This window comes from Centroberyx affinis, unplaced genomic scaffold (assembly GCF_046629955.1).
Source record: "Centroberyx affinis isolate AG114_WGS23_722 - 3 ecotype Tasmania unplaced genomic scaffold, CSIRO-AGI_Caff_v1 ptg002370l_1, whole genome shotgun sequence".
In the NCBI taxonomy this organism is placed as follows: Eukaryota; Metazoa; Chordata; class Actinopteri; order Beryciformes; family Berycidae; genus Centroberyx; species Centroberyx affinis.
This window is the reverse complement of record NW_027280628.1, coordinates 179,131-290,037: the sequence shown is the minus strand read 5'-3', so window position 1 is coordinate 290,037 and position 110,907 is coordinate 179,131. Positions and strand designations below refer to the sequence as shown.

The 110,907-nt window shown below is 40.5% G+C and overlaps 6 protein-coding genes across 9 annotated transcripts in view; 4 read left to right on the top strand and 2 right to left on the bottom strand.

Moving 5' to 3' along the window:
- Positions 1–6,538: 6,538 nt before the first annotated feature.
- Positions 6,539–34,569, top strand: LOC139656013 (rho GTPase-activating protein 6-like). 3 transcript variants are annotated; one of them, XM_071533479.1, is made up of 13 exons: positions 6,539–6,791; positions 26,245–26,404; positions 27,147–27,218; positions 28,239–28,501; positions 28,740–28,935; positions 29,566–29,621; positions 29,729–29,877; positions 30,100–30,181; positions 30,973–31,152; positions 32,182–32,279; positions 32,455–32,717; positions 32,892–32,966; positions 33,052–34,569. In XM_071533479.1, the coding sequence occupies exons 1-13, from the start codon at positions 6,645–6,647 to the stop codon at positions 33,624–33,626; spliced, it is 2,316 nt and encodes a 771-aa protein (XP_071389580.1). In that variant the 5' UTR covers positions 6,539–6,644; the 3' UTR covers positions 33,627–34,569. The 3 variants fall into 3 exon arrangements, with proteins under 3 accessions (XP_071389580.1, XP_071389579.1, XP_071389581.1); XM_071533478.1 differs by having other exon boundaries at positions 29,729–29,879; positions 30,033–30,181; XM_071533480.1 differs by lacking the exon at positions 6,539–6,791 and adding an exon at positions 19,356–19,493 and having other exon boundaries at positions 29,729–29,879; positions 30,033–30,181.
- A 6,079-nt stretch (positions 34,570–40,648) lies between these two features.
- mid1 (midline 1) lies at positions 40,649–68,410 on the top strand. The gene is made up of 10 exons (XM_071533471.1): positions 40,649–40,736; positions 56,610–57,331; positions 62,575–62,670; positions 63,436–63,543; positions 64,711–64,859; positions 64,957–65,084; positions 65,735–65,878; positions 66,505–66,666; positions 66,778–66,985; positions 67,089–68,410. The coding sequence occupies exons 2-10, from the start codon at positions 56,666–56,668 to the stop codon at positions 67,435–67,437; spliced, it is 2,010 nt and encodes a 669-aa protein (XP_071389572.1). The 5' UTR covers positions 40,649–40,736; positions 56,610–56,665; the 3' UTR covers positions 67,438–68,410.
- A 3,046-nt stretch (positions 68,411–71,456) lies between these two features.
- cog3 (component of oligomeric golgi complex 3) lies at positions 71,457–82,878 on the top strand. 2 transcript variants are annotated; one of them, XM_071533482.1, is made up of 23 exons: positions 71,457–71,627; positions 71,931–72,077; positions 72,174–72,235; positions 72,394–72,559; positions 73,162–73,236; positions 73,835–73,927; positions 74,275–74,400; positions 74,516–74,596; positions 74,723–74,766; positions 74,880–75,006; positions 75,944–76,035; positions 76,400–76,539; positions 77,123–77,283; positions 78,336–78,435; positions 78,539–78,657; positions 78,806–78,895; positions 79,536–79,656; positions 79,946–80,034; positions 80,146–80,280; positions 80,859–80,934; positions 81,048–81,175; positions 81,498–81,596; positions 81,756–82,878. In XM_071533482.1, exons 1-23 carry the CDS (start codon positions 71,457–71,459, stop codon positions 81,783–81,785), a joined length of 2,472 nt encoding a protein of 823 aa, XP_071389583.1. In that variant the 3' UTR covers positions 81,786–82,878. The 2 variants fall into 2 exon arrangements, with proteins under 2 accessions (XP_071389583.1, XP_071389582.1); XM_071533481.1 differs by having other exon boundaries at positions 78,336–78,444.
- Positions 82,879–92,920: 10,042 nt separating this feature from the next.
- On the top strand, positions 92,921–96,053 carry LOC139656012 (endothelin receptor type B-like). The gene is made up of 7 exons (XM_071533477.1): positions 92,921–93,346; positions 93,523–93,635; positions 93,873–94,077; positions 94,419–94,559; positions 94,685–94,818; positions 94,909–95,017; positions 95,895–96,053. The coding sequence occupies exons 1-7, from the start codon at positions 92,921–92,923 to the stop codon at positions 96,051–96,053; spliced, it is 1,287 nt and encodes a 428-aa protein (XP_071389578.1).
- A 6,984-nt stretch (positions 96,054–103,037) lies between these two features.
- Positions 103,038–106,250, bottom strand: LOC139656011 (leukocyte cell-derived chemotaxin 1-like). The gene is made up of 7 exons (XM_071533476.1): positions 106,176–106,250; positions 105,867–106,010; positions 105,031–105,171; positions 104,805–104,918; positions 104,472–104,625; positions 103,802–103,989; positions 103,038–103,265 (listed from the first exon to the last, which is right to left on the bottom strand). The coding sequence occupies exons 1-7, from the start codon at positions 106,248–106,250 to the stop codon at positions 103,038–103,040; spliced, it is 1,044 nt and encodes a 347-aa protein (XP_071389577.1).
- Positions 106,251–107,923: 1,673 nt separating this feature from the next.
- Positions 107,924–110,907, bottom strand: part of LOC139656009 (protocadherin-8) — a 14,032-nt gene continuing 11,048 nt past the window's right edge. Inside the window, exons 3-5 of the mRNA XM_071533474.1 lie at positions 108,899–110,907; positions 108,607–108,789; positions 107,924–108,259 (exon numbers count right to left, since the gene is read on the bottom strand). The exon at positions 108,899–110,907 is cut by the window's right edge and continues 334 nt beyond it. Coding sequence (XP_071389575.1) covers positions 107,924–108,259; positions 108,607–108,789; positions 108,899–110,907 — 2,528 coding nt within the window. The remainder of the gene's footprint in view (positions 108,260–108,606; positions 108,790–108,898) is intronic.

The window sequence follows — 110,907 nt, the reverse complement described above, 5'->3', positions numbered from 1 at the left end:
GTATCTGAACGATTAATCTGATCCCTGTACAAGACATTTGGAAATGGCATGTGTTTTACCGTCCATGGGAGCTTAAAATTAAGCTTCAACCATAATCCAAACTCTATCACTATGTGCCTGCCAACTGTCACCGTAAACGGAACCAAACCTAAATCCTATCGACCATGGAATTAGATCTTAACCTAAATGTTATACAGTAGCACCAGATTTCATTTCATTGTCCATTTTTTACACACATCTATTGTCAAGTAATGCAGTTTGTGGTACTGTATTGTTTGCCACTGGAGTTCATTTAATGAATACGGCATGTTGCAACATCTCATGTCCAGATTATTGGATTTTTAGGACATTCTCCCATAAACCCATGGCATTACAGCATTGTGGTAGTTCACGCTGGATTATGCCATGTAGATTCTCTCATGCATGAATGGCATACGCAGTCTTCCATTAGTTATGAACTGAGGCACGTGTGTTTGCCACTGCAAGCAAATAGAACTGATTGCATAATGCACCCCATGCCATGCATACACAGCGGTCCATGGAAAGCAACTGGAAGTTCAGCTTCCTGAATAATGAAGACAGCTGTTGCAATCCCTCATGTAACAGAGAGTCTGATTGAACAATATGTTTTACATCACAACACATCCTGCTATGTATGTATCCTGCTATTGGTTCAGTAACTTGTCTACTGTGCATACATCCCTATAGTGTTTCTCTCTCTACTTTATTGTTGCATATAGCTGTGCATGACCATATGGCTTAAATAGAGTGCTGAATGAGGTTAAAACAGACAAAAGTAGATCCCTCTGTGACTTAAATACTGCACATGAATCCATCCAATCATGTGGTCCAACACTTGCCCCTGGGCCACAGTGCGCTGCATCCGTGGCCTGTTTTTCCATGACACACAGGCCACACCATTTAGAGTGGGGATAGGGGACGTTCAAAGTGCAATAACCCTGTGCGGTGTATACTGAGAATCTCCTTTAGCGTGTTGTTCCAGGGTCACAACAATGATGATTTAAGATGGTGATGATAGGCTGTGTGTGTTTTGAGACTTCGCTGAATTAATGTTCTGTGTAGTGTGCGTGGGACGACGGCTCATTTGTTTCCTTAGAACAATGTGAAGCTGCATGCTTCCTTGCAAAATGCTGACAGCTGGCATGATGGCAACGCGGAGTTCCGAATTTCTGGTTAATTAATAATCTATGCTTAATAGGCAAAATAAACAAAAACAGCCCACTGCTCTGAAATAGCTATGAGTTAAAACAAACAAACAAACAAACAAACAAACAAACACACAAACACACAAACAATAAATGTGTACTTTCTCTCCATATGCAAAAGACTTGAAAATGCAGGGCAAGAAGATAATCGTTGATTTACAGTTCATCAAGCTAGATTTGTGTGTCACATATTAACAGAGGAGGAAGTGACTTTTTCATCAGAAGATGACAGAGTTTATGGAGCAGAACAAACAGGGGATGCAGTCATTTGCATAAAATGATGAGAGTTGCTCCATGCAGAACAGGAAAACTCATATTAATATAATAAGAGCTGCTGGAGAGAAGCTCGGCCTAAAGGTTACAAATGTATTTGTAAAACCTGTCGACTGCATTCATTCCAATAATGTGATGTGTTTGGCTATGAATCTGAATCAGGATGATTATCAACTTTGCCATCACAGAAGAATGGCAAATAGGTAATTTATCATGATTAATTAAACAAGCTGAAAAACTATTAACGGAGTTGGACCAAGCCCTTGCTCTCATTAAAGTCTCAAAGAGGTTGTTGCTGTTTAAATCAAACATAAACATTTAAATGCACTGTTTAAAGAAACTGCTATTTCAGACTCTCATTTATCATTATAATTTCTTTGGAACAACACAACTGCCAGTAAAACAGAACACTAACAACCCCGAGAGGCATAAAGAAACTACCCCTAAGCTGTTATACTTTACTCAGACCATAAACAGGAAGTACACAGAAGTCAATCCTAGTCAATGAGATTCCAGGATATCATATTCCTCAAATCAGATAGCAGCTCTCGTGTCAACACACTACAGAAGCTCCTCCCTGCTGCCCTGGGAGGATAGGATTCACAGCATCCAGCAATTATCTGTAATGTGGGAGAAAAATCAATGTGCCCATGGAAAGCTGCTAAGGTCACCAAGCAGACGCTGTCACTTGAATCAGAAGCACTGCGTCGCTGCAGGCTGGGCTCCAAGCCTATCTCTAGTTAGCATCTATGAGAACACGCATCATTTGTGATGCCGTGGATTATGTTAGTTATTAGCTTTAAGATATGAAAGATAATTGGATTTTGCATGTGATCATGGCAAAGTGGAAAATTATTATAGCTCTCAGTATCTATTGATACTGATGAGAAGTGTAATTTTAACAGCAAAATTAATGCTATTGCAGTTATACAATATGTCCTGCAGGACATGATATGGGGGCTGGGGGGGTGGAGGACTTGTTTCAACCCTAAATAAATTGGCGGTCATACAGCATCTCTGTTGACAATCATATTGGAATTTTGCAGTAGTTAGAAATAAGATATAAATAAAAAACAGCCACAGACTCACCTCTGCTGCTCTTGCTGCCTGTCCAAACTGCCGTCATCACAGATTGCATTTTCGCCTGTATTGTCAATCTCCATGTCTTCTCTCCAAGGTAGGCGCTCAGTACTGGAGCTAATGGAGGGCAAACTCAGAGTGTGCCCTCTGTGCTGGTGAGAACATCCCGGCAATACTGTAAGGGGAGGGGAGGCCTCCTTGAAACATTGATAGTCTGGTGTAAATTCTATCAACGGCAAGGGGATATTGAGAAGAATGAAAAATCAATACCTAGTGGCCAGTAATGTTTGAAGGATCAGACTGAGTGGAAATGTGAGACGGCATGGCCTTGCCCTGACACAGGGACTGCTTCTGTAAGTGGTTAATCAAGTGCTTGTCTGACATCTAGATTGCATTTTGCTCTCACCATTACTCCCATTTTCCCCTTCATTATAGAGGAGATGTGCTATCAAATGTGAGGGTTGGTAATCGGAGTAATCAAAGCACTCAATAATCTGATAGCTGCCGCACTCTTGCACTCCACTAAAGGGGTTGAAAATGTGTTTTGTCTTAGCATCTCAAGTTTCCAGAAGACAAATGCATTGTATTTAATTTCAGCAAGTGCCTCCACACTGGAGTGGCATACACATATAGGCCCTGTAAATCTATTGACTGACTGTCTGAATCTCACACATTTTTAAACAGTCTTTAGAATAGAAACTGTACTTACGTCTTCTCAGAGTCTGCTGGAAATGATGGGGAGCCTCTTATGACTCACTGAGTTAAAATGCACAAATTTTGCATCTAGGCTGTAATAAAGCAAACCCCCTACCTCGTAGCTTATTCAGACATTTAACAACAAAGGAAAAGAGATACACAATGGTGCAATCACATTCTACCTCCTGTCTACATGGCCATTTTTAAAAACCCACCTACAGCTACAATTACAGTCAGAAACCAGCCATTTTAGCTAGTTAGGGTTTTTTTCTCAGCAGCTGCACAGTAGTGACAGAGAAAAAGCTGTCCTACAGAATGGCAAAAACTATTTCCAGAGGTATAATTTCACTCACTTTTTTGTGGGCCAAGCATGACAGACAGACTGTATATTTAATGGAGATTATTTAAGGTTTATACAGTTTGATGCCATGGGCTGCTTGCACCACATCTGTGCTTAAAAGTACACCAGCACAGACAAGTGACAAAAGGGAGACACTGCATGAGGGCTAGGCTAAGTTAGGCTAATAGTGCATTTTTTTCATTCATTAACATGTTTTCTTGTACTTATAGGATTATATACTACAGAGCTTGTGATACAAGAACTTAGGACTTACCTGCATGTGGCATTTGCCTCATGGCTAAACATGAGTTTTACCTCCAGAGTCTGCTGTGTATCTGTTAAGTCAGACTATATTTGTTTTGATGGATTTTCAGTATATTTCAAGTTTCATTCTGAAGTTAACTATGGGATACAAAACTGTGTGATTGAGTCCCTCACTCCCTGGACAGTCCCAGGCAAATTCCCAAAACTCCATCTTTAGCTCTACCTACTGTAGCATTACCAAGCTTCTTCACTTGAAGCTTGACAAGCAACATGGGTGCATTACCACCATCTAGTGGTCAGAATGATGAGTTGAAAAGTCACACTCAAGTGGGGTAATGTTACGCACTAATGATGGTCAGTCCTTCACAGAGAAGAAGATTCTGTCACTCAGCTGATGTCATGCTGACTCACCTAGCATTATCCACAGCCTCACAAGTATACAGTACATCAGAGTCAGCTCTTTCCATCTCTGAGTCTTAAATAACTCTCACTGTATGACTACTGATATGACTATTCATTCCTGAAGTAAACACTCAACATTAAACTAAAGATGTAGATAGTTTACAAATAAAAAAAACGTCACTTTAAAATAAGGTTTCTTGAGAAATATTGTAATTCTTGTTTTCACCTTGAAACACCTGTCACTGCTGTAGATAAAGATTGTTGCAATGGTCATCAAATTCTCATGCCAGGTCCAAGCCTTACATAAACATGTCTGTACGTTTTTTTTTTATAGAATTTGATACAGAATTTGGACGGTACAAACAGAGCCTCTCCTTCTGCTTTCATCTTGAAGCCCACTCACAATCTGAGGCCACTAGAAAGTCGACCTAATAAATCATTGAAAAAATTACCTCCCACATACTGTATGTCCCCAGAAGCCTGTGGGGTTCCAGTGAGACAGCAATCTTACAGCATCCCTGCCAACTGGCTGCTCACTATCTTGGTCATGCTACTCTTCTAGTATTGCTCTTTACAGTAGCTCTAAAAAGCTGTTCAAGCCATTTAATCTGCAGGACTGTAGGCTCAAATTAAGCAGTCATCATTCAGGTTTCATGAATATGAATTACATAGCAATGGATCACGTCATTCTTGTGTCAGTTAGACGGAATAATATTCATAAGAGGGTGTTTCAGCATTTAGAAACCACTAAATATCCCTGTTCGACGGGAAATGTTGCTTTCCATGAGTACTGTGCAGTATCACATTATCTAATACAAATATTAGAATCCAAAACTTTAATTACCTTTTGGATTCGCCAAACTGTTTGAGATACTCTAAAGTACAGCCCACTCATTTGCCCTGTGGGCCAAGCTATCCTCCTTGTGTTGTGACATGCTTTACAAGGTCAATGGATGTAAGCTTCCAAGGCCGCAGTTATCCTGCCGAGAAATGACATAAGGGGAAGTCTGATGAGAATCTGCAAGGAGTCTTACCCTAAACCTCAGGACCAAATAAGTGGATCAAACGCAGAGCGGCTCTTATCACCACTTCCCCTGTCTGTTTGGTGGACTCTGGTATCTGATGGAGCCTTATCGTGACCATACAGTGCTGGTTCACATGTCATGTTATCAGGCAGGTCTCTTCCCCGGGGCTCCCACAGGAAACGCCTGTTCCCATGGCACTACATGCCAGGCATCTCAGCAGCCTCACCATGAGGAAAACCTGCAGTGTAGTAAAGAAATGTCTGTGAAGTTTTGACAGCGCTGTCCCATATTTCACTTGTCAGTGTCTCGTAATACTCGAGGTCTAGTACTGCAAAACTAGTGGGAGCCAAATTACAACCTACAATAGGATAATTTCAGTCGTACTTTAAACTCTTTGTTTCACTTGATGTATTGTGATTTGGCAGTTTAGCTCTTGTGCATCTTTGAAAATCAACAGCTGCCCTAGATGCTGTTTAGATGCAATTTCAATGTCAATTTCATCAAACACCAGTCGTTACTTTGGCTCAACTTACCCTATGGAATTGGTAATCGAGTCACACAGATCATTATGTTCACGCTGCAGGGAGCAACAGTATATCACAAACATTTGTTTGTCCCACAAACAAAACAAAGTAGCCTGTCTACTTTTTTTTCTAGCAATAGCTCTTCATGGACATGATGTTTTGTGTAGCCTATTACTGAGAAGGCCATGACTTTTGTCACGCTACTGTGTCACATTTGGAAAAATATGTGTGTAAGTAAATATGAATTAATCTGTTTCATTTGAGAGCAGAAGCAAAGACAAAGTAACACGCACACGCGTGCGCGCACACACACACACACACACACACACACACCACCTCACCCCTATAAAAAAAAAAAGAAAACGAGAAAGATACACACACGGAAAATGCTTTGTTTTCTATATTTATATATATTATAATATTTTTCCGAATATATTCGTCAATGCATGCTTCGTTATTTGTTTTGGGAACATTTATTAAGAATATATAGGCATCTGTACATTTTACATTAACGTTATAAAACAAAAACTTGTGTAAGGAAGTTTGCTTTTTGAGTCACACACTACTTGGGGGGTGGAGGGGGAGACTCTGCGCATGGGACTCTGAGCGCGAAGCAGCTCGAGCAGGACAGGCGCATGTATTTCATATTACTCAGAGGGGCGAAGCATGGTGACGCGCGGGGGACCTGTTGTGAAACGGTTCCCGTTCCTTTCTGCTGTTTTCATTTCAAAGACGGATTTACTTGGGACCTCTCACAAACAGAGATATGAATCTCAATTAGTTCTTTATTCAGCACTGATGAACTAAAGGAGATATGTCCGCGCAAGGCTTGTTAAGTAGTGTTTTCTCTTGCTCGCCAAGCTCCAAAACTGTTTCCAAACGGAGACTGAGGCAGACCAGAAGCTTGGACCCAGCGCTCATGCGACATTATGGTACCGACGCTGAGGAGACATCGGATAAGGTCAGTGACCAGATGGCTCCAAAGGTGGCTGTCGTGCAGGTGATTATTCAGGATGTCACTGTCCTGAAATGTCAGTCAGCATCATCAAACTTAGTGATACCACCTTGTCAGTATTGAAGCTTTGTATCTTCCACCTGAGGTGCAACTGCATTTCATTCACACTGACACCGACTCGGGTCGCAGTGCTTTTCGGACTTTCGAGTCAGATTAACGTGTTATACATGTACATTGCGTCGGCAGTGATAATAATGGCGTTTGTTTGTTTGTTTGTTTGTTTGACGTTGTTGTTTTTGTTGATGATGATGATGATAATGATGATGCTTTGCCATAAGCTGTAGAGTGGCCTACAGCCTACTTAACAAATTCGGTAGTGCATATTTCCCTATAACTTAATTAGGGTTTCAGAGCTATTGGAAGTTTTGCAGCCTTGGATTGGGCAGGTCTATTTTTTTTCCCTCATTTGTCTTTAGCAGACCTACATGAAGTATCAATCCTTAAAACACGTTCTTCATATCAGTTGGTATCATGGGAACTGAACTTTCTGTTGAGTCTTTTTATTCACTAACTCATGAAATATCCGAATTCAGGAAGTGGCTGGAATTATACAGAATTGTTTTGTAGGTTTGCTTCTTTTCTAAACCCATTGCATGTAGAAACACGCTTATTGTGTATCTATGCTCGCAACATGTTATTTTACATGCATACTTTTGACTCAAATGGGAAGCAATTGATCTTGAGAAAACCCGTTTTTGTATACAATTGCAACACACCCATGTATGACAAATAGGCTAGGCCACACAAATGAACAATGATTATTTTGTGTGGACCTTTGATATTAGTTCTATTTCTCATTGCATCATGGGACATCAAAAGTGATTCAGCACATTCCTTTGATGAAATTATGTCAATGAAAATCTTTTCTTGTGCTGACTTGTCGATGTGTGTTGAAAGAGGTGTGACTGGAAAACCCTGTCACATCATTTGGGGATAATTTGATTAGACACCACTCCAGAAAAAAACCCCATTTCCTCACATTCGTAACACCATGTTGTATGGTGGAGTTCAGGAACAAGATGATTTGCTTGTACCAGGCTTCAAACCTGATACAGCCCTTGACAATAATACAGCCATGGCTAATGGCAGCACTGTGAAATCATGCTTTCAATTATGTGGGTTTGACCTATTCTTTCAATTACAAGAACAGCATGAATTATTTTGCTGTGGATTTGTACATGGCCATGTTTTTGCCTTCCTCTATAACAAGGCTTCTTACCCTGAGCACAGCCAAGGTTAAAATAACTTACTGCTGATGAGCCAGAAAACCCAAATCCCCATGACCATTCCACCTTGGCAAAATGTTTCATTAATTGTTTCTTTCTGATAGAGATTCTACCTCAAGTCAAGCTTTTAATTGATTTGTGGAAAGTCAAGCAGAAAGTAATTTCCCCAAAATTGTATGTCATTTAGAAGTCACAGAGACAAAATCTTCTCATAGAAGTATGAGCAGACCATGTAAGGCAGCAGTAACAGGACAGTAAATGCATAGTTACAAGCACAGCAGGACATCCAAACAAAAGAATGCATCCAATAATAACAGTAAACTCCATACTAACATTTATTTTATTTTGATATTTTGCAATGTATTTAAATAACAAATGGATTTGAGTCTTATTCACATGAAGGCCTGGGCTACAGCACACTGTGGCTCTGCTTGGCACAGTGCCATGTCACCCCACCTGACCCAAAGGCTTCAAAAATAATAGAGGTGTCAGAGTGCTTGAGGAAGGTGCCTTACTTCTGTATTTTTTGATTAGGGGAAAAGTGGAAAAATACCATTTTCACCATAATCACACATATAGCAATTTTAAATTTATTATGATGGCTATTGGTATCTTGCCTATTCTTTGTTAGAAATATAATTGTTATGCATTTCTAGTAGCTAGCAATTCCATATCCATATGCTGATACAATCTGTGCTGCTGTGCTCAAGCTGGTCTTCATGGTAACACTATTTGTTTAGTATAATGGAAATGTATTATAGAAGTGACATTATAATAGGCTTGTAATGAATACCAGGTATCTGGTCTCTCCTGCAGTCATCAACAAGAACTCAGATCCTAGAGCCAGAGCCCTTAGAAATGTAATCACTATAAATCTGATTGAAGCTGATTAATAGTGGAGAAAAGTGTGTGACAGAAAGGATATTTAATATGATTTATGTCATTGGAGAGAGCTTGCTAGCTTAGAGAATCAACTGCCTTAATAGGACAGTCTAGTTTATTGCAGATTATTATGCATTCTAAAGTTGGAAAATGTTAACTCCTCTGCAGATAATAACTTACAGTAAGACATCCATAGTCAAAATATACATTGCTGCTCAACTTTTTCTCACTAACCAATAGCGATTTTTCGATTACACAGACCAGACCTCTTGGGTGTTGGTAGACAGTACAGCTGTACTATTTGTGGTGCTCAAGAATGCTACTGAGTCGAACCCAGGCCAGTTCAGCCGAGGGCTAAGTGTGAGACCTGAAGACTCACATGACCACGCTGCCGACTTACACCGACAGAAGTGCCTTACTGTATGCACAACTCACCTCAATTCAGTAATTAAAGTCACATGTTCTGGGTGTGTAAATATCCAACCAGCGGTTTGTTCGGGGACGGCTGTATCCAAGAGACCGTCACAATAACAATGGTGAAGTCAGGTTGACATTGTTTCCCTCTCTGTACGAAACACTGCACCTCTGCCCCCACTAAGAGCCCCAGCGCTCTCCAACTCTCCTTTTATGAGATGAAGAACAAAAGTTACTGTATTGAGTTTCTATGGATGGCCTATTCTTAAGCACTTGGCATGCTTTCCTGTGTAAATTTATTGTGCTTAGCGAAGAGTAAATCTCATACAGTTTTATATAAGACATGCCAGGTGCCAAGGCTTGCTTAATGATGAGGCCTCTATTACCAATGCAAATTCATCAGTCCAAGGTGCATGGACATAGTCATTGCATCCTAATTAAGGTCAGTTGTGCCACACGCTATGTTATATGTCTTCGATGTGTCTTATATGATTAAACAAATGACTTATTTTTAACACAAACCATAAAACACTTCCTTTCCCCTTCCTGCTCAGAGAGAAAAGCAGAGTGTCCAAGTGTTATTTTCGCTCTACGTTATAAATGAGCTTGTATATTTTCATTCATGTCCGTATCATTGTGCTCTGTAAGGGGTCTGCTCGCTCAGGGTCTTAGTAGTCCGAGCTGAAACGTAAAGCAAAGAGACATCTGGTTTACATGAAGTAAGCCTCAACTCTTATTTCTCACAGCAGAGCAGCATGACCTGATCCTTGGCTACATTCCCTCAGGCACATATTTCTTCCCACAGGAGACTGTCCATTTGCATGGCATGGAACTAAACCTGCTTGCTTGCAACCACAGTGCTCAGCACCGTGGCATTCAGTTCCCCCCCCCCGTGTCTGATAAGAGGAAAACACATGGTAGGTTAGATAGAAAAAAAATAGGCCTCAAATAATTGCTTCACTTGGAATCATTCAAATCTCACTGTACCTTTGTATGGCTACAAAACTGATGCTAAACTCAGTTTAGTGTAAATCCAAAGGTAACCGCAAAAACTGGACCACTGACATTGATTGACCACATTCAGATAGCTGCATCTATGAGAGAATATGTGAATCCGAACCCATAATATTACTTTAACATGGAGTGAAAATTAGTTTACTCGGTTGCAAAGGTGTCACTTAACTTGATGGAGGAAATATGTATGAACAATATTGGTTTCACTAGTTATCATGTAGGCTAAGTGTCTGTCTACACTCCACTTCCAGTTCTCCTTTGTGTATTACTCTGCAATGCACGTTGCCAGTAAATCAGCTGAATGAGTGTTCACTGCAGAACATTGAGCCTCATGCAAGAGCCACTCGTACAAACAGATTCGTTCTTAAATCACTCGTACGAGCGATTTAAGAGAACTTGCTGCAATCACCATTTTTTCGTATTTAGAATTTTCTCTTAGGTACGAACAAAATCTACGAGTGGTCCAGACCTGTCGCACGAGTCACGTACAATCAACCTGCCATTCTCCAAAGCAAAAAACAAACTTTGTTGTTGACTAATAGATTGTATCTCTGTCACTTTGAAGAAAATTTGAGTTTGAAGATATAAATGACACTGTAAAGTAATGTATAATCATGTTGAGATTAACTACAGTGGTTGTAGTCACAGGAAAAATAGCAATCTCATAAATATCCATACATAGTAGCCTATAAGTGTGCTCAATACAAAGACAAAACAAAAAACACTAATAATTGCCAGGTTATTTGATAAACACTCAGGTCAGACAAAGACAAAGTTAGATTGTATTGGGGAAAATACATTATAGAGGGAGATGAATCTGATTTGGCTATTTCACTCCAGTTAATGTTAATGTGGGTAAGTGCAAGTGAATCAAAATTTTAAAAAGAGAAATGGCTTTAGGTCTTACCATTAGTCATGCATAAGTCTATATCATCACATGCTGCAGCAGCTTGCAAGTCGCTGTCCAGGGCGACATCCTCCTCCTGCCACATCGCCAGTTATGGCAGGTATAGGCCTATTTTTTAATCAGTCTGTGTAACAGAGAATTCCTCCTGGCCCTCCTGTTGCAGTCATGGATCGCCTTGCTTTTTGCATCTAATTTCATGTCAAGCCATTTCTTTTTTTATTTCTGTGACGGTGTCCTAACGACAAATCACTATAGTCTTGTAATATTCCTATAATACTCCGATAGGGACTTAAGAGTGTCTGTGATACTCACTAGTGAGTTTATAGTGACCATGTCATGGTATTTTCGTCTTCTGTAGTATCACTATAATATTCCTATAGGGAATTATAGCTTTGTTGGGATATTTATTTAGTATTCATCTAAAATGTAGTATAGGAATACTATAGTTGATTTTCATAAGGGAACGCACAACAGACCACACTGCATTAACAGTACAAGTTATTTTTTCCCATTCCTTGGCAGGGCCTTTGATTCCACTACCTGTTAAGCCAGACGGACCCGGTACTGGGTCCAGGCCATGGCATAGTTACGAAAAATCGCGATGGAAGATGGTCTATTTATAGAAGATAGGAATGTTATACTGTTTTGAAAACATGGGGTCTTCAGCTTTCAGAATCTGTAAACCAATTGTTACCAAGTTGTGATCGAAAGATCACAACTTGCTTGATAATTTTCTCGTCAGTCTACAATAACAGGCTTGGTATCGCTGGAAAATAGAAATTCCAAGCTTTCCAATGACCCTAAACGCACCAAGATTGGAACGATACAACGTCCGCTATTTCCGGGGAAACGTAGCAGTCAAACTTCACATTTTACAGTCACACTGACAAAAATCTATGTTCTTGTAAAATATGTTTATGCTTATGTTATTTTCGCCAAAAATGGCAGATTTTAGTTACTTAAGTTTCTACCGTAAGTTTGGACCGTCAGGGAGTCACAGGGATCGTCTCCAAGCAAGAAAGTTCTGTGAGCCAATCGGGGTTGAGCATATCTATGACGACATCCCTCCTGGGCCCGGAGGTCTGCAGCTGGACCCTTACTAATTATCGCCCCCCGCTGGTCGGAGGATGTATTGTATTTTCTTTCAGAAGTCAATTGCCAGGTTCACAAAATATAATTATATGAAAACTATATATTAGAAATCTAATTATAAATATATGAAGACTATATATACTGTAATATATATTACAAATATTAAAATACATCAATATTAGTTATTAAAATAATTATTTATGCGCAAATACCCATGTATTCATATCATTAATATATTAATATATGAGTAACTTTTCTATCATTCCAAACTACAGGGAATAAGTATGAGCTCTGAAGCTCCACAAACTTCCATTACACTGATAATTGTCAACTCCAGTTATGTAAAACCTATCAAATTAAAAAATTACAAATTCCAGAGTAGCTGCAGGCGGTGATTGTAGGGGTCAAAGCACACCTTGAAAAAGAGAAAACATTCACAACACAGTAGGTAGGCTAATGGTTCCAAACAATTTTATTCTACCATTACATAGGCTAATCTTTCTTCCATCTTCGTAACATTTCCAAAATCCGGCATATTAACAATGTCTCATGCTGAAACCTGTACACGCATTTGTATCGTCTAGACCTGACTATTGTAACATGCTATTCTCTGGTTTACCAAGTACCAGCGCAAACTTAGTGACACAGTTTGAAATATCTGTGTGCCATGACCTTGCTCAAAACGTAGACAAATCACATAAAATAAAGCTAACCAAAGATTAATGGAACTGAAGTATACATACTTAAATATAAAGAGAATTAGGTGTGCTTCGCTTCGGTGTCCACCACAAGCTTGAAGCACGGCCAAGAAAGCAGTGGCGAAAGTCGGAACAAACTTTTAAATTAGGCCTTGTAGGTCTAATATGAGTGAAGATTCAGCAACTGGATGGCTTATTTCTCGCCCCAAATTTGTTCAGAAACAGATTTTGGTGGACTGCTAAAGTGAAATAAGTGAAAGTTTACTTACTTCATACAACGGAACCCTACTACTCATGCTCAAACCCCATTGGCTCACAGAACTTCCCGGCCCAGGAGGGAGGTCGTCATAGATATGCTCAACCCCCATTGGCTCACAGAACTTCCTGGCCTCTGGAGAGAGGTCTGCAGCTGGACCCTTCTCATCATCACGGGGGTTTCACCAGCCATTTTAGTCCAGCCAGACTGAATCCCTATGGTGGGAGCTCTGGCTCTTCGTCGCCATCTGGTGGCTGTATCGAAGTACTGACACCAATGAGCCTTATACCATTCTCTTCCTCTGACTCAGACGAAACTGAGGATACCTCATACAGTACTGAGGACCCTTGCATTCTCCATTAATCTGCCTGTATAGCATGGAGCTCTTCAGTCATATATGAATACTGATCAATATTCAATGTGTTTATTACTATTTCAAAGTTTTTGGGAGATGAATGCTATTTGTAACATGGCTATATGGAAATAAATAGTATTTTGAAGTAAAACTCCCAGTAAACAGTCAACATGTAAACAGTAAACACGGCCAAAACATGGAGACCGCCTGAGTATATCTTTATAATTTGTATCATAAATGTTGTATTTTAGTGTATTTTCATCAAATTTACAGTTACAGTTGTAGTCAAAGAGTAGGAGAAGACATTCAGTTGCATCATTATCCATGGGATCTTGGTTATAATGGTGATATTGCCTTTGAAATTTAGATTATATACTAGGCGAGGATGGAAATCTTATTTTTTCCTTTATTACATCTCAATTTACTCTACTTACAATGGATTCATATTCCTTAGCTTCTTACTTAAGGAGACCAGAATTATGCATATAGGCCTTATGGTTGAGGAGCTATTCCTGATTCATTTTGGGTATGTTATTTTAGGCGTTTTTTCCTAGGGCTAGGGCTAGGGCTGGGGCTTAACAGGTTAAATATTATATGCTTTGGTTATTTCTGAAAGTAGGACTTCATTCTCAGGGCTGGTAGACTTCTCCTTAGTCTTCCGTGTCATTTTTATGAATGAAGCTTCCCGACATATGGGCCGGACCCCTAACCTTATATGGCATTATTGGGGCGTCAATTATGTAAATTCACAATTCTCATGAATGAATGTGGAATTCATCATGTTTACGCAGGTCATTTACTGTTACTGTTTACTGTTTTCTGAAGATACGAGCATTTGGTGAATCTGACGTGGCACACTCATACGAGTCCACCTCACGAAAAAAGTAAGAGAAATTTAAGATAAGAATACGAAAATGTTCTTGCATGAGGCCCAATGGCCAAAAGACTGAATGTGTACGCTATCACTGAGGTTGCATGGACAAATGGAAATGTAGCAGGAGAATGTAGGAGGAGAAATAACATTCAGCAGTCCCAGATTGTGAGACTGGATCATGACGATTTCTGTTGATTTCTGAAGTGACTGTTGGCCGAAACTCATCACTAGAGGATGGGGTCAGCTGCTGTCTCTTTTTATATAATAATCACTCTAGTCCAATATAGTACTACTACTACTACTACTACTGCTGCTGCTACTACTACTACTACTACTACTAATAATAATAATAATGTAATAATTCATAAGAATAATGAAAAACATCATGTGCATGCTGCAAGCTTCAAATGGGGTTTTAAGCATCAACAGCTATTTATAATATGAACATTGCATTTACTTTTAGGCATTTACCTAATGCCTGTTCTTATCCAGAGCAACTTACAAAGGACTTGATGTGTGCATCTCTTGTGATATCTGCCCATCTTATTGCAAAACCCTGTGAGTCATGTATTGGCTTTCATAGTCACAAGCAAAGGCACAAGAGAAATATTTCCTTTCACTTTAATGATAGAATTAAATCATTGACAATATTGGACAGCCTGAAGCAAGCAAGTAAGCATGGTCATCAAGTCTCATAGTAAATACATGAGACAAAGTGGCCATATCAACATGAATTTGATGATATTTCTAACTGTTGTGGGGAAGTGTTAAATTTGTCAATGAGTATTACATCATCAGTCGAAAAAATATTGCACCCCTTATAAGGTAATAATCTCCAGTTAATGTAATAACGTATCTCATTATCAGGAAAAAAAAATCCACCAATTTTGTACATTAACAGGTTTTATTACATTTTTGACCCACTGAGAGGAACATTTATATTACATTTTGACAAGTTATTACATTATCTAGCAGCTATTACATTATCGATTGCTACAAGGCTGCAATGAATCTCTAAATATTTAAAGCTGGATGATATTCAGAACTAGATGAAGTATTTCTGCTTATTTTTTTTTCCCCCTTCTTAACCTGGAGCTGATTTTGCAGTGTTTTGCACATCCTTGAATATGATGGCTGTAGGCGTCTCTGCCCTAAGTGAATTATTGTTTCATATGGCTGTGGCGGATTCCTTTCTCTGATTCACATGCCTCCCTAGCATTGGTTACAGTCATGTTTTAGATTCATTGAAGCTGATTTAGCATTTCATTTTGGATTGTTATTGGACTAGCCTCTGGGTATGAAACTTGGAACTTGGAACACTGTGAGACATTTTGGAAAATATTGCATTTTTTAATAAACATGTCTTTCAAAAATCCAAATTATTACTATTAGTCATTCAGTGTCTTTTGCATACTGTCCTTGTGAACCTTTATCAGTGGGAGCTGATGATTATAATGGGACTGTCAAGGTGTGGTGTGATTCTCATGCCTATTTATCAGTGTCACTTTAATGCAATTTATACTACACTATAATGCACAACCCTTTAGAAAATACCTTTGTAGGTAACTTTAAACAGCTTTGATGCATTTCTTTTAAATCAATAGCCACATATGCAACTTTATAATGAAACTCAACTCACCTATAGGTTTCTCTTAGAAAGTTATAGTTACTGCACATCATTATAAAGCCTTTAGAGGGAGCCATTCATCATCCTATTGCAGCAACATGTTATGATGCATGAGAAGCACAAAAACATTTGCAATTGCAGTGACATCAAGAGATCTTGAATCACTGGAACAAAGATCAAGAGTTAATAATAATATCCAAGGGTGTGGCCGATCATCTTGAGTCATCAAAATGATGATGATGTGAAGTATTTATAAAATGTACACAATTATCCAGTTACTAACACATTTTCTACTTCATTGTTAGGTCTGGTTGTCTCACTGGCTTTGGGCAAACCTTGCTGAATGTATTCCAAATGCCATATTAATCTTTTCCTTGTTACCTTTTAGTTAGGGTGGAGGAATGTGAATCTCTAGCCCTCTGGCAGATGGAATGAATAATGACACAGAGAGACTGTGGTGTCTTTTTTTACCTCAACTTTGACAGATTTTCTCTGGGGCACTGAGGCTCAGAATCATTCCCAAAATGGGTTTCTCTCATTCTTTATGTTGATTCCATATCATTCACCAAATGTAGACGTGCAGCCTCATTTTAGATGCTGAGAAAGACTGCAGTCTCCACACTCAGTTGGAAATAGTTTATCTTTGAAATATCAAACTGAGAAATCATTATGTGTCATACAGCACATCCCGCTGCTCTCATGGTACTGGAGGAATTTGATGATACAGAGAGAGAAATGTTGGAGAGTGCTGTTTTGTAGCTGGTGGAGCGTTAGGGTGGAATGTCATCTGCATTCCTCAGAGCTCCATAAGGAGGAGAGACGGCCTGGAGAAGGAGAAGCGTGCTGGAGACTGAAAACTGGTCTCTGTTACACAGCCACTCAGCTCCCACAAAAGAAAAGGATATTAGTTGATACAGTATAAGAGAAAAGAGTTTCAATCAAGATTCGGAACACTGCATCAGCGTTTTTGGGGCTCATCAACACCAGGATTTAAGATAGCTGTTCTGTGTAACAATGAAATATATCCTGGTTTTCCTCCCTCTTATAATATCCTCCTCTCAATAGTGATAGTGAAATTGGAATTGTTAAAAAGCACAAGACACAAGACACAAGAGTGTTGAAAGTATGGCTCAACCCATATGGGTTTTTGAAGGCCGAAACCAATACCAATATTTTTAGACTGAAGTCACTGATTGCTGATATCTGTTTAAATTTGACTACAAATTACAAGGATTCAGTGTTTCCTCACAGAATATTATTCTTGTCAGGGTGGAAAAGCAGTGAAAGCTCTGAAACCATGTTTACACCATCATGTAACACTAAAACTCTCCATTGAAAGCCATACTAATCAAATTCAATACTAATCAAAGGTGGGTAAGCAGTAAAATTAGGCAATGCCTGCCTTGGTGGTAGGGGGGACTCTGGCATACATTAGGCCTTTAAATGAACAATTAATTTACGAAAAAAAAAAAAAAAAAAAGATCACTGCAGGTTTTAGAGACTATTTTATGTCACTGTGGTCAGGGAGGAACCTCCATCATATTGGAGGTGGACGATATTTAATAAAAGCCCAATATCGGCCCGATATATCTGCAAATTAATATTCTAATCCTTGTTGAAAGAAAGGACATTTTATCTCATCTGCTCTTTGGATTGTGTTTATAATACTTAAATGACTTATAATATACTGTGCAGTGGGATCCAGGCAGCACCTGTCCTGGCTGCTTTCTCATGTGCTCTTAAAAATAGACTCATTATTTTATTTTACATGTTTTACATTGTTTAATTTGACAGGTCTCTATTCTAGTTGGAGGCCATGTTAATCAGAACTACTTTATGTGGCACAGTGCATAAATGTACAGGAATTAGTCTTGGTGGCATTGGTGCAAGGACATACAAACAACTAATGTAGTAACATACAGTAAGTACATAGAGGCACACGTGGAACAGCAGGACCTCAGATTCAATGCAAGGGGACAGTGCAAGGCATGCAACAGAGAACACATACATATCACACTACATACTGTATATACATCTCCCTAAAACTCTGACATATAGACACATTCATTGGATATACACCCTATTTCCCTTTGAATGTGAAAAACATGTACTGGAGAGTTGATATTAGATTAGAAGGTCTGATCACCTCTTGCATAAGCTGATTTGAAACTGTGCCGGTAAACAGAACATTATACAGTGGAAACTGTTACCGTTAAACTGTTTTTGATATTTATTTAGAGCAGAGTATTACCGTTTTCAAGTAAAACTAAAGACTGCATGCTGTGCAGTCTAAAGACATAGTGTAATGCTGTAATGGTCATAAATGAGACTTGTAGCATGCTTAAAAAGTGGGTGAAGATTCTCCCACCTGACATCGGCTTACACTTGTTTTGTTATTGTCTGACAGCCTGCTTCCTATTTAGATGCCGAAAGCTGCTGAATGTATCAGTACCCTGCATAGTATTAACAAATTCTCTCATTCCAGCACTGTAGGAGGTGACATCCACCCCATGCTCCTCCTGGTGGATTGATTTTTTGATTGAACCTTTCTTTGATTATAGCTACTGGTCTGTATCTTTATAGTGGAGCTATACTATTTAACGTTAGCACACAAGAGTCCTACATGTGATGTGTAGCTACTTGCAGCTTTCTCTGTGATTCCTTGCAGATGGATTTCTATAAACACAGTACATTCAAACATAGCATACTTTAACATGTTTCACATTATGAAGTACATTATCCATCCAAACATTTGTTCTGTAAACTATGAAATGAAATAGCCCTGCCACACATTTCCTCAATTCCTCAATTTCCTCATTTTTTGTTTATCTGCCTGACAGATAATTTATTAATTGATGTGAACATTCTGTTGTTGACTGCATCAAATGAATTAAAAGATCATATCAGATTAGTTTTATTTGGATACTTATAAACAGCAGCCTATAACCTTGGCTTGCTGCATATACAGTAAATAGTATATATAATGAGTTTTGTTACTTTTGTCAATGATCTGACTGAGTGCGTTCCCCTCCCATCGGCCCCGCCCACCTCATTTATCTTGTTTCGCCCTGATGCAAATCAGCGCGCGAGCAACTTGTTCCTCTTCTCGGTGCCCGTTGGATCCAGGCCACAGCTGCGAGCATGTGGGTTATGTTGTGGGGGCGAAAGTAAATGGCGGCAGTTTACTACACTGTGCGGAGCGCTGGACGACATTAAGTTTGAAGCGGCACTTTCTTCTCCGTGGCGACTCCATGCGTCCTGGTAATGGGGGACCCCCTTCTCCAGAGACGCATCACTTACCTTGTGAGTAGGCTAGCATTGACTTGTCTCTAGCAGTGTCACGAGTTTATTGTACGGTCTGACTTTAAACGAAACGGTTTTCCACATTAACTAACTCCAATTACCAGGTGTAACTATAGGCCCCATTTATTTTTCGGATATCCAGACTTCACTGTATTATGTAAATACTACTGTTATACCATTGTTTATATTATTTATTCACACACACTAGCAAATACTACACTAGCATTTATTTTGTAAGATGTACAGTATAACTAGGACATTTATTTTAGGACTGGAGGAAATCACCATTACACCAAAATTGGCTTCTGCTTTTCCTTAATGTAGATATGTATATTTTGACTCATCAGACAGGCTAGTTTACATTAGCCTGAGCTTTGTGGGCTCTGCACCTCTGCATTGTAATTCCCTCTCATTCACTTCCTCAGGTCCATGTCATCACCATAGCTCAACATCAATAGCTTATTATTAGTCCTCTCCTCCAAGGACCCTTAAATAATTGTGGTTTGCTACCTAGTGGTCTGAGATTACCTTGGAAGCAAACAAAACAATGGTAGGTATTATTCTGTATGAAGTCTAGCCTTGGGTTTAATGCCAGGAAGTGTGAAGTATACTGTTGAATACAAAAAAAAAAACATTTGTAAAGAAGAATAAGAATGTGAGTCATTGAATGATGGCTTTTTTCTGTGGTGGTATTTTTAGTTTCCCAAGTTTGATATTTCCATACACGGCAGCACAGTGTTATTTTTGTTTTGTTAAAATTTGAAAGTCAATTTGCTGAATTGTAGAGGCAGTCCAAATACTGTTGTGACATGTTTTAGTCAGCTCTATGATAATAATTAGTTATTAGCAGGTTATCAATGCTTCAGACAGAGTTTCAATATTTAGATAACTAACCTTTAATTCACATCTTAAATAAATGTTATGGTTATAATGTACTTTAATATTATAGCATGGACTCTTTATACACATTTGGGTGTGAAAAGTCCAATTCAAGACAAATGGTCAAATTACATTAAGTTACATTTACTGTAGAACTGTTAAGTTAATGTGGACAGTACACAGTGTAAAGTCTCCAGTGGGAAAACTCTTCCCGTAATGCTCCATTGAGCAGCTTCCTGAATACAGAGGAATATCCATCACCTCACTGGATCTACTGTAGTTCAAGTGTGGTTGATTACTGTAATCTGCACTTTCAATCTCTCTATATTGTATAAAGCACCTTGCACATTTCCGCTCATTGTATTCTACTGAATGATGGCTAAAGCTTTGTGTTTGACCACATCTTTAATCAAAGGAAGGGATTACTATAGGAAAGTGAACCTTGGTGTGTATTGGCTGGAACAGAACAGTGCTTGTTTGGACTATAGTTATTAATTGATACAGTGAATGTGCCTCCAGGTCTACTGTCAAAACAATATCCACAGTGGTTCTCAAGTGCTTTTGAGTCGGTATTGGGACCGAAATTTGACCTCATCTATGAAACAACCACCCAGTGTATAGAATCGCCAGTTAATCGAGCTGTTCAAAGTCCTGAAAACATGTTGCCCTCCCTTGGCCAAATCTTTCTTCAAAGTCCGATGATAATAATTAATAATGATGTAATACTTTCTTGATCCCTGTAGGGAAATTCTCTTATCGTTCGCCCCCTCAGGCAGGTCAGCACAGGGTCAGCTGGAGGACAACGACCCTGGAGCCGGTAGGGATTCAGTGTGTTGCTCAAGGACTCTTCAGTAGAGTGGATGCTTGCTGAACCGCTTGAGCCAACCAGGGCATCATCCAGAGTTTAAGGGGGGTCTCCCCCTTATGTGGCTCGATTTCTTGGAAGAAAGTGCAAATTATAATCTGTAAAATAATTTCCACAGATATCAAGACTCAAAACACTTCCTTTTTATGTGAAACATCAGGATGTTGGAAATATCTAATAGAATTTTTTTTATTTTTAGTGGTCATATGGTTAGGTTAGAATTGATGAAAATAAGCGAGGGAATGGGGAGATTGTCAGTTTGTAAAACTTCAGCAATGTCAGATTTCATCTGACTGAAATACATACTCACAGTGATTATCTCTTTGACGATGCCAACATTGGAGGTTCCAACTAGTCCCAAAATAGCAAAGTCATTTAAAGGATAAGGCCGGTGTTTTTTAATACATTGCTTACTGTCAACAAATCCTATTAAAATAACAAAATCAGCAATGATTTTGTTTTGCCAGCAAATCTCGTCCATGTAGCTGATGCCCAGTGAAGCCATGTCCCAGCAGCCATAGAACTCCATTGTATTAAAAAAACGATTAAAAACATGTCAGTCAAAGAGCCATGCCATTGCTCTGGGCAGCATATTTCATTATCGCGATGCACCGGGCCAGCCGACTTTTTCCTCAAACAACTTAATAAGCCGGCTGTAAACACTTTGCGATCTCAGGAATGTAGTTCCGTAGCACCGAAAATAGTCCCCGGCGTAATGAAGACTTTGTTCCCATTTGAATTTGATTTGGTAATAACTACAACAGTCTGACTTTTCGTGGTAACAGTTAATGCTTTTTAAAATTGACACTATGTCTTTGTGAGCTGTATTTCAAGGTTTTTAGCTTACAATTGGAGCCAATGACTTCCGGGTTGGCGGCTAAAAACGGTACGTGGGAAGTCAGAAAGTAACGGGAGTAGAGCAAACACATTGTTGATTTTGTTATTTTCATAGGATTTGTTGACGGTAAGCAATGCATTAAAAAACACCGGCCTTATCCTTTAAGGTGCTGATTCTTATTTCTAGTGTACATGCCAAACATTTATTTTTTGATAGACACTTTTACACACCCCATTCAAACAGCTCCATGACCCACTTTAAGTTCACAACTAACAAGCTGAAATAATTTGTGTACTTTAAATGACACATTTCACCTCATTAATCCTGGTTCCCCTTTGAAAGTGCTTTCTGTTGGCACATGTAGAAGGATGGCATCTGGAAATGGCATCTTTCAGAGTGAGGATTTGCAGTTTCTAACCCTAACACTAGAAACCTTCAGGTGGTTCTCTTTCTAGTCTGATACTCATAACAATATGAGAAATGAGCGAGTTGCAGTACCCAGGTGACTGTACACTCAAAACCATGATGCCATATCATGATACACTCAATTATGATGTAGGAATACCTGTCATGATGGGGTATTGCATCAATATACTCTTTGTGCAATACCTGTAATTAACACTTGTTTTCTCAGACATTCATTTGAAAATATGAGACAGTACTATAGCCATTAGTCTCAACCTGACTCCACTGACTGAGAGAGACTGTGGGAACAGCGTACTATGCAGAGATTGGGTAGTTGACTGAACATGAAACACGTGTCTGCAAATGACAGTTCTCCTTTTGAGTGTTGTGTGAATTTGGGCAAAGGAAGCAAATACTCTGTAATGTCCTTTTAAGGATATAGGTTTTGATCTAGATTTGAACTAGATTCTTGCTTGTGGTCAAAAGTTTTTTCTTTCATTTTTAAATTTGGTGTTTTTGTTTTATTGCAATGCAAACTGACTTCCTGGCTTGATTTAACTGAAAGAAAATCTCCTCAAGTTGTCAAGTTACAGACCAACGAAAAGCAACTACTAGAACCAAAAGGGATTATATTTCTAACCCATGTACAGCATTGGTCTGGCCTGTTAATCTGTATCATCTCATGCCAATGAATGCACACATCTATGGGGAGCATATTGAGGGTTTAATTGGAACTACAATGTAGGATCTGGCTGTATAATCCACACATCATCCTGAGCCTTTATCTAATGGCTGTACAACATTAAAAAAATGGAATCAAAAGGTGAAAACTCATTTAGCTTTTCTTTACTCCATTGTCTTGTAGTTGTGTATGAAAAATAATAAAATAAAATAAAATAAAATTGAATTATCTATTGAGCCCTCTTATCAGTGCACTTGGTTTTGACACATTGAATCTATTTTTCAATGAATTGTAATTTTTGTGATCTGATAATTTGATGTAATGAAACTTAAGTGCTGTGCTCCTACATCTGACCTTAAATATTCAATTTTGTATCTCCTGGAGCTATATTTGGTCACATTGCTTTTCCTGTTTCTACTCTCTATCTTTCTGCATTGCTTATGCACATTTAATCTCAGTGCTATCTTGATCACCTACTGGCCTAGATGATCTCATCTACACCTGTTGCTTACTGATTCTGTTGTTACCAGAGGACAAAAATCTCTAACCAAAATCTAAGACTGCCAGCAAAAAGGCTGTATGTTCCTTTGTACATACCAGATAATGTAATGTTTTATCTGTATTGTTTGCTTAGGATCATTGTCGCATTTATGTGATACTTTTTATGTTTTGTATGTGTTTTGATACAGCTCAGTGAGGTTCTATGCAGTGTTGACAGCTCAAATCTGTGGATAACTCTCGAGCTGGTCTATTTGGCATTTTTTGCTGGCACGCAAAGATATTGACTACATTCTTCAGCTGCAGAGCCCAAACGAAAAGACACAGAGTGAATTGGAAGATGACAAATAGCTGGATGTGAGATGTGGATATGATGTTGATGCACTTCAGCACATATTAGTCAGTGAAACAACTTTGGAATCTCATACGGTCACTAGGAGGAATGCAGAAACCTTCAGGTAGCCCTCCAAGCTGATTATGAGATGAGTTATCTTAATGGCATTTTAGTTGTTGACGGTGCACTGATTTCACCCAGTAATCTGTAAATAATATCTTTTATTTATCTCTATATTACAGTAGGGCTGGGCGATAATTCAATATTATCATTTATCGTGGAATCATATCGTGATGATATGAAGATATTTTGATATCGTGACACACATTTCTGCTGTCTAAATTGATGATGACAAGCACATTTTACTTAAAAACTTAAAATGAGGTATGGTAGGAATATTATTTGAAAATTTCAGTTTTGTTTGACACCACACCTAACCATTCGGTTCAATGAGATGAACATTAATTTGATTATTTAACGTGATTTTGCATACATGAAGCATATCGTGATATATATTGATATCGAGAAAAATCCTTATGATTATCATGATATTGATTTCAACCGTATCGCCCAGCCCTATATTATAGTCTGAGTAACAACACATTCTTTTAGCAATGGTTTATAGGAGAAATTGCAAGGTTTGAGTGTATACAGTACCTGCACACTCTCATATCTTGGAGCTTCCCAGTATTACCAAACTTTTGTGCAGTTTAGGCATTATTGTCTTGTTCTGGGCACTGATAGTCAAGGGAGGAGTTGAGGGCCTATTGCTGAATTCTTGGTTCCCAGATTCAAAACTGATGGGCCTCTGTTCACAAGCTAGTTACCACTGCTCCTGTCCAGTAAACATAAGAGACAAGAAAACATCCTTGTCATGTCATGTTCTCTGAAATATGTACCCATCTATACTTTGTCGTATCTGTACTAGGAAACAGTTTGTTACTGTACCAACCGGCCTAATTCTCATTTAATGGGGTGAGCCACCTTAGTGTAAGCCTTATCCTGATAATGAGTTGCTAAGCCTCTTTACAACATGGCTCATATGATTGGCTTGACTGTACCGGATCAAAGGCACTGTAATCTCCGGCATGGATTTTAAAGGGAGATGCTCAAAGGTTGAGGATTTCAGATCAGATTATTTGCCCCTACATTAGTTAGACTCATCCTTAGTAATGCTACTAATGCTTAGTAATGCGTAGTAATGAAGACTTGTTTATCAAAGTTTTTCAATTGACATTGGTGTTGGATCATTTGGAAATCAGTATGCACCCAATTTATACACAGCACCATGTGCTGTACTGAGTGGAGCAGGGATAGAATTAAGATGAGGCATTTCAAACTAAGAGCTTAACAACCGCAAGATTCCTCAGCATGGATAGTGCTTCAGCAAGAACATGCCCAGTGGGAGATCCAGCCCATCCAGCTGTGTTTTTCACCAAGTTCCCTCTCAGTCAGAGAGTAGCCAACAGCTGGGCTTTTATTGGTCGTCATCTGGAGTAATGCCGTGTGAATTGTTAACTAAAAGAGGGAAGGCTAGCTGCTTTCTGTGTTCCATATGAATATGTTAGTATTTATTTTTTGTCATGTGCTCCTGCTGTATGGATGCTTCTCATGTGGTTACATCAGCCTCACGAAAACAGACAATGAATTAATATTTCTGCTGTACTTGTTTTTGGTGTTTTGCTTTTGCTCTATTCAGTTATGATGGTGTATGCCTATTGTATAATTTACATGTATCTGCTAATTGGAAGATAGGAGAATCTACAGCTATCCCCGCTGCCTTCAGCTTTTGCTTCTGCTATTGCTTCCAAAAATCCCCTACTGGGGAAAAGCAGATCTGCCAGAGAGTATTACTCATATTGAAAATACATGCTTCTCACTTGCACTCTCACAATTAGAAAAAAATATTGTGTGATTACATAAACAAGACAGACTAACATCGAGAGGTGGATACCATTTTAGCCTCTCCTTCTCCCAGCATACCAACAGCCCAAAACAAACAGTTGTTACAGAGTCAGCTCTCAGTGTTTGTCATGGGAAATAGCAGATGATTGATTTGACTCATAGTTTTCAGCTGGCAAGTGAGGTAAAGGTATCTGCTGTCGGTTCATGAGTATGAGTACATGAGGGTCTTCAAAGAGCGTGACTAGTCTTGAACTTACAGTGTAACAGCAATGATAGATGTATCTGACGTGTGTGTGTGTGTGTGTGTCTGTGTGTGTGTGTGTGTGTGTGTGTGTGTGCCCTCAGGGTGACTTCACCTGGAACAGCGTGTCAGGGCGTAGTGTTGGCCTGAAGCCTGTCCCCCTGCAGAGCCTCTCGGAGCTGGAGCGGGTTCGTCTCCAGGATGTGGCCTTCAGTCGACTGCTCCAGGACGGCGACCTGGGCTGTCAGATCACCATCCCTACATGTAAAACACACAAACACACACACACACACACAGTACCTTTCCATATCCACCCAGTGTCTATTCAGTTATGGTTATTCTGAGGCAAAAGCTTGTCACAGCATGTCTTAATAAACACAGTACAGCAAAAAAGGAAACATTCCTGGTTCTATTGGTTTTTTTTTTCTTTTCCATACAAATCATTTGTTTTTGATATGTACAATTATATGGCTCACAATTGATTGTTGTAGACTTTTGCTGCTCAACTCTATGTTTCACGATGTGAGATTGTCTATCTTCTCCCCACAGTCTGTTTCATCTCAGCCTTGCCTCACTCGAGGATCACATTTCTTTGACTGGTTAGCTTTCTAGGCAGCTCTCTTATCCTGACATAGGAAAGATGCACAAGACTCATGCAATCCAGTCAAACAGTCTCTTGCAGTACTTTGAGAATGTCATTTCTGGGAGATGTGAATGCTGTCACTGTCTCATGAAATAGCAGCTGTAGGTATCATAATTTAACTGTTGATATATGGATGTGGTTGGGGATCCAGGGCAAGGTATGCGCAGACATGCCTTCATTCAGACAGTCCCGTATAAGGAGTATAAATTAAGATTCACATTCCTCTGCCTACTTTTGTCAGCTGTCTGAGGTTATGTAACAGTTTAGGAAATTAGAATTAGCATAAGAATATCATCTAGAGAAGTAGGAGTATATTTACTAGGATTTATGTTTTAAAACTGTAACACCTCTGCCTCTTTTCAGATGGTCAAAAGCGTAAGAAGTCACTTAGGAAGAAGTTGGATTCCTTATCCAAAGAGAAGAGTAAAGACAAAGGTATTGTGGATCTGGGAATATTCATATTAATATTAAATAATATTAATGGTTGCTCAATTTGCACTGCTGTATATCCCAATATGCCCTTGATAGGCATTGTTCAGTATTCTGTTACACCATGATGTAATGGCAGTATAGAGGGAAATTCAATGCTCTCCCTCACAAATAGTCTTCAGATAAGACTTTCATACACACACTCAGTGATAATATTATTGTTAGTCTTTCCAACCCAGTGAAGATAAACACAGCTCCTTTTAGTTTTGTGGGAGAGCCACTGAGTCCTGTCGGACCTTTGTTCCCCTCCAGCTGGACCGTGTTTTCTCACACACTAGCCTGCTCAGCCGTTGACAGTGGAAAAGGCGCTCTTTGATCCATTTGGCTGAAGCTCTGTGGAGTTCAGTGGAGCGGGCGTTTTCAGCTGTTTATACCCACTGAGCACTAAGTGAGAATCTACAGCACAGTACAGTGAAGAAGTCTCCTCAAAGGGGCTGCTCGCTTCGACTGCCGCACCGCCCCGCCCCCTGCAACAATGTTGGCAGGAATGTGAGGTTCTGTGTCGGCTGGGCAGTCAAGGGAAATAACAAAAACAATCTTGAGAGGTGGCTCAGTCATCACAGCCTATCCTCCGGCACTGGACCGGCCCCCTCTTTCCTCTTTTTCTCTCTCTGTTTACAAAGACGCATCAGAAAGTATGTGCTCCCTGACTCTGGATATTGAATGTGCATTGCAGAACATTGCTTTCGTTAAAGTTGCAGTTTCTATTGTGCTATTTAGTTTGAGCAGTGTTTATTTCAAAGTTTACACTTTGAAATATCATGAAGAATGAAAACAAACGTAACACTGTTATGATGTTAATATTGTGTGTACAGAACATACCAAAGTATACAGTAATATGCTGACATGACTGACACAGCAGACATTACAACTAGAAAAGAGTAATTTATCATATCACTGTTGACTTAGAGACAACAATATGAACTTTGTTTCCCCCTGTGTCTTGCCTCCCCCTCCCTTGCACAGAGACTATGCCTCAGGCGTTTGGCATACCGCTATCGCAGGTCATATCCAATGACCGCACACACAAGCAGCGGCATGATCCCCAGCGGGAGGAGCACAGAGACCCCACTGACCTGATGCTATCCTTCCTCCACCTCACCTCCACCTCTAGAAGGGCCAACAAAGAACTGTCCAGCAGCAACTCGTCCCTGAGCTCCACCTCGGAGACCCCCAATGAGTCGCCTCTGCCCAGCACACCGGAGGCAGCCCCGCGGACACGCAGGAGGGTAGGCTTTTCTGTCGATAAGCTGTTATAGAGCAACAGGGAACCCATCTGAATAGGCCGGCAGTTCTCTGCGGTAATTTTTGACCTTTGCACATATTGAGCTGGTGAGGATGATGTGGGGCTTATTCAGCCATGAAGTCACAGCACCATTTTTTTTATTGCTCACAAAGTGTGATCAGCTGCATGACTGTTTATCAGGATTGCAATGACTGTATGGTCCTCACCCATCTGTTTGGCAGGGTGGAGTGTCTGTGGATTGCATCACTGACCTGGATGATAACCAGTCTCGGCTCCTGGAGGCCCTCCAGCTGTCTCTGCCGGTCGAGACGGCTAGTAACCGGAAGAAACACCATGACAAAAAGCTGAGCCTGAACCCCATTTACAGACAAGTGCCCAGAGTGGTGGATAGCTGCTGCCAGCACCTGGAAAAATACGGTACACATTATCAGAGTTCAAGAGGCTATAAGAATAGAAGATGTCCCATGCAGAGCATACAGTAGCAATGTGAAGCCTGTCTTCCTTAGTGGAAACATACTGTATGATTCAGTAATTAATGTTTTGGGCATGGTCTTGTGTATCGTAAACTTTGAATGACTTTGAATGAGATTCTAAATAGTATTCACTGCTCTGTTGGCACTAGGGATCCCATCCCTAGTGCCAACAGAGCAGTGAATACATCGAAATTCAATATATTGCAAAACAAAAATGTGACAATATGTATCATGGGGCAGAATGAATTGGGATATTAGCTACATTGTATTCTGCTGTAGTAATCACAATTTCACAAGTTCTCCATCCAAATTATATTATTTGCACTGACATGACATTTTTAAATTGTTGTTTACATTCTGGCAAGCCAATGCCATTGCTAGAAAGGTTTGTGGCTCAGAAATAAACATAATTCTGCACAGTCAGACTTATTAAACTCACTGAACTTTTATTTACACATCGTATCGTGGGTGTATCGAGTTGTGAACTCCATATCGCGTATCAAATCGTATTGTTAGATAAACATATCGTCCCATCCCTAGTTGGCACTGAGAAAACATCTTCATCTTTACTCAGGCCTACAGACGGTTGGCATTTTCCGTGTTGGGAGTTCTAAAAAGAGAGTACGACAGGTAAGGTTTCAGCTGGCTTGTTTTAACACACATCATGCACACTGTGTGCTTAAATGAATTCAGTTCAACAGCAGTTGCTGCATCAGTTGTCACTGTGCTTCACACAGCTTCGTGAGGAGTTTGACCAGGCAGTGGAGGTCCATCTGGATGAGGAGCACAGTGTCCATGATGTGGCTGCATTGCTCAAAGAATTCCTCAGAGACATGCCAGACCCACTACTGACCAGAGAGCTTTACACAGCCTTCATCAACACAATGTGTGAGGAGCACACATGCATAGGCACACACATAGACACAGACACCACACACACACGCACACACACACACACAAATTGGTGGTTTGTTGTTATTGGGGATTTCATGTGTTTACATTTTTTAATTGACCTCAATTGATGGACTTCTTCCTCTGCAGTGCTGGATTATTCAGACCAAGAGAGCGCCATCCAGCTCCTGATATTTCTGCTTCCTCCCTGTAACAGCGACACGCTGCAGCGCCTCCTCCACTTCTTGTCCACTGTGGCTGCACATGCTGACGACAGCCTTGACAGGGAGGGACAGGAGGTAGGCAAAGAGAGAAGCTTTACAAGTCTAATATAGTCCCCTTGTGTTGTATTGAGCATGTTTTATTTATTTTTTAGATTTATGCTTAGTTTTTTTTATTACTAATCGACACAGTAGAGACTAATTGTTTCCCACGGGTATAAAACCAGTTTTGTCTTGGCCTCAGTCCTACAGCATAATGCTGCTATACTGTAGCAGTGAATGAGAGGTTTTCCTGGGTTCTGTGGATAAAAAGGGAGGGGGACACACCTAGCCTTATTGATGGTGGCAGGGCTGTGTTTGTTGCACATTCCCACCATTTTCTGGGTGTATGGGAGGTGCAGCAAAAGACTGTTTGCGATTCAGACTCTTAATACCATAATTACTGTGTATTTGTAAGAGTTTTGTTTGTTTGCGCTGTGTTTTCTGTTTGTTCAAATGAGCAGAAGAACTGTGACAATGGAATTTTAGTCCATTGTCACCTTTAGTAACCTTTCAAATTAATGTCCATCAGCATAATTTCCGTCTAGTCCCCAAAATATTTCCTCTAATTACAAGGGTCACATTGGGTTAATCCTGGATAATAATTCCAAACAATTGAACAACTGGCTGTGATCTGAGAGGCACGCTAGCAGAGCTGCTGAATCAGAGATCAGTTCTAGTTTAACCTGATAGTGATGATTATTGGTTGAAAATGGATAATAAATCACTCTAATTTCACAATGCAGAAAGGCTGCTGGAACGCTAGCATTAGCGGGAGACCTGCAGTCCACCACATGAAAACACTCAATTCTGCCTCCTGTTGTGTTTAGATCACCGGAAACAAGATGACATCAGTCAATTTAGCTACAATCTTTGGACCCAACCTTTTGCGCAAGCAGAAGAACTCAGACAAAGAGTTTGCGGTCCAGAGTTTCGCCCGTGCAGAGGAGAGCACCGCCATCATCAGTGTGGTCAAAAGGATGATCACTACATATGATACACTTTTTATGGTAAGCTGTCCTTACTACGAATGCTATGACATATCAACTAAAAGGCATTTAAATGAAAATCATTGAGATGGATGATAGATGGAGATAGTCAAAGACAATCTCACTTCTTACATCTCAGTTCAGCTTGCGAACAATCTCAGTTGTTGGTCCTCTTTCTACAAAAAGTCTCACAAAGTGTTTATGGGGAATTCTCAAGCTTAATAGAGTGGAGCTACCTAATGAAATGTAAACATTAGCTTTATACGTTTCGAGAAGGACTTAGCTTGTACAGAGTGCCTCATAAAACAAAGCTCCATTACAGTAAAACTCCTAAATCCATGCAATTTGTTTTTCACTCCTGAGCCTTGTAAGGTTAAGCTCAGTGAATGGGCCTTTTAGTATAAAGCAAATGAGTTTTGACTCACTGGAGAGGTTATTGATTAAAGTGTCATTCCAGTCTCTGTTTTGTTTTAGTCAATGGCTGTCTGTGGGAGTTTAGCAAGGGCGAGATATGCATCATTGATGTTTCTGCTTTTCACTAGAAACTCTAGAGCAGATGCAGCACAGACGGAAATTGGTGTAGCTGAAAATGATCTGTTATGACCATAACACAAAAAAGCCCACCAGGCATTTCCTTTGCACTCAGCACTGTCATTGAATACATTGCTTGGTGAAAAGATTAGCAGGGCTTTTCTACACTGCTGTATTTTGGCTTGTATCATTACAGTCATATGCTGTCTCCGTTGCATATTGTATGATAGATACTGTATAACAATGCTGCTAACAATATACAGTTGGACTATTGGTATAAACTGCAATTCATTGAATGTGGTTAGGACCTTTGGGGAGATGCTGCTCTGGAGATAATGCTATTGTATCAGAGGTACGGAGACGTTAGCTGAATATTGTGGATAAGTGCATACTTAATGTACTGTGGTTAAGTCAGTGTCTGTTTACTGAAATTAAGGTAACAAAGAATGAAACATTTCAACTGTTGGCACTTGTTCTGAGGCTCAGTGAAAGTATCTGTTTGTCTTCTGGCCCTCCCAGGTTCCCGCTGACCTGCAGAATGAGGTTCTGATGAGTTTGCTAGAGACCGATCCTGACGTTGTGGACTACTTACTGCGGAGGAAGGCCTCTCAGTACTCGTAAGTTTTGGCCTTTTGTCTGATTACATGTCCATGCCTTGCCCCTGCCAAAGAATCCAAACGATCAAAATGAGTCATGAGTGATGAGCCATTATGCCTCATGATTACCCCCCGGTGGTAAGTTTCTGTAAGACAGCGTGCAAACCCCCCTATGTGTCTCTTTTTGTTTCTTCAGAGGCCCGGGCCTTCTAAGATCAGAGGAGTCCTTCTCTCTGACTGACAGATGCTTATCCAGCGACTCCAACAAAGCATCTAGTGGAGAGGTGTCTCCCTATGACAACAACTCCCCCGTCCTGTCAGATGGACTGCTGTGTAAGTGCCAAGGGGACAGTAGTCCGCTCTCTGACAGGTTCTTCAGACTTCCTGGACAGTACAAACTCAGTGACCACTCCAAAGACAGACCCGGAGACACCTGTCCTACACCTTCCACTGGCAAAGGTGAACTGAATGCATGTCAGCGTACTCAGTTTGATCTCTAGTAATAATACTTAATACAGAAAAATACATTTGGAAAGTATATTCTGCTTGTTGTACAATATTCTGCAATGACAGATCTATTAAACTGAACCAAGACATCCTCTTGTTTCTTCTTGTTTCTCTTGTTTCTGTTAGACACCCCAGCCGAACATTTCTGGGAAGCCTGGCATACGATGCTGAGCAAAGACTTCACCGACCATCAGATCTCTGGTAATAGAATCCTCTTTGCATGTTGCTGCAGATGGTGTTGAGATATGTAATGAATGCTGGAATGTAAATGAATGGTCTTGCTCAGGTTCCCATGGGGACGTGTCGGAATGCGAGTCCTATGGATCGTCCGAGGGGCTGAACAGTCACCAAGGCAACAGCAAGCTGCCGGTCAGACGAACGCAAACCTCATTGGGTGTGGCAGAGCGCAGGCCACACCTCCCGGTGACTCGCAGCAGCAGCGGCCCTCACGACCAGAGAGGACAGACGCAGCCAGGATCATCATTACATCAGGGACTACGCGGCCAATCAGGAGCCATCAGCTCAGAGGACTTAGCGGGAAGGACAGGACACCCTGCCAGTCCTTCCATCAAGGGCAGGACGGATGTCTGGTCCCCCCTTCACTACTCGGGACCTCTTAGAGACACCCACATTTCTCACTCCACGCCCTCCCTCTCCACGTATCAGCCTGGAGGTCTGAACCCCCAAACCCCACAGAGCAGCAGCAGCCCGGGCCCCCAGACTGTGGATCCCATGGGTGTCTCTGGTCCCGGGACAGAGGGAAAGATCCCTGGTACCCCAGAGTGGCTGAGGGAGAGGTGGCATATATGGCAGATACTGTCAACGGACAATGCAGACGCCCTGCCAGAAACCTTGGTGTGATGCAGCCTTAGCTCAATATTAACTGCACCTAAGCTAGATAAAGGACAGGCAGTCTCCTGTCAAGCTGCCAGTTACTGTAATGCTACTGTCTGTGTTAGTGCTAGTAAATGTCTGTTTCTCATCAATGTACTGTATTCCACTGATGGGACTTTACTCCAATTGTCTCTTGGACATGCTCATGTTGTTATATTGTAGTTTGGTAATAATTGTACTATGTAATTTTATACCTTGACTTTTTTATACTGTACATGACCATACGCTTTTCTTCAATGTTTGAATGTATTTTCCATATGGAATTCCATATGGCCATGAATGTTCTGTAATGAAGTGTAAAAAGTGTAAATCTTTTGTTTGTTGTTTTGTGATATTGCATTTACACTGTAATATCTTGACATTTAGCTGCCTTAACAGTGACCTTTTGTAACAGGCTTTAATTATAATCCAGTCACTCCTTGAAATGCTACCACCATTCTCTGACTTTGTTTTTCCAGAAAAACAAAAACTGGAAGATATATTTTGAATGTAATAAATTACACTATATTCTGTGTAATGCAGTCAAATGCCAGATTTAATGAGTCAGAATAGTCTGAAGTGACTGTGACATTTTAGCACTCATTTTCTGCTTGAATGCCTCTAGTTGTGTTTGTCATGCAGGAATGATTATTGTACAGTATTTCAAAGACTGTGATTATTTACTGGCATATATTGTTTGTAAATGCACCTGTTAATTTAACCAGAAACAATTATCAGTGCTTTTCCTAGTTTTCGTAGAGTCAAACTGCCTGTCTATTTCATCTGCAGATGTCATTCAAATATCATATGTGATGATTTTGTTTCTTGTGGTGCAGTGACACCAGCGTATATATAAGTTACTCTCAACCTGGCGGATACTTTTAAAGCCACTGGATACCAAACAGCACTCTGATCTAATAAATTCCTTCAGTATGGGTATCAGTCATTGAGTTTTGTATTATTGCATTATTATATTTTTTGAGATATGTAATGAATGCTGATGCAGATTTTTGGCATTTTTGTGCCTTTATTTGATAACAGTGGAGAGACAGGAAAGATTGGGAGGGAGAGAGAGAGGGATGATGTGACACTCACTTGTTAGAACTTTGTGAAATCTGCCAACTGCATTATTTAAATCTTCTTCCAAAATCTTCCAAACTCTTGACACATCCAGTCTGTATAATATATTAGTTTACAAAGAGAACAGCAATATGAATAGATTCTGAAAGAGAATAACCTTATGGCAATGACAAGAAACATGAGTCACAGTGATGTTATCTAGTGATTCAGCAAAACTGAGTCTGCTGAAAAATGAACAAATATGTTCAATATATACAAAATCTATACTTACTTGAGTTATACTTATTTGTGATTGATTAAACCTACACTAATCACATAATCTTGTTGACTAATGCTCAGTGGATATGGACTCAAGGAAAGTGAACAGTCTGTTCTGCTCTGTTGAAAGGCTTTGGCTGCACCTCTGACTTAATGGTGACTCAAAACAGTAATAAAGTGTAAGACATGCAGCTGTCTGACCTCCCAGAGACCTCACTCTACCTCCAGGAAGTCAACCAACCACCGGGCCAAACAAAGGCTGTTAACACAAAACATGGGCGCCAATTGGTTATGGCAGGATGTGGCACTTGCCATACCTTAGTCTCAGTGAGCCAGTATTGGATCTTGAAGTTTAAAAAAACAAAAAGCAAAACAAAAATCTTATCTATGGAGCATTCAGGGCCAATCTTCCCTTTGTATGTGTTTGGTGACCTATTGTATGTCTAATAATTTATCACATTGACCAAATAATATTAAGTCAGTCTACGTTGCCACACTTTGTCCAGAGAAATTCAGTTAATTTAAGTGGGTTTTGAAGTTTTGGTGACAAATTATATTAGAAATGGGGACTTTACAAGGATTTAGTCACTGGTCGCCTATTGTGTGCTGCCAAAAAAAGTGGCAAACCCATGAGAGTTAATGGGATCTCTGCGGGTCACCATGGAACACCCATGGGTGGTTGAGACAGGTTCTGTCTGTTTTATTTAGATTTATCTTTCATCATCATTTCATTCATCATCTTTACACCTGCAGGGGACCGATCTTACATAAGATACTTTTAAATATATTGTGATACCCACTTCTACCAGATTTACAAAATGATTTTCATAGAAATGTGTATCTAAATGATTCCTGATGCCATGTTTAATATCTTTATTTCTCTTTCAGCATATGTCAAAGACAAATTCATGGGTTTGGATCCCTCCTCTTTAAAAATGACCATATACCATAAAAGATGTTGCCACCCAATTCAGAAAATGAATGAGAATGAATTGGAAAGCCAAAGAGAACCCGATGGAGAACCTATTGGGAATTTTCCACAAGGGAAATTCAGTCAGGAACATTCTCATCTTGAAGTTAAAACCATTTATTTCACAAATGGTTGTACAGTTGTATTTGCCGGTGCAGGTTCTGCTCTCTTCAGTGCTGTGCATGTTCATTTCTAATGTTAATTTGATAGGGATCTCACACTGAAACAATTAGATGGACGGGCCACAAGAGGGAAGCATAAGCTAAGGAAACACAGCTTTCTGTCCTTTTCAGTCTGTATTTTTGAAGATGCACTACACATTTAGTAATTGTAAGTAAAGTCCCATTCATATTTATAGTCATATTCCTGTGTTTTACTCATACTACCATTATGCCTTCAAATGTGTGCTCCATAAAGAGGCGTTTGTTCAATATTAATTTGGGTCTATGTGAATGAAATGTTCATTTTGGAAGAAAAAAAAAGCTCCCTGAAATTCATCATAAATGATTCTGTCCTCAAAGTATGAACTATTTTAAGCAAATGACTTAAGATGACTCCTAACTTCAACACTAACTCACAATATGCTTAATTTTCATGCCAGCAGTCAATATGGGAGAGTGGGTGGATATCTTATTTTGGAGTGAAACTCTTCAAATATGTGTTACAGAGATTTCAGACAGTTTGAAGAAATTTGGGATTGCCTCATGGATTGCATATTTGAAAAAAAATGTTGTTACTATTATTATTAGTAGTAGCAGTAGTAGTAGTAGTAGGAGTAGAGTAGTAGTAGTGGCAGCAGTAGCAGTTGTAGTAGTAGTAGTTCAAAAGATGGAGTGGATTCTCAGTCTGACTTGATCTTGTTTTGATTCTGAGATTACTGAATTGCTGTGATCGAATAGATTGTGTTATAAAATTGAATTTTAAAGCAGGTAAGCAGCAGTCTAGGATTGATCATATTTTGAAAGTAAATTTCTTCTCCCAGATAATAAACCCTTCCCTTGCTAGGAAAAGCCAGGGGATTTCCTCGACACTGAGAACTGTGGTTAAACTTTCTAGGCCGTATTTTGCTCCACAGCTGTGCGAGCCAAGCTGCAAGTCTTCGGCCACCCTACAGTCCCACTCTGACTCGACCAGGGAGACAGAACAGGATGTCTGGATGTGTTTTACAGAGAATCCAGCCACACTGCCGTTTGCCTCCCCTTTTCCATCTGCACCACAAAATGGAGCAGGCTGTCTTCACACTATCCCATTCAACTTTCTAACCACTAACAGGCCAAGCGTAGGAAAAAACAGCCTGGAGACACTCTTTCCTCAGCTCCGGCGATTTGCCTCCTGAAAGCAAATGATCAACGTCAAATATTTGATTTCACATCTTATCTTTGCAGCACTGACGGATGTAAGTTGATCCTTTGGCAGAGAGCTGCAACAGTTCCCCACAGGGGGTCCATCCTGTCTGGGTCCGCTCACTGGCATCAGGAGCAGCTGCAGGGAGGACAGAGGAAGGTCACAACCGAAAATGAGGCTGAATGTCCAGTAACAAGAGAGCCCCGGCCCTAGTGTTTCCTCTATGAGCTCAAGGTTGAGACTGATACACCAGTCTCTGTAGAGCCAAGACAGAGCTCAGTAGAGCTCATTATGGCTCTGGCACAACACACTTCCAAATTTGATGCTCCTAAGCCTCAGTTCATTTTCTGTCACTTTTAGAAGCCTTGTCTGGATACTTAACATGTTGCTGTATAGTGACTGCAGACTCAAGTGTTTTCTGAACTAAAGTCAGATGAAATTCCCCTTCAAGTGTCATCAATGTTGCATCAGTGTTTTGTATTCTGTTAGAGTTAAGATTGACATCATTTTCAAACGCTGAGACAAGTCGCCATTTTGTGCTGATTCCTCACTCCACCGGTCTCCACTGAATCTGAAAATAAACCTTAAAATGCATTTCAGAGAGCTTATGGCAGTTCACATTGAATTGCTACAGGCAGTTAATGAATCAACACAAAATGCCCATCATTTCACTAATGGAAAAAGATGGAGGACAATAGTCTGGGGACAATAATGAAGGCAAGAGTGACACAGGACCCAAATGTCAAAAACAGTGACTTTTAGGAGATAAACAGTCATGGTTATGATTGGGTTATGAGCTTCATTTTAAGGGAAAGTTTGTTAAAGATTAAAGGATTAGCAGTGATTGCATTAAGCCTCTCAGCTTAGTCCAGTTCAATATTTTGAGGACAAAAATGTAACACTTCAGATACCAAGTGTTTCACAGATAAGACATATTTAAGTAATTGGGTGCACTTTTTGACTGGCTTTTGATTCTGAGCAGCACCCTCCTCTTATTTGGAAAACCGAGAGTAATTTCTCCCGCAGGGAAAGTTGCTACTTTTTTTTTTCTTTTTAGTTAAATTCATATTTTTTTAATTAGAAGCAAACAAAGATCAAATGTTGAGGACTTTCGATCATTTTTTACTTAAACAGACTTTTTTCTTAATGCTTACAAAACAGTATCTCTGCTTTCCAAATCGACTTTTTAAGTCTGTTTAGAGATTATCAGAACACGACTTTCATGGCCAACACTGTCGGACATTTTCTCCTTGTGTTTGCCAGAATCCCAATGAAGCAACACCAGCACTGTGGGTAAACCAGCCCACAAAGTCTCATTTCGTTTACCCCATCTGCTCTGCCTCATGCTCCACTTGGATGAGAATTGATTAATATTAGCAGTCATTTTGAAACGAGGACCACATTGTTCCCCAGAAAAAGCAGAAGATAACATGTTCAATTTACAGTGTATTACAGTAGTATCCAATGTGTGTGTGGGCGTGCATGTAAGCTGTCCTCAATACATTGTGGATTTTAGAGTGCATATCGCCAGCGATGTTTTCTTCAGCTGTCCTTGAGTCCACATGATAAAGCACAGCAGTTCAATTGGGATGCAGGGGCTTTGGAGAGGGCGGGACAGGAGATCAATTCGGGTCAACCTCAATATGTCCATCTTTTGGCAGCCGGGGCTGGGCAGTGAATGATTAGTTGTTTGCGAAAATTGTGTTAGCAGGATACTTCAGGACAATCACCAAAAGGGAGTTTTGCTCAGCCTTCCAACTCCCGAAACAATCAGAGAATTGTGCAAAAGAAAAAACGACCGCCCTCCGCCCACCATCATCAGATATTACTCAGCATCCAGATGTTTTCCTCCAGCTGATTGTTAACAAACTTGCGTTAAGACACAGCAAGAACAGACGCTGTTTCTCAAACTAAACTAAACTAAACTATACTAAACTAACTTTTTTTACTAATTTTCTGTCTTTTTATTTGCTTATTCTTAACAGACAGCCTGGTTGAGGCTTTACATCAAGCAAACCATTCAGTTTCATATGTTCATTTAGAATAGCTTTTGAGCTGTCTTATGAAATATGCATTTTCTGTTGCATGGGAAAAGACGGTCAAGTTAAAGCATGTCCATTGTGCAACTGATACAATACAGTACTATAAAGTGCAATGACTCATAGATCACTACATTCAGGACATATTAGGTAAAAGGGTGTAGGCGACGATACTGTAAACAATACCGCCTGTGCAGCTGTATACTGTATTTCGATTATAATTTTTGTAGCAGAGTAAAAGTGATCATTACTACAGAATATTGAAGTTGTGCAATTAATATTCGCGGAGTGTAACTGGCAGACAGCATGCTGTAGGCTAAGTTAGTTGCCATTCCATGTGATTCCCCCATCTGAAGTGTACATTGATTGGAGGAGAAACTGGTGCCTCAGACACAGCAGAAGACACATGGCACTAAATCATGCTCCAACCATATAATCATGTGTTTTATGCATCAAAGAAAGTGCAAGCAGTTAATAATTAAGCAGAAAGATCTACCTAGATAATAAGTAGTCATTTTATTTTATTAGAGGAGTTAAAACAGAGGGAAATTCCTCAAGATTAGGTTAGGTCTGGCAGAAATCTGTGGTAACCTTGACTTCTTTCCACTTACGGGATGCACACCCAGTCCCTCGAATATGATCTCACCATTGCAAGGATGGAATTGTGTTTTCAGACTGACTCATCTATCTCGCAGGGTGAACTCTCATTAAGGTGGAGAAATCCAATTCTCCCTTGTTTAATAGCAATGCTTTTTGCTGCTTTCTCCCTGCTGGCTGCTGTGAGTCCTTAAGCTTGAGCCTTATTTTTCTCTCCCAAGCTTCTGCAACCCAAAAGCTGCCCAGGGCCAAGTGGAAAAAACTCACAGGAAGAGAAACCATTTATCCCCATTATCAGATGCTGACTTTCAATATATCACAACCAGATCCAGCCTGAGACACACACTTTTTCTCTACTTGTTATATTTGAGTTTAGCACTACTACAAATTGGAAAGCTACTCGGTAACAGTGCCAGTGCCAGTGCCAGTACCAGAACCACCGATACCGGTACGAGAAAAGTGACATTCCACCATTGTCGGTTGATTTTCATGGTAATTTGTGAGGATAATGTATGTCCTCTCTCAGCTTTCTATTCATCTCCAGCTCCCCCAGGGTTAAGTATTCTTCTCAGCTTTCCATGCTCCTGTGTGAACCTGTAGGGCAGATGAGAAGCAGAGTGTGTGTCAATAAGGTATGTGTGTGTACACACCCCGATGCAGGGGAGTGTACAGGCAGACAGAACACCTTCAACCTCCTGTCTCCTGTCTGTTTTTCCCCAGGGGAACGATCAACTGCCTGACAATCACATTCTGCATTAGCCTATTATTCACCCGGGAGAGACGCTCGCCACTGCAACCATGGGGAAGCAGGTAAGACACACAGATAAGAGCACAAACGATAAAGAAACAGTTTGTGGCACTGTGTTGACTGAGCTTAATCTGCACTAGATCTGAAAATGTAATCTCTAAAGTACAAAGTGGCCATGATAATTATCCCAGAGCAGCCTCTTTTTACAGTCTTGAGCGTAGCAGCACTTTTGTGCCGAGTCAGATATAGTGACTGCAGATGACATAAATCCTCTGTATAAAATCAGGCCTATACAGTCACAGTTTAAATCTTCTTGAAATAGATTTTTTTCACTGTTCATAACCATATATTGTAATACTTAGATTCTAATTGCTCCTACAAGGGCATCAATACTGTACATAGCTTACATACATACACACACCATGCACACTTGTTTGTGCACAAACATAGGAATAGACAAGAAAACACTGTGTAATGTGTAATGCAATTATATGAAGGGGGTTGTGTGTTTGTGTTTCTCAGTAAGAAATTTAATTTAGAGGAGGAGCAGGAAATGTCCTCTAAAAAACAAGTTCAGTCTTGTTTGCACAATGCATCATATCTGCTGAGAGGAGCAGTGAAATACAGCTCAGAGATATCAACTACCAAAATGGAACAACAGCTTGTTAGCTTGGCGAATTACTGAATTGGCAAAAAATCAATGTAACCTTTTCAGCGCATGACGGGCAATTTGTTTTAATACTTTAAATGACAGAGGGTTTCCATTTTATGAATTTTTACACAAAAGCTTATAGTTTTCAGTAAGCTCCATTGCTTTCCTCTTAACTTTTGTTTTGGTGGGAACTGAAGCAATGCCATGTTATTCTAAGAAAGGACAGAATGTGTAATTGTGCCAAATAACTGTGGATAGGGAACTCTGGTGAATTCATTTTGGTTTTCAGTACTTTCCCTCATGCTCAGCAAGCATCTGGTTGTGCTCTTGCTCTGAGACGCTTTCCTTGCTTCAGTTTTAAGAGACTGAACTAAAGTATTTTCTCTCAATATTAATCTTTTGTGCCCCTGGTATTGAATTCCATTCATTCAACATTCTTTTTTTCATATTATAAACTGGCCAGTGAGGACATTTCATTTGAATATGTTATTGCTCTCCTGAGTGCTGTGGATGTCTGGTGATGTCTGGTGACTTTTTTATCTACATTAAAGAGTGTGAATCATGGATTGGCTGCACTCTCTCGCCCCTTACATAGCTCTGTTTCTTCTATGCTCTCTTCTTAATGATAAACAAAGCAGTCTCCGTCCCAGGTCAGCAGTGCCAGCTCCATCAGCAGCTGTGACTTCTCTGGGCCTGGTTGTTGTGACAGTCTGAGCTGGTTGAATCTCAGTGTCGGAGCTAGGAACTGTCGAAAGAACTGGTGTGTGTGTGTGTGTGTGTGTGTGTGTATGTGTGTGAGAGAGAGAGAGAGAGAGTCACTCACCACATTGTGCGGTTGAATAGTATTGTTTTGTCAGAGATACCTCTGCTGTATCACTTCCTAGGAGACAACATCCTTTACAAAGCCAACTGTATAATCCATTTAAAACTCTAGAGAATCTCCTTCAGAGGCCAAGTTTGAGGAATGTGTCCCACACCGCCTTGAAGGAATGTTTGGTTGACATGGAGATGAAGTGAAAGTGAGGACACTGTGCAGAGCTAAGCTGCGCCAGAGCAACAAGGCAGAAAACTGATCATCCTGACTGTCCGTTAACCTGTTCAACTCCCTATTAATACGGCAGAGGCAGGACCTGCTCTAATCTATATGTTTTATACACTAGTGTTTGTACAGTTTGTACAATTGTACAGTTCAAACTGCTACCAACTGACAACAATGCCAAAAGTGGGGGACTTGTCCTGAACATATAGTGTTTTGAGAAGGTGCCTTAGCCTGGATGCACCCAACCGAGATCCGAACAGCTGGCCTCCTGCCTTGGGCTCCGACAGTCTCCTTGGACCCAAGAACATAGCGCACCACAACAGATGTTCAGACGCCCCCCCAGCAAGCCTCGGTTTACACAGTGTCTCGGTCTGTCTGGCGGTGGGAGGGCGGAACAGTATAGGTGTACAGTCACACCCATGATGGGATGGCAGATATGAAAATGAATCACTTATAGCTTCCTCTGTATTGGACGTTGCAGTGTCTTTAAATACTGCTGCTAGTTGTAAATAAGGCAATGTATTTGGGGGGGTTGGGTGTGAGGTGGAGTTAGCAGAGGGGCACGTGGGTGAGCAACACTTCACTATAGCGCCATCTGATTAACAAAATCCAGCTTTGTGGAGAGGTGATTCTTGATGAAGATGTAAAACTAGTATTCTACGAGACCTACTGGATCCCTCAGAAGCTGGAAGCAATTACAGGCTTCTCCAAGCAGCAAAGAATGTGGCAGGCTCTCACCACAGACTTTCAAAAGAAGGATACATTTTTTTCAAGAAAAAAATAAAAGCCAAGACTTTCAGGCTATGGGCTGTGGTGGGGGACTAAACATAACACATGACCTGACTTTCCCGAAACTCCTTCACTCTTTCGTTTAAGTAAAAAAAAAAAAAAAAAAAGTCAGACAATACAGTATTTCACTGTGTTGCTTCCAACCACAAACTGCAAGTGTTCTTCTTAGTAAATGATTTATGGATGTTTGCTTTTGCTTTATGTTTTGTTTTGTTTTGTGACCTTTTGTCATAGACAGTAGTTACTGTAGCTTGATTTACGTTCATCATTCTAACAACTGCCTGTGAAAGCAGATAATAAACCCTCCATGATTCAGATTAAAGTCCAGAGGAATCGCCCAGTTCACTCCACACTTCCATTCAATGAACAGTTGTTGTTTTATACATAAACTATAATAGTATATCAGTCAAGCATTGTCAAAGTGTCTTTTAGAAGAGTTAAACTTGGAATTCTGTCACACAGGGAATGCCCCTTTCCTGAACTGTGGAAATCTCCACCTAAACTTTTATAAAAATGTGAATGTGAGATAGTATCTCTATGAGTCTTTTCTGATAAATTCAAGCAAACCAGTTAGACATCATGGCTGTTGTTTGGTTGCTAAAGCTCGTGAGAGGGCAGAGCTGGGCTGGCACAGGATGCTGTTTTGCTGGCAAATCCATAACCACAGTACCAATAAAGCTGCAGTGTACTCAGAGGAAAAGAATCATTTCCAGGTCAATGCCTGCAACGGTCCTATATGTTATGCCAGCTAATCATAAAGCAAGCTGATGCATGTGGATATTGGCTCATGTGGTGTTGTTGTGTACGTATTCTCTACACATGTTTCTGTTCAGGAAGCCAGTGCTAAATAGGTAACAGCTAAGAGAGATTGTTCTGGAACACTATCTTAAATCATATCTATGCTTCTGTTGAAAGTTAAGGATGTACAATTAGCTATTGATTGACTTATGAGGTTGTTAATGTATTGATTTATTTGGTTTATGTTTGGATTGGTTGTATGTTGGTTATGTTTGCCTTGGGGAAGATTATCATACTGATAAGGCGGCAAAGTAATTAAAATCTTGAACCTTTGCCATGGCGCGGCTGTGCCATGGCAAAGGTTTTTATGCTAATGTGCATTGCCAAAATGAGGAGTGGCTTTCTGGGAACATGCTAGTTAGATAAATGGGAAAACGGTGTTTGCACTCTTTAGATCAGTGTTTGCACAAGATGTTCTTGTCACACTGCATCCTCTGTGGATAAATGTAATAAATAATAAATAAAATGCATTCAGTACAGCCAAAGAGCATCCTGACTGAAGGAGACATGCAAACTTAGACTTTTACTTTAATTAGTTTCTGAAAGCTTACTGGCAAACATAACACGATAAAGCTATCATACTTCCTCCTGCATCTATTCTATTTTTTCTTGTCTTGCACATTTATGTGATCCATGATCTGATGAGCAGTGTTTGCAGAGCAGTTGAGACTACAACATCTATTGTGAGGATGTATGGGGCGGTGTATTGCAGGCAATGATGCAGCAGAGCCCTGGAGACTGACCCCATCTGTTCCCAGCCTGGTTATGTAGTTGGAGACTCATCAAAATGTGGTCCCCAAGGTTTCTGCACCCCCCTTTGTCTCCCCATTTGCTACCCCTTTGTCTTATTGTAGAGAGGGGGGGAGCCAGGGGCAAGAGCACAACCCCATAGAGGGGGTTGCCTGGTCCAACAGCACAGCCCCAGCATTAATGGAGGCAACATCCATGAAATGACCCAGTGGAAGTGACGCTTCCTGGGCATGTTTTACGCTCGCATGAGCATACGGCTGGGGCTGGGGCTGTGGCAGGGCGGGGAGCCCTGGAAATGAGGGAGGGAGTGCAGAAAGAGACTAGCTAGGATGCTATGTTTTGTTTAGTCTCTCATCCATGTGCTACTGACAGTGAGTGCTGAGACGTCAGTGGGAGTTGCATCTTGCTCCTGTGTTTGAGAGGATCACCCTGGACCACAGCATGTAAGTAAAGGCCCGCTGCTTATTCTGTGGCTGCCGGATCTAGTGGAAAAATTATAATGATCTGTGTTACTGGGCATTTCTTGTTAGGTTGTTTTGACTTTATCCAGTCTGTCCTCATGCTGATCAAATGTGACTCATGTGGTAATGTCCAGTTTGAACTGAAAGTGTTTCCTAATATTTTTTGTGCTGCGCAATGCCAATTTTGATTCTCTAGTTTGTTTGTTTCTTTCATAAGAATAATGCAACTCAAAATTACATATGATATAACAAGACTTAGTGATGCAGCAATTCAATAGTGAAGCATCATGACAAACCAATTCACCCAAAAATTGCACAATTTAATGCAAAAAACAAATTTGCACTTGCTAATGGGTGAGTACCAAGAGCAAGCCAAACCCTGTAACATGATGACGTAGCCTGTGAATGTCTGTTAGCCTGGTCCCCCCCTGGTCCCTAGACAAATCCTGTTTCTGCCTTACCCATGTAGATGGAAGTTTATGTAACATCAGATTTCAGAGCCTTTTTGTGTTCTAACTTCTTATCTGCTCCTTCAGGAGGGCCTTTCTGGGCCTTTTCAGTTCCTTTTCCAATTAATGCAGCTTGATGTGCCAAGCAACACCAATAGGATTGCTTCTGGCAACAAATGGCCTTATTTAGTGGGGATGAATATTCATTTGTTTGGAATAATTATTTTCGACAGTATACTGTGTGCTGTTAAGGATTGATAAGGGAATATATGTACAGTATACAGCAAATTTTCTGGAAGTAATTTTAGGATTACATTTAGAACATCAACTTCTTGATTGCCACTTATAGAAATGACACAATACATACACAATGAAAAAATTAATTTTGTATTGTCAGCTTTCCAACGTTTGGATTGCATTTATTGTAGCTTTTAGCCCTACTTTATCAACTACGTTGGCTATATTGCTGAAGTCAATTCCTCCTTTGTTAAAGCTGATACAGAATGACATGGCAGAAGTCAGATATTTTGTTGTGATTTTAGAGGACACATCTGATTTATTTATGGAATTGCTACTGACAAACAGGTATGCACAAAAATACTTTGTGTGTGTGTGTGTTGGTTTTTTGTGTCAGTAAGCAGTACCAGCTTTGTGTGTTAGTCAGGATCATGGATCAGGTTGGGTTTCCAGTGGGCGAGGTGGAGACAGTTTCTAAAACCACAGCCCAGACATGTTCTTTTGGAGTGGTTCAGTTTCCTCTTAATGTTTATTACAGCTCAGAAGGGGTGTGACTTTGGATTTGACCTGAGTGTAGCAAACCATTTCCACCAGTTAAAAGCACGAGGCCTCAAATGACCTTGTGACTACGCAACGCAATATAAATTTTATCTGATATTTTATGGGATTTTATTGAATGGGAATGAATCTTGGTGTGAGAGCACACACCAGCAAATCATTATTTCAATAAGGATTCTGTTGAGAGACAAATAATGGAAATTTGCAATAATACAGTATATGGCCTGGTGCTGTAGCAGCATAGGAACACATCCAAAGCTACACTTCCTCTTAGAATTCCTTGCTGTTGTAAATTATAGTAATATACACAGTGAGACACTGGTGAGGGGGCATACTTCTGTTGAGAAGTGAAGTGAGAATAATCTGGTAATGCTGCTTGTGTGTGTGTGTGTTGGTGTGTCCTACAGTGTAGGACACACCAACAGGCAAGGGAAATGTATGCATGCTGTGCTGTGTATCAATGCACAGTGCTGTGAAGGTGTTCCACAGCAACGTGTGCAGAATGAGTCAGGAAGTGGAACCACACTGGATGTCACACTTAATTTGTCTATTGTCTCCCCCTGTGCTAACTTGTCAGAGTTTAGTCAGGGTCACTGGGAGCAGAATGACCCTTCTCAGACCCTTCTCAGGTATTGTTGTCTTATTCACAGTGTCTTTTGTTTACAAATTGCTTTGCCTTAAAAAAGAATGCACCAGAATTCAGATAGGCATAGGATGTTGGCAGGAGTTGGAGAGTGACAGACAGCAGTAGGCCAGACTGAGAAACAAGCAGGCTGTGAAGAGAGAGCTGAAGGATTGGCCATGAAAAGATTAGAGTGGCATTTGGCTCAAGTGCCAAGATGCACCATTGCTCCTGGACACCACCATGGCAACGGAGGCTTTAGACTTGCCTCCCGATCCCCCTCCTGAGTGTCCAAACTGTACCAGCCACACATGTAAAGATGTTGTAACCATCCAAGCTGACACTAAACATTTACCTATTTTGTCATGAACAATATAAACTACATTTTAATGAATTCAGCTGCCTTATATAGCTATTTACTATGTCAACTTTGATTACTCAAGCATTCTCATGGCTTCATTTTCTTTTGAATGCCATGCAAATGAGTGAGCTGCATAAAAGTCTATTATCAATGTGCAAGTAAATCTCAGCTGAGCATCTCTACAGGCCCGTCCGTCCCAATGCTCCCATTCGTCATGCAGGGCACCTCTGTTCCCTAATGACCAATCAGGGGTGTCTCCTTGGCAGCTAAAAGCACCCCCTCACCACCTCATCATCAGATTTGATTGACAGCCTCCCACGGGAAGAAGGGGGGTTATTTACCTCCCATGTTCTCATGGGACTAAGTTAATGATCCCAGCCAACGAAACAACACAAAGAGAAAAAGCCTGAGAAGTCGGTGCCTGCTTGAGCCATTTGGAGCAGACTCGGCTTCCTTTAGACAGGGATTAGAGAAGAAGTGGCTGTGTGAGGAGAATTTCAGAGATAGCGGTGAGACAGAGGCAGCAGCAGAGAGTGGGAGCTAAAGAGAGGCTTCTGAGACGAGCCGGTGTTTTCTGCAAACTCTCTTTCCAGGCGTTAGTTCTGTGCTCATCTGTCACCCAGACTATGGACTGACTGGCTGACTGACTAACTAACGGACTGCATGGTAAGGGATGATCCCATGGCTCTGTATTTCCAATAGGTGACATTCAGTGCTGTTCTCTGATTTGAAGTCTCTGTGTGTTAGTCTCAACTCCTCTTACAAAGGCCTTTGTTTGCAGAGAAAGGGACATATTGAGCAGTAATAGGCATTGGGATACCTCTGTGAATTTTGTTTTGCATTATTCTGCATGCTATATATCTAGATATTTGCAATTTATTCCTAGCTATACAGAAAGATGGAGATTACAACAGTGAACATAGTTTATTTAACAAAATATTTTTGGTGAAGTTGAAGTCAAATATTTTAGATCGCCATGGTCTGCTTTCTTGATCTGCATGAACTACATGATTTGTTTGTTTTATTGAAATATTCTGTCAGTAATCTTTTAATTTACTTAATGCATAACAACTGTTAATAAGAAGGAATCCTTTTTTGACCTGGAAGCATTTTGAGATTTTAAAATAGAGATGTATCCTTCTTAAACACTGAAATTGATCGTAAAACTCATCACCAATAACACTAATTTTCTCTGCAGTGGAATTGAATGATTTTTGATGCTTCTTTTGCATGTGTTTTCAGATTATGTGCCTAGTGCAATTACCATTGCAAATATTCTGATGCAATTATAAACTCAATGTGTTCTTGTTATTATAATATTTTTTATATATATAATATTTTTTCAACCCATTATCATCCTCAGCATACCTTGGAAACCAAGTTATTTTCATTGCTTTCACATTTCTTTTCATACTTTATTGAAGCCTGCAGGCTAAACTGAAACACAAGGAGTCCTGGCAAAGGCTCTGGGTTACTATAAATCCAAATCAATCCTTACTGGAGTCCTGCTGCCAGGATATTGTGCTGTTGTTTTACCACATAAGATAAACACTTGCTTTTACAGAGGGAGATACCGGTATTAAAACCATTGACATGATGTCACTGACAAAGGTCATCTCAGGTAATGGCCTAAGACAGACTTCTTACCTCATAATTTAGCAATGAGCGCGGGCTCAAATCCAAAGCTTGGGATTGATCAAACTTTATGTGATCAGTATCATTGTGCTGCTGCCAGACTTGTCAGGCAGCGCATGTTTGTGTAGGCAACATTTTTCCACATGGCCACAGAGTGGTGAACAGATGCCAACAATCTGAGACAACTTTCAACACTATCTAAGTCAACTGTTTCAACCACAATAAATTCCTGTGTGTTTCCATGTCAGTGAAAGCATTCACATGGAAAAACAAAAGGGTGTGATCGCATTGAGAAATAAGGTTGCTGTGGAGTTGGATGAGAGTTAAACATAAGCTCCCCATTATGGATTGCTTGATCAACACCGGTGCTAATGAACATGTGTTCTGGCAAGAGAAAATTGTTGTTTTTTGGAATAACATGGTTCTACATTCGCTAATGGATTTGTCAGTCTGTTGCTGCAGCTTGTTCATCCATGCTAGCATTAGCACTGGGCTGTTGACTCGGACAGGAGGTCACACTTGTCTCGTTCTGGAGAGCATAATGACATCATTGATTGCTGTGTTTGGTTCTGCACTATTTCATTTGGCAGTATTGAGTTTTGCCTTCGGCATGGGACAAACATGCAACTGCAATAATCTGCAGTAAATTGGGTGAGGATAAAATAGCAGTAAATATTTTGACTGAATGGGGTTATTATCTGTTGCAGCTGTAAATATAATTATACCTAAGGAAAGGAATATGTTGTTAATGCATTTAACGTTCCTTCATTCTTGTGGAGGTGTGCCATTGGAGGATGTTTATTTCATGATCACAAAAAGGCTTTGTAGAGAGTTATGGCAAAGCTCCATGCTCTGATAGTCCTTTCACTGACAGACCTGCCCAGCAGAAGTCCTGCCCCCTCCACATGATTGGCTAATGCAACAATTTGCAGCCCACTGTGGCTAGATGGTCTAGGTACAATTCTCAGTGAAAGGAGAGAAAGGGTGGACAGTTTCAACCCTCCTGCTGACTTTCAATAGGCTGAGAGTGCAGGTTTACCGGGTCAGGAACTCACATAAGAGAAACACACGAAGAGTCACTCTGCTCACAGTCCAGACCACTGCAGTGGATCAGCTTCGCAGAGTCCAATATCAACACTGACTAACTTTAAAGACTGCTCCTTCTTCTCCTGCCTGTTTATGGATGTAATCATGTGGCAGGTAAGACAGAAGATGATTCTTAACTTGGAGGGGTTAATGTGCATGCAGTAAGCATTTTGTATTACTGTGTCTCCATGTTTAGCAACCAAAACATTGAGTCATCCCACGTTTCTAAGCCTCCAGGCAGGACTAATGCTGCAGCCGTTTTGCCATGTTGTATTCACAGATTCCATCATGTTTTTAAGTGAATAATACTGAAGTGAGAAGTAAGATGACTAAGTAAGAGGGCCAAGAGGACTGCTATGATGAAAATGATAGTTGTTAAAGAAGGCAATCAGAGATAGTGAGAGTAGTAAAAGCAGCTTTTCAGTGTAAAAGCAGCTATTCAGTGTATGCATTGTAGTTGCTATATTGTATATAGAGGGATTATAATGTAAACTTGTATGATCAATCAGGAGTAAAATGGAGTGTCCCTCATCAGGCATTGCATTTGCAGAAAAGAGCGAAATGTCAACACTAATTGAAATGTCAGATTCTTGGTAAATAAATGGCTTTCTGTTTTGGCAATGTAGGATATCTGCACCATGATACAAATAGGCTATTCTTTTCCTATCCCCAGTGTTAGTGTCATCTTTTCTTAGTTGCCAATTATTTTTTACAAAAGTTTTTTATGAGTGTGACTCAAACTGAGAGATCAACAACTGCACTGAGGGAAATAAAAGCAGCCTTTCTCTCCATAATCTGATAACCTTGTGACCCACAAAATACCATTTACCCCTCTGAGAAGATAACACAATGCAGTAAAGACTTTTCTCTCCTGCTACATCTGCTGCTCTGACAATATATCTGCATGCAATTTGTGACAGGGCTCCTACATTAAAACAAACTAATCATGTTATATGTGGCTAATTAAGTGCAAAACGGAGACACTGCAGTTGGGTCTGGGGTTTCCCTTATTAATTAGTAACTTGCCTTTTCCCTGTGAGGAGGAATGTTAGACATCTTCCCACCAGACCAGGGTTCCTTTGATCACCAGTCTGGTAAATAGACATCCAGCCGTCACCATGGAAACAACATGTGGAAGTTTTAAAAAGAGTCATCACATTAGGTGAATGATCAATGGAGACTCATTCTGTGGAGGGTAGATGGTAAAATAGTTCAGCGCAGTCAATGCATAGGTAAGAAGATTATTTCTGGGGGCGTTTGGTACTTGTAGGCCTACTGAGGATCGGAAAATTAACAGAATAGGCTATACAGTAAAATGCAATGAGAGAGAGAGAGAGAGAGAGAGATTTTTTTTACTTTAGATTGTAAATCCTGTCAAGCCTTTCAATGAGGACCTGGCTGTCGGTAACATGTATTTGATATATCGCCACAAGATGTCGCTCTATGAATGTTTTGCACTGTGTGAAAAAGAAAAAAAAAATCCCACTTGGCATGTACAAATATCAGTTACGACGTTTGAATATGAACAAATTTACATATTACAGATTTAATGAATGCATGCACCACTCTTCTTAGATGTTGAGCGGGGCTTCTTCTGTAGAACTGTAATGATAAAGAATTTAAAGTGTTATATAAAATAGTACCGTTTTGAGATCACTGACTGAGACTGAGGCCGTTTCTTTCATCGTGACAGCCGCGTGCTAGGAAAGTCACAGGCTGTAAAAGCTCATGTGGTTATGGAAAGAATACAGTATTTTCCTGCTGATGCCACCTGCCAAGCCGCAGAGAGGAAATGAGAGTTTGGTGGTTCTGATTACTGACCAGGATGACCTGCACAGCAGACACCGGCCCTGCAGTAAGCACGGACACACACACACACGCACACACGCACGCACACACACACTAAGAAAAGAGAACTTGTTTGGCTTAATTCATATCGATGCAACTTGCTTCTGAGTAAGTCACTGGCCTCAAGTCTCCAGTTTCTAATCTTTACTCACTTCGAGGAAACTCATTGCACACATTGTAGATTATGAGAGCATTTCCTCAACTCATCCTGTTCACTCAGGAGGAAACTCATGTCTATTACCTTCATCCAAGCTTTGTGAAAACACACTGTTACATTAATTTTCCAATTGAATGCACAGCAAAAACGTATACAACTGGCTCACTTTTCCATGTAATACCATTTGACAGATGAGGTCTAAATTCAAAGTAAATGTTTAGGTTTGTAATGAACTTGTACTCAATAACAATTTACATTTTAGTAATAGTGAGTGTTGGTCAGGACCAGGCTCCAGCTGATAATGTGTGCAGTTGCAGATCAAGCAGATTAAAGGCTGTCTAATCATCTGGCTTGTGCTGCCACAGCTGTAAATCACATTAGGTCTGAGTGGGCCGCTGCATTGAGCTGGCTGCTTTAGGGAGCAGCGACAGGCCACACATTGGTCACAGCTACGCTGTGAAGACAGGATTACAGATAAACATGTTAGGTGTCTGCCCCAGGAAAGAAGAAAAAGAGCAACCACACTTCCTCAATTGATGAATACATGGATCACGGCCATCATTAAGGATGATAAAAGACTGCAACCAAAAGGATTAGAAAGTGTTTGAACAGGAAATTGTCTTCTTATCTGTGACATTGTAATTTTTTCATCTCTAAATGACCAATTACTTGCTTATCAAATAAAAATAAATTGGTAATCACATTTTTCGATTGACAAAGCCCCACACAGATCAGTGTGTATGGCTTAAGAAAAGTTCTCACACTTTTCTTTCCTGTCAATGCTCACCATTAAACACCTTTATTTGTTGTTCTGCAGTTCAGCAATCATGTGTGAGCCACACTGTGAATTAATTTACATGCAGTACATATTCCAAGAGCAAGGAAGTAGATGTTTGAAAGGAATCATAGTCCTGAAAATGTCTTTGACCATAGTAGATGACAATTACTAATAGTAGACAGTGTACATTCCCGGCCTTGGCTGACTATTGTTGGTGCAGATCTGGCTGTGAAAGTAATACAACCTGATACACACAATATGGCAAGGCCTTGCATGTGATTTTTTTTTTTTATTGTCCCATGAATATATGAACATGAGCCAAACAGCCTACTTTCACTTCAAACAGCAGCACAAAAAAACTAGCCTGACAAGTTCGAATTTTGCAATCAACTGGGCTTGCGAGTACTTTGTGTTCTAATGTGAAAAAAAAAAACACAGAAGAGAAGAAGAGCAGGCACGGATGTTAGATGTTTGAATAAAGCAAGGTCTATAGGTTTTTCCATTAGCTTCCCCTTTTCTGGCTCTCCTCAAAAGCGTACTCATGCTGATGAGCCCCTCGCCGCTCCCCTGACACTAAAGAGGGCATTCCTTCCCAGTTGGAGGCTTTAGAAGGAGCCTGGAGAATGCCATTCACATTCCCATGCTCATCTACCGAGCGATGTAGCTCACACCCGCCGCTTTGTCTGAACTCGGGCATGTCTTTAATATCTACAGTGTGTTTCTGTCTGTCAGGGAGGATATTCACTCTGAGCGCTCCTTTGAATGACAGGAGAAATCAAATGGAGCACAGCGGGGGTGTGGCTGGAAGTAGAGGCACATGCTAAGCAGATGGTACCTCTGTGATTCCCACATGAGGGAAAACTGGGAGAGACATGTCGAGTCTATCCAAATTTGTATTCTCTTCTGTCAGTGAGAGTGCTTTCGTTTTTTCAAGCTTTCAGGAGATTGATGGGAATGGTCTAAACCCCCAAAAAACAAAAAAAAGTTTATTATAGTGTATAAAGTGTATTATAGTTTATTTTACCATGTGCAGCTGCTCTGGTGTGTTTGAACTGAATATTTGCCCTCCTGAGGCAGACATGTTAGACACCACAAGTCTGTGGAGGGACAGACAACAGACTGTGATGTAATCTGGTCGTTCCACGTCAGCTTGTTGGTTGGGAGCTGAGGGAATCAGAGATCTCTGTCCCGTGTTACAGATGAGTCCTGCTGCCAGTCGGGTCACTCTCAGCTGTGTGTGCATTTTGTGTCTTCAGCCTTTTCTCTTCGTTTTTTTTTTATTTTTTTTTTATCCCTGGTGACATAGCCAAGAAAAAGTTACAGCGTACAGGGCAGCATTGTGCTGCTAGGGAGGCAGAAGGACGGTCACACAGGGAAACTGGAAACTGATCCTGACGCTTTGAAAATCTGAATGGGCAGGGCTGAGAGGACACTAACCTGCCTGTGAGGGCATGGGCGAAGTTATATCGCCTCTGCTTATGTGCGCACTCTTACTCACTGTCTCTCTCTCTCTCTCTCTCTCTCTCTGTTTTCTCCTCTCTCTCTCTCTCTACTTCCAGTACTGGCCAGCTCTCCAACTGTAGGTGGAGCTGGCTTTCCTGGAATTGTCGGGCAGCTTTTCCTGTTGTGCTTGCTACCTCTTGCTCAATCTCTTGGTTAATGACAGCTCTGCTGCAGGATTACTGGGTTATGAAGACTCGTGCCATCTGGATCCTCTGTCCGTACAGCATGCTGGTGTTTATGGCTGTTGCATTTGTTGTCATAAATATACTTTCATGATTCGGGTCAGAAGTTTCCCCTCAACCGAAATGTCTCGGCAGTGCAAAGTGGGGCGAAATCCATCGGTGGGTAAAGTAAACTGTGTATGAATGGGACGGCTTTCAGGATGTACTGTAAGGTGCAGCTTTACAGCTGCGACTGTAAAGCAGTTTGCAGTGGCTCTTTGCCACAGTGTTACTTTACAAGCTTTTTGTAACTTCGGGGCTTTTTCTAACAGTAGATGATGACATCAGAGCTCAGGATTAGTTTCTTTTGTACCTTTGCATTGTGATCTTCATACAAAGCTCTTTATTCTTTTTGTATTTTGTAGGAACTATTACTCAGCCTGCCTGAATCAGGTTTTAATGATTTACCTGGCCTGTTTTTCCACAAGATCTGTGCAAGTACAGGGACGGCTATATAGAAGCCCATTATTAAACATGATATATGTTTGTGTGATAAATGTTTGTGGTTCATAAGCTAAAAAAACTGTAAAAAAAAAAAAAAAAAAAGAAAAGAAAAAAAATGCATAAAAAAGTTTGACAAGTAATTTAATAGTTTCAGGATGAAGTGAGAATTTGGAAGCCTCTCCATTAAAATGCACCACCGTTTTCTTAGTCTGTAGAACTGAGGTTGATTTTAGGCTACTTGCATATGCATGAAGCAGTTAAGTTTTCTCCAGTACAGAGTACAGTATACAGAATTTAGAATAACAATACAGTTCAGATTTCTAAGTAGATGCTTAGACAGCTGCTCAGTAAACTGAACTGGATGAAACTGCAATACCTGAAATTGGGCAGGGAATACATTGATGAAAAATAAAATATTAGCTATAAAATGATAATATCAGTGGCAAAAGCCTTTATGTTATCCAACATAGATTTTGTTCATAACTCCAAACTGAAAGGCTTGTACAGCAGGGATTATGTTTTTGATGCCCATTAATAACTTCTGGACACCTGCATTTGGCGCTTTGTCTGCGAGGAACACAATAGTGTAGAAACAAAGGCCCACAGATGCATCACAGACACTGGAGACAAGTGCAACAATTGTCTCTTGTCTTGTACAGTACAGTGGGAAAGTCGAATGCCTCTGCGGATTTGAATAGAATAGAAAGAACAAACCCAGGTCTGTAGCCCAGAGGTAATTGCTGTATCCTCACAACTTCAAACGACTACTTGTGCCCGACTGGCCTGATAATGAGCTTTTGCCTTCTTCACACATAATGAGTGGAGGTAGAGAGTTCACATAGGGAGACGCTGTGGGCACAGCGCGTCCACTCGCAGCTGGGGTGTCTGACTGGCCTGGAACAAAGGCTTAGTGTCTGTGATAGTGTGGAGCCCCAGCCATGAGTAGGCAGGCCAATAGACTTCTGCTTGACTGAGCTGTCAGTCCTCACTGGCCTGCTGGCCTACGCACTACGCTACAGAGAGAAACACATGGAGACAGGCTAGACTATTCTTATGCCAAACAAAAATGAGTCACTGCTGCATTTTGTGAGTTGCATCGTCAAAATAGCCTATACAGGATTATGAGATATGATATGCAGGAGCATGTTCTCATGTTTGTTTGTGTATCTTCTTGCCTGCTTGCTTTATTTCTGCCATATACTGTATTTGCTTCATTTCCATAATAAGTGATCTCTTACAAATATTTACATAATATTTATAAATATGAATATTTTGAGTTTGCAATGAAAATGGAACTCAAGATGGAGATGAATATTTTTCTGTCTTCATTATCATAAAACATTTGATAATAAAGACAGAATATGCATGGTATGCGTTCTATTCCCTCTTCCTTCTCAAGTTAACCAAATCAGCTTCAGTTCCAACACTGGACATGTTGCAGGGCCACTCATTAATTTCCATTCAGGGAAAGTTGACAACCCCCCACAGTTTAACCCTTTTCATAACTGTCCCCCCTTTTCTAATTCATTTCTGTGTCATCTTTGCAGATAGCTGATCAGCTTCCCTGGATTTCGCTGACAACACCGCTTTGTTTTGCCTGAAGATGGAAACACTGGAGTCGGAGCTGACCTGCCCAATCTGTCTGGAGCTCTTTGAGGACCCGCTGCTCTTGCCCTGCGCTCACAGCCTGTGTTTCAACTGTGCCCACCGTATCCTAGTCTCCCACTGCACCCCCAGCGAGCCAATCCAGTCCATCAGCGCCTTCCAGTGCCCGACCTGTCGCTATGTCATCACCCTCAACCAGAGGGGCCTAGAGGGACTCAAACGCAACGTTACACTGCAGAACATCATCGACCGCTACCAGAAGGCTTCTTTAAGCGGACCTAACTCTCCCAACGAGACTCGCCGAGAGCGAGCCAATCCCGACGGCAAAGCCATGACGTCTCCCAGTGACAGGGTGCAGTGCCAGTTCTGTGAGCAGGACCCTCCGCAGGACGCCGTGAAGACCTGTGTCACCTGCGAGGTGTCCTACTGCGACGAGTGTCTCAAGGCCACCCACCCCAACAAGAAGCCCTTCACGGGCCACCGTCTCATCGAGCCCCTGCCGGACTCCCACCTGAGAGGGCTCATGTGCCTGGAGCACGAGGATGAGAAGGTCAACATGTACTGTGTGACAGATGAACAGTTGATCTGTGCCTTGTGCAAACTGGTTGGTCGTCACCGGGACCACCAAGTAGCAGCCCTCAGCGACCGATATGAGAAACTCAAGGTAAGAGCTGATCTGTTCATGGTTAGAGGAATGCTTGGGGAGCTTGAGGTTAATTATTCACTATGATACACTGGAAAACCTGTTCCTATATCAGTCTTAGCCCCACAAAGTACAATGCTGATTTCTGCATTCGTTCTAGATTTCTATTCACTTATATACCGTATCACAGCTGTGTAAGATGATAATGATTTGGTTTTGTGTCCACTGTATGACACTGTATGTAGTTCAAACCGGCTTGATACTCAGCTGCTTGAGTTTCACAATGCAGATGTTGTTACACATTAAGAGAAATAACAAATTATCACCAAATTATAACAAGGTATGATTAGATTTTAATGAATACAAAGTGAAATTAAATACAATTTTAACAACATAAATTATACATTGCAGCAATCGAATTTATTGCTGATGACATGCATTACAAATCAGCTTTGTTGTAATAACAGTGTAACATTAGACTAGAAGTCCCTGATTGCTTTTCACTATGCAATTTAGCTGAACCAGATGTTTTATAAGCAATTTGTGTAAAACCCACAATACTGTCAAAACTGTTGACTTGAATTTATTAAAGTCAAGTTTATTTATTATTTTACTTTACTTTATATATTTATGTATTTTATCCGGGCCCTTCATGGAAGATCAAATCCTTATTTATGCAGATGATCTGGATATTAATTAATAACATTTTATGTTGCTTGTAAGTACAAGTAAGTAAGTACTGAAGAATTTCATGTAAAGTTAGATGCATCTGTGTTAAAGTCTGTGTTATAGTCAGCAGTAACAGACTGAAAGGGTGAAGCAAGGTTCATCTATAGGCTAATAGCAGATCTACAATGGCATTCTACATAATAGACTTCCTAGTCATTGCACAGTTGTGTGTAATATAGACACCTTCAAAAGCAATCTTGTGGTATTAAATTATAGCAATCAAAGGGACTCTCTCATTCAGTTAGAATTTATAGTAAGGAATGCATCAGTATTAAATACATGTGAATAACATGCAATAGAAGTAAAAGCTTTTTGAAACAGTTGGAGACTCTTAGAGGGTCTTCAATGTAATTACAGCCAATGAAAAATATTGCTTTCAGGGATTTAGGTTAAGTGGAACTGCTCCCTCTCACCACATGGGCGCATATTAATAAGGCACGAGAAGATGCTGTTAGCTGGAACATACAAAAAGGTGGCTATGCATTCCTTCCATTTTAGACTTGAATGAACTCCTGTCATAAGAGTGAGATTTTGTCTTTGGAGGGTCAGTATTTTGCCAACACACGTCATGGGACTTTTATCATGGCTCCAGAAATCTCATGGGACCATTTAGTGGTCTATTACAAGGCAACCGTGCAGCTGACTTTTATTGTTAAAGCCTTTCTCATGGAAATCACTGCTTAGCTGTAACTCGTTTAACACAAGGCAAGCAAGGCAGAATTCTTTCAAATCAACAAAACAATTTACTATTTTTAGGAATATGTCTATAACTCAATATACTGGATTGAGCTGTTCAGGCACACTATTAAATGTGTCCAAGGTATATTCTGAGAATTGCATGGCATCCACTGCATGGAATTGAAATTAGGCCCATCCTTATTTTCACAAATACCCACAATGTTCACGCATGACTCACAAAAGGGGGTTTACTGTACCACAAATGACATTCAAAACCCTTTTGTTCCCTCCTGTTCCTTTCTTTCACAATGCCTGGTCACAGTGAAACTGGGATGCAGTAATCTTTTGCAACACTTTGGTAATTTAGGTCAGAGCATCAGTCTTAACCTGTCTCCTTTGTTTGATCATGCTGTCATTGTGCAGAAATCTCCTGGCCGCTATCTCAGTGAGTGGAGTGATCATTCAGACCAGGAGGCAGACCAGGTGATCTTACAGCATCATTTCTTCAATTCCACATCCAGGGGCAGATTTATTTAAAAGAGCACCCTAAAATCTGAATGTTATTTTTCAAGGGGCTTTTCTTGCTCATTTTGTTAGGAGCAAATACATTCCTCACTGATTGGAAATGGTTAGCCAAATAGAGGAGTAGGTAATGAGACACAGAGTAGGTAATGTAGTCTTTGTGGTAATTTATGTGTCCAGTTCTGCCTTCTACTCTGGGAGTCTATTGTGTTTTCATTCACTAGATGTAATTAATTAATGTACTTCCATTGTTCCTCAGGTTTTTCAAGTTAGGGTTAGAGTTGATTAAATAACATTGGGATATCAACTCTCTTCAGCAGATCCAGATGAATAGAATCAACTATGGCCTTTGTTTATTCCCATTGACTTGCAGTGTTTTTGCAAGAGGTGATAAATCAATACTTCCTCCTTTATCTGGTTGTAAATTGTCATTAGCTGTGATTTGTCTTCTCTGATGTCTGATATCAATTAACAGCTCACATTCCTCAAGCATCTTCGTGATTGATTTCATTTGACAGTAGGATGTACTCCCCAAATTCATCTTTATTTAAGCACGTTGTGACTGCGTATCTTGTTAGCGGCATAATTTAATAATGCTTACAAGCCTCAAGTGACAGAGCAAACAGCATTTCCCATCTTAGCGTATGATTGTTTTCATGGCACACAGGACAGGACCCAGGTGGCGTTCAGCTGAGCTCCTTCATAGTTGTTGGTATTGCCAAAAAATGTGTTTACAGCTACAGTCTCTCACATCTCTCATAAATTCCCACACAAAGGGATTTTGTGACATTTTATAAGGCAAGCTGTGTGGTGTCTGTGTAGTGGGTGTAGTAAGTGTGTGTGTGTGTGTGTGTGTGGAAGAGATGGTGCTATTTCTCCAAACTGCTTGTGCCACAAGAGTAAAATGATCCCTGGTCAAGTATGATATCTATTGATAGTGAGAGTGAAAAGATGGATGCACATTGCCTCGATAAATCAAAAAAGAAAAGCTCAATGAAAAATTTATTACATTTGGTACATTCCCTTTAGGTCTGACATACTTACAAGTTTTCATAAGACTTTACGTTAAAAAAAGACTTTACTGATGTATTGCCAAGCTGGTTACCATTGGTCTATTTAGTAACATCTCTGAGGGTACAAGCTTTCACAATAATCAAATGTATAATTTACGGCAGATTCACTGTATGTGCACTTCACTTTTTATTATAATTACCACATTATAAATAAAGCCAAACAGAGAGAAAGAGAGAGAGCAAATGTGAAAGAGAAAGACAGAGAGAGTGAGATACAAAGCAAGTTTATTTCTGCTAACATCTTTGGTGCACTGGATTTCACCTGAAAAATGGTTTCTCCTACAATATTAATGCTCCTCTTGTGTTTGGACAGTTCTCTCTGATGGAGTTCCCTTTTCCTAAAGTCATTTAAAACTGATGAGAGGAAAGAATAGCGGCTTCCTTTTGAATGGGAATGCTTTTGGTCCCACACCTTTGGTTTGGCCAGTTTCTCTTCCTTCCTCTCGTAGACCTGGCAGGTCACTGTCAGCATTTTACCCTGTGTCGTTTGAAACTTCATCCAGCATCAACGTTTGAAACTTTATCCAGTGTCAACGTTTGAAACTTTATCCTGTGTCAATGTTTGAAACTTTATCCTGTGTCAGTGTTTGTAATTTTATCCTCTGAGCACCAGCGGCTCTGTTATAGTTCTGCCAATTACTTTCACATTGTTGGGGGACAGTTAAAGCTTTAGTCGAAAAACATATGATAGTGTGTTACTCTAGTATACTAGCACTGTTATGTAGGCTCCAAATCCAAATGTACTTCACTGAATAATCGATCCTATGTGTGTCATATGTTTAATACCTCTTGATGAAGTAGAATATGCTGTTATGAAATGCACAAAACAAGGAGGAGCCTGCCTGTCTTGACTGTAAAGTTTTTCTTAAGTACCACCTCAAATTTACAGGATACGTTGTATCACAGATAAAGTGGAATCTTTATAATTCAAGGAGGATCTGAAACGCAAACTGACATGCCAATCCTGCAGGTCAGTTGCCTTGGAAACATAGTGTGCTGTTGTTTAGGCCAGTTGCCTATCAACATTTATTACATCCTCTAGGACTTTTGTTTTTTGGGGAACATTAAACTCATGTGATATCTTCTCTTGTCTTGAGCAATAGAATTCTTGTGAAGTTTTAATCTGATATATTTGACTTTAATTCATTATTGTGTCAAATAGATGTTGCTGTGCAATGTCTCATGGGCCACACTGCAGCAGTTTTCAAATGTTGCTCTCAGTTGTCAGGAAGTCTAAGCCTGGCATGGTGCTGCCCTGCACCTTGTACCGAGCAGTTCAAATGGCTTTCATCACCTCCTCTTCCACATAAATAAATCATACTTGTGAGAGGAGTTAAATAAAAACTCTGCTATTTCTGTGCACGCTGATGCATACACCTTATGAAATCGCAATGTGAAAGATCTAACCAGAGAAAGCTCTCCCCGCTATTTGCTAAACTGATTTCAGAGATACCTTTAGATCTAAACAACTTTACCAGATCTTCTTTACCAGTGGGATTCAAACTATTTGCATTATTTGTTTTGATCAACAGAAATTTGAAAAGAGGCATGACGTTCAAAAAGATAGAATTTGGGATATTACTATAAAATTTCACTGTTTTGAGGGGGAAATTTTCTGTAATGCAAAGGTCATGTTTGTATTCTTTTGTGGCATCACTTATTCAATAAATGGAGTGGAATGGAATATTAAGTCCATCTAGGATTACATAACATTTACCATGTAAACATCCCAGATATCTAATCATTGCCATTATCCTTATGCCTATGTGTATGTGTGTTTCACTCACTCATTCCCAGGATAGCACACTTTAATCCTAAAAGACTAATCCTTTATATACAGTGATAGTACAATACAGAGACATCTTGCCACCCAGTTACAATAAGATATTAAGTTCCAAACTTGAGCTTTTGATCCGAGTCATTGGTGGATAATTAAAGCAGCTAGGGTTTAGCTGCCCAAATCTCTGGCAGATGCTCTGCTGTTTCACTGTGAGCTTTGTGGCCTCAGCAGGCAACATGATGGGATCTTTGGACCATAGGGAGGATTGGGGGTTACGGACTGATCAGAGACCAAATGTGGCGAATCATATCCAGTGACAGCGTTGTCTGTTAGCTCTTCTTCTTCTTCGCTTGTTCCACTGGGGCCAATATGGTCCTTGTGATCCCATTCCCTTCACTGTCTTCCAAGATTTATTCAGCTGTTGACAATTTGACGAGGGACAATGTGTAATGAAATATTGCTTGTCAATTTTTGTTTTGCAGCAAGCCTTGGATTCCAACCTCAGTAGTCTGATCAAGAGGACCAGCGAGTTGGAAACTCTGATGGGCAAACTGATCCAGACCTGCCAGCATGTGGAGGTAAGGATGTTTATCTGTTCCCTTGCAGGTGATGGCTCTCGCTTTCTGTGGCATTTCCTTCCTTCTGTGGCATGCCCCCCCCCCTCCCTAAAAGGCCTATCACATTACAAAACTGAAGGATTATCATTGTGTGTTAAGTTCTGTTCATTATTTCACCTCAGCAGGCACTTGGTCTATAGGAAAAAGGAAAAAAAGATCTATCCTGACACTTGCTTGACAGAGATAAACATTGTTAACATTGATAGAAAATTGTAACAGGAAGAAAGCATGCTTATTAGCTTGTCACTAGCTGATACCATTGGGTTTATTTTAGGACACTAAAAATTATATCAAACATATTGTTGGTTAACTTAAATGTCGCTTCCAAAAAAAAATAAAAATCTATCACTTGACACATGGTGTGAAGTAATACCAACATTTTAAATGTCACAGTATTCCTGTGTGTGTAAAACCCATGAGATGTGAGAGACTGTAGCTGTGAACATACATGGAAAAACAGATGAACAACTATGAACAAGGTCAGCTGATTGCCACCTGGGATCTGCCCTATGTTAGATGAAATAATTATACCCCACGATAGGAAATGCAGTTTTCTCTGACACCTGGGGCTTGTACAAATTAAATTATGCAGTTAATAACATAGGCAGCCATGATCTGCTCAAATGAACATGCAATTGTGCAGCATACCATATTGTCAAAGCAAATTCATGACCAAACACCACCATTATCGACAGTCTCTTAACTATCCTTAACTGTTTTCCCTAGGTAAATGCATCGAGACAAGAAAACAAGCTTCTTGAAGAATGTGACCTGCTAATTGATATCATACAGCAGAGGAGACAAATCATAGCTGCCAAGATAAAGGAGGGAAAGGTATTGTTTATCACCTCTTTCCTCTTGGTAACTTCCCTTCTCCATACAGTTAACTAGCTTGTTTACACCTCAATAGTTTTTAAATGTAGTTTGTTATTACTGCATTCTAATTAGAACAGTATACTTTATGTTGTTGATATAATCTATCTTTAATAGAAAATACAAAGCAGCACCTTCAATTTGTGAAGCATAGTGAGTTCTAGTTGTTTGTTTGTACCTTTGTTGCCCAGTGTAGCCTAGGCTGCATGGGAAAATGTACACTGCATTCATGTTTTTTGATGATTTAGTGAAGAGAGCAGGCTGTCTGACCTCAGACTGGGCCCGCTCAGACTCGCTCATCCTCTCTTTCTGGCCCTGAGGCTCAGAAAGCGGACTACATTGTACTGTACTATAGCTACAGCATTGCAGCTGCCTGAAAAACATTGTGTTCATGTTTCTATATTACTGTACAGCTCCAGGGGCAAATATATACCTGAGATGCATGATTTTATTTGCTTTGGTATATTTGTTTCAAGATATCACTGTTGTCAGCTAATTGTTTTTGAAGGACTGTAGAGCCGATTGGTTTGTTTTGTCCTGTGCTCAGTCGTCTTGCTCACTGTTATGGAGTGCTTTTGGCACAGAGTCCGTGCATCTGAAGCGAATGTACTTTGCCTCTTGAATCGTTTCCCTTCCCTTTCCCCACATTAGATGCCATTAGAGAGGTTGTGACATGCTGTGCCATGTTCAGTGTCAGGTTAAGATCAGCCCCGCTTCCTGTGATCCCCCTCTCAGGAGGAGGACCGCTTCCTTCCTCGCCCTGTGCCTCTTGTCAGGTTCAGAGGCTGCATTCTGCCTCTGGGCCAACGGGGGGCAGGCTGCTTCCCAAGGGGATGGATAGGAGGGTCTGGTTACCATGGTAATGTCATGGGGGCTCTGTCAGAAATGCACATCTTAGGTTAGCGGAAAACTCTGGGGTATTCCATTCTAATCCCAGAAACACTACAGCCCCAAGCTAATCGTCTAATAGTAGATTGTGAGCATTACAAAACTGCAAAATATAATTGACAAGTAGGTAAATCTGGACGTCTTTTTCAATCTAACATCTGACAGGTTGTGAGGTTCGTTGGTTGGTTACCTAGGTTACGTGCCAGGCTATTCAGCATGTCCTTCCTTATTACTTTCCAGTCTGTGCGGTTGAGGAAACTCGCCCAGCAGATAGCCAGCTGCAAGCAGTGCATCGAGAGGTCCTCCTCCCTCATCACTCAGGCCGACCAAACCCTCAAGGAGTCAGACCATGCTCGCTTCCTTCAGACAGCCAAAAGCATCTGTGAAAGGTGAGGGAACAGCTGCGGTGAATTGTAATCGTATCAACAATGGATTGATGCAATATATAAAACTGACAACGTCTCATTCTGGACTCGTGTATTACAGAGTGTCCATGGCAACAGCGTCCTCCCAAATCCTGATACCAGAAATCAACCTGAATGACACCTTTGATACTTTTGCTTTGGACTTCACAAGAGAGAAGAAAATGCTAGAAAGCTTGGATTACCTCACAGGTGAGTGAGTGAGGTCTTGCAAGTCGAGCATGTGATATTTTATTGTTTATCACAAAGTCTCTCTGTGAAACACCATGTTTTATCTCTCTACAGTGTGACTGCAGCATGAGTTTGGTTTACCTATAATTTTTAGCCAATTAGACACAACATTGTGCCTCTTCAAACCTATGATTTCAGATGGTTTGGTGGAGGCTTTCATCCAAACAGTACACTTAAACATTGTCATTACAGTATCATGAATGCATATTATTTTTCATTTTAAGCATGTGTGGCCACCATAGTGCTTATATTTCAAGCATGTGAATTTTAAGTGAAAGAAAAGTAAAATGCTCTAAAATTTTAGGCTACAGTTTAGGTTTCTTTTCCAGATGAATTAAATTGGTTTTGATTGTTCAGGCTTAGAGCATATTGTGCGTAGAGTATTTAGCTCTGCATGGGGGCTGTGGCTGCGTGGGTAGCCTGAGGGACTGCAACCAAACTCAATTATAGGACATAAAGTTGTCATAAAAAAGAAATGGCCCCATTCGCCAAAACAGGTCTCTGCAACTGATTGTGGGTATTTTTGTTTGTTTTCCTTCTATGAGGAACACAATACACTCAACTGTGATTGCTGTCCTAAAACAACTTTTGACTTTGTTTTCCCATTGCAGCACCAAATCCACCAGTAATCCGTGAGGAATTATGTACAGCTTCATATGACACTATCACTGTTCACTGGACGTCAGACGATGAGTTCTGTGTCGTATCATATGAACTTCAGTACGCCATCTTCACCAGCCAGGCTAATGTTGTCAGTAAGTTGCATAGCAGCTCTCCTCATAGGAGTATAATGTTTGTTGTGGAAAACATCAATGACCATGAAGGAGGGATTTGAAAGGGATTTCATTGGAGGGCTTCATTACATCATCCAGATATAACATAGTATTCATCCTGGCAGCAGGGGACCAGAAGTCTTCTGTCCAAACTCTTTGAGAGCAATGAGATGTTAGAAAAATACACATTGTAATTTTTGCACAGATTCATCTAGGACAGAGAACGGGAACAGAATAAAGGCTCAGTCAGACTGGATACACATCCAGATGCACATTACAAGCTCGATATCATCTCTTGGTTGAAGTGAGCGGCAGACTGTTTGAATTGATTGCCCTAACAAGGTCACAGCATGCTCAATCAAGCAATTTACTCTCGTCTGCTTCAGTGCCCAAGCATACTTTGGTGGAGTGGTAATGCTATTGTGCTTGATGGGTCATGCATTCCCCAAAAAATAGCAGCTATAGGAGGTTGAAACAATATATACAATCACTCTGTATTGTCTCAGTTATTGATTTCAAACACTGAAGGGGGCCCTAACTCAACAAAAGTGTAACGATTCACTGGATTGTCCTTTCTCACTGAACATCTGTGTCTGTCTGGGCTGCAGGTTTGTGTAACTCTGCTGATAGCTGGATGATAGTACCGAACATCAAGCAGAACCACTACACTGTGCATGGACTCCAGTGTGGCACCAAGTACATGTTCATAGTCAAAGCCATAAACCAGGCTGGGACCCGCAGCAGTGAACCTGGGAAGCTAAAGACCAATAGTATGTGAAGTTCAGCATCTATACAGCATTACTGATATGATTGTCACTGAAAATTATAATGCATCTTACAAGCCAACAAAGAAGAAGTTTCAAATTTCTGCCTTTTTGTAGGTCAGCCATTCAAGCTGGACCCAAAGTCTGCTCACCGGAAGCTGAAAGTGTCCCATGACAACCTGACAGTGGAGAGGGACGAGACGTCGTCCAAGAAGAGCCACGCTCAGGAGCGCTTCAGCAGCCAGAGCAGCTACGGCGTCACGGGCAACGTCTACATCGACAGCGGACGCCATTACTGGGAGGCTCTGATAGGAGGAAGCACCTGGTAAAGATATTAACCTGTGTTTTTCATTATGGAAAATCACGTTTCAGTCACTGATCTCAGATTCAAATTATTAAACGTTGTGTCTTTCTCTGATGGTCTTCAGGTTTGCGGTGGGCATTGCTTACAAGTCAGCGCCGAAACATGAGTGGGTAGGCAAAAACTCGGCCTCGTGGGTGCTGTCCCGCTGTAACAACTCCTGGGTGGCGCGTCACAACAGTAAGGACATGCCCATCGAGCCCTCCCCCCACCTGCGGCGGGTCGGGGTGTTGTTGGACTACGACTCTGGCTCTCTGTCGTTCTACGACGCGGTCGGCTCTCAGCACCTGTACACCTTCGACATCGCCTTCGCTCAGCCAGTCTGCCCTGTGTTCAATGTGTGGAACAAGTGTTTAACCGTCCTCACTGGACTGCCCATCCCAGATCACTTAGAGGGGACAGACTGCCACAATTAGCAAAACCTGTCCTGCTGGATATTCATTGTGTACCCACAACCAGACCAGAACGACCACACCTGTCTGACTGTGGTCCCCACACACTGTGGCAAGATGACAACAATAGCCGGACAAGACAAAACTGACGGCCCCGGAGGCTTCCCAGGCCTACATTTCTAATCAAGCTTTTGTTGAAGTTAATTGATCTTTTTAGAATTATTTAAGAAATGATTTACAGACATTTGTAGATCTGTTTCTTGCTTTGCACATTCATGTACATTACTCTGCTAGTTGGTTTTGAGGGTTTGCTTACAAGAAATCATGGGTAATATTTCAAAATTGGATGGAGTTATTGATGGAGTTATTTTCATGCAGGTTCAAGATTGTTTTATTTAGAAATTCATGTTTCACAGCTGTTGAGTGATGATAAACCTTTGAGCGCAAGTGATGATATTGACGTGTCATGACAGGAGTAGCATAAGTGGACTAAGTCATCTGCCCTGTAATGCTTGTTGAAGGCTCTGATACTTTTAGTATTTTGGGGGTATATATAATAAAAAAAATATTTATAGACTATTTTCAAATGTTTTTGAAAGGTATTTTTTTATGTCATAGCACTTTGATCACACAAAGCCTGTCACTATAAAACTAATGCCTAGCTACAGTACACATACCATATTGAAAGTTTCTTTGTCATCAAGAAAAAAAAACACGCAATAGTGTAAATAGTTTAGATAACATAATTTCTCTTAGAAATGTAAATCTGAAATCAATCTTAATTAAATTTTCAAATATTTATTATTTGTAAAGGAAATAGTGCAGTTTATTTTGTAAATAACAGACAGCTTCAGCATTGAGATCATCCTTTTCGTCATGCTGGCCTCATACCAGTTCAGTTTGAAAAGTAGAGAGTCCAACTTGTCATCATCTGCACAAACATTTTCACATGTAAGTTTCTCTGTGAGCAAGATGTAATAAAAGTGACTTAATTTGATTATCAATGTGATTCCCCCCTTGTTTTAAGAAGAACTGTATGCTTAAAACTTGTCTTAAGATGACGATGATTTAATACTTCAACACTTAAAGATGTTTCATCTATTTGAACATAAGCCTTCACAGCACCACAGTGTGAGAAATGTGTCAGTGTTGCTCTAAAAGGTTACTTTGGCATCATAATGAACAAATTCTGACAAGATTTGCTCTGACATCTCTTTTTGTACTTGAGTAACATGGCTTGAATATCGCACGGCTTCCTTTCAACTAAAGTAGACCAGAAAAAAAATCTGAACTCACTGTGACCTCCCCATCAGACACCCTGCAGACATGGATCATGGCAGAGCTTTAGTACATGAACACTGCCTGCATCATATGATGCCACCAAGACGCTTACTGTTGGTTTGGGAGGTGTGCAAGTTTGTGTATGGACAAACTGGAAGCCATCTATGTCATTTGGGAATGTATTAGTGTACACAATTCTGGTTTTGACTTTATAATTCTGGCTCTGTAAATGAAATATGTAATATAATCAATTTTTCAAAGTGGTTTGGGCAAAAATGCAGTTTCATTAAATTAAATTCATATAATCACATGCTATTATCATCATCATAATGTAGGGAACAGTAGGCTTTGCATGCACGCTAATACAGAACTGGGTCAATAAGATATGCCTTAAGGGCATATTAGCATTAATTACATTTTTTGTCAGTATTATTTGATCACATAAAATATGTTGCAGATAGTGAAATCTGTCTTTAAATGTTTTGCCGGTATCAGCAATGTCTAAACATGGAAATTGTAACCGTAGTGTATTTGTGCAGCTTAGCTCCTCTTCACTGTATCAAAAGAACATATCTGCTTAAACAAAAAATGTAATTAATGTAAATCCTTTATTCTTTCACGGCTTTATCTTATACACATGCGACTAAAGTCCTTGCAGAGTTTACAAAGCTCTGGCCAATTGTAACATCCAGGCAGAGTTGAGTAATTGAGCCACTATTTACCATTCTGTATTATTGTAGACAGGGAAATGCAGCAATCTCACTCAGTGATCTTATACAGTTTATTGTCTTGTACATCTGTAAAAACGAATGGGTTCCCTCAGGATGCTGCAATTCTAAAATTAGCCAACCATAAGATGCTATTTTATAGCTCAACTCACACACACAAAGGTTAAGTTGATTTAGTTTTGGGGGGTTAGTTGTGTTATAAAGAAAAAAGAAAAGAAAAAGAAACCTATATGCATCTTTTCTTTTCTAGCATACAACTCCTACAGTATACTATGAAGTGTAACTACCAGATAATAGAACATTTTCTTAATTATTTGCAGGCCTCAGAATTCAAAGAGTCCCATTCACCTCACTTAGTTGGCATCGTATACCAACCTGAAACACACTACAGTATGTAGGGCTGCATTATTTCACTGAAGAAGCACCTGTCACCTGGTAAATAAGTGGTATAAATGTATAAATGTGATCCTAATTTGTTGTTGGGAGATTGCAAGATTACAGTTAAGGTTCTGGATGTGTGGAGTGAAGAAAATGTTGCCAACTTGGTTGATGAGCATGTCCATACAATGTGGATCTGCCTCAAGTGCCTTTGTAGGTGAATCACCATAAAGCACATGATCCAAAAGTGAACTACTGCTCCCAACTTGACACAGGCAGCACTGCATCTTTATCAGCACTTACCTTTAACAATTTGATCGGGTGGTTCATTCTGAATGCTGCACTTGACTTGTATGAACATCCTTCAAGAAAGTAATTTACAGCTATAATTAAAAGCTACTAAAATAAGAATAAATGTAGTCTCCTTTTAGCATATTAAAATATGACCCAGGGCTCCACCTAGTGGTGCTGTATTCTTTATGTTAATCTGAGACCAGACTGAACACACCCTCCCCAAGATTCTCCCATAATTCTTTGTATGAATCCAAAGGTAATAAATATATCTTGTGACAAAGCACTCCCATGATGCAATAGATCACAGATGTTTTGTGGAATAAGGGCCACAATGTGTCTAAAAGGCTCAACAGTTAACTCTGGTGTTTCAGAACCACCTTTTTACCTTCTTAAACCAACACTTATATCAACACTCAGCACCCATTAGACCTACATGATCTACACTACACTGACACTACACTATAATCTTAGAGTTATTATCATTAAGTTAAAGAGAAAGAGAAAGCTCTGAGACATCCATGTCTGCAAGATAATAGTATTGAATTAAAAAGTGTCAGGGATTACGTGGGAATACCACTGAATTAAATAATTTATAGATATTACTATATACAGTATGTTTACTATCTAATTGGCCGTCCAATAGGCTGACAGGTATTTAAGCACATGAACAGTTCTCTCCTAAAGGTGAACATCCAACCAGCCTGGAGCTGCTCTGGAAGAAAGCCATCTACAGTCTCACACGGTGTCTACATTTTTACATCCAAATGAGCACTAGCCTCAAAATATAGCAGGCTAATGCCATAAATTCCAATCCAGAAAATTGACTTGATCCCCAGAAATAAAAACATATAGAAACAAATCAGAAAGACAAAACAGAAACAAAAGTAACTGCTGGCCCAACAAGCCTGAGGCCTAATTTCAAAAACCCATATCTAGTGGAAAGGCTATTCTTATCCTTGGTTACCATGGCTTAATTGATTACTGTATTCTTTAACACACTGCTTTGGTGATTTTCACCGTATTTTGTGGAAATTATAGTGCTGTTTTATTCTAAAGTTGATTATAAACTGCTGTTATAAAAGTAGGCATTTACTGGGACATGACTGAATGCTTCCTGCTGTATGAAGCATAAAAAGCATCGAGTATAATATGTAAATGTCTTAGTTTTCTCAACAGCACACAACAGAATGAATGGGATGAATAATTGTCCCTACTAATCTCTATACAATGCATGCACGGTACGAGCAAGGAGGTTTTACGAGGCAAAAACAAACGCCTCGAGGTACTTCACTAAGCTCCGCCCCCTTTCCCGGAACAGGAAGTGTATGTGTGTTGCTGACGTTGTTGGTGCTGTCCAAGCTGATGATGGCGTCTACAGATCAGTCTCTTCTGGACCTAACAGATAAAGAAACGCGTGAGAAACTTTCGTTATGGGACCGCCGCACCGATGCCATGGCCCCGCTCACAGACAAGCAAACGGACTCTGTTCTGGAGATCCGAGCCGCCGCTGAAACTCTTTCCGTCCCTTCAGAGGTGAGATGTGACACCGAAGACAGCTAGCTAGCTAACAAGCTATCTACTTTTCTAATACCAGTCAGGGTTTACCACTTGATAGCTGCGGGCTAACGTTATGTATCATTAAATTACTCCCCGGCTGTGAGTAGGATACTGACGTGAACGCTAAAGTCATATGACGGGATGCTAGCTAGTTAGGCTAGTTTGGTGGAGAGACTTGCTCTGGTCTGGACTACGCCACGTCAAGCCAGCCTGACAGAATGAAATGAAGGCTCGTAGTCAAATATGCAGAAAAACAGTGAGCCCTGCTTTGTTTTTCAGTTGCCCATTGAGGACTTGTGCAGCCTGTCGTCGCGGTCCTTGCAGTCCCCATTCACAACGACAGTCCCCGCCTCAACAGAGGACGTCCTGCTCAAGGGTTTCCAGATGCTTGATATGGAGAGCGACAGGATAGAAACCGCACAACAGGTGATTTGTTTTAGCACAGTACGTGCACTGTAGCCAGCTACACTACTGCAAACGACCAGATGCGTGATAATAATTGATGGTCCATTTGTTTTGCAGTTTTTTTCCTGGTTTGCCAAGTTACAGACAACCATGGACCAGGATGAGAGCACAAAATACAGGTGCTTTTATTTTGAAGTTCCTCACCCTAAGCCTTGCTGGTATGAATGGCAGGTGCATTGGTTAGATGCACCTGCGGTCTATACAAACCAGTAGGTAGCTTTATTGCATTGCCTGTCTTTGGGCAAGCTAATAGATCATATGTGTGCTTGTCCTTTAGGAAAACCAGAGACCATCTAAATTGCTACCAGGAACAATGTGATGCTATTCTGACAGATGTGAATGCAGCTCTTGAGCACTTGGACTCCCTTCAGAAGCAGTACCTGTTTGTGTCCAATAAGACAGGCACCCTTCATGAAGCCTGTGAACAACTCCTAAAGGAGCAGGTAAGCCGCATACTGCCCCAGCTGTCAGTAAACCCATGCTGTATTGATATGTTAAGTTGATGTGGTAACCCACTGAAAGAATTTGTCAGTACATAACTATTCAAATTGTAGTGCATTTCCTTTAACAGTTAATTTTATTGTTATAGTCTGGGACAGACTGATCAGTATTTGTGAACATGAAGACCACAGAAACCACAGAAATAAGATGATAACCTATGATGTCAATAAGATGTAACTCTTGAATTGTTCTATAGGGAATGGATTGGGAAAGATTTACTGGAGATGAGGGAAAATACATTTTCTACTATACAGATGAAAGCTTGTTTGAATATAAAACTGCAAGCAAGTATTCTGTGGGTCAACAAAATCAATTTCTTATTCATTCTCTTAGTAGCATGATTTTACATCTTGTTGACACTGCGGGTGTCATTCTTAGTTCTCTGCTTTTTTGCTCTGGCGGAGAGCTGCTCATGTTCACAAACATAGATTGGACTATTGTAGACCAATGTAATAAGCTGATTAATTTGTAAATTGAGTGGTATTCTTCTTTAACTTAAATGAAATTGTCATCAACCATAGCTTCTTGTTTTCTCTTTTTGCAGTCAGAGCTGGTTGACCTGGCAGAGAGCATACAGCAGAAACTGTCGTATTTTAATGAGTTAGAAAACATAAACACGGTATGCTTGATTCTTTTTTTTTTTTCATCCATTGCTCTTGCTCTTGTGTGTCTGTATCTTAGAAGGTTCAATAACCAAATGTCTATATTTAAAATGTTGCATCACTTTATTGTTTCTGAGGGGAAATGGTCAAGGAATGAAAATGAAAACTATTATTAAGAAAAAGAGAAAGGAGAATGTAATCAGCAATTATGTCCCAGAATGAAGACATTATTCTGAAGAAATCAGATGTCATTTAATTTCCCGCTGTTCCTGTTTAGTTCTCTCCAAAGACAGTCTAAAAATGAACTCAAAGACACAGATACCAAAGTGACACAAATGCAGCACACAATGGCTCGTCCTTATTCTCTTTCACTCGTATTCATCTTTCCCTGAATGTGACACAAGAATGCTTTTGTCTCACCTCAACCGCAAGCTTCTCAAATATAGACACATTCATATCTTGCCAGTGGTAACTTTGCCAAATAAATGAAAAAAAATATCTTGAGAGTGGAACACAAGAAAAGGAACATTATAGTTGTTTCTGTTCGAAACCGACCTGAAACTGAAAATAATACAAAACAATTTCAACGCTTGCTTTTTCCCTGTGTCTTTGCAGAAATTGAACTCGCCCACCTTGTCTGTAAATAGTGAAGGCTTTATACCAATGCTGTCAAAGTTGGATGACTGTATTGAGTATGTTTCTTCCCATGTAAGTAGCTTGCAGTCTCTCTTGCCAAAATTTTATTTCTGTGTGCTGATCTCAACCTAGCTTTTAAATTGATGAACATTGAGTTGTATGTTATTTAAAACACATCCTAACAAAGTTAAGAAAGGCTTCTTCTATCTAAATTTGATTCAATCACTTTTAATGTATTTTGAGAGTGCCCTAAGACTAATAACTTGATGTTTTCAGTGGTAAAATCAAAACAAAACCTTCACAGTATACTGTTGAATTGTAGTAATTACAGAATGGTGCTGCCCTTGTGGTCTGTGCATTGGAATACCTGTGATCACTATGTAAACTATCTCACACTTGTTTATCCCTGTTGATTACAGCCCAATTTCAAGGACTACCCAGTTTATCTGGCCAAGTTTAGACAATGTCTTTCCAAAGCTATGCACTTCATGAAGAGCCACATTGTGAACACTATGCAGAATCTCACAAGCCAGTTAACAAAAAGGGTAAGGGAAACTTATATTACCTTTAGGAATCAATATTTACATAACATAGTCAACAGCTATATACAGACTCATATGTCTGGTCCAGGATGTTGAAACACCACTTGGCTTTTTTCAGGATCCCTTGGGCTTGGCCAATGCAGACAATGCCTTTACACTGTACTATGTCAAGTTTAGAGCAGCTGCACCCAAAGTCAGAGTGAGTATAATATTGTTTTATTGTTATCCTCTAAATTCATACAGCACATCATTTTGCATAGATTATTTTTAAATAATATCAAAATTATTTAGGATTAGCACAAGATTCACATTTTTTTTCTTTCAGTCTCTGATTGAACAGATAGAGCAGCGGGCTGAGAAGATTCCAGAGTAAGTATCGGGATCTCTGCATGATAAAACAGCAGTGTCAGCCGGTTTATTATATTACCTTTGTGCTGTACCTGTGCGAATTAACTCATCCCTCCATGTGCTGATGTGACCAGATACCATCAGCTCCTAGATGAGATCCACCAGTGCTACCTGGACCAGAGAGAGCAGCTCCTCAGCCCCAGCATCACATCCACCATTACTGACCTGACCAACCAAAACAGCAAGGACCACTGTGCACTGGTAAGGCATGACTGCCTCCAAGTGGAGCTCCCCTTTGGACAAAGTCAGGTGACATTTGAGCTAGCAAAGAATACACAATATATATATACTGTATGTATGTATATATATATATATATTTTTTTTTTTTTTCTATGGACACTAGGCTCTGCACACGCTGGATGAGTGTAACCTGACATTGTCTATAGCAGGCATCCAGGGCTTATTCCTGCTTTGGTCACAAGTGCAACTGGTCTGCAGAGCCTTTATATGTTGTTTCTAATACCCTCAGTCCTACCTCATATAAAAGGTTATGCATCGATGCACTGTGTTCCTGCAGTGTTTTAAAGATTACACCGATTGTCCTAATGGGGGCACTATAATTATTACAAAATTTCGTACTCAAATGTGATATATCAGACACCACTGGTCCAATTTCGATGAAACTTTGAGGGTTGATGCGTTTTGGCACTGTGCTCTGGCCTTTAAAAACATTACACTAATTAGCCTGATGGGGCGCTATAATTGAAGGTCAACATTTCTAACTTTGAAAGGCCCTAACTCCTACACTGTAAGTCCAGTTGACATGAAACTTGTTACAAATTACACCGATTGGCCTAATGGGAGTGCTATAATTAAAGGTTAAAGGCTTTAACTCAAATGTGATATTTCATTCACCACTAGTCTGATTTTGATAAAATTTGGAGGAATGATGCATTTTAGCACTGTGTTATGGCATTTAAAAAAATATACTGATTGGCATGATGGAGACTCTATAATTAAAGATCAAAATTTCACATTTTGAATGGCAATACCTACCTACCTACACCACCAGTCCGATTTTGAGGAAACGTGGAGGGTTGATGCATCTTGTTACTGATTGGCTCAAGGGCTGTCTGCATCATTTGTGGGGAACAATGTGTTTACCTGCTGCAGGTGTTGATTATGTGTGTTCCTGTAGGTCCGCAGCGGCTGTGCCTTCATGGTTCATGTCTGCCAGGATGAACACCAGCTCTACAATGAGTTCTTCTCTAAACCTACACCCAAACTAGAGTGAGTAGGACCTGCGTCAGTGGTAACATGATCATTGAGTACACAGAGAACCATTGTCTGACAGCACACATACAGGCACTATGTTTGTTTAGGACGTTTGGCTAAAATGCATGATGGTTGTCTTTAGTACTCAGTTGTGCCAGACACACTTATTGTTTTAAATACCAATTTATACATATACAGTATGTGTAGACATTTTGTCTGGCCATGTAAAAGCAAAAAAGTTTTTTATCGGCTTGCATAATTGTTATTAGCTATCCCATAACTCATCTCATCATGCCACTATTTTTCAGAGAATGCTACACATTTTACCTTGAACACAAATCCTAGTTTTGGACTATAAACGGTGTTTTATCCCTAACAGCGAGTTGCTAGAGAAGTTGTGTTTGTCGCTGTATGATGTCCTCCGGCCGCTAATCATCCACGTTATCCACCTGGAAACCCTGTCTGAGCTCTGCGGCATCCTCAAGAATGAGATGCTGGAAGACCACGTTCATAACAACGGTATGTCAACTTTTCTTTTTCTCCTGTGAGGTTGACTAGGAACATGCTCTAATTTATGCCGTGGAGGAGTACAGGCTGTTTGAAATGGAGTTATCTAAATTCAAGGCCTGAAAGGGTTGTAAATATAATAATGTGTTTGTTAAGTACTGTTCAGAAGTTTTAAAAATGCTGCTTTTCCCCTATGCACTGCTTTTTTAGTGAGAAATTTGTGCATACATGGATAATTTTTGCTGTGAAAACAGTTTTAAATTTTATTTTAAATGCCATTATAAAGGTCTTAAGAAATACATTTAACTTGCAGAAACTGGTACTCACCTTGGAATAGGTAGGAGTCTAGAGTCACTCACACATTGACTCTCATTCACTTTCCCCATTCCAGTTTCCCTAGCCAGTTGGGGAATTATTCTGGTTACGAGGTCACTTGTCTCATCATTAGACCACCATCACCGCACCGCATCAGACATCACTATAGACCCTAAAGGACATATATCTGATCACATCAAAATGTTGGAAACGTAAAGAAGGCTGCTGTAATCTAGAGATTGGTTGAAATGTAAACTAAAGTCTGTGTGTGTGTGTGTAGCTGGTCAGTTGGGGGCCTTCGATGCGGTGGTGAAGCAGATGCTGGAGGATGTCCAGGAGAGGCTGGTCTACAGGACTCACATCTATATCCAGACTGATATCACCGGCTACAACCCAGCTCCAGGCGACCTGGCCTACCCAGAGAAACTGGAGATGATGGAGGCAAGTCTTGTATGCTGAAAGGGACATAGCTTTATGTTTTAATGTCATCAGAATGTCCATCAATTGTAATAAATTGTATTACTTTATGATTATTAATGAATTTTCTTCAGGACATATTATAAATTGTTTCACTGTCACAATTTTTATTTCAACAGGTGATTTTTTTTTTTTGAGAATTTACTTAAATTTTCTTAGCAAGTCAATTTAACACATCAGTACACACACACACAAACACGTAAAGTACAAAAACAGTCTAACCCCCCCCCCAATCCCATCCATCACCCAAAAACCCATCCCACCCAAACCCCCTATTCACATTCTCATCCCAAGCTTTAAGTAGTTCAGAACCAGCCCCGGTGAAAGAAGTGCTTTGTCTTCTACGACTGTGAGGATTTAATAATTACCATGTTAAGGTTCCTTTCACATCAATCCAACAGGCACCAAACAGTGGCAACATTCACCAAGATTTTACTCAATATTCATGATTTATTCCACTACCTACAGGAACTGCCTTTCATTGTTCAAACATCCTTTTGCTTTTTTACTTATTATTGTGGCAATGAAAAAGCAAACATGAATAGCTTTAGTTTTATCTTGGTGAGTGAAATTTGTGTAAAGCTTGCAGGGTTTTCTGCAGGTCCTTGAAAAGTCCTAAAATGTTGTAAGTTGAATGATCTAAATTCAAGGCCGTGGAAGGTCCTGCCTGTACATGCAGTTAAATTTTCCTTTGAGTCTTAAATACGGTTTCAGAGGCCTTAAATGTGTTGCTTGTTGTCAGTGCATTAAAGTGAGAAATCCCCTTGGTAGGGCAGGCACATACTGATATTGCTACTGTTTTTTCTTTCTTTCTTACTCTTCAAGCTTATTTTGTTGGTGAAATTTGATTTAATTTGGCATTACAAATGTCTTAAAAATTTTAAATGTAACTTGTAGAAACCTGTAGTCCTCCTATCAAAACAAATGAAAAAGGGGACTTTCCAGTGTCTTTAACATTTTCTGTCTCTTGCTCTCCAACTCTCACCCTCCCTTCTCTCTATTTTTTTTGTCAATAGAGAATCGCTCAGAGCTTGAAGGAAGAGCAGATGAAGCTGATGTCACAGGAGTCCATGTTCTCTGATGTACAGCTTGAGGATCCTGATGCCAGGAGAAACAGTAATGCCGGTCTGTGTTTCCAGATTGTGGAACTCTTCTCTCGCAACTTTTGGTGTGATTGTCATTTGCTTGACGGCTTTTCCCCTTTGCACCATGAACACAGGGAGTGCAGAGGCATCACGCCTACAGACATCCATCTCTCCCGCTGATCTGCATGGCATGTGGTACCCTACTGTCAGGCGAACGCTGGTTTGTCTGTCCAAGCTCTACAGATGCATAGATGTGAGTCTTCGCTTTCCATTATGCATACATCTATATGTATTTTATGATGTCCTATCCCAAGATATGGCAGGATATGTCATGCGTCTTTATCCCACAACTGCATCTCTTTTTCCTCTGTGTTGCTGACTGTGACTTGGTGTTTTTCCAGAGAGCAGTCTTCCAGGGTTTATCTCAAGAAGCCTTATCTGCCTGTATCCAGTCCCTGCTTAAAGCTTCTGATATCATCCTTAAAAACAAGGTTGGCACAGATGTTTTAAAGAGTAAAGCACTGCTTTGTATTTTTTTTTTTACAGAACTTTTAAGATTATTTCTATTGGAAAAATAACTGGGAAAGTGCCCTTTCTTTCAATGTAGTAAATAAGATCAGTCCCCTGTTTGATAAAATGTGTTCTATTTTATTCAAATTCCTTCAGGCTGGAGGTTCCTTAACTAAAGCAGCTGGGATGTCATTTAAAGTTTATTTTAATAGGTGCTATATCACGCTCTACAGAGTGTTCAGCAGACCATCCTTTATTTATTGGCTTCTCTCACCTTCAAACTTGCTGTCAATATCTGTGGTAACTGGCCCGTTTCAACCTAACACTTCAAATTAATGCGGCAACATCAATCTCAGAGGACATGTTTCCGCCCCATGTTGATGATGTCTTTTTCCAACATTTTAGTCACTAGCTGAGCAATAAATGTGTTCAGCTGCCTATTTCCTCACAGTAATATGTCCCTTTCCAGCTATGGTTAATCAACAGTTATTAATTAGACGTATTCCCTTATCATCTCAAAGCCTGTGCTTTTTATGTTCTCTGTTGCTCAGTTAGTCAGCAGATGCCCTTTAGTGGCGACTGCCTGCAGTGGATTTAACAGTATGGTTTCATCTTCTGTAGACACAAATAGACGGGCAGCTCTTCCTGATCAAGCACCTGCTGATAATGCGCGAACAGATTGCCCCCTTCCATACTGATTTTGCCATCAAAGAAATCTCGCTGGACCTGAAGAAAACTCGAGGTGAGATAATTAAAGGTTGAGGGAACAGTGGTGTTCAGCTCCATAAAGCCAGTCATTACATTCTCATGCTCATTAAGTAACTTGTGCCCATCATATGCACCAATGGCAACAATTAATGTGGAAATTACAGTGTAATCCAACACCATAATGTACATTAACCGACGGCTCAGAGGGCAGATTCGCTCCTCCTATCACCCTCATCTCAGTCAAGGTCATATTTAATTTGTAGCACTAGAGGGCACTCTAATTCTACACCAGCCAAGATCTAATCAACGTGCTTTGTGTTAAGATGCCGCCTTCAAAATCCTGAACCCCAAGGCTGTTCCCAAATTCTTCCGACTTAACAGTCACAACGCCATACTTGAATTCCTGTTAGAGGTAGAGTGCTTTTTTTTTTAAAACATATCATACACTTTATATACTTTGATAGCACCCTACCTAGGGAAACGCCACTTGATAGTACTAAACCCTTTTTTCCGTGGCCCCCAGGGAACACCGGAGATAAAGGAGCACTACATTGACTCTAAGAAGGATGTGGACCGACACCTGAAGTTCAGCTGTGAGCAGTTCATCCAGCAGCAGACTCAGATCTTTGTGGGGAACCTTGAGGAGTTTCTCACCAAGGTAACTGTTAGAGCGAAGGCAGACTTAGCCTCAGGCACCGACTGCATATTCTGACCTTCATTTTTTTTTTTTCCTTTTACCTTTTTAAAACCTTAGTTTGCTTATTCACTGATCACAGAAGGTCACAGTATTTTACTGACAAAACGCAAGATAACATTTTTAAAAAAAAAATTCAACTAGGAAATAAATGCTAGGTACTTGTTTGTGTACACATGCATGCATGTGTTTGAGATCCAATTGTGCTCTTCATCCAGTTGTAATTGTGTGGATTTCAGTTCAATTTAAATTCAGCAATTCTGCTGCAGTGAGTTGTTGCCAGTCCTTTCTATCCAGTGCACCATACTCATTTTTCTGGTAGAAATATCCTTTGTCTAATTCAAGGGCATATTTTCTGATTGGCTCAATTGGTAGCACAGCTGTCTATCATGGTGGTAGACACAAGACCCTTGGATTCATGCCTGGAAACACTCATCCCGAAAGATAGTTCTAGTGCTTGTTTGCATGGATGACAGTAACACTAGCATAATTAAGTCGGTTCAATCTGTCATGTTTTGCTGTGACTCTGTGTCCGCACTCAGGTGGCAGCTCTTAAAACTATGGCTATCCAAGGTGGTCCCACGTACAATCTCTCCCAGCAACCTTGGGCACAGCCAGGTAAGATTTGTCTCAGGAAATGCCAATGGCATCATAATTCATCAAAGCTTCTATAGCGCCTGCTAGAGGGCATGTCACTGTTTTTTTTCCCTGTGCCTCTATTCTCCTTTTAGCAAAGATCAACGATATAGTGATGGCTACCTACCGGGTGATGAAGAGCAAGCTGCCAAGCACTTTACAGAGCATGTCCTTGTACTTGGCTAACAGAGACACAGAGTTCATCCTTTTCAAGCCTGTCCGGGTGGGTGGCACAAACACAAGGGTCGAGTATGGATTGTATGAGTCGATCTCTTTGTTAAATCTCAGTAAATCTTTTCATACCTCCAAGGCAAGAATACCACGTTTGCAATTAACTATAAATTTCACTTGAATTATCTCTAATAGAGAAATATTTGTGCTCTCTGCCTACTGTTCATCAAAGTGCCAGGCTAAGTGAAGCTGAATGAGGGAGAAACAAAATACTACGGTTGACATGGAAACAAGATAGTGAGGGGACTTAGGCCAGATGGAAATGTGGTACTCATTTCCTTCCAGTACTCAATAACAGAATGCCTTTTCCACAGAATAACATCCAGCAGGTATTCCAGAGACTGCATGCCTTGCTTCAGGAGGAATACAGCGGAGAAGACCTTCAAATCATCGCATGTCCGTCTATGGAGCAGGTGAGCTGTAGTGGCAGAGCACACCCAAAAGGCATCTGTCATAGGTTTATAAATACACTAAAACTCCTGAGTCCTGAGAACGGTTTCAGTGGAGGAACATTAGACATGCATGCTAAACACGGTGAGCACTCATTCCCAGTTTTCCCGCTTCTCTTTCAGATTAACCTACTGCTGTCTGTGAATAAGTAATCTCCAGGCACGGTGTGGCAGTGGCGGTGAACACCCTCTGGGTAGCAGAGCGATGCTGTGACTCCGGCCTTAACCAGGAGTTGTGAGCAGAGTTGGAGAGGTGACCAGGGGACTCCTGGCCCGCAAGGCGGACCGGGAGCACTGACAGCAGCTAAATCCTACACAAGGCCAAAGATTCCCCAACGGAGGCTCGGATAGCTACAATCATGCTGAGGTTCAGTTATGCATAGTTGTAGTCCATAACAAACAGGGAAGTGGAGGTTACTTGTTTTTAGTACTGAGTTTGATCAATTTGTGTGACTTAAATTGAAGCGGGGCTTGCTTTCATGTAGGAGAGATTCACTTGGACAAGGGTTGGTTTTAGATTACAATTGCATTTCTCTTAACATCGTCACAATATTTTGAATAAAAAGAGTTTGCATACTAAGCGAGGGTGGAGGGTTAGCAGGGTGAATCATGTTGGAGTGTTCAGACAAGGACACTTGAGCCACGCTAATAGAGGCACTAAGGGTTGTTCATCAGCCAGGTAGCTAATGGGCAATAAGGGACTAGCATTCAGATGCCTAGATTCCCTTAATGGATTTAGAAGGATAAAAAGAAAAAAAATGCTGCACAATATGTAATTCCTCTATTTTAGCCTTTTCTTTGTAACATTCAGCAGATTTCTATGATGGCCTGTGCTACAGGGCTCTCAGGTTCAACAGGTTTTCCCCTTTGATGGCAGTGAATTCCAAACTTTTGTTCTTTACTTGTCAAATGTTTTCCTAAAGATTCTTCCATATGCTCCTTGTGAATGTTTTCGTCAACTGATTTGGCGTGTTGCAAATATGTAAAAAAGACATGAAAGACAATTAAATCTTATGTTTTATACCTTTTCTTTTGTACTTTGGATGCTTAAAACTACTAATTTTAGTCTGTGCAAAATAATGGACCTTTGACTTGAGCAGTTTTGCACTGTATATGAGCTGAGATATGATCATGGGTATGTTTGCCAATGGTTCCTACAGAGTAACAAGGGTTAATATGACACTGTCAAGTGCAGCATTTGCTTTGGTGTCTCCTATGTAAAATGATGTGTATAGCTAAACTATTTATGAACATTCTGATTAAAAAAAAAAAAGTTAATGACATCTGTTAACATTGTTTTTTTGTTTTTTATTTTTTTATATCCACAAACCTCTATGCCATTGAATTCAAACTCAACAAATGGATACTACAAGTCATTTTATACAGTTACAAATGAGAAACTGTCATTCAAGGGCATAATCTGTTGAATTAAATGGCCACACAAACCCTTCAGGGGGTCTTCTTGGCAGAGTGTTGCTTTTTCATTGGCAGCCTCTGTCTCTCCATCTGTGAGATGAGGCTGTGCTGGGGCTTGACCTTCCATGGGCTGACAGTCTTTTGATAGGTGATGAGGGACTGGATGTTCTGGAGCAGGGCATTGATCTCTGCACTCTTCAGCTGCAGATACCTCTGGACCATGTCAGGCCCTGGCAGCATCAGACCTTTGGCTTGATTCAGCTGCGACAGCAAGAAAATATTAAAATAAAGGAAAAGTCAGTACTTTGGCCTACAAAAACTGGGTCCACCATTTGTATCCCTTATTTTTCCCATTGCTATGTCTAGTAACATTAAGACCATGAGCCACAGTAACTCACTCTGACCTTTGCCCCCACATTAAGGCATACGCTGTGCTTGCCAGAGGTAAAGGTGAGGTAGATGCGCTCCTGGGTTTGAATGCGGACGTTGAGGTTGGGGCTCAGGGTCAGACAGAGGGGCTGGTAGGGCGGCGCATGAACATGATGCTCATGGTCCAGCCAACGCCAATGCTTTTTCAGAGCCCCTGTGTCACTGCAGTAGCAGCCTCCCACTGGAGTCAGGTTCACCCTGATGGAGAGAAGCTGCTTGTGAAGAATAGGAAAACAATCATACTTGTAAGCCCCTCAGGGTTTCTTGTGTTCTCTCTGCTTCCATTGTTATCATTTGTGAAAATGAACCACCTAAATTGCTCCCCTGTAGAGCAGCAGATATTAAAAGCAGATGCTCTGATTGTGAAATAATGTATTAATTACATTGTATTATCAATAATATTTATGCTATGAAATAACATTATGTTGCAATGAATAAACAACTAATCATACCAAATAAGGCCATTTTGGTGATAACAGGTACCCTGGCCCCTGGTTGTGAAAATTGCCTGAACGCCAGGCTGGAGCTCTTTGTCTTCCAGGATCACATAGGAGAAATCAGCTGAATATGCAACAGATATAAGAATAGCAAGTCTTCCTGATGGATAGCTTTTAAATCATTAAGGGAAACAATCAACGGTCAATAATTATTTATGGAGTCATATCTTTTAAATATAATAGATACCAGAGGAATATTGGCATAGACATATTGTGTGATCTCATTCACATTCACCAAAAAAGGATACTACACCTGCCCAGTTCCATCTGGAAATATTATGGTAAATGTTTGACCACTGTCGTAGTGTGTGATAAGTGGGTTCTTCCCCTGTCAAACCAAACATGGTTTTATGAATTGACATGTAGGCTTGTATACTCTGCATCCATAGTCGTTGATTGGGGCATTCTGTGATGGGTAACTATAATGTGAAAGTCTGGTGAAAAGAAACAATTGGTCATGTGAGTTTGGCATATGAAAACACCTTCAGTCCAGTGTTTTCAGAATCCATGATCTCCATTTCTGGGAGTAAAATTTCCTTCTTGGCAGTCCAAACATCATTTGAGAGTCGATAGCGTATGGTGTCAGATACTTGTTCTTTGGGTCCTGTAATGTTAAAGGCATCAAGGCACGGATGAATGAAGGGGAAAGATCAGTAAAGTACATCCGCCTCAGACGTGTCTCTTCTACTGTCATCTCCTCGGTAGATGCAAAGCTTAATACAGATTGTGGTGGGGCAGCGCACGTAACCTGCTTCAAAGTTCTGACGTTCTGAGCTCCTTTGAAATGCCAAATCTTTCAACCTGCGGTGTGGCACGGAAAATGCAGCATGAGAGTTTCAATGGCAAAGAATTTAATCTGAGAAGCATTTAATAGTGGCAACCAATAACGGACAAAGCTGATCCTGACCTTTGATCTTTCCGCACCGCTGGGTCCCTATCAGTCATGGTTTCTTCAGTGATAGCCACTGCACCCTCCAGCCAAAATTCTGGTAACTTCCATGCCCTCTCACAACAGAAAAACTGACAAGACAAAAAAATATAAAATAAAACAGACCAACATATGAGAGGCTGAAAAATGTGTGATGTGTGTATCTATGGAACAGAATTCTGAATCAATGCTCTGTAATGATTTTCAAATTTACAATTATAATTTGACCACATTTTTAAATGAATATTTTCTACTTTACATGTTGGAAAGAAATCTCCAAACAAAAGTGTACATTTTCTCTCTGGTATGTTTTTGTTTTTGTACTGTTAAATTTAACCTCCCCACCCCCAACCAAACCCCACTGCGAGTCTATGTAAGCAATAATGAGACTTGCATTCAACAGATGACAAAATGACCAAAATTACACTTTGTTTTTATATATTTTTTGTCCATTTTCCCTTCAACATGAGCATGCCACTATGCTATAGGAGCCTCTCATCTTTCTTTCTTTCTTTCTTTCTCAAATACGTAGTGGAAAAAAAAATCCCCCCAAAAATCCAGTTAATGAGGTATCTGAAAATCATGTTACAGCCTGGCATGCTTTAAAACAAGCATCAGCAGAATATTCAAGTAATGGCAGCAAATTGTAATACTTGACAAATGTGGGCTAATTGTAAGTTCCATAAATTAATTCTTATTCATACTTCATGTGGAGAGAGAGTAGTTTAAATGTGGTGTTTTCCTCCATACCTTGTCCAGATTAGTTAAAGACTCCTTAGTTTCTCCTTGGCAAGCTGCGGGAGTTTGGGGAGTTTCCTTGCTGAGTGAATCCAACACTTCATTATCTGGGGATGTCTCCAGCTCAGACTTCATGTTTTTAGGAGGGCTCTGAGGAGAGAAAACAAAGACAGTTCATAATTTATTAAATTCTCTTTGAGGTCTTTAACTTGTGCTTCATGAATAAGTCAAAACCATGAAACTCCATATCTCTGGATACCATGCCATACCATCTTCAACAAGATAAAACTTACACTATGATGAAGATAGACAAGACTTTGAAACTCACATTCAACATTTCTTTGGCATTAGGAAATTACCTCTAAAACACACAAATAGACCCCCCCCCCTTTGAATTATATACTGTATATTCACCTTTTGTTTTGTTTAATATAAGGTCTATCTACAATGTGCATATCACATGCTGGTCTCCAAAACATAAAAATTAAACTACCAATCAAGAGAAGCCCCTCTTACTCTCAGGGTCCTATCAAAGTAATGATAATATTCCCACATTCGGTAGGCATTTCTAAGCCCAATAATTTAGAGGTCTGGAAATAACTCTAAATGAATTGACAGCCTTCTTCCAGTAGGCTAGAAACTAGACAATGGCAGTTTGAATCTGAATAAATAGTTTCAAGAGATTAGAAAAGTGATGCTATCAGTTAAAATTGAATTGGAAAGAAAATAGAGGGAAGATCCCACTGATTAAGTTAGAGTCCTTTCTAAACCTTTAAGTTGTTGCGCTGGGATGCAACACGGGTAAGTTTTGACACAGTGACATGCTTATGACACCTTAAAAACATAATGTAAGCAAAAACAGGTACAATTTGTGATATATTGATAGGGAACGCTGCATATTAAACTATAATAAAGAAAATATTGTTATTTTTAATGAAATCGTGGTGAAAATTTACAGTTACAACAGATTGGAGAAGGATAGCACCCATTGAAATAGGTTTCAGATTTCTAGGTCTTTGCATTGGCAAGTTTTTCAGAGTTATATTCACTGAAGAAAGGTTTTTAACACTAAAAACATTCCTCCAAATACAGTATGTTCCATTCAATTGCTAATTAAGCTAAAATATATATCTGAATGTCCCATATAAACTAACTTGACCACAGACAATTTTGCTGCTAGCTAAATAGGCTGCATTATCACACTAATTGAGACAATCTGTCCTAAATCTTTTTCTATAAAGCTCAGGCGGGTTGTGATCTGAATGAAGTTGCAAATTCCATAATTGTGAATACCTCAATAAGCACCAAAAATTCATTTAGTCATTTAAAATAATGTAAGGCTGTAAACAGTAACACCACTGTCAATGACATCAGTTTATGACAATTATTAATTTCTCTGTTAAATCATTTGTGCCTTTATCTTTTTGGGTGACTTCTCCTTTTCCATTTGCCTCCTAAGTCGCTGCGTCTGGGCAATGAAACTGTAATGGGGCTTAATGTTGTGCGGATTTGCAGAGTGGTAGGACATGCAGGTCTGCATCCGGCCAAGCAGAGAGTAAATCTCTAAGCTCGTCATTTGAAGATATCGCTCCAGAACGCCTGGCCCCAGCTTCTCATGGCTCTCTGGACAAATGAGCTGGATTAAAAGAAAAATAACATGTCTATTTTCGAATGAATTAATTTCATCTGTGTATTATATGCACAGACACAGTCATTAATCCTAATGTTTTGCAAAATTGTGATGAACATCGTCAGTAGCACCAAAACATTAATGACCACTGTCATTTGCTGAAGGCAGTCTGACATGAAGGTATTTTTCTGCACCTGTTATGTATAATGCAAAGAGAAAGGAGACTATTATATCACTGTATGCACAATTTACACTACATCCATCAGTACCCACCTTGAGCTTTGACCCCACGTTGAAGCGCACGCTGTTTTGACGATGTGCAAAGGTGAGGTACATGCGTTCTTGTGTGTGGATGCGCACACTGATGTATGGGCCCAGGGCAAGGGTGAGAGGCTTGAAGGGAAGGGTGTGGATATGCGGATCAACATCCAGCCAGCTCCAGCGCCTTCTCAAAGCTCCTGTCTCACTGAAGCAGAGACCTCCAACAGGGGTCAGATTCACCCTTCAGACACAACACAGAGATTAGCAATACACTTCTCACAACCTGTAGCATAAGCGCAGGTTAATCAACATGCTGCCCCTGGTCAAGAAGTCATTTAAGAAGCCTTCAGGAAAATCCTAGAGGAGTCCAACAAGCCTACTGGGCTGCCCAACAGGATCCTAAAGGACTGGTTTCCAAAACACACAAGGGACTGATTCTTTTTGGAACCAATCTTATAAAATTTTTATTGGATTCCTAAATTACTCATTGAGTATTATTTCAGTTATTATTTGGTTTGTTTCCCGGCCAATCGCTGCAACTTTTACCAGGGATGATAACAATTATCGCGGAGTAACAATTACCATATCACTCCATTGGGATGGAAGCATGTAGAGTGGCCCTTATTTGTGAAAATGGCTCTAATGCCGGGCTCAACGTCCTTGTCCTCCATGATTATGTAAGTGAAGTCACCAGCTTCTGCAGAGGATATTACAATGGCTGCCTTCCCAGAAGGATAACTTTATCTATTAAGGATCATTAACATTGTGCAAACCTTTTAACATAGGGAACCAATTTGTACTCCCTTATTAAATTCTGTGACCTAGTCTTAGCTCTTCCTTGACTTTGTGCGTTGCGTAAAAGGATACAAAACATTCCCTGTTTTATCTGGATATAAGGTGAGAAAACATTTTCCACTTGCATAGAACTTCTTAATGACATCATGTTGCTGTAAAAACAATCAAACAAGTTATTAGTTGTCAGTATACTGAAAATAAAAGCCTATTCTGGTTTAGGAGGGGCAAGGACAGCAGCAATATCAACATGAAATGCATGAACATACCTTGTGTTGGCCATCTGCCTCCTCCTGCAGTGTAAACATGCCACTGGTATCTTTGATATCCATCTGAGGGAAGTGAGGCTCATCTTTGATAATGTAAATCTCACTTGACAGCCTGTAGGAGATTTTTTTGATCTGCAATCTGCCTGAACAGACAAAGGAATATATCCCTTTATTGACATTTTGTCAGTGAGAAGCATGAAAGGCTGCATGCTCAATATCTTGTTCATCATTTATAGTATTTTGTCTAGGCTACCCATTCTTCAGAGAAGCCCTCAAGTTGCACGCTTACCTGAGGATTTTTTCTGGTTAGCTGTGTACTGTTCTCTCTGGAGTTGCAACTGTCTCAACCTATATTGGAAATTGATGAAATGTAAGTTGATTTCTCCAGCAGCGGAAAAAGTGACCGACAATACAATACCAAGACTTGAAAGGCATCTAACAGAAAATCGAATTCCGGTGCCACCTCGCATTTTTGTTACTGTACATTCAACTTAAACACTAACTGAATTGGAGCTCTTCCATGACATGCGATACAATGCAACCGATATTAATACAGGCAATGCAGGACAACCAATTGCATATATACGGTCAGCGGCAACTGAGACACACAATCCTTTCAACGTATAAGACCGAATGAATGCAGGGCGGTTTTCTAATAGCTTGCTGTCAAAACGAACAGGCATCAGTTACGTCTACTCACCTCTCTTTTGCCTGCTCTTTTGCAACTTTCTTCTCCTCCTTGTTCAGTGGGTGAGGGTTCACATCAATCTTTCTATCTAACTCTTCCTGTGCCAATTTCTGCTCCACTTCCACAAGAAACTCCCTCATTTTTTTCGCTTGCTCACAGCAAAAGAGCTGAATAAAAAGAGAAAATCTCAGCGTTAAAAAATTCTGTAGCTGCTGGAGAGCTTCTCCTACAAACCCTTCCCCACTGTATTACCACAAATGAAGATCATTCAGTCACTCTGGAAAGGTTATCTGAGCAGTCATTATTTCTTAATGAATTTGTTTTCAATTTCTTGCTGGAAGTAAACAAGCCACTCTCACCATCTCAAGGTCTGTTTCATTTTCCAATAGCTCAGTGCGTATGAAGGGCTTACAGGGCTGCTGGCAGTACTCACACTCAGCAAGATGTGTATCCCATTTGGACTCAACCTCTGGAACCTACAGTGCAGCAAAAACAGATTCACAATCACCTCTCCACCTCTGATATTATAGCCTCCACATGCTGCTATTATTGTGAGAAGATGAAAAAGGCCATCACTGTCATTTTCTGGCACTACAGGCAGTATAGAGATATTGGTTCAAGTCAAAGGTACCTTTTCAACAAGAGCAGGAGATTGTTTTGACTCTGGCTTGTACGCGAAGAGAGTGGGTGGGCCCACACAAGGTATACCATAATCCTTCTTTGATGTCTTTTCATCCTGTCTCCTCGTTTTTGTAAAAGAAACCAAGACTTATACACATTACCTGATTAATACAAATTAGATAACACTCCATTTTGCCACAAGCTACCTCTGACAAACCAGGGACAGTGACCATGCTCACCACGTCTGCCTGCAAAGACTCGGGTCTTTCGTTTCCTTTTGAACTGCACAAGAGAGAAATAATTAGGAGTTTGACAGATGTTTGAGTCATGAGAGGGGAGAGGAGGCAGGAAGAGGTGACCCCTTCGCACCCCGACTGTCTGACGTAGGCTACCTTGACAGCTGAGGGAGAGGATGTGCTCCACCCACTCCCAGTCTGTCTGGGTCTGAGCGCTCACCACAGTGATGACTCCTCCGTCCAACGCATGTACCTCTGTCAGCTCTGCTGAGACCAAACCGCTCCTGATGGGACAGAGAAGTGTAGTATTATTCTGCCAGAACAGCTTTATTTATCTTAAGTCCTTATTGTTCGTGTACTGACTAAAATAGGCCTGTATTGCCTTACAAAAAAACACTATACTGTCATACATTTTTAGAAGGAATAGAAATATCCTAACAATGCAGAAATACAGGGAAAAGTATACCAAAGAAAATCCGGTAACACTTTACAATATGGTAAACAAATCCTGAGTAGTTACAAAGGAGCAAAGTAAGGAACAAACAGGAACGAACTAGCTAGTAGGCTAGCTACTGTTGCTATGGGGATTATCGTGAAGTTGTAGGTCAACTTTTGCAATTTAAACTAGGCTAAAAAAAATGAATAGGCTAATAATAATTTCTTACTGCCGTTTCATTTATGCCCGACGTCCTGAAGCAGCCTGGTCGTCTCCAATGGCCTATAGTACAAGAAAAAGTTGCATTATAGACTACCTAGTGTCACATTTGAACAGTTGTCATACTTTTCCACGATCCTTCTCAGACACCTCACTTTTCTTAACCGGTTGTTCTCGTGGATGTTTGCCAGCGCATACTTTCCCAAGGTCATTTGTCGCCAGCGGAGCGCAAATTTCAGCGTTCAAAGGAGACGCGCGATGCTCGTCGGGCACAATATTAACAACGAGATCTCTCTGGTCGTCACGTGTCTTCTGCTCCTCCAGGCTCTGCAGGTTGTCATGAAGCTGTCGAGGGGAAAAGTCACCTTCTTTAGGACTCTCTGAGGATGCAGAGGCAGTATATCTCCCGTATGACGGAGACTGACTCATTTTGAAAACGATATGACAACTGAAGCAAACCCTCTGGAGGGGCACGACTCACTGAACATGGCACGGTTCCATTTGTATTATTTTTGTTATTGTTCAAGTGGGGTTCTTCGTCAGTTACATGGCAATAGTTTTGCATCAGGTCCATCCAGAATGCCATAGTGACAAATGACATATGGGCCCATAGAGCTAGGTATATATACAGTGGTAGAAGTACACAAATTCCCTACTCAAGTAAAAGTGGAAATACTCATTTAAAAATATACTCTGGTAGAAGTTGAAGTACCATTTCAAATCCTTTTCACAAGTCAAAGTATAAAAGTACGTGGACTTAAATTTACCTTAAGTATAAAAGTAAAAGTCGTTCTCTAAAAAAGTCATTTCTAATGTTCTAAACTGGTTTTCTGCGGAGCGTTCCTCTGAATCCCAGATGAGAAAGAGTCTGCAGCTCAAATCACTAACGCTAACCCTAGCAGCTGAATTCACGAACGTTAATTCTCTCTCTTGTTGCTTCTCTCTTCTTCGTGTTGCTTCTCTCTCTCTCCCTTTCCCTAATTTTTGGTGTCGCTTTGCTGAACAAGCAGCCAACCACATTTGGCTTTTGATCAGCTGCTTCCGGGATGGAAGCTGTCTGATGCTGAAAATATATATATATTTTTTTAGAAAATCAGTTGATGATTTCCCGAGAGTAACGAGTCTATTTTGAAAATGTAGCGAGTAGAAAGTACAGATTTTCTTTTGAAATGTAGTGAGTAAAAGTACAGATACTTGAAAATCTTACTTAAGTACTGAAGTATTTTTATTTTGTTACATCCCACCTCTGTATCTAGGCCCTATATATATATATATATATATATAGATACATAAATATAAAGATATAGATACATATACTTGTTTTATCTCTATGTATGGACCTCACTGCCATAGAGATATGACAGTTTGTTGTTTTGTTGTTGTTGTCTGTTGTTTTATCTCTATGCTCACTACACCATTGTACAAGAAAGTATTTCTATTCCCATTACAAACATTAATGATGATTATAAGTTCAGTGATAGAGGTTACATGAGGGAACCTATCTGCTTAAATTAAAATAAAGTAAGATAGATATTTGGCTGCAGTTATTCAGATTTTGAGATTTGTTCAACTTGTATGTAGAACAGGCAAATAGCAAACCTTTTAAATGTAAAAAAAAGGGGGAAAAAATGTGACATACTATCCCTGCTGAAACATGTAGCCTAAAATGATCTAATTCTGCGCTAACAGACAATAAACCTCAACACTATCCACTCAGGGTGATGCATCAAGGTAAGTAAAAGTAGTGACAGATTGATGACTAATGTTGACAGTGATACCTTAGACTATAAAACCCTGATTTTCCTCTGCTGGGTTTTAACATTATAGCAGGCACAGTAGCGTATAGATGTCCTGTGTGTTGAACATACAGCCTGTTTTGTGGGGATTAGAGACTCCTTTGATGCAGAGTGTGCATGTGTGCATCTGAAGGTAAGCTGGCATAGTTCACTGTATTATATCAATTTTTATATAGACGCACATTTTTTGCCTTTTGTTGTGATCAGTAACTGAAGCACTATACCTTGATCAGTTTGTATTAAACCTCAAGGCTAGGATGGTGTGGTAATGATTTTTCATTCTCGTTTTTCAGCCAAATTCCGGCCAAAACATTTTGAGGAAATCATCAACCATGTGGCTCGTGGCTCTTGTTCTTTGCCTACTGCTGGAGGGAAATATTCCAGTCAGCGCAGAGACCAGTGATCAGCATTCAGAGCCATTCCCTGTAATTGAACTCTCCGAAACGGCGTCCCCTGGTCTTTTGATACTGGAGACGCACAAATCCAACAGCTCAATTCATCCACCCCGAGTATCAGAATCAAAAACAGCAACCCCTCCCATGTGCTTGGAGTCAGCTGGGATCAGAGACACATTCAAATATATCAATTCTGTGGTCTCTCTCCTCGTGTTCGTCGTTGGAATAGTGGGGAATTCAGCCTTGTTGAAAATCATATATGTAAACAAATGCATGAGAAGCGGACCTAATATTCTTATTGCCAGCCTTGCTTTGGGGGATCTAATACATATTGTGATAGACATTCCAATCAATGCGTACAGGGTGAGTTATTTGCCGCAAGGTGTGCAATTACAATGAGAAAATAATGTGTCGCCTTATCCTGTTACTCTGCTGTTTCTATCCATTGTAGAACTTCAATCTTATAATTCTGCCTTGAATCGACTCTGGGCATTTTTTAATGCTGCTAGTTACAAAACATCCCTCTGTTTTCTTTGCAGCTCATGGCAGAAGATTGGCCATTTGGTTTGGTATTGTGTAAACTAGTCCCCTTCATACAGAAAACCTCTGTTGGAATTACTGTGCTGAGTTTATGTGCCTTGAGTGTTGACAGGTAAGGGAATGTCAAAGGAACATCTCATTTCCCCGAACACTGAATCTTTTCACTGCTCTGATAAGCAATACTGTCCTGCGCTCTAGAAGTAATGGTGTCTGTTTGCTAGTATCTATATTTCATCAAGCAGATAGATTTGTTTTGTATCAGCCCTTGAAATGTTCTTTAATCAAGAAATGTTTCATTGTTATGGACAAAAGTCCCCCAAGCCATATCATTTCCCCATTGATTTTTCAGATATCGAGCTGTTGTATCCTGGAATCGAATCAAAGGCATTGGAGTGTCAATGTGGACAGCAATCGAAATAACTTTGATATGGGTTATTTCCACCATGCTGGCTGTGCCTGAAGTCGTTGGCTTTGATATGATAACAATGGACTATAAAGAAAAGCATCTGAGAATATGCCTACTTCATCCCATGCAAACAACGCAGTTCATGCAGGTAATGTAATAGCCCCAACAAAATGCAACAGGATAAAACAAACAGATCAACATGTCTTTGATTTGATTCTCTTTTCATCTCAAATATAAAATATGTAACTGCTGATAGGACGCATAACAAAGAAAACCTCTCATGTTATATCATGTTTTTGGTCCAACTACTGATGTTGAACACATGCTTATACAATATCATCTCATAAAAAATGTCCTTGTTAAGGTAGACATGGATCTTACTATAAAACCATTGTTATATGCATAGGATGCTATATCATAGCAGCCATTGAACATAATGTCATCTGCAACAGTGACTGATTGTGCATCTTTGTCATGTTTAATCAACAGTTTTATAAATCAGTGAAAGACTGGTGGCTCTTTGGCTTCTACTTTTGCATGCCGCTGGCTTGGACTGCTGTCTTCTACACACTAATGACCAGGAAGATGCTGAGGAATACTGAGAATACATTAAGCGACCACACCAAACAGGTTATTAATTACCCAGTCCATTTGCTTAAGGACATTTTGTGATATTTAATCACTTGTTACCATGTGTCCTATTTCGAGTTCAACATCAACTGTACTATTTATCCTATCTCTTCTTTTCATACTAGAGACGAGAAGTTGCAAAAACCGTCTTCTGTTTGGTGATTGTGTTCGCACTCTGCTGGCTGCCTCTTTACCTCAGCAGAATCTTGAAATCAACCATATATGATGAGAAAGATCCTAACAGATGCCAGCTACTCAGGTAAGCCTGGAGAATACAGGACCTACATTGTTCTGTATCTGTTCCACTTGCCTTTGTGTGACTTAACCAACTCTTTCCCTCCTTTCTTAGTGTCTTTCTGGTCCTGGACTATTTTGGCATTAATATGGCATCACTCAACTCATGCATCAACCCTATTGCATTGTACATAGTCAGCAAAAGATTCAAGAGATGTTTCAAGGTAAGATATACTTATTTTTTACAGTTAGTTCTTATACATGATGCAATCCCTTTTAAGAGAAAGCTGATGGGATACAGGGACAGAAAACACTTTGATCCATGTTGGATGAACCATACTGTGTCATCAAGGTCATGTCGGAGTCTTTGTCTTTAAAATGGCCCGCAGCAAGAAATAATCTGAGGTGGTGAATAGTGAGAATGGTCTGCGAAAACATAGTCAGACACCAGACAATCTACCAGAAAGTTCATCACTGAATCAGAATGAAGTCAGGCAATGATTCAGTCTAATGAAAAAGAAGGAGTTTCAAGGCACTCTTCAAGCAAAAAAGTTTAAAAAGCCTTAATTGCATGGCTAGTTCAAAAGAACAGCTCAAAAAATACTGCAGTGTGTTTCTGCCGTGCCATGGCCGTCATTGTTAGAGTTGCACACCAAACTGCATGAAGAACTATTCTGTTCTTCTTGTTCCTCGGCAATAAAGGCTTTTAATGTTTATGTTTCTTTTTTTTCTTTTTTCTTTTTTGCTTCAAGAGAAGAATTCCTTTTTCATGAAAAGCAACAACCCCAAACCAAAGATCGCCTTCAACACGTCTCCACACACACACACACACACACACACACACAGACACAGACACACACACGCAAACTGAATAGAAGCACTCTCTATTCTCTCCTCCCCAAACTAAGAATTCAGTATTAGTCTTTCACTGTAGGTCATTATTCAAAGAAATACTACACAGGCAAGACTGTGTATCCACTGGGATTATAACATTATCACTGGTCAGCTAAATAAACCTTCTTAGTAGCCATTTTTTCCATGTGAAGGGGATGATGGGTGTTTTTGTCCTCTGACCAAATGTCTTTGTGTGTGGTCCTTCAGGCATGTCTGTGCAGTTGGTGCCTACCTCTTCAAGCTGTTACCCATGATGAGGTACAGTCTGTTTTGAAGTCCAAAATGCAGGAGCAAGCCTCAGAGCACAGCAACATCAAAGCTCATAAACACACTTCCACACCTCTACCTGAGCAGGAGGACACCTAACTACGTTAACAAAACAGATGTGGACTGAACTGTGAAAATAATAGACTGTAGATTGTGATTTATTATGCGTAGTATATGGGATTTAGCTATCAAAGTAGCACTCTTGGTAGCTCAGCAAAGTCTGACCCCACCAGACTTGGCAGCCGTTCCTAATAATATGGAATACCTTGTGAATAACATGCGGCACTGTCTATTGTACTATTGTCGTCAGTCGAACATCTGCTTTGGCATGAGCAACTGGAGAGTCAGACTGTTCAGACTACTTGCCCCCAGGGCTTGACTCACTCCCAACCATTACATCAGATTTTACCTACTACCTATCCTGTATCATGCATCACAGTTCTCAAATCACTGTTTTGGGCACAATGTTAACCTGGCACACATCAGCACAAATCTCATCACAGTTTACCGCCTGCAAATCTATTATTTTGATTCGGTTTCTGGATTCTGGAAAGATACTCTGCCGCAGGAAATCAAGCAAATTGGAATTTTAATTTATTATGGTGGTTTTAAGGGGTACGGCATATTATTAGAACATAAACATGTGTTTTCATCTCTGTTAAGTTCCCCACACACAGCAACCAAAGTGTTTATAGCGTTCCTTTCGTTCTTGAACCTTGAGAAACATAGCAAATTGGAGCCACAAGTAGATTCTGTCTCCACCGCTGAATGACTGATTGATGGTGGCCTATTTTTAATGCATTGTTAAATGTGTAATGCATGGAGACACTTTATAAAAGACCTGAGAGTGGGAAAGAAGGAAAACGAAGATGACAGAATGAGGTCAGGAGGAGAGAGGGACGGGAGGGGGGAGAGATGAGCACCTGATAGGTCTTCCTGTCACAGGACAAGGCAAGCACAAATAGAGCGCTGTTTCTCCAGCTCAAGCTGTATCAGTCGGCAAAACTGTCTTAATGCTGTATGTTGGAATGCTTATTAAAAGTTTCTCTTGTCTAAATAAAGAACACAACTTTCTACCAAGAGTCGGTTATATATTGTAATGTCAGTGCTGGAGCACTCATGTCAATTGTATTATAACTGTTTGTTATGTTCGATGTAGAAGAGATAATTACACAGAATGAGAGGGCATGACTTCACAATATTTCCTTAAACTAATTTACTTTTCAAGTATAGCGCTCAAATATTCTTTTCACACTGCATATAATGAGTACACATACATGGCCAAGATTGTTTTGCATCATGATGTTTTTCATACCAATGCCACTAAGTGTCCATATCAATAACTGCTCTTGCCATTTTAATCAGAGGGGAGATTCTGGTTCCATATTGAATGGAATGAGAGGATCCAAAATCACATCAAACCAGCAAGCTACCATCTTTATGTGCCTAATCAACTATTTTTGCTTTCCTTGACATAAAACATTAGATTGAGCTAAAGACAGTTAAATCAGGTTTATTACTATGACAGAGTAAGAAACAAGAATCAATGTAATCCTTTTAAACATTAGTACATACTTACATTGCAATCTTCCAAATTGTATATTTAGTCAGTAAATCATGTACCATTTAAGTGTGTCATCTAATTCACAATCATGCAATTACTACTTGTACTGTAAAGGCAAATTGAACATCTCACTCAAAACGTGTTTGTTTGTGATTAGAGTTGCCAAAAATATGTTTCAGGAGAACAGAGGAAGTGAAATGTGTGCTTTCCAGCCCACACAATTTTATTGCCTGCTGTGCTACAGACTCCTGCACCTCTCTCTCTCTTCTCACTTTGCTGTGTCTCCAAGGCTTTGACAGTTGGGTACAACAAGGTTGGACAAGATACTGGGGTTGGATACGCTCATTTACAACACAGCCAATTTGTGGTGCTTTTGATCTAGCAGAACATGCTCCATGGATAAGGGCATCTTATGCAAACAGACAATGGATCTATTCCCTAAAATATAAAATGTGTACCTTTGCTGTGATCATATATAATGTTACTTATTCCTCCAGTTAATAAGAGCATTGCATCATATTTTGGAACCGATCCTGTTGGATTCTGCTGTTGGATGCATTTTGACTCGGGTCTTACTCTTTGTGTGTGTCTATGTTATGGCAGCTCAGGACATTTGAGTTGAATTTCATATGGTGCTTTGTATGGCAAAACCAAATTTTATTCTTACAATAAACCGCCTTTTTGAAGATGGAAGGTTTTCATACCGCAGCAGCATTCTGCTATTGTCAGATGTTTCTGTCAAACAGAAATTAGCTTTGTGTCGAATGTTGTCAAATGCTAGACTGTCTTTTGTCACTGCAAATGCCAGCAGATAACCAACAAATGGCGCAGTGCTATCATGTCCCCTGTAGTGAGTGCTCACAACTGGCAGATGACATTGAGACAATCATGGTCTTTGGTCCCCAGAGAGGGTGACGTCAGTGTCAACATCAGCGAGAGAGCGGGTGTCTGAGACCTTCTTAGTAATCTCTGTACACACAAGGCTCAGATAGGGCTCCCCACGGTGCTGCCCAGACTCCCCAGACTGTGGATTTAATTAAACAGTGTGAAATTAATTAATCAGCAGGGTGGCAGGTAAAAGGACTTCTCACTGGAACTGCTCACACGACCAAGACAAGCATTTCATGTGTGCTGACAGTTATTAATTTGCTGTATGTTTTATTATGGTTTGTGATTCTATATAGAGATGCTGAAATTCTGGGAGATTAAAAGGCTTGGCATGGGAAAAAAGTCATGCAAATTATCAAAATAACAGCTCCCGAAAATCAAAGTGTAAACCTGTGTTTGATCTGTTCTATCAATTAATTAAAAATTTCAGTTCTGTATAATAATGTGGTGCAAATTAGATGGAAATGAGATAAAATATTCATTTAGTTATCTGGGGAATCTGCCTGGAGGGCTTTTTAGTCTTCAGTCTGGCTCAAAATGCTGTCCATATGGCAATTATGTACAGTAGTGTTGCAGGAGGATTGGTCTGATGCCTACTGGCAGAGAGGAGTCTGCCTGTGACAAACTGCTGCTAGGATCTGATGTGAGTTGAGGGAGATAATGAGGCTGTTGTAAGCCTTAAGTATAGAGCCTGCCCCCGGGGTGGCATATCTAAGCGCTCAGGCTCCCTCATTGTTGCACGTGCTGCTGAGGATTAAAAACACATTTACTTTATTCTCCATAAACTTTGTCAGTACTTCCAGCAACTCTTTGGACAACTTCTGCTTTCATGTTGCAAGCTTCTTGACATTTCTGCACGATGGAGAAGCTAGTTTTTCCTAGCTTGTAGATGTGAAGTCTTGATTCTGATTCTGTGCTATCTATAGCTCTGCTTAGGCACACCCCACTACAGGATGTGTACATTCAGGTGTGCATGCTATGGTGAGTGAAGTTCTGACAAATGCAGGATTTTGATAGACAACCTTATCATATTGATCCTGCTGGCATGGGCATCCAAATTAAATTTCACCAACAGGGTAAGAAATGTGTGGTATAGATGAAGTAGTGTATCATTTATGTTTGTCCATGAGGGTGATTATCCAAAACGTCCTCTAAGAAAATCCATGCCTGCTGTGTTGTAAAGATAACCGCCCTGCTCTAGTGAGGCATTCCCTGGCGTCCACTGCAGTTTGGAAACACCAACCACAGTAACTCTCTACATGCATGTCACCGTGAAAGCAATCACAGTGTAAAGTCCACTATTGTGTCCAGTTTTCACCTACACTGCAGCCTACACAGGTTTCATATTCAAGAGAAATGAGGACACTATGCAACCAAGTGCAATACAAGGAAAGAAAAAGTAGCATACAACCTGCAGTGCATGCAGAGCAATAATAGTGACACCCAGGAGAATTGGCACTGTTTCATTAGATATAAGTGTATTTCGCTGAATGCAAGCAGGTCTATAGAAAATATTTACAGTTTTAACTTACTGAAATAAACAAGGCAAACTTCCTTGTACAAAAACCAGCAGGCATTTAATTAATGGCCATTTGGGACTTGCATACTAAATAAGAGAGAGAGAGAGAGAGAGAGAGAGAGAGAGAGAGAGAGAGAGAAGCCACTTCAGCCTATGGCAGGGAAACTTCAGAGAGACCTGCAAACAGCAGGCAGAGTCAGACTACTGGGCAGAGCTGCAAGTGGTCACTCAACCATGGGATTAAAAAGCATTTAAGCCTTGTACCAAAGCCCCCCCCCACCCCCCCAACACCCCTCCCCTTCCCCCACCCATGCTCTTTCTGACCATTCTGGAGAAAAGAAAAGACAAATGTTCGGTGCCTGTGTTGATATTGCCAGTGCAAAACTCAGTGGGTTACAGGTTTTTCTCGATGCCAGCAACAATAAAAGTATTTCAGTGCTCTCTTGCAGAAAAACATAATGAGCTGGCCTAAAAGGGTTTCTGTGTTCTGGTTAAGGTGCAAAACGGACTGTCACTACTGCTTATTCGATTCATGTCTGAATGTAATGGCAAACATGCAATCAAATGTAGGGCGTGCTTTCTAGAGTGGTTCACTTCACACTTCTAATGCCTCCCAGGCAACAACGGGCAGATTTTGACAGGCCATCCATGTATTCATAGGGCGCTCCAGTGAATGCAGAGGCTTGATTAGCAGAACTCCATGTCTGAAAATAAATCACCAACTAAGGTATCTCTATTGTATTGTGTTGTGAGAGCTGGTGCCAAGAGAATGTTGGTGAAAAACCTTTTGATTTTGTGGTCTTGCAAATTCACCAGAGCTCCACTGCACCCTGCCTGCCTCCTTGTTTTGATGGGCAATGATGAAAGCACAGGTGGATGCGAGAAAACCGGGCAGAGCTTCCCTCCCTTGGCTGCTGTGGACTCCTCGTCTGTGGTTTCCCATTAGCACAGGAGTGGAGGTTTGCAGTCTGGCTGCTGGGCACAGCGGGTCAGTGCTCACAAAGCTCTGTTTGTTCCCTGGCCTGCAGGGCTCCCAGGGTAAGCTTGGCTCCAGAGGGGAGACAAACAAAAAGGCGCCACTGTCTCACACACTGAAGCTGCTCTTCCAACACATTCGTCTTTTCTACTCAACGGGGGTACATTTCTCTTCTTAGGAGAGGAATGGCAAAAGGAAACAAGTTTTTTAGAAACAGGGCCCGAGGATAACAAAACTGCTGTTGTTCTGAGCAATGTATTTTTTCTCAGTTTAAATGGCATTTTTGAGTTGTTGCTTGTGGTAATATATTTTTTCTTTTTCCTTTGAGTTTTTCATCTCCTTTTGTCTAGCTTAGAGTCAGAGCTCTTTGTCTTGTGCTGCTCTACCAACATATCCAGGGTGGAGCACTGGGAAACGGCTGACAGCAACAGGCATATAGTATTTCATATTTAAGTTTCAATTACATTTACAAAGCTTATAGATTATATATGGTCTTGTTGAACTTCAGCTGGTGCAACTAAGATACAATGAGGTCTGAAATCCTCAATTAATAATTTCATGGTACCTCTTACTTTCATATACACTGTCTGACTGTGATTTCTAAAGATGAAATAAAGTGCAGAATACTCTTACACCCACTGTCAGGTCAGACATTCAATGTGGTGCTGCAATCTGCAGTCCAAGTATAACTCCATTATTGAGGGGACTTTAAAATGGGAGCCGTGTGACACACAGCGGGTTGATTTAGTTTAATGACCATGACAGTGACAGCGCTGTGATGGAAATTGGACTCCCCCTGCAAATTTACATCACTTCAGGGTACTTGGGGCTCTTTTAGCGGCTGCACTCCAGAGCACGAGCCATCAGGAGGTCCTGGATATGTCATGCTTGTCACCTTCCTTTAAGTGCATCTGCAGACGTGGGAGAGGGATTAATATTATATAGCCTACGGAGGCACAGAGGCCGTCTTATCAGCACTGCAGATGTGATAAGCACCTCTACCCCCATGAAAACCAGGAAAGATCTCCAAGCAAAGAGACAAGCATCTCTTTGTGTTGTTTCCTCACACTGCTTCAGAGTTTCAATGCTGCTTTAGCGGCAGATATGGTGCAATTTCACATCTGTTGTAATTTGATGTGCCTGGATCACCCTCTGTGAAATCGTCTTGATCGCAACGTGGCTCCTTTCAATTATTTAGAAAGTTGGCATATGGCTTTAGAGATAGTAATCTGATTTCTTTTGATTTTGAAACATTCAGAATAGCCTACACCATAAGCCCCAATAACGGCAGTGCAAAAAAAAAAAAGACCTGACTCTGTGATCATGTTATCCGGTTGCTTAGCATCCATACTCTTCTGTCTTTTTTTAAAATTGTATTTATTTATTTCATTAAAATGCCACTTTTATGGAAATATTTTCCACCGTTGCCGTGACACTCATCTCACATTAGTTCACATCAATGCAGATGTCAGTGTGCACAAATTACATTGCCCTCAAACTGATCCTGGACTGTGAATGGGAGTTATGGCAACCATTGCTGTCACTTCAGTTTTATCAGAAAAGGACCCAGTGGGACCATGGAAACAACATGTGACAGAATAAATTCATCTACATCAAAGCCAACATATACTGTAATTAGAATTTATTGAAGACGATTCAGTCAGAAAAGGTACATAATCTGCTGAGCCTCTGAATTCAGTCCCATACCTTCCTTTACATACAGTGCAGTGCATTAAGCTTTGATATATCATAATGTAAAAATATGAATGCTTTCATTCATAAATCAAAATCTACAAACAGCATTATTGCATATAATGTGTTCATTTTTATTTTTTTTTCTTAAGAAATAGTGCATGCCTACAAAGAAAATGTACCTGTTTATATGCAAAATGTTTCCTCAGGAGTCCAGCTGAAAATGTGTCTTAGCTGGCATATTCTTAGTAAATCATACAGCATGGTCTGCATTTCATGCTAACAGGCATAGCTTGCTGGCAGCAGGAAGTATTTACAACCCAACTTACAAAATAAATATCTGCATATAAATACACCTACATTGCTTAAGGAGCTGAAAGTTTAGAGACCTTTGGCATCTTTGGTAAAAATTGATATGTTCTTTCACGAATGCAATGTGTTTTTTCACACAACACCTAATATGCGTGCCACCCACCAGCGGCAAGGCAAAATCACTCGGCAAGCTACCTGGCATCCTCTGTAGTTGTAAGGCCAAGGCCAGTGGCCACGAAGGGGCTCGCATATTCTCTGACAGTGGGTGTAGCTGCGTCGGCATTCTGAGCAGCAGATCCCCAGGTGGTCTAGCATGGGGTCAAAGGTCATGGCGCCTTCCTCTCCCGCCTCTCCCCTGCGCTGTAGATTGGGAGCAACGTTAATTTTGTAGACACATCTTTTTCTTTTGCGATGCTTAATTCATATTCATTTGAAATTACACTGTTTTCAAACTTCTCATCCTCCCAAACATGACACCCCGGTTCCCTTAAGCAAAGTGAATTTTTATGACTGGTGGGAGTCTTTCACTTCAGTTCACAAGCTCATAAACACGGAATGGCAGCTATCACCCTAGTGACCTGTATTTACAGCTACTAATACGACACCTACTCAACAGCAGCACCACAGCTGACAGAGGGACTAAATGTAGGTTAGCAAATTCCCAATCATGTACTTATTTCTATGAGATTCCATTCTTTATAAGGCTGGAAACCCAAGTATGGAGTTCTGAACTCATCCGTAAAGGTGTTTATAAAACGGGGAGACTTTAATTCATAATGTTACTTTAAGGGTTGCTTTAGGGCTCTGTTTTTCATTTCATATGCCTCTGGATAGTTCATCTAAAATTCAGCAGCTTGTTTATCATAAACAGCATTGTGGTCAAAGTCGGTACTCACATGATAGGGGTTTTCGGGATTATACGCTGACCCCGCAGTTGACTGAGCCCCCTCCTCTTCTTCCACAGCTCTGGAGGTGTCATCCTCCGAATGACTCACCGTGTTCCTCTCCTCAGCAGCTGCCTCAAACTCCTCCATGTTAAACTGCCGTTTGGCTCGCTGTGTGTCTCTTTTTCTCCTCTCCCCATCTGTTACAGCAGCCACAGGAGGCATGGGTATTGGGTCAACATCCACAAGACGCCATACATGTCCTCAGAGCTCAATCCTACATAGCGAGGACTGTCTCAGTTGTCCTGAATAATTGAATTAGCTGCAGTGATATCAAGCAGCCTTGCATATTTCAAGATCATTCTTTTTTAATGCCAGACCGGAGCCTTTTTTTGTGTAAGTCTCCAAATGTAGCGTTTGCTCAAGATGTTAATATGTCTCACTAACTTCTCAGACAAGGCAGTAAATTGTAAAAGTGTGTAAATATCATACGAGATGCCATGTACCCTGATAAAGTGGATTACCAGGACAGGACAATCATAACCAGGTTATAAATAAATAGTTACAAATGTACAATCATTCAAATGGAACACATGCAGTATGATATTCGGTAAGTTTCTCTCGACTCTATGGAATGGTATGAATGAATGTATTGGAGCTAGCAAGAAGTGAAGAGGGCAACCTTTAGGATAGGTAGGTTGGAGCCAGTAAATGGGCGAATCCCCACAGAGAGCCAGGATTTTGTTGCTCAGGAAACTGGTGTCCTTCAGTGGCTCGTCCGCAGCAACCCAAATCAGAAACTCCTCATCAAACTTCGCTGGCATGATTTCATCTGTCTGATAGGATCAAAGATGCTTCAAATGGCCATTCTATTTTTTATGTCTTTTCATTTATTTTGCATCAGCTTTCACTATGATTTGCTGTGACTTATTCAGATGGAAAGAAAATTACAATGTGAATAGACAGCAGAAAATTAAAAAGCAATTTGTATAGTTCTGTATGAAGCTAACTGTACCAGGTCAAACATCAGTGCCTCTTTGCTGTGAGTTCCCATGTCTGGAAGGTTGGCTTTGATTTGGGATTTTATATAGCACTTCTCTCCTCCAAAGAAACGGATTCCAGTGATTCCCTGCATCAAATCACAGAGATGCCATGTTTACACACACAAGTTTGCTACTTTGCTAAGCACACGCCAAGTCTCCGTTGAACTACTTCTGGAAGAGAAAACAAGGACAACTCACAATTTGAAAGTCATGAACCTCCACAGCTTCTTCATCTCCAGTCCCAGTTTTAAACCTCTCCAGGTTGTTATCAGAATCGATTTCCATGGAGCCCTCCTTCACCTTCCCATTGATGTTCATACTGTAATGAACATTATAAACCTGGTGGCATTCAAAGCAGAATGTTAAAATGACTCATTAGTCAAGTTATGTAAATCACAGAGTAGCAAACACAACGAGCAGTAGCCTGGTATAAATGCCTTTTGCAGATCACAGTGAGATACAGGACAGTAACCTTCAAATTGCTTATTCTCTCTGCACACTTGAATTTTTTTGTTTCTCTTAAAGAGCTGCTGTGTAGTCTCAGCACACAGGATTTGAACAGAACACCACAGGGGATAACGTTGTAGACCTTGACAGGGATGTTTGCCCTACAGGTGAGCTCATTATGACAAAAATAAATATTCCACTATGGCTAATGAGATAGTGCAGAGTTACCTGACCAAATTATTCACATGGAGTTTGAAAGATGGACTGTAGACAGAATGAAAATGCGTGCTATTTCAAGATCAGAAAATATGTTTATTGATGGGGCATTTCAATAAGCAAGATATCTCGTGTGACCTTCTCATGAATTAAGAATAATAAAAATAATAATAAAAAACCCATTTCATGCACAAAATCACAGATTGGTATGTAATCATGAGAGGATTATTTAGCCCACTTATTCCACTGTGGACCCAATTTCCTGCAAAAGTAGCCTAAAGGCCACTTGTATGCACTTTTGGGCAGGCTATCCATCACTGAAGTGGCACTATTGCTATCACAACAGAACACCTTATATAGTCAACACTTACATTTTTATCACTGGCTTTCCACAGGTAGAGAGCAGCGATGGATGCACACAACGTCAATACTGCCCCAACAATAAGAGCCGCAGCTCCAAATCTCAGGAGGCGGCCGGCTGCAGCAGAGGTCGGCGTGGTCGGCGAGCTGTAAGCCTTCACAAAGTTCAGAAAGCAAGAAAGTAAGAAACAACACACACCGAACAAGGACAAGGGCAAGACTGTCACTTTCCTGTAAACCTTCAGAGCTCAGAAAGTCTTCTTCCTAATTTACATCTTATGAATTGCCCGTTTTATTTCTAAATGAAATGGTTATCTTACCGGAGGCATGCAGTGTTCAAAACAGTCAGATCCATTGGAGGCATTTTGGGTTTTTTCCTCAGTCTCTCTCATCATGTCCTCATGAAGCCCGAATTTCCTCCACTGTTGCCTCTCTCTGGTGAATCAGGTTGCCCACCAGAAGACTATTTAGTGTTTGAGTGTGAGTGACGTGCCACTGACGCAAAGTAAATTCTTCAGCTCATTGTTACCTGTAGGTCCAGGTAGCCTAAAGCAAGGTAGCCAGCCTGACTGAAATCATATTTTTGATGCAGGTTTGATCCATCTCTGTAGTTTTCAAGCACGGTCTCTTCAGAGATTGTCTGGTGTCATGTGTACAGGCAGTGATGCAGTGGTAAGAAGTCAGTGATCAGTCATAAAGCAAACATTCACCAATATATCAGCTATATCAGCTATGCTCTCAGACAAGCATTCATTTATGCTTTTCCTTAAATTACCATGTATTCTTTGTAAAACTTATACTAGTTTTATGCTAGTTGGGATGATGTGTACTATGAATTTAAGTCCTGAAGATTAATGTCAGGCTAAATAGATAGGTGAACTACATTGGCATTGGTTTACCCCCCACTTCATCCCTGGTTACAGATGTAAATGGATTGAACAGCTTGCACTACCTGCAGTCAAACCTATAAGTGTGTCTGCCTAGATGACCACATTCCTGCAATTTAGAACTGCTGTTTGTGAACACACTCTTGCTGGCACACAGACAGACAGCACAGACACACACGCACGCACAAAAGCCGCACATAACCCTTGTCTGATTATGCATTTTCTGATTTGACAACAGGAGGGACGTGATCTCTCGGTCGAGGTTACTTGCTCCTTATCATAACTTAACAAGAAGGTGAACGTAGAGCAAAAGAGATTGGAATATGTGCTGCCACTGTTGCTTAGAAACAGATTGAACCACATTTTTTTGATAATTGGTAAGCTGGGAGGCAATCAGAAAGGTGAAGGGATTCTTTGACCCTTGAAAAATATGTAATTGTAAGAGCATTTGATCAGCTATGCAGAATTTGCATGCAAATTAAGCCAGCACTGTAATTACATTGTTTTGTACCTTGTAAAGAATATGACATTGGCTTGTGTTTCCCATCATTTTAGGTATGATCGCTGGAGGACCACATTGTATTTACTGTGGCTTATAAGCCCTTAAGGCAAATTAAACGTGTTCAGCTGGCTAATTGAGGTTATTCTGTGTGCTTTATGAATATTTTCTGAGGACAATAGGTTGTTCTCTGCCCATAAGATTTCATTTAAGAGTCCTGTAAGCCCACATAGCTAATTTCTAAAACTGTTGCTATATGCAATACTCTATTTTAACAGCAGAACAATAATATTTTTTCTTTTAAATATTTATTTGTGCAACAATGTGACAAAATCTACCACAAACATGGTAATCTTTGATATTGATTGTTTTCCACTTCAGAAAGGCCCCCTTGAGCCTAAATGTCCATAGGTCATGCCCCTTTAATAGTAACACATGCTCTTGAAAATTAATAATAAAATTCCTCTTTACATTGAATCATTATGAAAAATATATTATTAATGTACAAAATCTTGCATATTACACATAATACAATGAACAGTCATACATGAGCCTATATAAGAGACAATAGACATACAAAACACTGCAACAATCCAACATGGAGTCAATTAAGATAAAAGTACTATACAGTATAAAGATGAATTCCCTTTTGACGAGTTTTTGATCATTCATTTAAGTTCTTTTAGGAGTGTGTATACTCTGGAATGGACATCTCATCTGTTTCCTGTATCCTGGCCGGGGTCGGCGGACCCACAAGTATATAATCAAACTCCTGGTGTTGAACTTTTTCGTACACACTTTGCAGACCGTTGGTTTTGGGTATGTGAGCTGGATAGTAATTTTCCCTCCTGGTGTCTCGCGGAAGTGAAGCTGTCTTTGAGAATGTGGACAGATGTGGTCCGATGGCCAGGCTTGTGTTGGGCCTTGTAGCCGACGGGCTCCAGCAGCGGTCGGAGTGGCCCAAGACCTTGCACTCGCTTGTACATGCCCAAAGACCTGTGGAAACATCAGAGGGCAGTATGAATACACAAGCTGCGTCACCTGCTCAAGGGTGTCTGATGTTGGAACACCCCAGTGACCCCCAGTGGCCCCAGGCTACATCACTGATATCCACTGTATCAGAAGATGGATTGTTGTAACTGGGTACAATACATTTGAAATATGCAGATTTTATGCCATTATTAAAACGTGAATAATCCTAGGAAGCATCAAGAATATGTGTCAAATTGGCGCATGGATTTAATCCTTTATGTCATTTAGGCCTGTGTGGTCTCACTATGAGCTGTGAATCTATTTGTGTTTATTTTACTCCATTTTTATTTATTGTTATGAATTTGTGTGGCACTCACTGTTTGTTGGTGGGGAGTCCTTTTTGTGCACATCTCCACTTATGTCAGAATCGCTGTCATTGAAGTCACTGTCTCCTTTGCCACTGTCCTTCCCACTGATCTGCGGATCCCTTGCTGAGATTGTTGTGAATGAATTACCCTTCCAAATTGTTATTGGCCTGACAGTTTCTTTTCCATATCCCGGTAGTGTAGAGTAACCCTGCAAGAGTACAAACACATCCGCACAAAATTTGAGTCAGGGGGATGCAAAAGACAATAACAAAACCAGTATGAGAGAATCTTTAAATCACTCAAACATAATTACTTACCTTCAGTTTACCCTCCATCATTCTGCTGTTTGACTCAAAGATGCCTGCTGGTGGTCTGCCATCTTCACAGCCTGTCTCTATTGTGTTGCTGCTGGCCAATGGGGATTTCTCTGGAAATGGATGGGCATCAAACACTTTGCCTTTGTGGTTGGTAATCAATGAATCAATATGACCACTTTCCACTTTCTCCACATTTGGTATGTCTTCTTTTTCATCATATCCTCCCTCCCTTGTCTCTTTTTTTCGGCGACTGCAAATGGTTGTGATGAGAATGATAGCCAGTAGGAGGAGGGAGCAGCTCCCTGCCAGGACAATGATTATGGCTATGGACATGTCCCATTCAAAGAGCTCCTCGCTGCCATTTTGAGCCAAGGACGGCATGCTAGGTACAGTGCCTTCTATAAAACTGAAGTGTATAATGGCTGTGGAGGTCAGAGCAGGTGATCCATTGTCGCTGACTGAGACTGTGACTTTGGCAGTGTCTGTGAGATCGTACGTCAGCTGACGACTCACATGCACCTTCCCCGTGGCTTTGTTGATAGAAAAGCCCAGGTGTCCCCCCTCAGTGATTCTGTAGGACAGCTGTGCATTTATGCCTTCATCAGCATCTGTGGCCTTTATCTGGGTTACCACATAACCTGCAGGTGCATCTTTGGGCAGGAAAACCTCAGCAGATCCTTTGTAAAGAACTGGCTCTATGATGGAAGGTTGGTTGTCATTCTGATCAACTATTTTTAGCCTGATGACAGCGCTGCTCTGCAGCTGTGGTGACCCCCCATCACTTGCTTGGATGTGTATCTCTAGCAGTTTCATGACTTCATAATTAAAACTTCTTAATGCATATATGGCGCCAGACACTGAATTTAGAGATACAAACGTGTTCACAGGAGACCCCATGATAACACCGTCTAAAAGTCTGTATGTGATTTTTCCATTGTTCCCCAAATCCGCGTCTTTGGCCTCAACTATTGTGATATATGCGCCCGGTGCATTGTTCTCCTCCACGGAAACTTCATAGATGGCTTTACTAAAGTGAGGGGCGTTGTCATTCTCGTCGCTCAGTCTAATGGTGTACTGTGTGATCTTTCTCAGCGGAGGTGACCCAAAATCCTCAGCCATCACTGTCAAGTTATACTCGCTAATTTTCTCCCTGTCTAGAGCTGCCGCCGTAACTATCATGTAGCTGTCCTCGTAGGCTTGCTGAAGTTTGAAATGGTCGTGGCCGTATAATGTGCAGTGGACCTGGCTGTTGACGCCCGAGTCCCTGTCCAAGGTGCTGATCAGAGCCACTAGGCTGTCCTTGTCTGCTGCCTCGCTGATGTATGCAATGCCTGTTGTGATGGAGGTCATCGGGGTGATACTGATTTCTGGGGCATTGTCATTAACGTCTTTGACATGAATTATGATTTTGCAGACGGAGGGGGTCGGGTTGGGTCCCAGATCAGTCGCCTGCACGTCTAGCTCATAGGTTTTTTTGTCCTCGAAATCCACCGGGCTCTTGAGCATCAGGCGACCTGATTTATTATCCACTTCGAAAAGTTCTCGGATCTCAAGAGAAACCTGTTTTCCGAATCCATAGACGACCTCTCCATTTAAACCCTCATCAGCATCAATTGCGTTCAAGTCCAATATAACCGTGCCGACCGGCGCATCCTCCGGCAAACTAACTGAGAAACTATTCTGGTCGAAAATGGGACTATTGTCATTGAAGTCAGTCACTTTGATAGTTATCTTTGTTGACCCCGATCTGTATGGGTTGCCTCCGTCTGTGGCAACCAGCTCCACCGTGTATGATGACTGAGTCTCCCTGTCTAGCTCTTTCATTAGCACCAATTCCGCATATTTAACCCCATCCGCTCTCAAGAGCACATCAATGGAAAAATGACTGTTGACAGAAATTTGATAGCTTTGGATGTAGTTTGACCCGACATCAGCGTCCACAGCTGGGTCTAGAGGAATACGGGACCCCACTGCTGCATTCTCCGAGATCTCCACTATAGATTCCTTGT

Excerpts from the sequence above, each read along its gene's own strand:
- LOC139656013 (XM_071533478.1), top strand. The coding sequence starts at position 6,645 with ATGTCCGCGCAAGGCTTGTTAAGTAGTGTTTTCTCTTGCTCGCCAAGC. Across the intron at positions 6,792-26,244 it reads CTGAGGAGACATCGGATAAG|GGTGACTTCACCTGGAACAG; the intron begins GTCAGTGACCAG and ends GTGTGCCCTCAG. Across the intron at positions 31,153-32,181 it reads CATATGATACACTTTTTATG|GTTCCCGCTGACCTGCAGAA; the intron begins GTAAGCTGTCCT and ends TGGCCCTCCCAG.
- mid1 (XM_071533471.1), top strand. The coding sequence starts at position 56,666 with ATGGAAACACTGGAGTCGGAGCTGACCTGCCCAATCTGTCTGGAGCTC. Across the intron at positions 57,332-62,574 it reads ACCGATATGAGAAACTCAAG|CAAGCCTTGGATTCCAACCT; the intron begins GTAAGAGCTGAT and ends TTTGTTTTGCAG. Across the intron at positions 66,667-66,777 it reads TGGGAAGCTAAAGACCAATA|GTCAGCCATTCAAGCTGGAC; the intron begins GTATGTGAAGTT and ends GCCTTTTTGTAG.
- cog3 (XM_071533481.1), top strand. The coding sequence starts at position 71,457 with ATGATGGCGTCTACAGATCAGTCTCTTCTGGACCTAACAGATAAAGAA. Across the intron at positions 72,078-72,173 it reads GGATAGAAACCGCACAACAG|TTTTTTTCCTGGTTTGCCAA; the intron begins GTGATTTGTTTT and ends TTTGTTTTGCAG. Across the intron at positions 76,540-77,122 it reads AGACCACGTTCATAACAACG|CTGGTCAGTTGGGGGCCTTC; the intron begins GTATGTCAACTT and ends GTGTGTGTGTAG.
- LOC139656012 (XM_071533477.1), top strand. The coding sequence starts at position 92,921 with ATGTGGCTCGTGGCTCTTGTTCTTTGCCTACTGCTGGAGGGAAATATT. Across the intron at positions 93,636-93,872 it reads TGTGCCTTGAGTGTTGACAG|ATATCGAGCTGTTGTATCCT; the intron begins GTAAGGGAATGT and ends TTGATTTTTCAG. Across the intron at positions 94,819-94,908 it reads AACAGATGCCAGCTACTCAG|TGTCTTTCTGGTCCTGGACT; the intron begins GTAAGCCTGGAG and ends CTCCTTTCTTAG.
- LOC139656011 (XM_071533476.1), bottom strand. The coding sequence starts at position 106,250 with ATGATGAGAGAGACTGAGGAAAAAACCCAAAATGCCTCCAATGGATCT. Across the intron at positions 104,919-105,030 it reads AGGTTCATGACTTTCAAATT|GGAATCACTGGAATCCGTTT; the intron begins GTGAGTTGTCCT and ends GATTTGATGCAG. Across the intron at positions 103,990-104,471 it reads CCAACCTACCTATCCTAAAG|ATGGGGAGAGGAGAAAAAGA; the intron begins GTTGCCCTCTTC and ends CTGCTGTAACAG.